This window comes from Rattus norvegicus, chromosome X, assembly GCF_021556685.1.
Source record: "Rattus norvegicus strain SHRSP/BbbUtx chromosome X, alternate assembly SHRSP_T2T, whole genome shotgun sequence".
Classification (NCBI taxonomy): domain Eukaryota; kingdom Metazoa; phylum Chordata; class Mammalia; order Rodentia; family Muridae; genus Rattus; species Rattus norvegicus.
This window is the reverse complement of record NC_141554.1, coordinates 74,501,246-74,643,958: the sequence shown is the minus strand read 5'-3', so window position 1 is coordinate 74,643,958 and position 142,713 is coordinate 74,501,246. Positions and strand designations below refer to the sequence as shown.

At 44.5% G+C, this 142,713-nt stretch overlaps 4 protein-coding genes, 1 long non-coding RNA gene and 1 pseudogene across 47 annotated transcripts; 2 read left to right on the top strand and 4 right to left on the bottom strand.

Annotated features, from left to right (window-relative positions):
* Nucleotides 1-23,627: 23,627 nt before the first annotated feature.
* LOC147998258 (uncharacterized) lies at nt 23,628-55,045 on the bottom strand. The gene is made up of 3 exons (XR_015646986.1): nt 54,989-55,045; nt 32,138-32,302; nt 23,628-24,323 (listed from the first exon to the last, which is right to left on the bottom strand). It is a non-coding gene; the product is annotated as an uncharacterized LOC147998258 (long non-coding RNA).
* A 4,387-nt stretch (nt 55,046-59,432) lies between these two features.
* Nucleotides 59,433-64,078, bottom strand: Itgb1bp2 (integrin subunit beta 1 binding protein 2). 2 transcript variants are annotated; one of them, NM_001108245.2, is made up of 11 exons: nt 63,957-64,078; nt 63,671-63,720; nt 63,523-63,579; nt 63,302-63,444; nt 61,444-61,538; nt 61,278-61,336; nt 61,100-61,170; nt 60,910-61,009; nt 60,435-60,548; nt 60,140-60,202; nt 59,433-59,843 (listed from the first exon to the last, which is right to left on the bottom strand). In NM_001108245.2, exons 1-11 carry the CDS (start codon nt 64,018-64,020, stop codon nt 59,610-59,612), a joined length of 1,050 nt encoding a protein of 349 aa, NP_001101715.1. In that variant the 5' UTR covers nt 64,021-64,078; the 3' UTR covers nt 59,433-59,609. The 2 variants fall into 2 exon arrangements, with proteins under 2 accessions (NP_001101715.1, XP_087456064.1); XM_087599938.1 differs by lacking the exon at nt 60,140-60,202 and having other exon boundaries at nt 59,437-59,843; nt 63,957-64,075.
* On the top strand, nt 60,500-60,663 carry LOC120099453 (small nucleolar RNA SNORA4; annotated as a pseudogene).
* Nucleotides 64,079-64,622: 544 nt separating the features above from the next.
* Nono (non-POU domain containing, octamer-binding) lies at nt 64,623-82,485 on the bottom strand. Its single transcript, NM_001012356.1, is given in 12 exon segments — nt 64,623-65,613; nt 66,894-67,003; nt 67,696-67,735; nt 68,230-68,332; nt 68,696-68,780; nt 69,594-69,790; nt 70,056-70,151; nt 71,302-71,603; nt 72,770-72,963; nt 75,219-75,396; nt 81,646-81,701; nt 82,427-82,485. Coding segments are annotated over 10 exon segments (1,431 nt in total). The 5' UTR covers nt 75,388-75,396; nt 81,646-81,701; nt 82,427-82,485; the 3' UTR covers nt 64,623-65,478.
* Nucleotides 82,486-83,104: 619 nt separating this feature from the next.
* On the top strand, nt 83,105-108,029 carry Zmym3 (zinc finger MYM-type containing 3). 39 transcript variants are annotated; one of them, XM_087599948.1, is made up of 25 exons: nt 91,010-91,060; nt 93,234-93,916; nt 94,826-94,869; nt 95,181-95,247; nt 95,694-95,988; nt 96,217-96,394; nt 96,734-96,952; nt 97,242-97,392; nt 97,602-97,717; nt 97,876-97,962; nt 98,078-98,228; nt 98,478-98,650; nt 98,857-99,022; nt 99,646-99,743; nt 99,826-99,982; nt 100,221-100,333; nt 100,469-100,643; nt 100,804-100,950; nt 102,182-102,285; nt 102,607-102,775; nt 103,019-103,170; nt 103,741-103,855; nt 104,887-105,141; nt 106,386-106,500; nt 106,608-108,029. In XM_087599948.1, exons 2-25 carry the CDS (start codon nt 93,247-93,249, stop codon nt 106,798-106,800), a joined length of 4,110 nt encoding a protein of 1,369 aa, XP_087456074.1. In that variant the 5' UTR covers nt 91,010-91,060; nt 93,234-93,246; the 3' UTR covers nt 106,801-108,029. The 39 variants fall into 39 exon arrangements, with proteins under 39 accessions (XP_087456091.1, XP_087456074.1, XP_087456069.1 ...); XM_087599943.1 differs by having other exon boundaries at nt 91,036-91,060; nt 95,175-95,247; XM_087599964.1 differs by lacking the exon at nt 91,010-91,060 and adding an exon at nt 91,787-91,863 and having other exon boundaries at nt 93,234-93,391; nt 102,607-102,754.
* An 18,811-nt stretch (nt 108,030-126,840) lies between these two features.
* Nucleotides 126,841-134,817, bottom strand: Gjb1 (gap junction protein, beta 1). 4 transcript variants are annotated; one of them, XM_087599264.1, is made up of 3 exons: nt 134,704-134,817; nt 128,650-128,765; nt 126,841-128,312 (listed from the first exon to the last, which is right to left on the bottom strand). In XM_087599264.1, the coding sequence occupies exon 3, from the start codon at nt 128,294-128,296 to the stop codon at nt 127,445-127,447; it is 852 nt and encodes a 283-aa protein (XP_087455390.1). In that variant the 5' UTR covers nt 128,297-128,312; nt 128,650-128,765; nt 134,704-134,817; the 3' UTR covers nt 126,841-127,444. The 4 variants fall into 4 exon arrangements, with proteins under 4 accessions (XP_087455390.1, XP_087455391.1, XP_087455392.1 ...); XM_087599265.1 differs by lacking the exon at nt 134,704-134,817 and adding an exon at nt 134,390-134,455; XM_087599266.1 differs by lacking the exon at nt 134,704-134,817 and adding an exon at nt 133,664-133,794.
* Nucleotides 134,818-142,713: the final 7,896 nt, after the last annotated feature.

Below are 142,713 nucleotides of genomic sequence, written 5' to 3'. Positions count from 1 at the left end.
AGCACCAATAAACATGGTTTATTTGCCCATGATCTAGCTATTCTTGTCCTAATTTTGTATCCAAGAGAGTGAAAAATATATCTCTAAGGGCACTTAGATATCAGTTAAGAGCACTTGCTGTTCTTACAAAGGACTGGTGTTTGGTTCCCAGCACCCAAATGGTGGCTCACAACTGCCTGTAACTCCAGTTCCAGGTGATCTATCACCCTCTTCTGGCCTCCATGTTCACTGCAGGCACATGGTGCACATATATACATGCAGGCAAAACACTCATATGCACGGGATAAAAATGGAAACACACACACACACACACACACACACACACACACACACATATATATATATATATATATATATATATATATATATATATCCAAGGCTGGCAGGATAATGCAATGGACATAGGTGCTTGTCATCAAGCCTGATGTACTGAGTTTGATTCCTAGGACTCAGTAGGAGTCCACAGTGGGAGGAAAGAACCAACTCCTACAAGTTGTCCTCTCTCACATCCACACACGTTTACGTGCCCACACAAAATAAACAAAATACAGCCAAGCCTGGTTGTGGTACCTCACACCTGTAACAGTACTTAGGAGATGACACCCAGAGCTATGTGGTGAGACCTTGTCTCAAAAAAATATATGGGGGTTGGGGATTTAGCTCAGTGGTAGAGCGCTTGCCTAGCAAGCGCAAGGCCCTGGGTTCGGTCCCCAGCTCCGAAAAAAAAAAAAAAAGAAAAAAAATATATAATCTGCTCAGCAGGGCGTAGCTCAGTGGTAGGACAGTTCCCTAGTACACGTGAGACAGAGTTCATGTTCTACTACTATAAGAATTGAGAAAACAGACTCAGCATGGTAATCTCAATACTTAAAAAAAAAACGTGTTCACAGAAAACCTTGTGCAGAAATGGTCATATTGGTGTTTAGGTTGGTTGGCTTTTCAAGACCGGTTACTCTGTGTAGCCCTAGCTGTCTTGGATCTCATATTACTTTGTAATAAAATTGAAAACTCAAGCTGGATATGGTGGCTCACACATAAAATCCTAGAAATTGAGTTGGACAGTGAAATCTAGTCTCCAAAAATAGTAAAACCCAAAATGTCTACCATCTCAGAAGTCAGGAAGCGATTATGAGAAATCTGTACAGTGCAATATTCACCATTCAGAAGTGAGCCACTGGGTGGTGGTGACACGAGCCTTTAATCCTAGCACTCAGGAGGCAGAGACGGGGATCTGTGTTTAAGACCAGCCTGGTCTACCTGAGAGAGGTAGAAACAAAAGGATCAGGAGTTCACGTCTATCCTGGATTACAAAGGGAGTTCAGGGTATGCATGGGTGGCATAAGACCCTGTCTCCATGGCTCAACAGTTATACTACTCTTCCAGAGCACCTACATTTACAGCACCTGTGTTCAGTGGCTCACAACTGCCTGTGACTTCACCTGTGGGGATAGATGCTTATGTGTATGTATGTATGTATACACACACACACACACACACACACACACACACACACACACACACACAAATCCCTTTTTAAAAGAAAAGACCCTGTCTTTTTTTTAAATATTTATTTATTATACACTGTAGCTGTCTTCAGACACACCAGAATAGGTCATCTGATCACAGATAGCTGTGAGACACCATGTGGTTGCTGGGATTTGAACTCAGGACCTTTGGAAGAGCAGTCAGTGCTCTTAACCACTGAGCCATCGCTCCAGCCCGAAAAGACCCTGTCTTAAGACAAAGACTATATAGTGTATGATTCTATTCATATGAAATACCCAAGGAAAAAAATCAGACATTGTAAATCTGTAATCCCAGCACTTGGGAACCTGAATCAAGAGAATCTTATATTCAAGGCCAACATGGGTTACATGGAAGACAAATCTATAATAAAAAACTGAGGGGGGGTGCTGGAGACATCGCTCAATGGTTAAGAACACTGACTGCTCTTCCAGAGGTCCTGAGTTCAATTCCCAGCAACCACATGGTGGCTCACAACCATCTGTAATGGGATCTGATGCCCTCTTCTGGTATGTCTGAAGACAGCTACAGTGTACTTATATATAATAAATGAATAAATCTTTTAAAAAAAACTGAAGGGTTGGGGATTCCTAGCAAGCCCAAGGCCCTGGGTTCGGTCCCCAGCTCTGGAAAAAAAAAAACCTGAAAGTACCCTGGTGCAATGGTGTGAGTCTATAATCCTAGGACTTGAAAAGTAGAGGCAGGAGGATCAAGAATTCAAGGTCAGCTTGGCTACATAGTGAGTTTGAGACCAGGTTCAATTACATGAGACCTTGTCTCAAAAAAACACCGGAAAAAAATGCACCAGAATAACATTTTGGTGACTTATCACAGCAAAATAAATGTACTAAATGACTTTAAGCTATACACTTGAAACAACACTTTTTAAAATTACATGTATGAGTGTTCCCTGCCTGTGTGTGTCTGTGCACCACACACTCTTCTGGTGCCCACCGAGGCCAGAAGGCAGTATTCGGGTTTCTGGAACTGGAATTGCAGATGGTTATGTGCTGCCATGTATGCAAGTGCTGGGAATTGACTCCGGGTCCTCAGAAGAGCAGCCAGTGCTAACCACACATACAGCAACTCTTGCCATAGTGAAAAATGCCCCTATAGGTCACATATTTGAACACTTGCTCCCCAGTGGGTGGTGCTATTTGTGGGAGTTTGGGAACCTTTAGGAGGTGGAGCCGTGCTGGATAAAGACTTTTTTTCTGGGTGCTTTGCTTATATAGTATATGTATGTGGGTTCAATTCCTAGCACCCACATGGTGGCTCAGAACTGACTTAAATTCCAGTCCCAGGGGATCAAATGCTCTAGTTTGGCCTTCACGGACACACATATGTTACACGCATGTACATGTGAGCAAAACACATATACACATAAATAAAAAGTGAAATGGAGAATACTGAGTGTGGAAAGGTTTAAGTGGTGATGGAAAACAGGGAGGTGGAGGAGAGAGGGGCAACCAAACCCAAGTAATATATGAAAAATTTGTAAGAAAATGCTACTTTGCATGTGAAAAGAAAAAAACATCTAAGTGCAAAATAATTTGATATACTTTTATAAATGATTGAAGTACCTTATATGTATATATTAAATGTCATAATAAAACTAGTTATGTTGTGCAATTAATGTATACTTATCTTGAGGACTGGAGAAATGGCTCAGCAGTTACAAATGCTTGCTACTTTCCCAGAAGTCCTCTAACAGACTTAGAATGCAGAAATTTGAAGGGCTGCTGACCCTGTCTCAGCAAAGCTAGTAGTCAACTATTCTGCAAAAAGTGTCCTTCTCTGGACAGTATTGTCTGTAAATGAAATGGGCAATTTCTGTCCAGTGGCTACTTTGCCCAAAGCAACCTCACCTGGAAGTGAAGCTGCTCAAATCATCTTTGAACCAAGAAGGGGGTGCTGTGAGGACCAGACATGTCTCTAGTCAAATGATTTTTTAATAATGAAATGGCCTGGGGTTGGGGATTTGGCTCAGTGGCAGAGCGCTTGCCTAGGAAGCGCAAGGCCCTGGGTTCGGTCCCCAGCTCCGAAAAAAAAGAACCAAAATAATAATAATAATAATAATAATGAAATGGCCTTAACTGTGGACTTCTAACGGCTTTGAAGACTATATAAGGTAATCTGAGCTGTTAAACCTTGACTACTCTCTGCTATTTCTAATTGAAATATCTTGAAAACACCCTTTTTTAATTAACTCAGAACCATGCGTTTACTATCAGACCCTTAACTTATGTTACTTAATCATTCCTAACCCTGTGAGCCTCCTGAGCCTGTCCCTGTGTTCAAGGACATGACTCTGCTTTGCTCCAAGAAACCAATTCTCCGCCTCCTAGACTTATATCACTGTGTGTATGATCCATCTAAGAATCCCTAAATTAATAGTGGATCTCGCCTTCCACGTTGGACATCATCTGTTGCGTGTGTGTAATTTTAAAACCACTTTAAAACCGCTTGCTCCTTTGCCTGGGGCGGCGCTTTCAGCTTAGCTCCAAGATAATACTCCCACCAGCCCGCGTTCCGACCTCTCCCAGTTTAGCTCTGAGATCTGCTGCCTTCGGCCTCACTTCCAATTTGCCCATTTCTCCTGGCTAGCTTTGCCAGGCTGCCAAAAACTGCCTCAGCTGCTCTCTTTCTCCTCCTGCCCACCCACCTTAGCCCCGCTGATAGTAAACGCACACACAATGGCTGGGCAAAGAATCTCCTGCCCTAATCTCATCAACTAACAGCTTGCTCCGCCAACCATCTCGCGACTCCGTCCACAGTGAAGGCTAGATGGACGTTTCTCCTTCCAAACCCTGGCGGGAAAGACGCCCTACAATCCCTCCTCTACCTCCTGAGACCCGGAAGTCCCACCTTTCCCTTCGCTCAGTAATTGGCTTCCACTATCTTTATTGACACAATCAAGAACCAATTAGGGAACCAGATTTTAGTACCAGCTTCTCATACACACAGTATAGGATTCTATTCATATGAAATACCTAAGGAAAGAAACCAGGCATGGTACATCTGTGATCTGTAAGCTTTCCCAGAAATCCTGAGTTCTCTTTCCAGCACCCACATTAGGTAGTTCACAACGATCTGTAACTCTGCCTCTAGGGGATCCAGCACCTGTCGTCTCTGAGGGCGCGTTCGTCCACTGCATATACACTCCTACACAATTAAAAAATATTCTAAATATATACACTATTTTTAAAGATTTATTTTATGTATGTGGGTACACTCTCGCTCTCTTCAGACACACCAGAAGAGAGCATCGGATCCCATTACAGATGGTTGTGAGCCACCTTGTGGTTGCTGGGAACATTCAGTGCTATTACCGCTTAGCCATCTCACCAGCCCCCATACACACTAAAATTTAAAGCTAGAACAATTGAGAAGCATTCAGAGAATGTAGGGAAGTCACCGAGGATGGAAGCAAGCAAAACCACCCTTATTGTTGTGATAGAATCGCGGCTCGTGTCCGGACAGACCAGACCAAACCAATACAGTCCCACACGGAAGAGGTTTATTGAGAACGATGGAGACAAAAAGGGGGAAGAGGGAGAGGAGAGAGAAAAAAGCAGGGGGGAAGAAAGAGTATGCCTTTTATTTAAACTGTGAACTGCTCCCAGGTGAAGGTGGGAACTGAACCAAATGTATGCTGGGAATTTATGGCCATTGCCATGGCAACAGAAGCCATGGTCCCTGTCACCTGCAGGTGGCCAGGTGACGTTACTGCTGGAGGGGAAAGCGGTTCCTGATACCAACATAACTCTCCTTTTCTTATCATAAAGAGAAGGGGAAGGGGAAATTCGATGGTGAAAGGGGATTAGGGGGGTTGGGGATTTAGCTCAGTGGTAGAGCACTTGCCTAGCAAGCGCAAGGCCCTGGGTTTGGTCCCCAGCTCCGAAAAAGAAAAGAAAAAAAAAGAAAAAAAGAAAGGGGAATAGGGGTGTCATGTTCCTTAGGCTGCTTCCTGCTGACTTGGGGCGTTGTCAATTTCAGGGTATAGCTGACTTTCACCATCAGGGTCCAATTGGTAAACGTTCACATCAGGCTCCTCTGAGGACAGTGGCTGGCAATCTTGTAACAGGAACTGATTAATGGTTAGAAATTTCTGTATCTGTCACTGATGGAATGTAGAAACAAGATTAATAAGGCAGGGAGCGAATAATAACGCCAGGAAGATCACTAGGAAAGGCATTATGAAAGGGAGTATCTACTTCCATATAGGGTTTTCGAAAATCCAAGAATTGGAAGTCTCATGTTCCTTGAAATTCTGCATGTCTGATTGTAGCTCCTGGATTTTATTTCTCACTATCCCAGATCGGTTGATGTAGAAACAGCATTCTTCTTAGAGGAACAGGCAAAAAACACTTTCCTTCGTTGTCAGGACATCCACCCTCCCCACAGGTTCTGAAGCATCACAGCTGCTAAAGAATCGATCTGTTTCTGGATGGTAAGCATGGCTTCAGACCTCTTTTGAAACCTGTCGTTAAGCTCGTAAGTGAACTCATTATATTGGGTCATGGAAGTAGTTATCCCTGCAATCCCAGTGCCAGCACCTATGGCTATCCCTGTAGTGACCAAGAGCGGCACGACCTGCCCTGCCCTCTTATGCTGGGCAGCTGTCATATCTACAGCTGGGACTGGCAGGGGCTTGTTTCCCTGGGTTACCTCTAGTTCAGGGAGAAGGAGCACCAACGTGCAAACTCCTGACCAGCTGGCAGGCAGACAATGATATACCTGGGTGCCACAGAGGATTGACGTGTTTTGGACTGCAGGGCATTGTGGGACAGATGAGGTATCAAGGATTGTGGTTCTATTGCAGTCTAGGGAGCTTAGAGTTCCTACAGAATGTGCCCTAGGGGTATTAAAAGAGTTTGCCACACCAAAAACAGAAATAGAGGAAAGGTGTGGAGTCGTAGAGACAGCAGAGTCAAGGCAGCTGACAAAGTGTGAGGTAAAGTTATCTGGTTGTATCACTGGAGAAGCCGAAAGTGGCAGCTGTGAGTTAGTTCCTGGGGGGACGCATAGCCAGCAATCTTTGAAGTGACCAGGTCGGGTGTCGTTAAGGAGTTGGTATGCTGAGGTCAAGGTCTGGAGCAAAAGGCGGAATAACAGGTTGGTGTCGTTTATGAGGGGGGATGGTAAAGAGGTGAGGACCTCAGAGGAGTGTTTGACTACCTCTCCTACCTTTCCGGTATCTAGAGGTTGGGCAATTGAGACATATTTTCTCTTAATGTGGATAGTACTTATTGGAGTTCCTACTTGATTTTTCCGGTAGAGCTAGCTTACCAACAACTCCTGTCTCCCACCTGGGGTTCCATGGGTCTCCTATGTAGGAAAAGAGTGTCTTGCGATGTTGATAGAAGTGATTGGTCCATGATCCTAGCATATGTATCTGACAAGACCAATAGGGGCAGCCCCTGTATGTGTCTGGCCATTTTTTACAATCATCTTTTGTCTGGTCAAAGAGAAAGCAGGTAAAGAGATCATACTATTTTGATGGGATAACAGATACAGGGATGCAGCAATATGGATTGGCTCATGGCATCTGATGGCCATGGAGCAGTTTCTGGACCCTATTTGGAAAGACTGTTGTCTGTGGGGGCTTCTTGAACCTCGAATCTCCAGATGTAAGGGCTACCCTGAATAGAAACAAGTAGCAGGGGAGGATGAGAAGCCCATGTTTAATCCAATGGTGTTGAGCACAGCTGACAGAGTGGATTCTCACTTTCTGGGATTGGGGACAAGGTGGGTGGTCTCGATGTCTTCTGGAGCTTAACAGAGCACAGTCCTGTTAGGGTCGATGTGTATGAAGAATGTTTAGGTGGAGGGATGAAAGGTTTGATGTGAGACAGGTGGAGCCCCTCGAGTTTAGCAGCTTAGGTGTCACAAGAATTACCTTAAAAGGGCCCTGCCATTTAGGAGAGAGGGATGAGGAGGTAGACGAACCTGGTCTCCAATGTTGATAGGCAGCAGACAAGGGACAGTGTGTGGCCGAGGTAGTCAGCAAAGTTCCAAAGGAGAGAACGAAGGTGGCAATGCAATGGGGTGAGTATGTGGTCTGGGAGGGCAGAGCATTTAGATGAAAGACCAGGAGTTAGGACAGGATGTATATACATGGATTCAAAGAATGAAATGAAGAAAGGCCCCCTTGGGGAGAGCTCGTAGTCTGAAAAGGGCCGGAGGGAAGAGTTTTACCCAATCAAGGTGAAGTTCCTGTGACAGCTTGACAAGAGTGGTTTTAAAAGAAGTTCTTTCTACCTTAGCTGAAAATTGAGGGTGGTAGGGAATATGAAAATGGCAGGGGATGTCTAGGGCCTTAGACAGAATTTAAGAGGTTTGGGGAGTAAATTCAGGACCATTGTCTGACTGGAGGGAAGCTGGGACACAAATTGGGGATGATCTCTTGGAGGAGGAGATCGGAGACTGTCTGAGCCCTTTTGTTAATTGTGGGAATTGCCTCTACCCACCCTGAGAAGGTGTCCACTAAGACCAGGAGGTACTTGGCATGTTTGACAGTGGGCATGTGGGTAAAGTCAAGTTGCCAATCAGTTCCTGGAAGAGAACCTATAGCATGATAGGTAAGAAAGGGGTGCTATGATACCTGGAGTTGGAGTCTGACATCTGACAGATTTTGCAAGAGGCTATGATAGGTTTTAAGAAACTTAAGTCCTGGGGCTGGAGAGATGGCTCAGCGGTTAAGAGCATCTGACTGCTCTTCCAGAGGTCATGAGTTCAATTCCCAGCAACCACATGGTGGCTCACAACCATCTGTAAAGAGATCCAATGCCCTCTTCTGGTGTGTCTGAAGACAGCTACAGTGTACTTATATATAATAAATGAATAAATCTTTAAAAAAAAAAGAAACTTAAGTCCTAGGGGTTGGGGATTTAGCTCAGTGGTAGAGCACTTGCCTAGCAAGCACAAGGCCCTGGGTTCGGTCCCCAGCTCCGAAAAAAGAAAAAAAAAAAAAGAAACTTAAGTCCTCAGGAGTAGGCTGTAGGTGGGTCTTAACAAAATAAGACAACTTGGCTGTTAGGTTGAAAGAGCTGGTGAAGATAGAACAGAATTTGGTGAGTGTCAGGGGGTGAAAGTGGGGTACTGGATGGCAGTGTAAGAATGTCCTGGGGAAGGTGAGACAAGTCTAGGCCCTTAAGGGCCACAGCACTAGCTCCCTCATTGACTCGACTGTTTCCATTGGAGACAATAAAGTCATCCGTCTGGCAGGATCTGCAGTGGATAATTCCAATATCTGTGGAGAGATATGAGGCCTTTAGCATAGCCATAATTTGGTTTGCATTAGTTACTGATCCTCCTTTAGTCATTAGTAATCTGTGCTCTTTCCAGATAGCGGCGTGGGACAGAAGGATATGGAAATCCTCTTTGGAGTCTGTGTAGATGTTGAGGGATCATCCCTGTGCCAATTGAAAGGCACCAGTAAGGGCTGTCAGTTCAGCCTGTTGATTGGTAGTATGAGTAGGAAGGGCCTGTGTCCCAACCACCTACCATGTCTGACACTATGGTGTAGCCAGCTTTTCTGGCTCCTTCGTGTAGAAAGGAGCTTCCATCTATATACCAGTTATATATGGTATGTGGCCTGAGGCAATGTGCTCTCCTGTATGTGTGAGAGATAAGATAATAATAGTTCCTTTAAAGTTTTGGTGCAGGAGTGAGATAGGGAGTGGTTAGTATTTGGTAGCGGAAGAATACTGGAAATATTGAGAGGTGGGCGTGACTGGAAGGTGAGTGTGGAGTCTTCATTAGTGCTACCTGGATAGAAAGAACCCTGGAGGGAGGTAGAGTGTGCAATCCTTTTTAAGTTAGGAGCTGTGACAGGTTATGAGAAGAGAAGACAGTTATAGGCGACTCAGGGGTTAGTTTTTTTGACTCTCGAATAAGGAGTTTAGCGGCTGCTAAGGTAAAAATGCAAGGTGCTCATCCCTGGATGGTTAGATCTAGTTTATTTTGACAAATACGCTACAGGTTACAAAAGAGGTCCCAGTTGGTGACCTAGGACTCCAAGGGCAAATTCCTCTTTGTTTGAGGGAAAAAGAATGAGTCAGGTCAGGGAGACATAAGGCTGGGGCCTTAAGGAGAGCCTGTTAGAACCTTTGAAAAGGCTTGGTAACAGGTTTGAGAAGAGGTTTGTGGGTGGGGCCTAACGCTGCTTCCTATAAGGGACGAGAAAAGAGGGAAAAGGAAGGAACCCAGGAGCATTAAAAACAAACAAACAAACAAAAAAAAACTAGCTCTTCCTAGGAATGATAAAATCTCTTCCTTTGTAGAAGGAACAGAAACTGAATTAGGTTCTTTCTATCTAATGTAATATAGCTTTGTGGGTTGTGGTAATTGTTAGTTCCAAATAGGTAACATGAGGAGTGGACAGTTAGACTTTAGAAGGTGAGACCCTGTAGCCTCGATTGGAAACTAAATTTAGAAGCACAGAGGTGTCAGCTTTGCTAATTTTTAAAGAGGGACTACAAAGGAGAAGATCATCTACATAAAGCATGATCTTGGATTTTAGGGAGAGACAGGGAGAGTAAGTCAGAAGCCAGGGCCCGGCTAAACACGTGTGGGCTGTCCTGGAATCTCTGAGGTAGAACAGTCCAGTTAAGTTGGGTAGAGAAGGGGTTGGGGATTTAGCTCAGTGGTAGAGCGCTTGCCTAGCAAGCGCAAGGCCCTGGGTTCGGTCCCCAGCTCCGAAAAAAAAAAAAAGTTGGGTAGAGAAGTAGGTGTCAGGATCTGTCCAGGATAAGGCAAGTATGACCTGTGACCAGGTGTCCAGAGGGATAGAGAAAAGTGCATCCTTGAGATCTAGGACTGAGAATGGGAATTCCCTGAGGGGATGGTGGAAAGAAGTGTGTAAGGGTTAGCCACAACAGGATGGAGGGAACCACTGCAGAATTAATGAGCCTGAGGTCTTGAACCACCCAATAGGTTGCATTGGGCTTCTTAACTGCTAGTATAGGGGTGTTAAAGGGGGAAGAGGTAGAGTGAAGGAGCTTTTTCCTAAGAGGTCAGAAATGATAGACTTAAGTCCCCTAAGGCTCTGGAGAGGGAGAGGGTATTGAGCTTGGGCTGTGTACGTGGTAGGATCCAGTAACTGGATGACAACAAGAGACGGCTGTTTAGCAACAGAGGGGTTCCGGAGACCCAGACTTGGGGGTTAATCTGAGAAGCTGGTAAAGGAAACAACATGTTAGTGTGAGTAGGTTGACTGGCTAGAAGAAGGAGCAGAGGGGCTGCTGGAGAGCTTGGGTTTAGGCGAATGGGGGGAGCAAAGGAAATGGAGGCTCCCAACTTAACTAGAAGATCCCTTCCCAATAAGGGGACAGGGCATGTTGGCACTACCAAGAAGGAATGGGTGAGAGGTCTAAAAATGCAACTAAGTGTTGGGATCTGGTGAGGAAAGTAAAGTTGTTCTCCTACCCCAACAACAGGAAAACAAGAAGACATGTGGGTCCCCAAAACTCCATCAGGACTGAGTAAGTGGCCCCAGTGTCCAAGAGGAAGGAGGAGATGGGCCGCCTACATACCATGATGGCTACCTGGGCTCCCTACTAGTGATGGCAATGGTCGGGCCCCTTCAGTCATCCATAGCCAAGCCTAGGAGATCAGCTGGAGGGATACCTGGGAGTGATGTCCCTCTGTCCTGTGCAACATGAGGGCAATCGACAGCCCAATGTCCCTCCTAATGGCACCTAGGACATGGCCCCTTTGGCTTGTGGAAGTTAGGGCAAGCCCTTGCCCAACGACTTGGTTGACCACATTTATATCAGGAGCCAGGAGTTCGGGGCAGTAGCTGGGGCTGGCAGAGAGCTTTAGCCAGCATATGGTATTTTTGTCTCATCTCTCTCATGATATACTTTGAAGGCCAGCACCAAAACTTCTGCCTGTGGAGTTAAGGGCCCCCTCTCTAGCTTTCTAAGTTTGGCTTTTATTTGAGGTAGCTGTGGGAAAAGAAATAGGTCATCAAAAGTTGCTTACCTTCTGGGTTTTCAGGGTCCAGATTAGGGTATTGTAATAAAACCTTTGTGGGGCTTTCTAAAAATTGGGATGGGTTCCTGATACCAATACTTATAGACTTGGAACAGCTAAATGAGGGGACAGAAGCCTGGGAAGATAGGCTAGGACTGCCTGATAATGGCAGGTTTGTTGTTTTTGTTTTTGTTTTTTTATTTATTATATATAAGTACACTGTAGCTGTCTTCAGATACACCAGAAGAGGGCATCGGATCTCTTTACAGATGATTGTGAGCCACCATGTGGTTGCTGGGAATTGAACTCATGACCTCTGGAAGAGCAGTCGGGTGCTCTTAACCGCTGAGCCATCTCTCCAGCCCGACAGGTTTTTTTAATTTTTGGTTTTGTTTTATTTTGGGATGATACTTGTGGTGTGTTCTTAGGGTAAGGTATGAATGAGAAAGGAAATGGCCACACAAAAGACTTAGGACATAGGCTTTCTAAGGGTTGATAATTCTCTATCACCAAGTCTATGGTGGTAATAGAAGAACCAATAATTGGCCCACACTGATAGTAAAAGAATAAAGATTTTAAACTATCCCCCACTGACCCTGCTGTGAGGACAAGTGCACCTCACAGCAAAGAATAACATAACTTATTTTGGGGATGTAACCTGGCTATAGCCACCACAAACCATCTGGCCTCGATAAGGCCTGACTCAACAGTCCTGAGAAAAACGAGAATTAGAGTCAGCTTGCCCCAGAAGGAGGGTGGCCCAGAGTTGAACTGAGCCCAAGTTACAAACCAATGAAATTGCTTTGTGTGACTGTTGCCAACTACCTATGTAATTTTCCCTATAAATTCCTTCCCCTAATTGGGCTCGGGTTCGACTCCTCTGTCTCCTGTGTGAGATACGTGTCGTCCCCAGAGCTCTGGTTCCTCAAATACACCTCTTGTTTATTACATCAAGACTGGTTTCTCGTGAGTTCTTGGGGGGTTGCTTTGTCTCAAGACTTGAGTGGGGGTTTTCCCCCACCCCGGTCTTTCAATAGATATTTGTTTCAAAGGTATGTAGAGGGAAATATAAAGAAAAAATGCCGAGAAGAGCCTATATCCGACTCTGCACCGGGAACCCCGTTTGTCTGTGCTCCTGGCAATAGAACCCAGGGTTTCACACATGGCACTTCCCCTGTGAGCTCTCCTCCTTCTCAAGCTTCAATTCTTTGCTATTTTACTGACTGCTTAAGTATTCTTAGGGTAGACACTATACTTTCAAGAATTATTGTACCATTACCCATGGCAGTACACATCTTTTATTATATATGAGTACACTGTAGCTGTCTTCAGATACACCAGAAGAGGGCATCGGATCTCTTTACAGATGATTGTGAGCCACCATGTGGTTGCTGGGAATTGAACTCATGACCTCTGGAAGAGCAGTCGGGTGCTCCTAACCGCTAAGCCATCTCTCCAGCCCGGCAGTACACATCTTTAATAGTAGCTCTTGGGAGGGAGAGGCAGACATGGGTAGATCAAGGCCTGCCTGGTTTACAAAGTGAGTTCTAGGCCAGCCAAAGCTACATAGTGAGATTCTGACTCAACTTCCTTGTCCCCAAAACCCAATAAATAAATAAATAAACTCAGTATGTAAGTTGTGTGTGTGTGTGTGTGTGTGTGTGTGTGCATGTATGTGTGTCTAACAATAATAAAGAAGAGAGCATGCAATTTGCAGGGAGAGTTGGAAGGAGGAGAGGGAGGTACTCAAGTGATGTAGATGCATGGCTCATGTATAAAATTTCCAAGAAAAAATAATTTAAACAAAAAAGTTTATCTGGGTATAGTAGAGCATACTTTAACCTCAGCACTTCACAGGCAGAAACAGGTGGATCTCTCCAAGTTGGAGGCCATCCTGGATTCCAATTCACACAAGCCAGATCTATGTAGAGACCTTGTCTCAAAAATAATAAAGTTTATGAGGCTGCAGAAACGGCTCAGCCGTTACGAACATTCATTGTTCTTGTAGAAGACTTGGGCTCCATTCCAAGTACCCACACGTTGTCTTGCAACTGTCCATAACTCCAGTGCCAGGGTATCTAATGCCTTTTTCTGACCTCCCTGGACAACAGGCATGCAAGTGGTACACATACATACATGAAATCAAAACACACATAAGAATAAAAATAAAAAATTTAAATTCAGATTTTAGAACATTTTCATGCCCATCCAAAAGTACCTATTTTTAGTTGTTCCACATTCCTACCCCCACATGCAGGCAATTATTTATGATTCCTATAAATGTGTCTTTCTGGATGCTTAAATTGGGTCATACATGTTAGTGAGACTGGTCCTCTGGGTCTACTTAGAGTAACTCCATCTTGATTTTGGTTTTGTTTGTTTTTGTTTTTTGAAACTGTTTCTCTGAGTAGCACTGACTTGTCTTGGAACTGGCTCTGTCCACCAGGCTGACCTTGAACTCAGAGATCCAAATGCCTCTGCCTCCAGGGCGCTGAGATTAAAGGCATGCACCGCCACACGCAGCAAATAACTCCATGTTGTAATAAGCCACCAGGTGGCCATTGCACACGCCAGATTTCAGTAAAATTGCTCACAGCTTGACAGTGCTTTCTGAATCCAGAGAAGTTGCACATAAAGACAAAAATGGAGTGCACATAAAGATAATGTTCCCAGAGTCTGGTTCAAATCTGTGGTCACTGCTGCTGCTAAAACACTAGGTGGTGGTCTAAACTCAGGTTTGTTAATTCTGCTGCAGCCTTAGAGCCACAAACCACAGGAGGTTGGGAGGCAGGTTGGCAACTTTGGAAAAATGCAACTGTCCACATTTGTCCTTCCCTCTGTAAGCAACTTTCTAATAAACTTTTCTCTGGCATTGGGGCTGAATGCAGGGTCTCACAATGCTAGTTAAGGACTCTATCAGTAAGTTATATTTCCAGCCCCATAGATGTACTATTGAAGATTCACTTGTATACGCCATCCTTTGATCTATTAATGCCATCCCAGTGCAGAGTCAGGTATCAGCTCTTCTTGGCCTTTTGACTAAAAATCAGATGCTAACTTACATCTCCCAGAGATAGTCTCCCAAGAATATATCATCTTTTATGGCTAGTTTAAGGTCCATATTACAGTATACATGAGACTTTGTCTACTTTTATTTCTTAATTACATTTCTTTGTAGGTTTTGTTTGTTTTCTTTCATTTGAGGCAGGGTCTCCTAGAGCAGAGTCTAGCTTTAAACTCATGACCCTGTGAGAACCTCTCAAATGCTAGGATTACAGGCATTTGTGTCACCACACCCAGCTCAGCGTTGTATTTCTCTTCTTTTTATAAAATTAAAATTGTTTTAAAATTTTATTTACTTTATATAAGTGCACTGTAGCTGTCTTCAGACACACCAGAAGAGGGCATCAGATCCCATTACAGATGGTTGTGAGCCACCATGTGGTTGCTGTGATTTGAACTCAGGACCTCTGGAAGAGCAGTCAGTGCTCTTAACCACTGAGCCATCTCTCCAGCCCCTAAAATTAAAATTTTAATGTGTAGGTGTGCATGTGTGTGTGGGGGGGAGGTATGTACACATAGATGTTAGAGGCTTCTGGTTCCCTGGAGCTGGAGTTACAGATGGTTGTGAGTCACCCGATGTTGAGTGTGGAGATTGAACTTGGCTTTTATCTGCAGATAACTTTATTCTTGTTTACTTAAAAATATTTAATTTGTTCTTATGTGCATGCATGCATGTCTGTGGGAGGGTATGCCATTGGTGTGTGGTGGCTGTGTGTGCCAGAAGTTATATGACAGAGCTGGAGTTACGGGAAGTTGTGAACTGCCCGGTCTGGGTGCTGGGAAGCTAACATGGACCGTCTGCAAGAGCATTCACACAGTCCTAACCACTGAGCCACCTCTCCAGCCCCTTGTTTACTAATTGTCCTCAGTATGTTTATGAACCTTACACAAAGTATTGGGGAATCAATGTTTCATTCTTTTTTAGTGGCCTGGTAGTCATCAGTCATAATAGAAACTTGTTTCTGTCTCAGTTACTATAGAGCTGCTCTAAACGTGTGCCTTTTTTGATGTGCGCTAGCATTGACCTTTAACAGCAGTCATTGGGTAGGTATACATTTGCCCGTTTTAACATTATAAAGCTATTGTTTCACACTCTGACATGAAAAATCCCAGGGGCTCCAAATAGTCCCCATTATTTAGTATTGCCAATGGCATTCACTTCAGCTATTCTAGTGGATACACAGTCATATGTCACTAGCACTTTTATTTGCATTACTCTGATAACTAATAGTTTAAGCACTTTCTCAGGTATAGTTATATACGTTCCTCTGTGACATGTTCCTTTTTATGCTTCCTGTCATTTATTTTTGTTTCTTCAGATGGTCTCACTATGTAACCCAGGCTAGACTCAAACTCAATTAACTTCCTGTCTCGACTTCCTGAGTGCTTGGATTACAGACTCGAGCAACCACACCTGGCAGTCTGGTATGGTCCTGAGGGTTTTTTTTTTTTGTTTTGTTTTGTTTTGTTGTTGTTGTTGAATGAATGTAATGTTGCATTGGCTAGCCTAGAGCTTGCACTGTAGATCAGGGTGGTCTCAAATTTGTGGTGATCCTCTTCTGTCTCCCAAATACTAAAATTATAGATGCATACCACCATTCTCAGCTCCTCTTTAATATGTTTATTTCATTTCTTTTTTTTTTTTTTGGTTCTTTTTTTCGGAGCTGGGGACCGAACCCAGGGTCTTGCGCTTCCTAGGCAAGCGCTCTACCACTGAGCTAAATCCCCAACCCCTTAACTGCATTTTTAACATTACCAGGTTACCTGGGGGGTATAGATAAGGGCAAAACTTTTGCCTAGCATGCACAAGGCTCAAACCTCTGATACCACAGGGGAAAGGGATGCTATCCTAAGCTTAAAGGATAGCTAATTTGTAACTGGGTTTCAGGAAATAACTTCCAGCCAGGCATGGTAGCATAAGCCTTTATCTCAGTCCTTGGAAGGCCGAGGCAGGCAGATCTGTGTGCATTAAAGGCTGTCCTGGTGTGTTCTAGGACAGCCACAGCTACATAGAAAGACCCTGACTCAAAAAAAAAACAAAATATATAGATAGACCACAATATCCCCTGTACCTTATGCTCCCCGCCTGAAGAAGAATGCAAGAGAGAGAGAGAGAGAGAGAGAGAGAGAGAGAGAGAGAGAGAGAGAGGAGTAATAGTGGATTTCAGTGGGACATTTAAGAAGTAAAGGTGTGAAGAAAAAAAATAGGAAAGAGCCCAGAAGAAATGGACATCTAGAATAGCTTAAAGATTCTAAGGAAAGGCTGGGCACACACACTGCTTGCCCAGAATACAAAGAATACATTAAGAAACAGTCAGGGTTGGGGATTTAGCTCAGTGGTAGAGCGCTTGCCTAGCAAGCGCAAGGCCCTGGGTTCGGTCCCCAGCTCCGAAAAAAAGAAAAAAGAAAAAAAAAAGAAAGAAAGAAACAGTCAGGACTGTCTGGAGCTTAGTAGATAAAGGTGCTTGCTGGCATGCCTGACCACTGCATTCTTCCACGTGGTGGAAGAAGAGAATAAACTCCCTTACAAGCATTGTGGAGTGGGTGCATGAACACTTACACGCCACATGTATACACACACTAAATAGGAATATAATAAAAATATAAAATTAACAAAGGTAATAGCAAAGTACCATGGCTCTTGCCTATAATCCCAGTACTCATGAGGCTGGGTAAGGAGATCAGAAGTTGAAGGCTACTCTTCACTACATAGTGAATGTGAAGCCCACCAGGGCTACAAGATAACTTGTGATGTGTTTACAAAAAGATAAAGAGGGGAGGATATGTTCTATGGATGTGTGGTGAGCTGTGGGGGAAGGGGTGCCTCTGCGGGCCCATGCTGAGACATCCCTCCCCCACCTTTCCAGGGACCATCCACACAATGGTATAATATAGAATAGTTTATTCAGGGAATAGGGAGGGGAGTTAAGAGAGTATAGAGGTGGAGAAAGGCAGAGAGAGAGTAGAGAAGTAGAGGCCAGCCATGAACATGTGGAGGGGGGGAGGGAATGGGGAGAGTGGGAGCAGGAAGGCAAAGAGAAAGAGAACAAGAGAGCAAGAGAGAGAGGAGGGGGCAAGCAGTTTCTTTTATAGTGAGTCAGGCATACCTGGCTGTTGCCAGGTAACTGTGGGGCAGAGCATACAAGGCTGTTGCCAGGTAACTGTGGGATGGAGCTTAGAGAGAATACTAACACCTTGTCTCAAAAATCCAGAAAAAAAAGGGGAAGAAGAAGAAAAGGAAGAAAACCAGGAAGGACAGGAAAGGAGGAATGGAGGAAAGAGGAAGAAGAGAAGAAGGACCAGAGGGAGGGAGGAAGGAAGACAGGTATTGAAACCCATACTTGGAAACTCAGCACTTGTAAAAACAAAACTAGAAACAAATGGGATGAAGGTGTCCCTTAGTAGAGTGTCTGCACAGCAGTTCTAGTCCCCAGTCACCACCTGTGCTGCTGGACACTGCTAATCTCAGTGCTCTGAAGATAGACACAGAAGATCAGAAGTTCAAAGACATTGTTGGCCTCAGAGCAAGTTGGAGGCCAGCCTGGGACATGTGAAATGAGCTCTTGGAGAGGAAAGCAGGAAATCACTAGGAGCTTGAAGCCAGCTTGGATTATACAAGTTAGTTTCGGGCCAGCCTGGGCTACAGAGTAAGGCCCTGTCCCAAAATAAATGAATAAATGCCTTGAGACTCAAAACAATGTGGACTATCATTTGTGCAAGGGAAATCAAAGATTATAAATGCTTGTATATATACATGCTGATACAATCTGTGGGAAGCTGATAACATGACTTGTTCCCTGAAAAGATAGCTGTATGATTCGGAAACAAGAGGAAATTTTTTCTCTTCTCTCTCAAAATTCTTGGTTTAGTAAGGACTTGTCTATTTTTTTCTTGCTCTTTATTTTTTTTTAAAAATAATTCTTCTCTCATTTATTACATCCTGACTGCAGTTTCCCCTCCCTATTCTCCTCCCAGTCCTCCCTCCCTCTCCCCTTCCCACTTTTCCCTTCAGAATAGAGCAGGCCTCCCAGGGATATCAACTAAACACAGCATAACAAGTTACAAGATGGGGTTGGGGATTTAGCTCAGTGGTAGAGCACTTGCCTAGCAAACGCAAGGCCCTGGGTTCGGTCCCCAGCTCCGGAAAAAAAGAAAAAGAAAAAAAAGTTACAAGATTAGTCATATCCCCTCATATTAAGGCTGGACAAGACAACCCAGTAAGAGGAAAAGGGTTCCAAGAACAGGCAAGGGTTAGAGACACCCCTACTCCCACTGTTAGTCCCATAAGTACACCAAGTTACACAACCATATATACATGAAAGGACCTAGCTCAGACTCATAGGGGCTCCCTGATTGTTGCTTCAGTCTCTGTTAGCACCTATGAGCCCTGGTTACTTGATTCTGTGGCCTGTGTTTTTGTGGTGCCCTCAACCCTCTGGCTCCTGAAAGGTCATTGCCACCCAACCTGCCAACCTGACTCAGATCCTTGGGCCCCACATGGGAGAGAACAGTCTTTCAAAGTTGTCTTCTACCCTCCACACATACACAGTACACACCCCACTCTACACTCCACAAAAGGTTAAAACACAAATCCTTCCAAAGGATTCCCTGGGCTCTGCCCTGGTCTCTGTGTCCATTTCCAATAGCTACTGGATGAATGCTCTCGGATTATGCTAGGCTCTGGTCTATGAGTATAGCAGAATATCATTAGAAATCATGTTACTTTTATTTTCTGGTTGTGTTTGGTTCTATCTTAGATCTCTGAGCTATCCAGCCTCTGGGACTTGGCCCTCCAGACAGTGACAGGCATGGGCTCCTCCCTCTTGTGGCAACCACTCCCTCTGTCCCAAGTCAGACCAGTCATTGGTTGGCCACTCTCACAATTTCTCAGCCAACTTTACCCCAGCACACCCGCAGGGTGGGAGGTTTTGTGGCTGGGTTGGTTGTTTATTTTGATCAAAAAAAAAACCCTATTTCAGGTGTAAAGACATGGCTTGGCAGTTAAGAGCATTGGCTGCTCTGGCAGAAGACCCAGATTCATTTCCCATCACCACATGTTGGTTCCCAGCCACAGACGCACAAATCCACAAGCACAAACTCCAGTTTCAGGAGAGTCAGTGCCTTCTTTTTTTAAAGATTTATCTATTACACATGTACACTCTAGCTGTCCTCAGACACACCAGAAGAGGATGTCAGATCTCATTACAGATGGTTTTGAGCTAGGACTTGAACTCAGGACCTCTGGAAGAACAGTCAGTGCTCTTAACTGAGCCATCTTTCCAGTCCTGAACCAGTGCCTTCTGACCTTTGCAGGCATGAGACGCACACATGATGAACAGACACACATGCAGGCAAACCACTCATATGAGTAAAATTATTTTTAATATAAAAATATTTCAGCTGTTGTGATGGTGTACACCTTTACTCGCAGCACGTGGGAGAGGCAGGCAGAACTCTGTGAGTTTGAGGCCAGCCATGGCTTCATAGTGAAACCCTATGTTAAAAAACTATTTTAAAAAACCCACATAAAGGGCTGGAGAGATGGCTCAGTGGTTAAGAGCACTGACTGCTCTCCCAGAGGTCCTGAGTTCAATTCCCAGCAACCACATGGTGGCTCACAACCATCTGTAATGGGATCCGATGCCCTCTTCTGATGTATCTGAAGACAGCTACAATGTACTCATATACATTAAATAAATCTTTAAAAAAAAAAAAGCCTACAAAAATAAAAAGATTTTGCAGGGGCTGGAGATCTGGTGCCCTCTTCTGGTCTGCAGATGTACATGCAGGCAGAATGCTTTATACATAATAAATAAATCTTTAAAAAAAACCATGTATTCTATCATTGCCTAGCTTTTTTTTTCTTTACTATTTATTTTATGTATGTGGGTACACTGTAGCTGTCTTCAGACTCACCAAAGAGGGCATCAGATCTCATTACAGATGGTTGTAAGCCACCATGTGGTTGCTGGGGATTGAACTCAGGACCTCTGGAAAAGCAGTTAGTACTCTTAACCACTGAGCCATCTCTCCAGCCCCCTCTTTTTTTTTTTAAAAAAGATTTATTTATTATATATACTGTAACTGTCTTCAGACTCACCAAAGAGGGCATCAGATCTCATTACAGATGGTTGTAAGCCACCATGTGGTTGCTGGGGATTGAACTCAGGACCTCTGGAAAGGCAGTTAGTACTCTTAACCACTGAGCCATCTCTCCAGCCCCCTCTTTTTAAAAAAAAAGATTTATTTATTATATATACTGTAACTGTCTTCAGACACACCAGAAGAGGACATCAGATCTCATTACAGATGGTTGTGAGCCACCATGTGGTTGCTGGGAATTGAACTCAGGACCTCTGGAAGAGCAGTTAGTACTCTTAACCACTGAGCCATCTCTCCAGCCCCCAGAACACATCTTTTCTTTTCTTTTCTTTTCTTTTTTATTTTTCTTTTCTTTTTTATTTATTTTTTTTTCGGAGCTGGGGACCGAATCCAGGGCCTTGCGCTTGCTAGGCAAGTGCTCTACCACTGAGCTAAATCCCCAACCCCAGAACACATCTTTTTATTAATTAATTAATTTAATTAACACCCCAAGCACTGTTTCCTCCTAGCCCCCCTCACTAAGACCATCTCCCATCCTTCTCCTCTGAGAGGTGGGGCCCCTCTGGGTATCCCTCTACCTCGGCACATCCAGTCTCTGCTAGATTAGGTGCATCCTCTCTCACTGCAGCCAGACAAGGTAGCCCTATTGAGAAAAGGATTCCACAGTCAGGCTACAGCTTTAGAGAAAGCCTATACCCCAGTTGTTGGAGGGCCCACATGGAGACTGAGCTGTACATCTGCTACATACATGCTGGGATCCTTATTCCAACCTGTGTATGCTCTTTGGTTGGTGACTCTGGGTTAGTTGACTGTTGGTAGTCCTTCAAGGTCTTCAATCCTCCCCCCAACTCTTCCATGAGAGTCCCTGGCCTCTGATGTTTGGCTGTGGGTATCTGCGTCTGTTTCAGTCAGCTGCAGGATAGAACCTCTCAGAGGACAGTTATGATAGCACACACATTTGATCCCAGGGACTAGAGATTTGACTTACCAGTTAAGAGCACTGACTGCTCTTCCAAAGGTCCTGAAGCCCTGAGTTCAATTTCCAGCAACCACATGGTGGCTCACAACCATCTGTAATGGGATCTGATGCCCTCTTCTAGTGTGTCTGAAGACAGTGACAGGGTACTCATATACATAAAATAAATAAATATTTAAAAAAATAAAAAGAAATCTCAGCACTCAGGAGGCAGAGGTAAGTGGACCTCATGAATTCAAGGCCAGCCTGGTCTACAGAGTGAGTTTTAGTACTACACAGAGAAATTCTGTCACAAAAAACAGGGACCAGTGAGAGATTCCATTGTAAGCCTCGTACCTTTTACACGGAGTATCTAGTTACTACTTTCAGGAGGCCCCCAATGCTTTCTTCACAAAATGCAACTCCAGGCCTCCAGTGCATTGATTTGTTTTGAAGTTGTGATTCAGACATAGGTGGTCTCACATGCTTATCCAACCACAGAATCATACTCTTAACCCAAAGGGCTGTTTCTCCACTCCAACCCCTCCCCAGAACAGGGAGGACATTTATTTATTTATTCATTTATTTATTTAGAGGCAAGGTCTCATTTAGCCCATGATGGGCTCAAAATTTATATAATTTATATAATTCAAGGATGACCTTGAATTTCTAATCCCCTGCTGCCACTTCCAAAATGACTTATGTATAGTTTTATGTCTTTTACTTTTTCTTCCTTCCTTCGTTCCTTTCCTTCCTTCCCTGTCGGCGCCTGCACCGCCAGTGTGTGAGTATCGGGCGTAGGTCTGTGGGATTGAAAGAAAACACATACACGGGTCACCCTTTTTTTCAGCGAGTGCCCACAAGGCTTTACTGAGATCTCCTTATATAACAGGTGAAAATCCCCAACCAAGAAAACAACAGGGGTTGGGGATTTAGCTCAGTGGTAGAGCGCTTGCCTAGGAAGCGCAAGGCCCTGGGTTTGGTCCCCAGCTCTGAAAAAAAGAACCAAAAAAAAAAAAAAAAGGAAAAAGAAAAAAGAAAAGAAAACAGGAAAAGTCTGTGAGGTGAAAATCCGGCCCAATCAAGGGCATAAACAACTTCTTAACAACAACAAGCAGGAAGGCTGGTGGGGAGGAAGGGTGCCATGGAAAATCCCAGCCCCAAATCAGGGGCGAAGAGCAGCTCCTAAGGGTGTAAACAATTTCTTGCTATAGTAGGCTAAGAGGCTCAGCGAGGGGGGAGGGAAACACCAAGGTAGGGCCCAACACTTCCCTTCCTTTCTTTCTTATTTATCTGAGTGCTCTCTATGGGTAAAAAGAGAATCCTTATGAATGTGATCCAGGACAATTTTGGGGAGTGAGTTCTCTCCTACCATGCGAGTTCCTAAGGGCTTGTTAGCCTAGCAATTTTTCTGGCTTTTTGTATAACTGTTAATAAATGATTATTATGCCATATATAGGGACATACACCTCTGATGGTGAGATTCTGGCAGTGGAAGCAGGTAGATCACCTATTTGAAGCAAGCCTGACTTAAAGTAGGACAAACATCAAGACTAAGAATGGCCTCCACTCGGGCTGGAGAGATGGCTCAGCGGTTAAGAGCACCCGACTGCTCTTCCAGAGGTCATGAGCTCAATTCCCAGCAACCACATGGTGGCTCACAACCATCTGTAAAGAGATCCGATTCTCTCTTCTGGTGTATCTGAAGATAGCTACAGTGTACTTATATATAATAAATGAATAAATCTTAAAAAAAAAAAAAAAGAATGGCCTCCACTCTCAGCAGTACATGAACTAGGGCATGGTAGCATACACATTCTTACACTTGGGAGGTAGAGGTAGGAAAATCTTGAGTTCAAGGCCAACCTGGGTTATAAGAGAAATTGTCTCACACACAAAAAAGCTAAAATATAGCTAACAATTTACTTTTTAATTTTTTGTTTTGTTTTTAATTTTTTGTTTTGTTTTTAATTTTTTGTTTTGTTTTTTAAACAGTGACTTTTTTTTTTTTTGGTTCTTTTTTTCGGAGCTGGGGACCGAACCCAGGGCCTTGCGCTTCCTAGGCAAGCGCTCTAACCACTGAGCTAAATCCCCAGCCCCAACAGTGACTTTTTTTACAATTCATTTTATTTTTTTTTTCCGAAGCTGGGGACCGAACCCAGGGCCTTGCGCTTGCTAGGCAAGCGTTCTACCACTGAGCTAAATCCCCAACCCCAGCCTCTTTATTTTTGTTACACACACCCCATATGTACAAATATATAAATACAACTTGCTTAGTTTGTTTTTGTTGTTTGTGTTTATGTTGTTTTAGGGTTGATCACTCGGCATTGGACAAATAATAAGAGGCTCAACCCTGGGAAAACTTGATTCTCCTCCCAACAGTCATCATTGCCTGTAGGTCTTTGTCTAGGGGTGGGACCATGTGTAATTTTCCCCTTCCATGTTAACATGTCCATTGATCTTGTCATTGTTCTGGTCTTGTTTATGCAGCCATTTCTAGGAGACCCTGCTTCACAGCAGATTCCTGGGATTCAGAAGATTGTAAATCTTCTGTCCCCTTTTCCTCGATGGTCCCAGAGCCACAGACACAAGAGCTATGATATACACAGATATGTATATCTGTTAGGGCTGGGCTTCCCATGATCAGTTGATTTCTGTATTGTTTCCAGTTGTGGTTTTCTGTGATTTTTTTTTTTTGCTGTAAAGAGAGGAAGCCTTTGATGAGTGATGGTAGCTACACTTACCAATAGGTATAAAGATAAGATTTAGAATGTAGTAAGGTATTATGCTGGCCTACCAAAGCAGCAATAATAGATTCTTTTCTAAGGCTCATGACCTCACTAGCTCCAGAAAATTAACTAGGTTTCTAGTTCTATGCATGATTTCCCTCCTGTTTCGTGGGCCTATGAGACAGTTGTCACCAACATGCAAGTGGCACTTACTGCACTTTTGCATATACCTTACCCTGCTGGCAATTGTCATGGGTCATAGATGGTGCACCTGGGTAGGACTATTTAAACTGCTTCCCTCCGTTGGCAATTTGTATATTTTTCTGTCACCATGGAAACTAGAGTGCAGGAAAGAGGCTTTCAGGTCAGATCCAGCTCTAATCATCTGAGTCCTGTGTCCTAAGCATCTTCAGCAACAGGGGTCACCCTCAACCTGAGAGAAAGCAAGGTCCACATGGATATTCTAGTTTTGAGGGTCACCTGGACTATGCTGACCAACCAGTCAAAGGAAGGTTTCTCACTCCTGGTGCTAGGGATTTTGTTATCCTTGTTAGCTACATATATGCCAAAGGATTGATATCAAGACTATACAAATAACTAAAAAAATCAAGGGAACAAATGACCCAATTTAAAAATGGGGTAGGGGGAGGCTAGAGAGATGGATCAGTGGTTAAGAGCATTAGGTACTCTTCTAGAGAACCTGGATTCAACTCCCAGCACCCACATGGTGGCTCACAACTGTCTATAGCTCCAATTCCAGTGTATTTGGCACCTTTCATAGACATACTGCAGACATAACACCACTGCACATAAAATAAAAATAAATAAATCTTTAAAAGACGAGGTAGGGATATAAACAAACTTCTCAATAGGGAAAATAAAATGGCTAAGAAATACCTCAAAAATATTCATAATCCTTAGCAATTAGAGAAATGCAAATTAAAACAACATTGAGATTTTATCACAGTCAAAGTGGCTAAGGTCAGCAAAATATTGGTAATGTGGAGAAAGTGGAACTGTCATTCACTGTTGGTGGAATTGCAGATTGGAGAAGCTACTCTGGAAATTGGCATAGAGAATTCTCAAATAATTAAAAATAAGTCTACTATATGGCTCAGCTATACCACTCCTTGGCATCTGCTCCACAATTCACCAAAGGACTTGACATCCTGCTCCACAATTCACTCAGCCAAGTTCACTGCTGCCCTCTTCACAATGGCTCGGAAATGGAAACAACCTGCATGTCCTTCAAGTGACAGTTGATAATGACAATGTGGTTTACATACACCATGGATACTATTCCTATGTAAAAAAATGAAACTTGCAGGTAAATGGGTAGACATAGAAAGCTCATATTAAGTGAGTTAACGCAGACCCAGAAGGATACATGTCACATGTTCTCTCTCATTAGGTTCCTAGTTCCATACCCTCAGATGTGAGTATACAACATGGAGTAATGACAGAAACCAACAGAGCATAAAGGGACCGTAGGGGTGTGTGTAGGGCTTGAGAAGAGAATAAGAAGACACAGCTGATGTGAAGTAAGGGTGACAGAGGGAGGGAATACAACAGAGAGGGGATGGAAGGGTGATGGACAGACAACACCAAAGCTGTTGCTAAAGCCTCAAGAAAACATGCAGCGTAGGGGTTGGGGATTTAGCTCAGTGGTAGAGCGCTTGCCTAGCAAGTGCAAGGCCCTGAGTTCGGTCCCCAGCTCCGGAAAAAAAGAACCAAAAAAAAAAAAAAAAAAAGAAAGAAAGAAAAAAAAAGAAAAAGAAAACATGCAGCTTTATATTTCCCTATAATTATAAACAATACATCGAAATACACTCATATACACATGTATATGCAAGAAAGGAGAGAGAGACAGAGAATCCTTGCTTTGCTTTTTCAAGATGATTTGTGTGTATAGCCTTGGCTGTCCTGGAACTCACTCTGTAAACCAGGCCAAGCTCAAACTCAGAGATCTGGCCACCTCTGCCTCCTGAGTCCTGAGACTAAAGGCATTTGCCACCACAGCCCGTTGTGTGTATATCCTAGAGGAAGTTAGGCCACTTAGGATTGACGATGTGGTAAGGTCTGTGTATCACTAAAGAACGATAGACTCAAACAGTAAGCAAAAGCAAAGAGCATTTCTTCCTGTATGCAGGGGCCCAATTCCACCAGGATGGAAAGGCCGCAACTAAATTCATAGATTCAGTTTTAAAGCCAAAAAGAGGAACATTAGGGAGGGGTAAGTGATCTATGTTTCGATTGGTGGGTTCTGTCTCTATGATTCAGATTATCTATTCTTGCTTCATGCCAAGGAGGGGTACCTCTTCACCTCTTGGCAGCAAGTTTGGCTGTCCTTTTACAAGCTGAGGAGGGGTCCCTTTTACATAAATCTGTGGTTGTTCCGGTTCTGGCCCTGTTCTGGGAAGTAGAAACTCAGGCCTGGTCTCCTGAACTGCTAGTTTACTGCCTGTCGTGGAGTCAGCCAGGCTCAGGCCTTTCAAATGCTCCTCACAAGAGCTTGATTTTTAAAAAAGTATTATAGGCTGGAAAGATGACTCAGTCATTAAAGAGCACTGGCTACTCTTCCGGAAGATCTGGGTTCAGTTCCCAGCACCTACATGACAACTCACAACTGTCTGTAACTCCAGTTGTAGGGGAATCTAGCATGCCCGGCCCACCGCACCCCCAGACATACATTTTAAAATGAATTAAAAAGATGTATTTCATTATTCTTAATTATGTGTGTGGGTATATGCACATGAGTACTCATGTTTGTAGATGACAGAGGTACCAGGTCTCCATGGAACTGGAGTTACAGATGTATGCTCTTAACAGTATATACAGTATATGCTCTTAACCAGTAAACCATCTCTTCAGCTTTAAGAATTTAATTTTATAAATCTAGAGCCAAAACCTCTAAACACTAGGTGGTTGTTGCACAGGGCTTTCATCTCAGCACTTGGAAGGCAGAGGCAGATGGATCTCTGTGAGTTCAAGGCTAGCTTGGTCTACAGAGTGAATTTCAGGACAACTAGGACTGTTAGACAGAGAAAGCCTGTCTCGGAAAAAAAAAAAAAGCCAACCAAGACTGGAGAGATGGCTCAGTGGTTAACAGCACTGACTGCTCTTCCAGAGGTCCTGAGTTCAAATCCCAGCAACCACATGGTGGCTCACAGACACCTGAAACAGGATCTGATGCCCTCTTGTGGTGTGTCTGAACACAGCTACAGTGTACTTATATATATAATAAATAAATAAGTCCTTAAAAAATTAAAAATGTCAGGAACAAAACACCACAAGGAACATAGACTGCAGAAGTGGTTTATACCAGTCACTAATAGATGTCTGTAATGTTAAATAAGCAAAACCCATTAATGCCTGAGGCAGAGGCTTTCTAGAACTGCCTCTCATAATGGAACACTTCCAGCGTCCCAACACCCAGATTTCAAAAAGAACAGCAACAAAAGCACATAAATAAAAATTGACTTGGTCACAGAGAGAAGATATGGCAGAATCTATATCAGAGGCGGCCCAGTCATTGAGATTACAGTAAAACCTATCAAATCAGCTATATTTAATGCGTTCCGTGAGCAGAAAGAAACAATGGTCATCAGCCATTGCTGATGCGCTGGTGCGCTCCATAATCCTAGTACTAGCAAGAGCTCAGGAGGGAGACCAGCCACACAGCCAGAGGTGGTGGAGAGAAAGAAAAGGTAGACAAGGCCATGGTTATGCAAGTCTGTAAGGTGAGCCTCAGGAGGTACACACAGAAGGGTCAGGTCAAGGCAACCTGGTTTGAGATGATCGTTTAAGGCCCACCTGGACTACTACAGAAGACTGACATGAATGAGCGCCTCTGTAGAATCCCTTGAGATTTCAGCTGAGGTGCTGCAAATGTCTGGCACTGAAAATCCACTTTAATATGCCAGTGAATCAGCATGGAAATAGTTGTATTTAGAATAATCTAGAAGAGTCAGGGATGGGACAGGAGGAGAAATTAATCTCCTATAATGTGTTTGTGTAAGGTGTGCTAAGAATCAGAACCCAGGGCTTTGTACATGCTAGGCAACTCTCCTAGCTTATTTTCTTTCTTTGTTTCTCTTTCTAGGCAAGATGTCCTTTGGCCCAGGTTGGCTTCAAATACCATTATGTAGTAAAGATGACCTTGAATTTTGTTCCTCTTTCTCCTGCTCCCAGCGCTGGGATTATAGGTGTGCATCACCACATCCACTGTATGAGGCAGTGGGGATGGAAGCCAGGGCTTTATGCATGCTAGGCAAGCACTCTACCAACAGAGTCCATTTTTTAAATTTTCTGAGACATCATCTCACTATGTAGCTCTGGATGGCTTTGAACTCACAGACATCTATCTGTCTGTCTCTGCATCCCAACAGTGTTGGGATTGAAGGTGTGTACCACTATGCCTAGCAACTCTTGTTTTCTTCTTTTTCTTCTGTGGAGGCCAGAAGAGGGTACTGGATCCCCTGGACCTGGAATTACAGATGGTTATGAGCTACCATGTGGATAAGTCCTGGGAACTAAATCTGAGTCCTTTACAAGAGGAATTCCTTCAAAAGAGTTGGTTCTTTTTTTTTTAAAGATTTATTCATTTATTATATATAAGTACACTGTAGCTGTCCTTAGACACACCAGAAGAGGGCATCGGATCTCTTTACAGATGGTTGTGAGCCACCATGTGGTTGCTGGGGATTGAACTCAGGACCTCTGGAAGAGCAGCCAGTGCTCTTAACCACTGAGCCATCTCTCCAGCCCTCTTTTTTTTTTTTTAAAAGACAGCTCTCATCTTTTTTTATTTTTGATATTTATTTATTTATTTTTTAAGATTAATTTATTTATTACATATAAGTACACTGTAGCTGTCTTCAGACACACCAGAGGGCATCAGATCTTACTACTGATGGTTATGAGCCACCATGTGGTTGCTGGGATTTGAACTCAGGACCTCTGGAAGAGCAGTCAGTGCTCCTAACCCCTGTGCCATCCAGCCCTACCCCTTGTTTTCTTAAGACAGTCTCACTATGTAGCTCTTATTGTCCCTGAACTTGCTATGTCACTCTGGCTGGCTTTAAACTCTTCTTTATTCTAGTGAATTACTGCAACATATTTTCAAGAGAGATTTTTGTGAACAGTATTTAATACTTTTAAGATTTTCCAGCAGGATGTGGGGGCAGAAATGCTGTCTCAAAAAAAAAAAGATTTTCTAAAAAAGGTATTTTCTCAGGCCTGTTTAATTCCTACCTCATTGTTATTCTCTGTTCTAAGGGCTGCACTTCAGCAAGCTGACCACCAGAGGGAGTAGGCATTCAGCCATCCTGAACTTCAGACTGAATTTGGCAGAGGGAAACAGTGGCAGAAGCCTGGCAGGCAAGAGGAAGGAAAAGCAGGATGTTCCTCTTTCTCTCTCCCTTTCTTCTTCCCTCCCCCTCTCCAGCTGCAGACAAAATTGCTCTGTGGTGACAGCTCTTTCATTAATTCTTAGCTTGATTCGCAGTTCCCTGTTGGGCTTCTCAGTGCCGGACACTAAGTCGCTACTAAATTTTCTCTGTGGTTCCTATTTTCTAGGTTGAAATCTGAGTGCTATTTCTAGTACCATGCCAGAAACTTCCTAGACATTATTTCTTTTTAAGTAGATTGTATTGCCCATATTTTAAAGAAGTTACTCTGTGTGTGTGTGTGTGTGTGTGTGTGTGTGTGTGTGTGTCAAAGGACAGCTCACAGGAGTCAGTTCACTCTTTCAACCATGTGGGAAGCACTCACATTCAGCCCGTTAGGCTTGGCAGTAAGTGAAGGTTACCTGTTAAGTCCTCTCACCAACCCAGTGCCCATATTTTATAAAACAAAATGCTGAGATTGCAGTTAAATCACTAGCCAGGTGCTGTGGCATATGCCAGCAATCCCGACTGCATGGGAGAGTGAAGCAGAGGGGTGAAGTCAGCTTAGGCAACATGATAGACAGACCCTCCATCCAGAAGCCAGGGTTAAATACTCACCCAAGCTAACAGAACAAGAACTTAGTTTATCAAACCTAAAACGAATCAGACATGATGGCACATGCTATAAATTCACATAATGCTTCAAATCATCCATCACTCCAATTCCAGCCAATTCCCTCTTCTGACCTCTAAGGGCATCAAGGGCATATGTGGTGCCCACACATATAGGCAAAACATTACACATAAAAATTAAAATGAATAAATCTAATTTAAAAATTGAAAATAAATAAATCTCTTTCTTTGAGACAGGGTCTCACTGTGTAACTCAGGCTATTATGGAGCTCACTTTGTAGAACAGGTTGGCCTCCACAGAGAGATCTGCCTGCCTCTGTCTTAATAAATCTTTGTGGGGAGGGGTTGTGTGATGTCTCCCTAGTTGAAGTAACTTACTGTGGGTCAGGTGGTAGTGCACACCTTTAATCCTGGCACTCAGGAGGCAGACTTACGAGCAGCTTTCTGTAGGTACAAGGACACATTGTAACACTAGAAAATTCTGTCTTCAAAAACAAACACCTGTAACCTCCGAGTTGGAGAATGAAGACAGGAGAATCACTTGTTGCTTGTTGGTAACTAGTCTAACTCCAGGTTTAGTGACAAAGCTTGTTTCAAGGGAATACGTGAAGCACCGTAGAACAGTGTTAACCAGGGTTAACCAGCGGACAACCAATGGTATCTGCACAAACATGGGTACATAAATAAACACACACACAAATGATGAAGAAGGAGGAGGAGGATGAGGAAGAAGAGGAGGAGGAGGGGGAGGTCAACAGGACCATTAAGCTGGTGCTGCTTTACTGTGAAATTTGACTAATCCTGAGGCCCATGACCCATATGATAGAGAGAATCGACTCCTACGAGTTGTCTTTTGACTTTCCTTCACATGCACTGTGACAGACATGTACCTACTCATACACACACACACACACACACACACACACACACACACACACGGGGCGGGGTCAGTGTTGGGGTCGAGGAGTTGCGACACAAACCATACGAACACTGATCCCAGTAAGCCAGTCAGGCAGGGATGGTTTATTGAGCACACACCTAAAGACTGACCAGGTGGATAGCACATGCTCAGGAGCTGAAAGCTGCACACTGGACATTTCCGGGGGCAGCTTAGAAAGGCTGAGAATCCACCAATGAGCTCATATGCAGGTGCTGGAACTGCTGCTGGTGGTTGGCCCTGACTTAAGCCATTTTAGACAAAACAGTTCATACCAGCTTTTAATTTGATTTAACCTACCTGAAGTGTATGGTTGTGAAATTTCTTAAGCATAACAAACCTGGGGCTGGAGAGATGGCTCAGTGGTTAAGAGAACTGACTGTTCTTCCAGAGGTCCTGAGTTCAATTCTCAGCAACTACATGGTTGCTCACAACCATCAGTAATAAGATCTGATGCCCTGTTCTAGTGTGTCTGAAGACAGCAACAATGTACTGCTATAAATAAAAAATAAATATATAGATAGATATTTAAAAAGATTAACAAACCCCATAACATACAGAACATAACAGGGTATGTGGACAGTATGACCCTGCTCTTAGTCAAGTTATTTTTCTGTGTCAATGACAAGCAGGCATATTACAGCAACGATATGAAATTGCTGGCTGGTATGGAACAAAATGGCTACAGCTATGTTAGGTGGGGGTAGGCCTCAACATAGATAGATAGAAAGATAGATAGATAGATAGATAGATAGATAGATAGATAGATAGATAGACAGACAGACAGATGTATGTAAACACAAGAACTGGCTGGAGAGTGGCTCACCTGTAAGGAGCACTGGCTGCTCTTCAGAGGACCTTGGTTTGATTCCCAGTACCCATATGTTTGCTCACAATCATCTGTATCTCCAGTCTCAGGGGATCTGACATCCTCTTCTGGCTTCAACAGGCATGCACCACATGGTACACAGACTGCATGCAGGCAAAACGCCTGAAGACATAAAAATAAAATAAAATAATTAAAGCTTAGCTTCGACCCCCAGAAGTACAATAATAGCAACAAAAATCAACTGCAGGCCAGATCAGTAGCTGAGCTGTCTAGAGATCTCGGGAAACTCAGCTCTTCAAGAAGTTTTTCTAATAGGATTTCTGATTTTGGTCAGAAAATCCATGGAGAGCAAGCACAGCTCTTTTAGAATGTTTTCTAGCAGCTATCCAGAGAAGGCTGTTTGAAGAACAAACACAGATCTTTTAGAATGTTTTCTGGCTTTCTGATTTTGATCGGAAAACCCAAGAATTTTAGAATTTTTCTAACAGGATTTCTGACTTGGTTGGAATATCCAAAATTTTTTTATAGCAGCCTTTCTGGCTTTGACCAGAAAACCCATGTGCTATCCAGAGGGCTTTTAGAATTTTACTACCAGAGAGAGATGTCTCAGGCACAAAGCTAGCTGTCTCAACCAGAGAACTTTGTAGAATAGCAATAAAAAGCTGTCTCAGGTAGACTCCAGAGCCTAGAGCTATCTATAGAGAGCTACTAGGGAGCCATGTCTAGTGGAACATAGGACTTGGACTCACAATTGGACTTCAGTTCATTTGTTTTCACCTCTCTCAAACACCCTTCCCTCAGAACCCCTCTCCAAGAGTGGCCGGTCCTTGGCAGTATGAGTCATTCTCATACTAAGATTGTTACAATAGCTGTACACGGTAGGTAGCATATGAGTTTAATCCTAGCACTCCAGGGAAGGCAGAGGCAGACAGGTCTCTGTGCCTTCAAGGGCAGCCTGGTTTACACAGCAAGTTCCAGACCAATCAGAGCTACACAGTGAGACCCTGTGTTTTAGTCAGGGGTTCTACTGCTATAACAAAACACCGTGACCAAAAAGCAAGTTGGGGATAAAAGGGTTTATTAGGCTAACACTTCCACACTGCTGTTCATTATTGAAGGACATCAGGACAGGATCCTGAAAACAGGAGCTGATGCAGAGAACGTGAAGGGGTGCTGCTTATTGGCTTGCTCAGCCTGCTTTCTTTCTTTTCTTTTTACATTTTTTATGTGTTTGTTTGTTTGTTTGTTTGTTTTTTCGGAGCTGGGAACCGAACCCAGGGCCTTGCGCTTGCTAGGCAAGCGCTCTACCACTGAGCTAAATCCCCAACCCCCCCCTTTTTTTTTGAGACAGAGTTTTTCCTGGAACTCACTTTGTAGACCAGGCTGGCCTCAAACTCAGAAGTCTGCCTGCCTCTGTCTCCCAGGTGCTGGGATTAAAGGCGAGCACCATTACCACGTGGCAAAGCCTGCTTTCTTATAGAACCCAGGACCACCAACCTAGGGATGGCACCACCCACAATAGTGTGGGCCCTCCCCCATTGATTACTAATTGAGAAAATCACCTTTCAGATGGATCTCATGGAGACATTTCCTCACAGGAAGCTCCTTTCTCTCTACCTTGTATCAAGTTGACAGAAAATTATCCAGTATACCCTGTCTCGAAAACATATTGTTATAAAACCCACCCTAATAATAATACAAGGTCCAAAGGAACCTCAAGTAGATAGCATAATATTAAAATAATAAAAAGCAAAAAATGTTCCGAGAACTCACTGCAAAGCTTCAGTAATGAGAACTGTGGTCCTGTTGCTGGGGATGCAGCTCAGTGACAGAGTGTTTTGTATGTGAAAAATGCATGCTACAAAAGCACTCCATCACTGTGCTACACTCTCGGGTCGGCCTCTTAGCCATTTTGAAATGTACAGCACACTATTGTTTACTATATTCAACACGCAATATAATCCATCTCAAAGACAATTAAACGTATTCACTGTAATTGGGGCTTCAGACCTTTGCCTATCATCTCCCCATTTTCTCTACGCCTCTCAGCACCCACTTATCACCATTCCGCTCTCTGCCTCATCGAATTTAACTATAATTGAGAAAATACAGTAATTGCAGCACTCTCCACAATAGCCAAATTGTAGAGCTCAGCCTAAGCGCATGCGCACAGATGAATAGATAAGGGAAAGGGTAATATGTGTGCACAGAATGAAACCCTATTTAGGTTTGAAAAAGAAACGTTGGGGACAGTGAAATGGTTCAGGTGGTAAATGTATTTGCTGACAAATCAGACAACTCAAGTTCAATCCATTGGACCCACATGCTTGGAAGTGAGAACCAACTTCTGCAAATTGTCCTCTGACCTTCACATGCATACTGTGGCACCCACATAAAATACATATAACAAAAAATTAAGGGGGCTGGAGAGATGGCTCAGTGGTTAAGAGCACCCGATTACTCTTCCAGAGGTCCCGAGTTCAATTCCCAGCATCCACATGGTGGCTCACAACCATCTGTAAAGAGATCCGATGCCCTCTTCTGGTGTGTCTGAAGACAGCTACAGTGTACTTATATATAATAAATGAATACATCTTAAAAAAAATTAAGGGCTGGAGAGATGGCTCAGTGGTTAAGAGCACCGACTGCTCTCCCAGAGGTCCTGAGTTCAATTCCCAGCAACCACATGGTGGCTCACAACCATCTGTAAAGAGATCTGATGCCCTCTTCTGGTGTATCTGAAGACAGCTACAGTGTACTTATATATAATAAATGAATACATCTTAAAAAAAATTAAGGGCTGGAGAGATGGCTCAGTGGTTAAGAGTACCGACTGCTCTCCCAGAGGTCCTGAGTTCAATTCCCAGCAACCACATGGTGGCTCACAACCATCTGTAAAGAGATCTGATGCCCTCTTCTGGTGTATCTGAAGACAGCTACAGTGTGCTTATATATAATAAATGAATAAATCTTTAAAAAAATTAAATTTTGTCATTTAGAACAACAAAGGTGGGGGTTGGGGATTTGGCTCAGTGGTAGAGCGCTTGCCTAGCAAGCGCAAGGCCCTGGGTTCGGTCCCCAGCTCCAAAAAAAAAAAAAAAAAAAAAAAAAAAAAACAACAACAAAGGTGGAATTAGGGAACTTGAATCAACTTTGAAACATGATAAGTGAATGAAGTCAGATATAAAGGACAAGTGGGGTAGGATTCCACTTAGAATAGGCAAAGTCATAGAGGAAGCATTGACTGCAACTTTCTAAAACATTATTACACTGCCTGAGAAAAACACTGTCTTAATAAAAGAGAAATTTCAGATGTGTGTGGCACATTTTAATCCTAGTACTCAGAAGGTAGATATAGGTAGATCTCTGGGGGGGGGGGGCAGACAGAGACAGGAAACAGAAACAAAGGGAGATGGAGGGAGGGAGAGGGAGGGGGAGGGGAAGATAGGGGAGGGGGAGGGGGAGGGGAAGATGGGGGAGGGGGAGGGGAAGATGGGGGAGGGGAGAGGGAGAGGGAGATTCGGGAAACATTTCAACTCATATGATAAAAGTCATCCTCAGAATTTTCCTAAGGATTTTTTTTAGTAAACAATATGTTTAAGCATCAAAAAGAAACAAAACTGGACAGAGGCCATAAATCGCATATGTACAGGAATGAAATATACATGGTTCTTTTCTCAGACAGGATTGCTCTACTATGTTGCTCTGGCTGTCCTAGAACTCACCATGTAGACCAGGCTGGCCTTGAATTCACAGAGAACTGCCTGTCTCTACCTCCTGAGTACTGGAATGAAAGGTGTATGCCACAGAGCCCAGTCAACATTTTTTAAAAAGCCAGTTTCTCTACTGACCTAGAAGTCACTGTGTAGACCAAGCAGACCTCAAAACTCATAAAGATCCATCTACCTCTGCTTTGCAACTGCTGGGATTAAAAATATGTATACCGGGGATGGGGATTAAGCTCAGTGGTAGAGCGCTTGCCTAGCAAGCGCAAGGCCCTGGGTTCGGTCCTCAGCTTGGAAAAAAAGAAAAAAAAATGTATCCCACCATATCTGGCATATAGGATTTTAACTAGGTGAACTGCAGGGAGCAGAGGAAGCCCGAGTACTTAAAGTCCTGAGTGGATGTGTGTTGCTGATGTGAGCTGGCCATGTCAAGAGTTCTAGCCTCAGATGGTCAAGCCTTCCTCCTAGGTGAGGCTCTGCAGGAATGCAAAGCCTACCTCTTGCTTGAGTGCAAATGTTGATACTGTGTGCAGAAAGTGCCCTCTGAAGCTCTCTCCTTGATATTTATGGTCTGAAGGCTGCTGCTAACCCAAGAGTAGTTAAACCTGTCTCCTTGGCCAGCTATAAATAGCCTGCTTCCCTGTTCAAATGTGTTATGGTTTGTGTATGCTTGGCCCAGGAAGTGGCAATATTAAAAGTTGTGGCTCTGTTGGAGTAGGTGTGTCACTGTGGGTGTGGGCTATCAGACCCTCATCCTAGCTGCCTGGAAGTCAGTATTCTGCTAGCAGCTTTCAGATGAACATGTAGAACTCTCAGCTCCTCTAGTGCCATGCCTGCCTGGATGCTACCATGTTCCTGTCTTGATGATAATGGACTGAACCTCTGAACCTGTAAGCCAGACTCAATTAAATGTTGTTCTTATAAGAGTTGCCTTGGTCATGGTGCCTGTCCACAGCAGTACAACCCCAACTAAGACAAAGTGTATATTTAAATACACTGAGCTTCTGCAACGCTGAAGCTTCTCCATTAGAGAGCCCTGTCCACTAGATCCCAGCTTTTCCATGCACCTGTATATCCTTCCCTCATTCTCTTCTAACCCCTGTTAGGGTAATCCTGGGAGCCATGAAGGATGGGACAGCGAATACAAACAAACAAACAAACAAACACCCAAACAAACTGGTTTTACTAGCCATCTAAAGATTATAAATTAAATACAAAACAAGACACTAATTTTTATTATAAAAATGGTAGTATCAGGAACATCTCAAACACACCCCTCCCTCCAAGGCTCAGGGATCATTGAGGAAGAGAAGCCAGAAAAGACTGTAAGAGTCAGAAGCAAGGGATACATACAAAGAAACATACAAAATACAGGGAAACATTTTCATTGCACATATGAACTCAGTGATTATGACAAAAAGCCCAAGACTTTCAAAGGCTCGGACCAGACAAAGTCCCAGTAATTGGGTGAGGTTTACCACTGTGGGAATGAAGTCCCACAACCTACTGAGGAGCTATTAGATTTGATAGCTGCTGGCAAAGGGAGAATCTGTTTTATTTTAAGAGTCTGGAGCTGGAGAGATGGCTCAGTGGTTAAGAGCACTGGCTGCTCTTCCAGAGGTCCTGAGTTCAATTTCCAGCAACCACATGGTGACTCATAACCATCTGTAATGGGATCTGATGCCCTCTTGTGGTGTGTCTGATGACAGCTATAGTGTGCTCACATTAAATAAATAATATTTTAAAAAAAGAGACTGACCCCTGGAAGGTCTACAACACTCCAGGGCATGCTACCAACCAAGAGTGGGAAACACAAATCGGACTACTACATGGGTGGGTGGAGAGGTGGGAGCCATCTGGGAGAGGTTGCAGGAGGACGTGAATAGGATCAAAATACATTGTTTGAAATTCTCAAAGAATTTATAAATATTCTAAATAGCAACATCAAATAACATATTATTTGACAAGAATATAGAAACAGACACCCTTCTGTTTTGTTGTTCAGCTGTTTGTATAAGTTTTGGAAAGGCAAATGTCAAAACATTTTGCCAGTCATAGTGGCACATCCTTTTAGTCTCAGCCAGCCTGATCTACTTAGAGAGTTCCAGGACAGCCAAGGCTACATAGAGAAACCCTGTTTCAAAACAAAACAAAAGAAACATACAAAAGTTAGTAAGTAAAGAAAAACCCAATTCCAATAGGCCTTCAACAATAAAGAGAATTTCTTGGTTCATTCCATTACTGACTTCAGAAGAGCAGGTATCGTATTGCTTTGATTCCATAGATAACAATATCAAAGACCCAATTTCCTTCCATCAGCCTTCTAAGTATGCTCTCTATTTTAAAATTGATTCATTCCTTGGTAGCAAAAGGAATGAAGTATTTGAAGGCAGCCACCACGCTGTCTAAAAGAAAAGGCTGGCTTCTTGCACCTCACCCAGAAAAAAACAAACACAAAAACTTCTACCCACAAATCCTTCAGCAAATCCCCTCAATCATTTTACTGGGTCTTGGTGCATTCCTAAACAATCCCTGTGAACAGGAAAATGGTGTCCCTGGGCTTAGCCTGAGTTGCCTGAACCAATCTATGAGGCTTACATGCATGATTGGGTTTCACCCATGGTACAGCACCCCAGAAGCTGGTGAAATCATTTCTGCCTCTCCACCTCCAATATTATATGAGTACTGATGAAATGAGGAAGATGTGACATGAACTGGCCAAGGAACAATAGCAGCTACTAAGTGATATCCAGCAGTTCCTCTAGGAGTTTATCCTGCAGTATGCTGTCCGTGTGTACAAATAAGTATTCAAGGGGATTTGCATGGCAGGAAACTGCAAAGAAATGAAATGTTGGGGACACGTTCAATTATGATACAACCATACAGAAGAAAAAGGCACTATGTGTATATTGGTATGATACAGTCTTAGAGATGTACTCATGAAAGAATGGATTAATAGCATATTACCTTTTTGGAAAAAGCAGAAAAACATATTGATACAAACATACATGCCAGTAGGCATGGTGGCACAAGCCATAATCCCAGCACTTGGGAGGAAGTTCACCTCCAGTTTGAGGCCGTCCAGGACTACATAGTGAGTTCCAAGCAATCAGAGGCTAAACAGTGAGACCCCCTTTCAAACCAACAACAAAGACCATTAGCAATAATGGTTGTCTCTGGAGAGAGAATTGGGGAACTGAAGTAATTAATATATGACTTTTAAAAAGTGTGGGTGTGGGACTGGAGAGATGGCTCAGTGGTTAAGAGCACTGACTGCTCTTCCAGAGGTCCTGAGTTCAATTCCCATCAACCACATGGTGGCTCACAACCATCTGTAATGGGATCCGACACTCTCTTCTGGTGCATCTGAAGACAACAGCTTATACATATTAAATAAATAAATCTTTAAAACCAACACAAAACTTTGTATATGTGTTGTGTGTGTACATGCTTCTGTCAGTGTTCAGTACTGGATCCTCTGAAGCAGACTTTCCAGGTGTTTGTGAACTATACAACAGGGATGATGGGAGTTAAACTCTTATGCCCAATCCCAGGAGTTAAACTCTTCCTCTGGAAGAACAGTAAATGCTTTTAAAGTACCAAGCCATCTCTCCAGTTTTCATATTTAACTTTTATTCTATATCCTTTTATAATACCTGACTTTTATTTTTATTTTTAAAAGATTTGTTTATTTTATGTATATGAGTACACTGTAGCTGTCAGGCACACCAGAAAAAGGCATCAGATCCCATTACAGATGGTTGTGAGCCACCATGTGGTTGCTGGGAATTGACCTCAGGACCTCTGGAAGAGCAGTCAGTGCTCTTAACCTCTGAGCCATCTCTCCAGCCCAATACCTGACTTTTTTTTCTTTTTTCTTTTCTTTTCTTTTTTTTTTTTTTGGAGCTGAGAACTGAACCCAGGACCTTGCAGCTTTATTAGGCAAGCGCTCTAGCACTGAGCTAAATCCCCAACCCCAATACCCGACTTTTAAATGAATGTCTAGCTATAATTTAAAAACATTTTTAGTTCCAGGTTTCTAATTTCTACCTTTCAGATTGTCCATGATACAAATATTTGCTAACCTAGCATAGACAGTCTTGCTTAGTGTTCTGTTGCTGTGATAATGACATAACCAAAATCAGCCTAGGGAGGAATGCGGTTACTTCATCTCACAAGTTATAGTCCACCACTGAGGAAAGCTAAGGGCAAGGAGTGAAGGCGAAAATCGAGACCACCTATAACACTCCTCACTGGCTTGCTCCTCGGTTCAGGTGGCCCAGGCCCACCTGCCTATGGATGTTACTGCTCCCAGGTGTAAAATCAGTTTCTCCAACAGAGTCACACTGGGGATACAGACCACCCCATGCCCAGCAGTAAGAACACAATGGTATGTTGGAAGATATTTGCTCATAATGCTTTGGGCATGTTTTACCTTCTTTGTCTTCTGCTTTTCTGTTATGGTTTCTGGTCTTATATTTGGAGGTGGGGGTAGGGGTGTTCATGTGTGTGCATTTGTTTCCCATGCTTCTTTTCTCTATGTCTATTGTTTTAGTCTGGTTTGTTTGGGTTTCTTATTGCCCTTTTTGTTTTCAGAAGAGAGAAAGAAGTCATGGAGTTGGATGGGTGGGGAGGTAGGGAGGATCTGGGAGGAGATAAGGGAGGGGAAACTGTGATCAGAATATACTGTATGAAAACAAATTTATTTTCTCCCTCCCCCCTTCCCTTCCTTTCTTTTTGGTTTTTCAAGACAGGGTTTCTCCATGTAGCCCTGGTTGTCCGGGAACTCACTCTGTAGGGAACTCACAAAATGGAATATAATGTAATATAGTTGATGGTTACAGAACTTACAGAACACGATTACAGAATGGGGAGCTGCTGGGGATGCAGCTCAGTGGTAGAGCACAATTTAGCATGTTTCCAGCCCTGGGTTCAATCCCCAGTGCCAAAATATTTCATTCCAAATTATCCAGAAAGGAAAAGAAACAAACTTCTTCACATTAGGTATTGTATCTGCTCACAGTTTTTCATGCCCCCCCCAGCAGTTCTCAACCTTCCCAATGCTGCCACCCCTTATTAATGCAGTTCTTCATGGTGTGGTGACTGTCAACCATAAAAATAGCCATTACTACTTCATAACTAATTTTGTTACGGTTATGAATTGTACTGTAAATATTTTTTGAGAGAGGTTTGCTAAAGCTGCCCTGACCCACAAGCTGATAACTGCTGCTCTCAATGTTCTAGTGTATGTTTGAAATGCTTAGAAATCAGATGAATCATGCGCCGTGGCGGCACACGCCTATAATCAGAAAGAGGCAGGAGGATGCTACCCAGCCATTATTTCCCACCCTTCCACATGCACCCCAAAAGGGAAAAGGAGAGGGATAGGTGGATTAATCAACTAAACTGTTAATTGTGACTTTCTATGAAGAGTAAATTAGAGGAATTCATTTTTATTCCACTCAATTCTACAAACATGTTCCATTTTAGAAGTGAAGGAGTCTCACATGAAAATATCTCATGCCATACATGGTAGAACATATTGAAATCCCAGCACTCAGAGCACAGAGGCAGGAGGATCAGGAGATCAAGGCAAATGGGGTCATAGATAGGCCAGTTTGAGTCACCACTATAATCACATGCACAAAGACACATACACACATGATTCGATGTTAATAAGTTAAATTAAAAGATAAGGTCTTACATAGCAGCGTCTGTAGCCTCCTCCTGGCTCTTTTTTGAGACAGGCTCCCTTTATTATATAGCTCTGGCAGTCCTGGACCTCACTACATAGACCAGGCTGTCTTCAAACTCAGAGATACAGCATGCTGGTCACAAGCTCACAGAGATCCACCTGTTTCAGCTTCCTGAATCTTGAAACTAAAGACAGGCACCACCACACTGGAGTTTTTTTCCTTTCAGGGTTCAAGGTGAGCTCAGCTTCTCAGAGAGTACTTGCTTAGCACATGCAAGACCCCAGTTTAAAATCAAGTTCCAGGACAGCCAGGGCTGTTACACAGAGAACTCCTGTCTCGAATGAATGAATGAGTGAATGAGTGAATGAGAGAAAGAAAGGAAGAAAGAAAGAAAGAAAGAAAGAAAGAAAGAAAGAAAGAAAGAAAACCCAGGCACAAGAAGAGTACTTGCTAGGTGGTGGTAAGAAGGTAGTCTATTTTATATATGCTATCTTGGTTATGTTTCTTCACTCAATATAGAACCTGAAGTGGCCACCTCTTGTAGCCAGGCATGGCTCCCAGTGGAGGGATAAGGATGGTCACCAACCCACCCACAAAACTTTTGACTCAAAGTTTGTCCTGCCTAAAAGAAATGCAGTGACAAAAAATGGAGCAGAGACTGAGGGAGCGTTCAACCAATAACTGGCCCAACTTGAGAGCCATCCCATGGGCAGGCACCAATCCTTGACACTATTAATGATACTCTGCTATGTTTGCAGTCAGGAGTCTAACATGGCTGTCCCGAGAGGCTCCACGAAGCAGCTGACTGAAACAGGTAGAAACCCACATTCAAATAGATGATGAAGCTTGGGGACTCTTATGGAAGAACAGGAAGAAAGATTGAGGGCCCCAGAGGGGATAGAAACGCCACAGGAAGACCAACAGAGTCACTACTCTGGACCCTTGGGGCTCTCAAGAGTCTGAACCACCAACCAAAGAGCACATATGTGCTAGACCTAATTAGGCTGCCATGTCTGGCCTCAGTGGGAGAGGATGCACTTAACCCCTGCAAAGACTTGATGTGCCAGGGTGGGGGGAATACGCCTCTCAGAGGAGAAAGGGGGCATGGGGAGAGGAGCTGTGTGAGGGAATACCAGGAGACGGAGCAGCAGTCAGGACAGAAAGTGAATAAATAATGGAGAAAAAAAGAGCAGGGCAGTGGTGGCACATGCATTTAATCCCAGCACTAGGAGGCAGAGGGAATTGGATCTCTGAGTTCAAGGCCAGCCTGGTCTACAAAGCAAGTCTAGGACAGCCAGGGCTACACAGAGAAACCCTGTGTCAACAAATAAACGAAAAGACTACTAGTCTCCTTATTTCAACTTGAAATCTTAGAAAAAATATATATATTTATCTTTTCACAAAAAACAAACAAAAACAAAAAAAAAACAAAAAAACAAACCATGTCATCTCCAGGGGCTGGGGAGATGCTCAGCAGGCGGAAGCACTCATCATTCAAGCCTAGGAACCTGAGTTTGGTCCCTAGGATCCACATCTGGAAAAAGAAAACTGACTCCACAAAGGTGCCCTTTGAACTATACATGTGAGCCATGGTGTTCACGTGACTATGTATGAGTACACATACATGTATACTTCAACACCCAGGATTTTCTTTTCTTTCCTTAAAAGCCAGAGCCTCCCATGGGCTTAGCTATACTATAGCACTCAGTGTACACTGAGCTATAACTCCAGCCCTAGGATTCCCTTCTCTGTCATCCTTCTACACCTCTACCCACCTTCATTTTTCTGAGACAGGGTTTCAGTGTGTAGGCCCCACAGGCCTGGAACCCCCTATGTAGACCAGGCTAGCCTCAAACTCAGAGGTTCACATACCTCTGCCTCCCAGAATACTGGGGTTAAAGACCCGGCTCTCCTTTGGTTGAGACAAGGCCACATGTAATCTAGGCTGACCTGGATCCTCCTGTCTCAGCTTCTTAAGTAGCTAGGAGGGCTGGAGAGATGGCTCAGCGGTTAAGAGCACCCGACTGCTCTTCCAGAGGTTATGAGTTCAATTCCCAGCAACCACATGGTGGCTCACAACCATCTGTAAAGAGATCTGATGCCCTCTTCTGGTGTATCTGAAGACAGCTACAGTGTGTACTTATATATAATAAATAAATACATCTTTAAAAAAAAAAAGTAGCTAGGACAACAGCAAAGATTCCAGAACCTGGCTCCTACCCATTCTTCATCACCTCAACTGAGGTCATTCATTCAGCAAACATTTATTTATTGGTCAGATATTACATATGCTAGGTAAAATTTGATCCTGGGTATTGGATTAATATAACATTTTACTTTAGTGGAAAAGAAATAATGTACAAATAAACAAATAATCATATAATAAGATAACATTAATAGTGCTGGAGAGATGACTCAGCGGTTAAGAACACTGACTGCTCTTCCAGAGGTCCTGAGTTCAAATTCCAGCAACCACATGGTGGCTCACAACCATCTGTAATGAGATCCGATGCCCCCTTCTGGTGTGTCTGAAGACAGCTACAGTGTACTCACATACATAAAATAAATCTTTAAAAAAAGATAACATTAATGATGCTAACATTTAGATGCGTGCCCTGTACCGGGCACTGACTGTGCTGAGAGGTTTGCATGTTTATTTAATACTTCTAATAAATTAATGATTCAGTCTTACTATTTCTGTTTATTCTCAGTACTTAGCTGTATTGAAGCATGTAGCTCCTCAATACTTTAAGGTCAGACAGCTAGACAGTGAAGAGTTTGACATCATAGTGTGTCCCCTTGCTTCTGTTCTATTGCTTCTCCTTTACGGAAACTTCAGTTGATAATGGTTATTGGAAAAATAATCAAGGCTAATCTGAACATAACTGGACATTAGATGTTGATTTAAAGATCATTGGGTTCGGTCCCCAGCTCCGAAAAAAAGAACCAAAAAAAAAAAAAAAAAAAAACCAAAAAAAAAAAAAAAGATCATGTAGATGGCCTTTCTGAGCCAGGCCTGTATTGTAACACTCCAGAGGGCTCTGAGTTCAAGGCCCCCCTAGGCTTCGAGTAACTGAGATTACAGGCCTGCACAACCATATGCAGATCAATCAATCAATTTATCTATCTATCTACCTATCTATCTATCTATCTATCTATCATCTATCTATCTATCTATCTATCTATCTATCTATCATCTATCCATCTATCTATGCATTTAACAGGATCTATGTAACCCTGGCTTTCCTGAAACTCACTATGTATACCAGGTTGGTCTACAGAGAGCTGCCTGGTTTTAATTCCATAGTGCTGAGATTAAAGGCTTTTGCCACCATGACTTGCTCCATACCTAGATTTCTTTTCTTCTTTTTTATCATGTTTTTTTTTTTTTTGTTCTTGTTTTTTGTTTTTTTGAGACAGGGTTTTTTGAGACAGTTCTGGTTGACCTGGAACTCACTTTGTAGACAAGGCTCTCCTCAAACTCACAGAAATCTGCTTACCTTTGTCTCCTGAGTATAGACTTTTAAAAAAAATTCTAATTTGTTGGAATACTCTTGCAAAAAGACACAAATAATATTTTGCTGTTCCGTTCGCCTAGGAAAGATAGGTTAATGGTGGATTCTTTCCTTTATTGACCAGTTCTCAACTTAATTAATTCCTTATCACGAGAGGTGATCTGAAATCTGGACAAAAATTACTCTAGAAGAAAAAAAGAAAAAAAGGAAAGAAAAAAGAATGCCTGCTGATCTTGCAGTAGATGTGAATTAAATTTCCAAGACCTTCATCAGGTGGCTTAGAACTGCCTGAACTCCAGCTCCAGAGGGATCCCCATTTCTCACATCCAAGGGTGCCTAAACTGCACACTCCTACGTGCATGTGGACACACACACACACACACACACACACACACACACACACACGCACATCAAAATAAAAGAAGTCTTATGTAGAAAAGAATAGAAGACCACATTACTTCTTCACTTCCGCCCATGGAGCTTTCTTTCAAGTTCATCCACATACCTCCCATTCTCCTCAGCATAACTACTTAGTCTGAACTATGTTTTGTTTTAATCCAGACATAATAGTACATACTGGTAGTCCCAGGTGAGAGTGCTGCAAAATAGGTTAAACTCAAATCTTAAGGCCATCCTGGCCATCAGAAACCTGTCTCCTTAAGAAAAGAGGGTTAGGTGGTTAAGGGATCCATTACTTTTACAGAGGACCACAGTTTGAGGCTCAGCAACCACATGGCAGGTCACAACTGTCTGTAACTTGAATTCCAGAAGATCTCCTACCCTTTTCTGACCTCCAGGGACACTAGGTACACATGTGACGCAGAGATACACCTGAAGACAAGACACTTATGCAGGTAATAAATACATTCCTTAAAGAATTATGGGTCCATGTCATCACTCTTTTTGTTGTTTTTTTTTTTTTGAAACAGGGTCTCTCTGTGTCCAGAAACTTGTGTTGTAGGCCAAGATAGTCTTGAACTCATAGAGGTCCTCTTGCCTCTGCCTCCTGAGTGCTGGGATTAAAAGCAAGCTCCACCGCCACCATATGGCTCCATGTCACCACTCTTGGATACAATATTTACTGGCAATTTTGTCATCTTAGTCTTCTCTTTTCTTTTTCTGTCACAAGGTCTTGCTATGTAGCCTTGTCTGGCTTTGAATTTGCACCAATCAAACTGCCTCTACCTCCTACGGGTAAGGATTACACACATAACTCACTACCCCTGCTAAATAGGTAGGTTTGTTTGTTTATTGGAACAGAATTTCTAGTAGCCCAGGCTGGTCTTAATTTCCTTACAGAGGACTACTTTAAACTTGTCACCATGGCGCCTGTACATCTCAGTGAAAGGATTACAACCCTGCACATGCCACCACTTGTGCCTCATTAAATGAATCTTATTTTGGTAGCAACACTATTATAAACTTTTCCATATGTTTTCTTTCTTTAGGGGGGGCGTTTTTGCCGCTGCAGAAGCAGGGGGGAGGGGAGACAGAACAAGGTTTCCACACAACCCTGGCTGTCCTGAAACTGTTGATCAGGCTGGCCTCAAATTCAGATTCCTGTCTGTCTCTGGATCCTGTGCAATGGAATTAAATATGTATACCAACATGCCTGGCTCATCTATACATTTTCATCAATAATTATAGAGAATTTAAAGATTTGATGATAAAGGGATTATTAATTTTTTTTCATTTTCTGTGTAAGTGTTTTGCCTGCATAATATGTTTGCACACCACTATCTTCCAGACTCATAGTTATTCTTCTTTTAAAATAACAAAGCACCTAGATTTGGTGGCATACACCGTTATACCCAGCACCCTGCAGTCAAAGTTAGGCAGATCTCTGTGAGTTAAGTCAGGGTGGTCAACCTAACTACCAGACCCAGCCAGAGCTACATAGTAAGTGAGACCCTGTCTAAGAAGCAAACAAAACCTTCAGCTGTAGGCTGACAAGATGAATTACTGAGTTAAGATAATTGTCCCCAGGGGGTTGGGGATTTAGCTCAGTGGTAGAGTGCTTGCCTAGCAAGTGCAAGGCCCTGGGTTCGGTCCCCAGCTCCGAAAAAAAGAAAAAAGGAAAAGATAATTGTCTCCAGGACTGATGGACTCTGATCACCAGAACCTACCTGGTGAAAGGAGAACCAACTACTTCACATTGTTTTCTGATCTCAATACAAGCCATGGCAGGTGGTATATTTCTCCCAACACACACAGAACAAATAAATGTAATTTTTTCAATTGAGAAAACAAAAACTTCAGTCATTGCTAAGAGCTGTCTTAGTGCCATCTGAGAACAGGCAAAATCTAAGATCCTTCTAGAATCTTTGAAGAAGATCATCCCCCCCCAGCCCCCTAGTCTGCTCCTAACTGGGGTCCCTAACTCTTGATCAGTGATATCACACACCAACATGAGCCTTTTCTAAGCCACTCTGACCACACTGATGGCCTGATCCTTGACCTCAGTGAGACTGCAGCCACCGCACCCCTGCTACCTCAAATCAAGACACTCTCCCCGGTGTACCTGACTTCATACTCCCTGGCAGCAGCCACTTCAGTGTTACTGCCCTTGGGACTCCCTCATCCACTATCCTCTCTCTCTCTTTCCACTCCCAAAGTCCCAAGTCACTGCGAGAGGGAGAATCAGGAAGACAAATATAAATCCGTGCTGTCCAATTTCAAGTTGGCCCTTGCAGCTGCTCAGCAACCCTTTATTTGTCCCCTGCATTCCCTGGCACTCTCTCCTCCGCAGAGATGTTCAGACCATCCGTCTTCTTCTGAAACTACAAATTCCTGTGTCATTCCTACTTCAAAGGACTCCGTGCGGGATACTCTGATCAGATTAACTGGTCCATCTGCAACAAATTAGTATTATCCAGCCCTGTCTCTTACCTATCCAGTTCCCTTCCTGAAACGCAATCAACATTATTTCTCTCATTTAGTCATCCTTAGATATTTCGTGACCCTACTGGTAAGAATATGGAAACAAGAGAATGTACATTGGTTGTTGTACATGAGAAGAGAGAAAGATATTCCAACAGAGGACTCATCCTGGGCAAAGGCGCAGAGGGAACTAAGATATATTTAGAAAACAGGAGTAGTGAATAGAGTAATCCCCTGAGAAATAATCCCAGCTGCTGCCTCAACTGCTGCTTCTCCTTTTCCAGCTCTGACGTCAGCCTGAATGTCCTTCGCCTGGCCTGGTCTACATACCAGCTGTATGGAAACTGGACACTACGAGGCCCCTTGTGCATCCTACCTTCCCTGGACCTCTGTTACTATTTATTGAGCTTTGACCCCAACCATCTGTTTCAGTCCTGGTAAAGAGGTCTGGGTTCCGCTCTGAGTCACGCTCCAAGCCAGTGAGCAGTCTTCCATTTCTTTTGTCACACAGACAATCTCTCTACACCACTAAAAGCAGGTCAATGAATATAAGACATTTTTATAAAAATGTTAATACAAGGAGGTCAAAAGAACAGATGAAACTATACAACAGACATGCAGTAAATAAAACCCAGGCTTCACAACTGAGAAACTGTCCAACTTCTGCCATAAAAACCTTACAAGTGCAGACCTCTAACCCCAGCAGTCAGGAGAACAAGGCAGAAAGAGAACAAGTTCAAAGCCACCCTGGGTTACTACTGAGTTCAAATTTAGCCTGAGTTGTATAGGAAAATTCTTTCTTTCTTTTTTTTTTTTTTTTTTCAGAGCTGAGGACCGAACCCAGGGCCTTGCGCTTGCTAGGCAAGCGCTCTACCACTGAGCTAAATCCCCAACCCCAGGAAAATTCTTAAAATCATTGCAAGAAGGTAAAAACAGAAGAGTATGAACTTTTAGTGGCATACATGGTACTATAATCCCAGTCCAAAGCTTATGGCTGGGGAAAGTTATCCACTACTGTTCCTTTGCTAACTAGACATATCTGCATTCCAATCCCTTCTAAATAACTGTTTATGCTCATTGACTAGCAGTGCTGTCATTTTTGATCAGAGAACTTCTTTTTGCAGTGGCCAGCAGTGACTGCAGAGATTAAAGTGCTGAGAATAAGTGACTGCTGAGTGATAGGCCATAAATGGGACATCTTCTATCTATCAGGGAACACGGGAGCAGACAGTGGGAATGAGGAGATAGAGGGAAGATAAAGGAATGCTTGCCCCCCACACGTCATGGCTGTTACCTTCTGTGGTGACCTTCACAGGGTAGGGTCTGTCATCTTCCTGTCATAGAAGGTGACAGCGTATGAACCCACCCCTCCCTGAGATTCTTTTTTTTTTTTTTTTTACTTTGAGATAGGGTTTTTCTGAGTAGCCCTGGCTGTCTTAGAACTTGATCTGCAGACCTGTCTGGCCTTGAACTCAGAGATCCACCTGCCTCTGCCTCCTGAGTGTGGGATGAAAGGTGCGTGCCCCCTGCCAGGCTCCTGAGGATTTATTTACATTTAACAGTAAAAGGGAGGAGAGACATGTTCTTCAGTGAGGTAGCCATTGATAAGCTGCTAATGCTCCAGTAAACAATTCTAATGTAACTTACTAGACCACACCAACTGGAAGATGAAGGGGATTAGCAGAAGTAGAAGAGATTATGAAAGTAATGGGTGTGTGTGTAAATATAATCAAATACATCATATATACACATGAAAATGTCATAATGAAACCCATTATAATGTATAATTATTTGTGTTAAATTTGGGTAGTAATTCAAGCAAAAAAGCTATATTTTTACATTTATGAAATGTGCAAATACCAATTTGGTATTGGGTGTATTTATCTTATGTGCTAATGACATTACAATTAGGATTTTTACTTTTCAGACACACACTGAAATCTTTTAAGTTTGGAATGATATACTGTCTGAGATTTTCTCCAAAATAATATAGGAGGAAAGAAAAGGATGAAAAGATACTTGAAATAAGTGGCCAGAAATTGGTATTCCGTCTGAGTGCGTGGTAAATGATTCTTTATGCGATTCTGCCTACTTTTGTTCATGCTGTAAATTCTTCACACACATAAAAGTTTTAAAGAACATTGTGGAATTCTAAGCATCTGATGAAAGTCTCTATATTAGTCTAAAAGAGCAGACCAGAAGGAGAGGAATTAAGATGAGGGCTGTCTGAACATCTCTGCGGGGGAGAGAGTGCCAGGGAATGCAGGGGACAAATAAAGGGTTGCTGAGCAGCTGCAAGGGCCAACTTGAAATTGGACAGCACGGATTTATATTTGTCTTCCTGGTTCTCCCTCTCGCAGTGACCTGGGACTTTGGGAGTGGAAAGAGAGAGAGAGGATAGTGGATGAGGGAGTCCCAAGGGCAGTAACACTGAAGTGGCTACTGCCAGGGAGTATGAAGTCAGGTACACCTGGGAGAGTGTCTTGATTTGAGGTAGCAGGGGTGCGGTGGCTGCAGTCTCACTGAGGTCAAGGATCAGGCCAACAGTGTAGTCAGAGTGGCTTAGAAAAGGCTCATGTTGGTGTGTGATACCACTGATCAAGAGTTAGGGACCCCAGTTAGGAGCAGAGTAGGGGGCTGGGGGGGGGATGATCTTCTTCAAAGATTCTAGAAGGATCTTAGACTTTGCCTGTTCTCAGATGGCACTAAGACAGCTCTTAGCAATGTTTAATTAGTAGCCATGTGACATCAAGCAACCCATGCAATCCATTTCTTTCTTGTATCTGTGTGTGTGTGTGTGTGTGTGTGTGTGTGTGTGTGTGTGTGTGTGTGATTGTAATTGAATGTAGGACTTTGGATACACTCTATCTATTCTTCTTTTTCCTTCTGATTTTTGAGAGAGTCTTATGTAGCCCAGGTGGGTTCTTGCATCCACCTTCCTGCATCCAGCTCTGAGTATTGGCTTTACAGGTGTGTGCCAACATGCCTGGTTTTTGTGGTGTTTATACTAGAACTTAGGACCTCCCACGCTAGCTAAGTATTTTACCAATGGAGCCATATCTCCCACCCTATTTCCTTCTTTTTTTAAAGATAGATTTATTTATTTATTTATTTATTTATTTATTTATTTATTTATTTATTTATTTATTTTATTATACTGTAGCTGTCTTCAGACACACCAGAAGAGGACATCAGATCCCATTACAGATGGTTGTGAGCCACCATGTGGTTGCTGGGAATTGAACTCAAGACTTCTGGGACAGCAGTTAAGTGCTCTTAACCCCTGAGCCATCCCTCCAGCCCCTATTTCCTTCTTTGTGCCTTGGCTACTTAATATGTAAGGAGTTGGGAAATGGAGTAGTGATAAACACATATAATTCTACTCCTCAGACTAAGATAGGAGGATCACAAGTTCAAGGACAGCCTATGCTAAATAGCGAGATCTTAGTAAGCATGGGCGATTATATAGTAAGATCTTGTGTCAAAAAGGAAACAATTGGGCTGGAGAGATGGCTCAGCAGTTACGAGCACTGACTGCTCTTCCAGAGGTCCTGAGTTCAATTCCCAGCAACCACATGGTGGCTCACAACCATCTGTAGAGAGATCCGATGCTCTCTTCTGGTGTGTCTGAAGACAGCTACAGTGTACTTGTTTATGATAAATAAATAAATCTTTTAAAAAAAAGGAAACAATTAAAAATTCAGCAATGAGGGGATGGGGATTTAGCTCAGTGGTAGAGCGCTTGCCTAGCAAGCGCAAGGCCCTGGGTTTGGTCCCCAGCTCCGAAAAAAAAAAAAAAGAAAAAAAAAGAAAAATAGGCTACTAATACCTACATCAGAACCGTTCCAAGGATTAGGTAAAATAATTTGAGTAGAAGCCAATAGCTCAGTGGACAAATGACAGCCCCTCTCATCTTGAAGCTGATACAAAGTTTCAGTAAAAACGTCATTGAACAGTACAACCTGCAGGCAAGAAATTGAACCTTTCTCTTTTCCTTCCTCTGCTTTTTTTCTTTGGCGAGACACATCACATTGTTTATCCTCGGCTGGCCTGGAACTTGCTATGCAGACCACAGTGGCCTCAAATCCAAAGAGGTACATCTGCCCCTGCCTCCCTAGTACAGGAAATTAAGGGGATGCACCATCATGCCTAGCTCTCTGGGCTTTTGTTTGTTTGGTTTTGAGGGTTTTTGTTGTTGTTTTTTGGTTTGTTTGGTTTTTGTGTCCTGGGGTTTTCTTTTTGATTATTTGGTTTTGGTTTTTGTTTTGTTCTATTTTGTTTTCTGAGACAGGGTTTCTCTGTGTAACAGCCCTGGCTATGGTTAGTTTCAAATCCAAGGCTATCTTGGATAGCATAGTCAGACCATGCCTCAATAAAAACCAGAAAAAAGAAATTTCTCAAAGTCCCAGAGACCTGGCATGTAAGAGGCTCTAGGACTCAATGGGGGTGACCTTAGCTGAAATGCCCAACAGTGGGGAGAAGGAACCTGAAGACACCTCCTGCAGTAGATAGACATGGCCCCCAGTAGATGGATGGGGCAACCCACCTATCTTCAATTTTTTTGACCCAGAATTGTTCCTGTCTAAAGAAAATACAGAGACAAAAATGGTGCAGAGACTGAAGGAAAAGCCACCCCATGACCAGCCCAACTTGGGATCCATCCCATCTTACAGGCACCAAACCCTGACAACGTTACTGATGTTGTGCCATGTTGTGCTTGCAGACAGGAGCCTAGCATGGCTGTCCTCTGAGAGGCTCTGCAGCAGCTAACTGAGACGGATGCAGATACCACAGCCATGCATTGGACTGAGGTCGTGGACCCCTATGGAAGAGTTAGGGGAAGGATTGAAGGAGATCAAGGGGATGGCAATCCCATAGGAAGACCAAGTAGCAACTAACCAGGGCCCCTGGGAGCTCCCAGAGACTAAGCCACCAGGCAGAGAATGTACACAAGCTGGTCTATGACCCCTGGCACATATGTAGCAGAGAACTGCCTTGTGTGGCCTCAGTGGGAGAGACTGCCTAGTCATGTAGAAACTTGAAGCCCCATGAAAGGGAGATGCTGGGGGGTGGGTGAGGACTCTCTCAGAGACAACGCAGAGGGGAGATGGAGTGAACAACTCTGGGAAGGGGAAATGGGAAGGGGGCAATATTTGGAATATAAATAAATATAATAATTTAAAAAGGAAAAGAATCTCAGTGAAAAGAAAGGATAGACTAGTAAGAGTAATGTTAAATATTTTACATGACGCTTATTAGATTTGTCATAAAGGAAGATGTGGGCCAAAGATAAAAGGGTGAGTGACTGTTCTTCATGAGATGTTTGAGGTCATAGGCAAAAAACTGAATGTCTGGAAGAGTTGCCACATAAGAGAAAGGCTAGGATTAAATGGCTAGGTAGAAAAAAGAAGGTGTACTGGGGTGGCCAGAGTGGTAGGACAACAATGAAAATGTCCTGGGGGAGTCTGTGCATGAATGGTGCTTCAAGGAAGAAAGCATCTTCAGTGCCACAGTTTGCTTCTTAGGGCAAGGAAGATGAAGACTAAACATGCCCACTGGTGTTAGCAATTAGGTGGTCAACTATGACCCTGTAAACTGAGGTTCGGAGGCCAGATTCAAATGAACAGAATGGGAGTGAGCAAACAAGCAGGCAGGCACAATGACAAACATCTATAATCCTAGCTAGCACTTGGGAGGTGGAGGCAGGAGGATCAGACATTCAAGGTCAACCTTGACTCAGCTACAATAGCAAGTTTGAGGCCAACCTGAGCTACATGAGACAAACAAAAAAAAAAGAACAAAATAAAAAATAAAGACACAAAATATATATATTGGAACTAGGAGCAATAAAACATTTTCTTTTTTAAAAAATGAAGAAATAAGGCTGGGGACATTGGTGAAGTGTTTGTTGTATAAGTATGAGGACATGAGTTTTGACTGTCAGTATCCACACAAAAGCCAGTCCCATCTGGGTGACGTAGCACATCCCTTTAATTCTAGCACTCAGGAGGCTGAGGCAGGAGGATTTCCATGACTTTGAGGTCAGTTTGATCTACTTTACAAGTTCCAGGACATCCAAGGTGACATAGAATAATAAAATAAAAGCCATCCCAGCATTGAGAGCACAGAGGGGGTTGGGGATTTAGCTCAGCGGTAGAGCGCTTGCCTAGCAAGCGCAAGGCCCTGGGTTCGGTCCCCAGCTCCGAAAAAAAAAAAAAAAGAAAAGAAAAGAAAAAAGAGAGCACAGAGGTGTGTGTGTGGGGGGTGGGGGGGCTGAAGCCAAAGCTCCCTGGCCAGTCACACTGGCCAAATAGGCATGAATTATAGTTCAGTGAAACAGTCTTTTTTTTTTTTTTGAGTTTTTCTTGTTTAATGCTATTCCAGTGAACAATGGTATCATATGCATTTGTTTTGTTTCCCCCCATCTTTTTCTTTTCTTTTCTTTTTTTCGGAGCTAGGGACCGAACCCAGGGCCTTGCACTTGCTAGGCAAGTGCTCTACCACTGAACTAAATCCCCAACCCCGTTTCCCCCATCTTTATTAAACTGGGTATTTCTTATTTTCCAGGCCAACATCCCCCTAGCCCCTCCCCCTACCCTTCTATGTGGGTGGTCCCTTCCCCATCCTCCCCCCATTACCACTCTATCCCCAATAATCTCGTTCGCTGGGGGTCCAGCCTTGGCAGGACCAAGGGCTTCCCCTTCCACTGGTGCCCCTATACTAGGCTATTCATTGCTACCTATGAATTTGGAGCCCAGGAGTTAAGGTGACAAAGATACTTGATGTTGATTGATCTCTGGCCTACATACACACATACACACACACACACACACACACACACACACACACACACACACACGCACGCACGCACACACATACAGTAGCTGTGTGGCTACTATTTTTACTATGCAGATCATACAATTGGACATTTCTTATACTTTATGCTGTGGCTTTATAAAATGAACTAGGACCATTCTTCCTTAACACTAAATATTTGACATTTTATATATAAATTTTATATATGAAAATTACCTGGATTTTTTTAATCATCACCTCTTTTCTCTTCAGGATTTCAGGACAGTTGTTATCCTGATTTTGAGAAGATAGAAAATTCTAACAGTTAAGATTAATGCATATTATATATCTTTCTATAGTCATTTTACTTCAAACTTTGAAAGTCTCCCTATGAAACCAATACTAGCCTTGAACTTATTATATAGCCCACAGTGGTCTTGAAGTTTCCATGTAGCTCAGCTTGGCCAGGAACGCATGATCTTCCTGTTGCAACATCCCAAGTACTAAGAGTACACCTGGTTGCAGGGGTGGCAGGGGGTTGTTGTTTTGAGTTGTTGAGCTACTGTCTCATTATATAGTCTCTCAGTGGCCTAGAAATCACTCTGTAGACCAGGCTGCCCTTGAACTCACAGAGCTCTGCCTACTCCTGCCTCCTGTGTGCTAGGATTAAAAGTAGCCCATACCTGACTGTTTTACGTCTTTGTTTTGCTATCTAGCCTGTACTCATATGGAACTCATATTAATTCTCCTGCATCAGTCTCATGTGTTAAAACTAGAGAGAGGCACCTACCACCATGCTGGGCTGACACCTCTAACTTTTAAAAATATTACCAAAGTTATCGATGTCAAACACCCCTTCGAAGATAAGGTGAAGAGTAAGTTTTGGGCGGGTAAGGCTGAGATGCTCAGAGAGTAAAGGCACTGACTCCCAAGCCTGAGTTTAATGTCTGGAATCTACATGGTAGAAGGGAGCACTGACTGTCACAAGGTGTCCTCTGACCTCCACATCATTACATACGTACCACCCCATGCACACATACACAAAAGAAATGAAAATGTAATAAAATAAAACTTTTTAAAGCTTTTCTGCAACAGAGTCTCATTATGTAGCTCTGGTTGGCTTAGAACTTGCTATGTAGACCAGGCTGGTCTTTAACTAGAGATCTACCTTTCTCTGCCTGCTAAGTGCTAGCATTAATGTCATCTGACTCCACACCCATATAAAAAAAAGAATGTAACAAACATTTAGGGCTGGAGAGATGGTTTAGCATTAAGAACACTGAGGTCCTGAGTTCAACTCTCAGCAACCACATGATGGCTCACAACCATCTGTAATGGGATCCAAAACCTTCTTCTGATGTGTCTGAAGACATAAATATATATTTAAAAAGCAGCCAGGCCTTGGTGGCACACACCTTTAATCCCAGCACTTGGGAAGCAGAGATAGTTAGATCTCTGCGAGCTTGATGCCAGTATGGTCTACAGAGTGAGTTCTAGGACATCCAAGGCTATACACAAAAAATCTTTGACTTGGAAAACCAGAAAGAAAGAAAGAAAGAAAGAAAGAAAGAAAGAAAGAAAGAAAGAAAGAGAGAGAGAGAGAGAGAGAGAGAGAGAAAGAAAGAAAGAAAGAAAGAAAGAAAGAAAAGAGAGGGAGAGAGAGAGAAAGAAAGAAAGAAAGAAAGAGAGGGAGAGAGAGAGAAAGAAAGAGAGAAAGAAAGAAAGAGTAAACCATCTTGGCTGAGTATAGTGGCACACAGCTTTTTAACCCCAGCACTCAGGAGGCAGTGATCTCTTTGAGTTAGGTCAGCCTGGTCAACATTTTCCATTTTAGTTTTAGTCTAGGTGGGGTTACATAGTGAAACCCCTTGTCCCACAGAAAGAAAAAGAAAGACAGGGAGGGAGAGAGGGAGAAAGGAAGAGAGGGAGAAAGGGTGAGAGGGAGAGAGAGGGAGAGAGAGGGAGAGAGAGGGGGAGAGAAAGAAAAAAAGAAAGGAAGGAAGAGGGGAGGGAGGATTCAAAGAAGAAACTTTATTTGCCCTAGAATCCACAGAATGGGAGCAATAGGAATTTATGTGTATCCTACAAACCTAGAAGTCCCTCTACCTCTGACCAAACTTCTTTGTGGGTGGTACTCACACCCTTGGAGACATTCCCTGCTCTCTTCTAAATTCCCCTCAGCCTCCAAATCCTCATGCGTGCTACGGCCCACACTTCATTTTACCTCAAATTTCAAATCATATCCTAGTTTCCCTCAATAGAACTGAAAAGATACCAACTAAAGCGCTTGATGCAGGTGTCCTGGCAGGGCATCTCCACAAGTTCAAGGCTCACCTCCTCTACATAGAGAGTTCCAGGCCAGTCAGGGCTACATAATGAGGTCCTGGAGAGAGGAAGAAAGGGAGGAAAGAAAGAGGTGAGAAAGTGGGGTGGGAGAAAGATGGATCTGGGAGAAAGAAAAAACTTAGATTCCCTGAGGTTTGAAGGGCTTCCTTGCTGAGTATTTCTTGTAAATTTACTATTATTATATGTTTGTGTGTTATACTGTGTGTCTGTTTGTCTCTGTGTATGTGTGTGTGTGTACATGTACGCATGCACACACACACACACACACACACACACACACACACACGAAGGCACTCATACAATAGCACATGTAGGTAGGGAGATCCAAGGACATTTTTCGGGATTTGGTTCCTGATCATAGGCTCTGAGGAATGCTACCTGTCTTATGTAGCAACTGCCTTTCCTACCTTGAGCCATCTTTCTAGTCCTGTTTCTTGAAATTTGATTTTCTCAGATTATTGCTCATTCTGCTGAGGAAGACTTAAATCATAAATCTATATTTTCTTTTTTTTTCCATTCTTTTTTTCAGAGCTGGGGATCGAACCCAGGGCCTTGCGCTTGCTAGGCAAGCGCTCTACCACTGAGCCAAATCCCCAACCCCATAAATCTATATTTTCATCTCATGCCTGTCACCCCAATATTCAAGAACCTAGGTAGAAAGATTATTCCAAGTTTGAGGCCAACCTGAACTATATCTAATGAGTTCCAGGTCATCCTGGGCAACAGGGTAAGAGCCTCAATCACAAAACCATAAAAAAAAACCAATAAAACAAAGAGAAAGGTCTCTACAGTCATTCCTTGTCCTTTAATATCAGTAGGAGGGAAGAAGGTTCACCCAGGAATCTCCTGCCTATACCAAGCTTGGAAGATGCTCAATCCTTTCTACAAAAAGGCATAGCATTTGCACATGACCAACACACATTCTCCTATAACTTATTCATCTCTAGATTACAATACTAAGTAAATGCTTTGTAAATGATTTCTACCCTATTATATAAAGAACACAAGAAAATCTATAACCATTCAAAAAATTTTTCTATTTTCAACTTATAATCATTGAATCCATTTTGCAGAATCTGCAGATATAGTGAGCTAACCATTTATTTATTTTTGAGAGCTTTTTTGGTAACCTTTCTCAGTGCTCAACTGTGTGTGTGTGGTTTTTTTTTTTTTTAGATTAAAAACCGTGTGTATGTGTGTGTGTCTGTGTGTAGCTATGTGTACGTGAATGCACATGTCCACTGTGGCACAGGAGTTGGGCGTCCTGGGAACTGGCGTTACAGATGACTGTGAGACACCTGATGTGGGCACTAGGACTCGAACTCAGCTCCTTTGCAAACACTGCACTCCCTCAGCCCTCATATTATTTTTTTAAAGTTCCTTTTTAGCAGGGGTTGTGGCTTAGGGATAGAATGCCTGTACATCACATGGGTTCAGGTATCTCCAGCAACACAAAACCACAAACAAACACAACCTCTTACTATCAGGTCCTGGGCATGGGGATTGCACCTGTGATTGCCGCAGTGAGGGGGCTGAGGTAAGAAGATGCTTAGTTTGAGGCAAGCCGGGGTCATACATTTAGCACTTTCTTCTTTTAGCCTAGCCACACCCCACTAATTTTTTTATCTTCTTCCTTACACATACACTCTGATATAGAGTGGGGTAAGCAAATAGTAAACGCACTATGGTCACCAAGAATCATCCAGGGTGGCCTGGCCTGTCTATGTGGCATAGGCTGATCTTATACTTGCAATCCTCCTGCTTCAGACTCCTGCCTGCTAGAATTATAGGAACAAGCCACTATGCCTAGCTCGAATGTCTTTGTTTAGAGATCAACCTAGTCCAGGGTGGCCTGGAATTCACTATGTAGTCAAATTCATGGCAATCTTTCCACTTCAGTGCTGGGATTATGGGTATGTAAGCCATTAGGTCCAGCTTAGAATGTCATTTCTTCTTTTCTTTTTGTTCCTTTTATTCAGAAGGAAGGTTATAAAGAAAGGTTTCATGTAGCCCAGGCTGACCTAAAATTCACTATGTGGTTGAGGATGACTTAGAATCCCTGACCATCTGTCTTCACCTCCTAAGTGGTAAGATTATAGTCATGTACCATGCCTGGCTCAGGTCTTTCTCTGGAGAGAAATGAACAAGCCCCTGTTTCTCAGCTATCATCTGTAAACCACATACCATGGAACTGGATGCAGGGGGAAATGCTCAGTGAGTGTCAGGTGGTTGTGAGAACATGCATGTGCTTGTTTTCACACGTGTGTCAGACACACAGCCAAGAGACAGTAGGGCAGGGCTGAATCTGCTCTTCTATGATAAGAGAGATGAGACTTGGGTGAGACTGCAGAATGTAAGGTTTATTAGGGGGCAGCAGCAGTTTGGACATTTTGTTATCTCTTCCTTCAGCCTCCTGCTGCTCAATGACACCACATAGTCAACCCTATCCTGGTCTCTGAGATTCTAAGGCAGTCACTGAGGGCCTGCCTAGAAACTCAACTGTCTGCTGTTCCTATTCCCCCATAGCTTCTTCCTCGTCTTCATCTTCCTCTTCTGTCCAGCTCAGGTCATCATCTGAATCCTCAGATTCTTCCTCATCCATCTCTAGTAAAACCCCTGCCCTAGCCTTCTCAGCTAGTGAATCGGGGTGCTCCAGCTGGGCCCAGGATCCTGGGTCAGCCTTGACCAGGGAGATTTCAACCCGTGATGGCATCAAAGAGACAGAGCTCTGCTCCACGTTTATGACCTGAGGAGGAGGGAAAGACAGAAAGAATGAAGAAATCACACGCTTGGGATTGCAGTGGGTCTGCAATAAGAATAGGAAAAGAATGGGAAAGACAGAGGAAGGCAGTGGGGAAGGGCGGACGGAAGGAAGGAAGGAAGGAAGGAAGGAAGGAAGGAAGGAAGGAAGGAAGGAAGGAAGGAAGGAAGGGAAACCCAAAGCAGTTAAAGAGAAATCCTCTTTTAGCATCCCTCTCTCAACTCAGTGTGGCCCTCCTTTGAATCGATTTTCCTTGCCTCTGCCCACTTCTCTTCACTTACCCCCCAGAGCTTCATCTGTGCTTGGAACACACGGTTACCATCAAAGACAATGTGGACATGAAGCTGAGAGGAAAGAATTATAAGGATATAGTAATTCCAGAAGGTCAGAAAGAGTCATTAGTACAGGTCAGAGGCAAGATCCATAGACCAGCCAGACAACGCCGATGTAGTAACTTTCCATTCCTCTCTGGGGACTGTGGAACTCACAAGTGACAGCACTCAGCATTTCTCCCTGTAAGACTGGACTACCACCAGAGTTCACTAGGCTCCCATCCTGCCACGGACTCTTCCTCACCTCAGTTTGACTGGCCTTCACCCAGTTGAATGCAGGAAGTGGAATCTGGCCATAGACCGTGAGCACTACCAAAGAATCTGTCTGGTGCCAATCATGGCGGCAAGATGCTGGCAGCTAAAGAGAAATGAAATAAGCATGGTAATTCAGACAATTTGGCAGAATGAGGAAAACCACACTCCACAGGACTATATCAGTTAGTATGGTTCATTACTATATTGTGGCCTACATTGTTTAAAAAACAAAATCAGCTCCTAACCCAAGAGGTGTCTCACCAGGGTATAAAGACACAAGAAAACCCAGAAAAAAATCAACTATTTTATATGGCCTAGACTCTGAGCTATGGAGGGATAAAAAACAGAATCTTACTTGATTTGTACCAAAGAAGAAGTTAGGGAGGTCAGCCATGAGATACTGGGAGGAGAGCTTATCTCTGTAATTGGGTCCTAACCAAGTGTTTAGGAAAGATGGGGCTTACCTGCTTTGCCCAATCGTGTCTACCAACTCTACATCCTGGCTGTGCCAGGAATGCCCCAAAATCCAGAGTCTGGATACCACAACAGCTCCAAGACTTCATTCTGAGGGAGGAATATAATTTATTTAAATTCTACCCCCAAGCCCTACCTGTCATCCAGATTAGGAGAAGCCTGCCCGGTCCCTTCTCTTACCCCTCATGAAACCGAGGTGCACCTGGATGATAGGTACACGGAGTAGCATCACTCTCAGGACCTTGGTAAACCTAACAAGGCCAAAGGAGAATCCGGTTACTCAAATTCCTGCCTATACCCAGGCATCCCTCCGGTATCTCTCAGCCACATGCTTGAGCCCCCCAAAACTCTCACTCACAGCATCACATCCTGGGTTCTGGCAGCTGGAACCAGTCCAGATCAGACTATTGTCAAGTCCTGGGCAAAGGAAACAGTCAGGAACCTGTCTATTTCCCCCACCCTCCTGGCATTTACATGAAATTGCAGTCTTTCAGACCTGTCCTATGGAAGACCTACGTACCTACCTGCTCCAGGTTCCTGGTCTAATTCTTTCTGTTCCAACGCCACTCCCAGGGCTTGAGATATAAGAAGTGGTAGCAGTTTCGGAGGCATCTCAGACCTAGAGGTTATAAGCAGGCATTGAGTTCTGAATCATTTTTCAGAATCACCACTTCTAGCATCCCTACCCATGAGAGTAGTCAGATCAGTCTGGTTAAAGTGAGCAGGGTCAGAGAAATCAGGTAGCAACTCCATTGGCAGTTTTTATCCCTGTGGACATTCATATTGTAGAACCCTGGGAAAGTGCCCAGGGCTTCCTTTTTGGCTGGTTGCTTCCACTCTTCCGCATTTCTCTGCAGAACTGCTTTACTTTCTCTTCCTCTATTTGACTATGGACCTAATGACTCTGCTTGTATTGTTCTCTGGAGCCTCCTGCCTTGCTAGTATTACTTCCTTTCTGTGATGTAAGATGTAGCTTTGTATGTTTTTGACACAGGGTTTCTTCGTTTAACCCTGGCCATTCTGGAACTCTCTGGAGACCAGAGCTGGCCTCAAACTCAGAGATCCACCTGTCTCTGCCTCCTGAGTGCTGGGATTAAAGGTGTGCTCTACCATGCCCTGCAATGTGTTTTCTAAGGGGGTGGAGAGATGGCTCAGCCAGGGTCTGGGGGTGGGGTGGGGAGAAGTCCTGGATTCAGATCCCAGCACCTACATCAGGTGGCTCACAGCCACTTGTAAACACACACACACACACACACACACACACACACACAAATAAAAATGAAAAAAAAAAGTTAGCCAAAAACTAAGACAATAGTTGAGGTCTCAGTGAGTTCCTAGCCAGTCAGGCTACTGTCTCAAAAAGATATTCAAAAAGAATATTAAGCTTTTGATTTTTTTATTAGTAGTTTAGCCTAGGGACATGCATACTACTGCACACGTGTAGGGGGTAGAGGACAACTTTGTAGAGTCAGTTCTCTCTTTCAGTCTTTTTTTTTCTTTTTTTTGAAGCTGGGGACTGAACCCAGGGCCTTGCACTTGCTAGGCAAGCGCTCTACCACTGAACTAAATCTCCAACCCCTCTCTTTCAGTCTTAATGTAGGTTTCACAGATCAAACTTAACTTGACAGGATTACGTAGGAATCACCTTTTCCCGTTGAGTTATATGCCACTGGCTGTTTTGTTGTTTTGAGACAGGCTGTAACTGACCTGGAACTCACTCTATAGACTGGAGGAGCCTCAGACAAGTGGTGATCGTGCTGCCTCTGCCTCCTAAGTGTTGAAATGTATAGGTAGCCCAGGCCAGCCCAATATCCACAGCAATCTTACTGATTCAGCATTCTTGAGTACTAAGATTACAAGGAGGAGCCAACAAAACGCATAGCTGTTGTAAGAGTTCTTAAAGTTCTTCCAAAAACTAAGAGATCCATATAGGTGTGTTGGTGTGGGTACGAGCAAGGTACAGTGATAAACATGAAAATGTGATGATGAAACCCACTATTTTCTATACTAATGATCACTAAAAACTGAAACTGCACAAGAAAAAAACTCACTCCGTGGTAGTGCGTGCCTATAATCTCAGCATTCAGGAAGTTAAGGCAAGAGGATGGACTGAGCTGACAGCCTATTTCTCCACAAAACCAAAATGCCAAAAACTCTGCTATACACTAAGCATGTATTTGAGGGGCTCTCTAGTCCCTAGAATAAAGCTATCTAGTCCATCTTATAGCAAAGGACTTTTCTTGATACAAATTTCCCCCACAATAAAAGATGCATTATGAGTCAACACATGATCCTCCTCACATCCCTAGCCCCTAGTTTCCAAACCCCGTTAATTCCTAGGAAGCTACATGGATATAGGCAAAAGCCCCCAGGTCTCTTTACTTAGGCCTTTCTCGGAGCAAAGTCTCTGCTGACTTTGGAATTGTATTCAGAGGTTTTTGCTCCTGAAGTGAACTTGTGGCAGGGCCCTCAGGCTGAGGGACCTCAGGAAGCTTCTCAGCACAGTGTGGTCCCACAGTACAGCCCTAGTACAGATAAGGAGATAAGAGTTAGAAGTGGAATTCTTCTATAGGGTGCTAAATCCAAGGAAGGAAAGGGTTTACCTTGATGTTTAAGAACTCAGAGAAATCTACAGTTCGCTTTCGGCAGCAGGACCAACCCTGATAACAAGAGACCCAGATCAGCTTAGATTTTTCTGGGTGTTTCCTTGGGGAAAATGCTCTTGCTAAGACCCCATGGTCTATTCCTCACCTTAAGTGCATCATGAAAGATTGGGACCCCAGGGTGATAACGGCAGGAATCTGTAGATACCAGCAGAAAGGTCAAGGCAGAAAGGTAACCATGCCAAATACCATCCCAGGTTCATTTCTCCAGGTTCATTTTAATGTTATTTCACGGAATGTAGAAAGTAAACCAGCAGTCAGGATCACCCAGACCAATTCAATTATGTCCAACTTTTTTTTCTCCCTATTCCCAATGGCCAGCCACACAGCTGACCTCTAACACCCAGAGCCCCTGAGGTAAATAATTTACTCACCAGGGAGATTGGTATTGGGGTCAAAGTGTTGCCCACAGCCTTTGTTATAGCAGAGCAGAGACATGGAGGCACTGACCGAGCTTACTCAAAGGGTATTTCAAGGAGTCTGGCTGCAGTGTGGGGAACACCTCTTAGCCTGGAGGCTTTTAGCTGCTTAGAAGGGCCAGCTGTTTCTATCTTTAGTCCAGGAGGCGTCCACCTCCAAACATGGGCAAGGGAACTTGAGTTGGTCTCCACAGCCAATAGGAAAGTGTTCCAGAGCTGAGGCTCAGGAAAAAAGGATCAGGAAGAGCCCTTGGAACTTGGGTGAGGTCAGTTAACTACAGCAGTTTTAGATGTTGCCAATTCCAAGCCTCTGACATACCAGCAGCTGCTCGGAAACAAAATACTAATTAAGTCCCCCGTCCCTATGTGGGTGTGGGTACAGCCCCTCCATTTTCTGCCATCTAGAATAGCTTGCCTGCCATTGCCCTTACCTCCAGGTAGTGCCAACTGCACTGATCCTAGCCATTCCACCTTGCATGGTACCTTCCCCTGCCCAGGTTTGCCTTGTGTTTTAATATTTCAATCAGGTCACAAAGATCATCCCCATGTAGTCTACCATATATACCTCCCAAGACAGAATTTCCTTCCCTCCCTTTTTCAAAAAACAGCACAGAAAATGAAAAGGCTTCAAATGTATTTTAATAAGGTGATGCTGCATTACTGCTCCATTTCTCAGAAAAATTTTCAAATTGAAGGTATCAGGAACAAATCTTAGTACACCAATAAAAATGCACAGCGCAACTACCTAAGATAGGCAAGACTAAGAGCTACTGTCAGACCTTCAACACACAGCAACCCTGTTCCCAAGATTGTACTAGGCCTATCAAGAAAAGCTGTGGACAGCAACAGCAGACGCACGAAAGTGTAGTCCTTACCCAAGAAGAAGATGGAGGCAAGTTAACACAAGATTTAAGATATACTAAAATGAAAACCTCTAAGAGAAAATGTCTTCCTTACGACATGAAGGGGTCATATATGAGATATAACAGAACCGTATGTATGCTGTGACCTCTGTGGACATTGTCTGAATTCTCACCTGGGAGTGAATGGAGGAATTGGGCTGGGTCATTGGAGCATGTTTAGGTTTTGTGGTATACATGGCAGTGTCTCTGGGGTTGAGGGGAATAAAGATGAAAAATTAAAGGATGAGAGGATGAGGGGGGGAGAGGAAGAGGAGAGGAATGATCAAGGTTAATGGAACCGAGTCCATTTTCCTTATGGTTCTCCAGGCCCCCAACAATCAATATACTTCAGGAATGCACCAGACAGACTTTAACGCACTATACCACAGACTGATTTGTTAAATACCACCCCTCCCTTGCCCCTGTGCCTTCAAGCATACTCCCTAGAATAGAACAAGCAGGGAAGACCTATCTATTGGGAAGAACCCCTAACACTTTTCCAGGGTAGAATTCTGGCTAGTCCAAAAAGGGCCCTTCTTTTAAGGGCTGCAGGAAACTAGACAATGCAACTGTATCTAATATCGGCGGCGTTTATTTGGAGCAAATTCAGCTCCAGGAGCTGGACGGTTGAATGCAGGAGGAGTTCCACCAATTGCTCCAATTCCTTCCATTGTAGCAGCTTGGCCAAAACGTTCAGTTGTTGGTGGAGTCTTAAAAGAGAAAGAGAACAGTGTTACAACAGAATCTGTCTCTGCAGTTTCTAGCTCAAAGGTCTTCCCACTACAGGCCATTTCTATTTAACTATTCAAGACTCCTAACTATTAGTGGCAGGCAATCAAGTCTGTTTAAAGCTCTAGTGGAGAACTGAAGGATAGGCCTTACAAGTTATGGCTCCATTCAGTCACCCATCTTTAGCTTTCTTTTTTTTTTCTTTTTTCCAGAGCTGGGGACTGAACCCAGGGCCTTGCACTCTACCACTGAGCTAAATCCCCAACCCCCATCTTTAGCTTTCTATCCACACTTTACATACAGTTGAATTCCTAGGTTGGATAGGTTCGATCCAAGTCCTTTTTCCTGAGCCAGGAAGAACTGGCTATCGCTCTTTAGCAACCTTATCCAGTTCAAATTAGAACCAGAACAATTTCTGGGCTTTGTGACCCACAAGGCCCTTGGCGTCACATCATCTGTTCTACATCATAATATCTAACCTGCCTTGGCTTCCCCATTTAAAGAGCAACCTGCTGGCCAGACACGGTGGTACACACATTTGGGAGGCAAGAGGCAGGAGCAACTCTGAGTTTGAGGCCAGCTGGTCTAGACTACAGATACTCTACCTCAAAAAACAAACAAAACCCCCAAACAACAAAAAGCAACTTATTTACTGAGGATAGCAACAACTATAAGTTAATCAGGTCACAGTCAGAGGCAAGTTTAACTCCAAGGTTAAAAGAGTGTATGATACTAGATTTTCTCAAGATTAAAAAGACCAAGGATATGGGATAGTGGGATAACATTTGCCTAGCATATATCACACCCCGGGTTCAATTGTCCACACTGCCCCTTAAGATCTTGTTACATTTTATGAATACCAACAGTCTTGAAGATTAGTATCTGTACCAAAGTCGAAATAAACTCAAGAGGTAGGAGATGCTAAGAAGACAGCTGAGTTGGATAAAATGCTTGTTCTGCAAGCTGGAGGACCCAAAGGAAGGGAGACACGGAAAGGCATGGTGGTATGAATTTGCAATCCCAGTACTGGGGAGACTAGAGGATTCCTGGGGCTCACAGACCAGTCAGCTTAGCCTAACTGGCAAGTCCTAGGTTATGGACGGCCCCTGAGCAATGACACAAGCAGCTAACCTCTAGCCTACACTTACATGTACACACACCTGCATACACACACCTATACCCACAAAAGTTAGACCCCAGAGGGTTGAGAAGGTCCCCCTATTGCTATTTACAATTACTATGAAGCCATGCAATTTATTACCAATCCAAGGGTTCCATCTGGCATCATAGCAGCAGGTCCTGGAGGAGCTGGAGTACCAGGTGGCACAGGAGCAGGGGGCATGGCGCCTCTATTGTTTATGCCCATGGCACCTAAAGCAGAGTAGTATGATCACTATAGGGGGGCAAAGATTAACACACCTCCCAAGGGGAACAACAATCCAGTAGGCAATCAATCCTTTACTCCCAGCCTATAAGCCCTAATGTCCCTGGAAATGTGATGTCCTTTTTTTTCTTTTTTTTTTCTCGCACCGAACCCAGGGCCTTGCGCTAGCTAGGCAAGTGCTCTACCACTGAGCTAAATCCCCAACCCCCCAATGTGATGTCATTTAAATGTGGACTAGGCAGAAGCTTCCTAAGGCAGATTAAGAAAGAGAAAGAAGGCTCCCCAAGTACAAAAATCTGAATTTAAAAAGCCCAATTTGCACATCAAAAGCCAAGCATCAAGGCTCACTTTTAATCCCAGCACTTAGGAAGCAGAGATAGGTGGATCTCTAAGTTCAAGACCAGCCTGGTGTACATAGTGAGTTTCAGCACAGCCAGGGCTACAAGTAAGAACCTGTCTCAAAGGAACAAAAAAGAGCTGGGCCATGCTGTATATGCTTGCTACCCCTGGCTTTGAGAGACAGAGATAGGCAGATCACAGTAACTAGCCAGACAATCTAAAAAACAAAAAAACTAAACAGGCAGTTCTTTGGTTCCTGGATACCTGCTACTATCTATTTTATAACTACCCTTTATACCCCCCAAAAGGCACCACAACTATCTAATTCTTAAGTCCTTACCTCCCATAGCCATTTGGCCCATCCGTATCTCTTGTTCTCTCTGAAAAACAATATATACTTAACATAATCCAAGACAACAGTTACTGTTACAATGCACTGATGACAACACAAAGGGAAGTAAGCAGTGATGACATACTAATACCAATGCCCGCTTGCTATCTGGACAGTGATTGTAGGTAACATAATTTTCTATTAGAAACAAGAGGCAACGGGGGAAGAAATAGTTAACTTCTTAAAGCTGCAAATCATCTAATTACAAGGGTAGCAGTGGATGAGCCAAAGTCTGCTATAGGACTCAAATTTCTCTTATTATCACTGGATATAAGTAACTAGATTTTCATCCTAAATTTGCTATATATAGCAAAAACTCTCCCTCAAATCTTACCTCACCTCCTATCAACAATTTTGTTTTTCCTAAACAATTTTTTTATTCTGTAACATAGAATAATTGATCATAACCTAGTATCCTTACAGACATTTCATAGTCTTATATGATGACTGGCCTATCACATCATAGGCACATGGGAGATATACCGCATCAGGGAAGGTTCCCTTGAATCCTTCCTGCTGCCGTCGCATCATTTCTTCTTGCTGTCGCCGCATCTCTTCCTCACGGCGCCTGCGTTCCTCTTCCTGCCTATAGAATTATCAATGCATTTTAAAATAAAAGACATTCCAGAAAATGAGTGGACCAGTTGAAAGGGAAGAAGATTAAGACACCTAAAGCCAGCACAGCTTGCCAAGAATAAGGGCAACATTCAAAGAAATTAAGAGACCAGCATCGAGTTCTTTCTCTTTCAGGAAGCCCTCAGGCAACTCCTAGAACCAATGCAGCTCTAAGTGCATAAAGGTGCTTGCTGTCCAGGCTGATGACAAGTTTAATTCTTAGGACCATTTGGTAGAAGGCCTCAACACATGTGCTGGAAGGCTCTCATTGAGATGGAGAAGCATGAAACCAGGCCCCAAACCAAAAAAAAAAAAAAAAAAAAAAAAAAAGTACCTGAGTTCTAACTGCTTTCGTTTCTGAACCTCTTGGTTATGCAGCTCCTCCATTCTTCGAAGCTCTTCTTGACGTCTCATCAAATCTATCAACAGATTGAGACTTTTTGATTCTCTTTTCATATATACAACAATTTCCCATAAATATCCAGAAAGCAAAGATGTCAACCAAGACAAAAGATAATAGTCATTTTGGAAGAGGAAACCTCAATTGATTGGTCAGTGGACAAGGCTGTGGTACATTTCTTGATTGATGGGGAAGGGCCTAGCTCATGGTGGGTGGATGAGCAGGCATGGTGTACTCCTTTAATCCCAGCACTTGAGAGGCAGAGATCTCTGAGTTCAAGGCCAGCCTGATCTACAGACTAGTTCCAGGATAGCCAGGGCCACACAGAGAAACTAAGCCACAAACAAAACCCCAAAACCAAAAACTACATCACAATATCAAGGAAGGAAGGAAGGAAGGAAGGTAGGTAGGTAGGTGGGTGGATAAGCCTTGGGTAACAACCTAGTAAACAGCACCCCTACATTTGTTCCTGCCTTAGCTTCTCTCAATGATGGAGTTACCTGTAATTTTAAGACAAAATAAACTGTTTCCTCATCAAATTGATTTTGGTCATGCTTGGTTTATTATCAAAAAACAGAACCCTTAACTAAGACAATATATAATCCCAGAATGACCATGCAAGTAAACTAAAACTTTTATCATTTCTTTCTTCATAGAATCTATCCAGTATTCTATACCCATCTCCAAACTTATCTCCCTACTGGGATAAACAAAGTATTTCATAAATAAAAGCAGAGATTTCGTCTTTTTCTACTAAGGAACAAAGAAATCACTGAACAAAACTGGCATTTGCTATGTATTCCACTTTTCCTACCTACAGGTCTCAACTCACCCTGCCTCATTAGCATAACCTGGTGCTCATGGCGTGCTGCCTCCATCTCCATCTCCAGCTTCTCACGAGCCTCCTTGATGTTTCGGTCCACTTGATCCTGCTGTTGCTTCTCCATCTCAATGAGAGCCTTCCAGCGCATGGCATACTCATACTCAAAGGACCCAGGCTGTGCAAATCTGGGTGGCTGTTCTCTCTCCCTATAGACAATACACATTATGTATTACTTTTGTCCAAGATTTCATAGGATCACATTCTTTTCTAAAGACCAAGTGAGCACATGTATACAGCAAAGGCAACGCCTCTTTTAAATACACCTTTAAGTTTCAAGAGTAGAAAAATAACTACGGGATGAAGTATAGTCAAATATGTTAAGGGTCTGGGTTCAACTACCAGTACCACACATATAAACACACCCCACCCCTATCCCAGAAACGTATAAAAGTCAACAACTGGACCACACACTTGTGAAATTGCTGGTTTTTTATAACCAACTTCTCCGGAAGTCCCTCTTCATCATCTAACTGGTCCATAGGCTCCACAGTCACAGGCCGAGGAAATCTGGGTGAAAGAAGAAAGTGTTAATGAGGCCATACCCTAACAAGGATGCTCCCTACACCCGACATTGGCCCAAGGAACTAATTAGGGATAAGACTGGACAACTATAGTAGTTTTGACAGGAATGAGAATTTGGCAAGGATTCATACTGTAAACTGTGCTGGTCTCAAGTTAATGACACTACTCTTGCTTCAGCCTTCCAAATGTTGGGGCTATAGTTATGAACCACATCTAAACATATTTCCTAAGAATTTCAAACCTAACCCCAAGTAATGGAGTCCCTCTTACCAGCATTATGAATAATTTGGGGATAACAGCCCAGATGGAGCCAGGTTTCAGATCTCTGTAATAGTCTCAAAAAATGTTAAAGGGAGTAGATCAAGTTATCTAATATATTTGATAACTCCAGAAAATGAAGGAAGGAAAACACTAAGAGAAAGTACATTCAACAAAACATTTTAAGAAACATTCTAAGTTTCTAGAAGGGAAAACTTTTTTTTTTTGCTTTTGGAGACAATTTCACCTATCCCAGGCTAACTTGCAACTTGTTATATAGCTAAGGATGACTTTAACTCCAGATTCGTTTATCTTTACCTTCCAAGTGCTGGAATCACAGGCATGGGCTACCATGCCCAATGAAAAGCTATTATTATTCCACATGTATGAGTGCTTTCCCCAGATGTACATCAATGTATCACTTCCATGCCTGATGCCTGTTTAGGCTGGCATCAGATTCCCTAGAACTGAAATTACAGATGGTCTTGAGACAACATGTGGGTGCTGGGAATCCTACTCGGTTCTCTGCAAGAGCAGCCAGTGCTCTTAACCACTGAAGTAATTCTCCAGCCTAAAAAGTTATCATTGTACCATACCCTGATGGATAAAGGCCCACACAAGCTAGACAACCTGAGCTTGGTCCCAGAACACATGTAAAGGTGGAAGGAGAAAGCCGACTTTCCAAAATTGTCCCAAGTCCCCACATGTCCACCATGGCATGGACATGCACTTGAATACGTGAGTAGGATTATACTGAAACTGCATTAGAAAAGCTGTTAGTATTAAGTCTTTAAATGAAAATAAGAACACGATTACTAAATGCTCCATGCCAAAGAAAGAATAAGGAACCTCAAACCATTGCCTGAAAATTACTTACGTGGTTAGCAAGAAGGAGCCTTCACTGCATCTGTCCAGAGCTTTCCGAGCAGCTGGCTTCCCTGAGAACTCAACAATGCCTTTCCCCGAGGGCCTTCCTCGGTCATCCACAATGACTACAGCCCTCTCCACCTGGCCAAACACAGAAAAGGCTTCTTCCAGCAGTTCGTTGGACACGTACTGAGGAAGGTTGCGAACCGTAAGGGATGCACTATGACAAGCAAAGCGCACTCGCAGCTGCTTTCCACGGAGTGGCATGTTGTCCAGCTCCACTTTGGCAATTTCCGCTAGGGTTCGTGTTTCCTGGGGAAAACAAAAAAGAAAATTAGAATTTGACAAAAGACCAACCAAGAAACAATCAACAAAACTCAAAAAACCTGGGTGTGATGGCACACATATTTAATTCTAGCACTTATAGATCTGTAGGCTAGCCTAGTCTACATAGTGAGTTCTAGGGCAGAGTCATAGCTGTATACTTAACAATACAGCACTTGGATTTTAATTTCCATTAACACACCAGAATTACTTGTCCTCAATGAAGAATACTTATTTTATGAGAATAAATGTTTTGACTGCACGTACATTTATGCACAGCATGTGTGCCTGGTGCCTATGGAAGTAAGAATAGGGCATCAGATCCTGCAACCAAGAAACTTATTTAGAACCAGAAAATGTTGACAGGACATCTCTTCCCTACTTCTCAGACCTAAGGAAGTATCTAGAGAAAATGACTTGCTGTGGCATTACATTTGCAGGAATAAAATCTAGTTCCAGCCATCCTCTCAAAGTGAGAGCTCGTCACACTTTGCTCCTCATTTAGCATCTATTTAAAATGCTTCTTTCTTATATACTATTCTTAAATAAAATCAGATTTTAAGAGTTACATTTACAATTGGTAGAAGTGAGCATTGCTGAGTGGTAGGACACTTATCTAATGTGTACAAGAGTTGGCATGTTAGAGGCAGCCTGCTTCAGAAAGAAAACAGATATTCACAAAAAGAACTTGTCCCTTCATGATCTTTAAGAGTAAGATAACATGCATACAAGGAGTTTGGAAATAAATTATATAAGCCTCGATAATCATTAAAATAAGCTTCATTTTCTCTTTAATCAAGCATGGTAATCCAGAGCTCAGAAAGCAGAGGTAGAAGCCTGCAAGTTCATGGATAGCCTGGGGTTAAAATTTGAGATCTGCAACCAAAAATAACCCCTAAACATTTTAGCCCATGTATTCCAGGCAAATAAGGCCAGGTGGTAGTGGTGCACACCTTTAAACCCAGCACTCAGGAGGCAGAGAGGCAGGCAGATCTCGAGTTCAAGGTCAGTCTGGTCTACAAAGTGAGTTCTAAGAGAGTCAGACTCCAAAAACTATAACCATATAGACAATGCCATTCTTTTCACTATTTTTCCATATTCACTCCCCAGTCTTCCCTATCTCTCAAAGCATATGCCCCAAAGTTCACACTCACCAAGCGAATAAAGCCAAAGCCTTTATCCTTATGAATGAAAACTTCGCCTGCTTTCCCATATTTCTCAAAAAGTTTCCTCATTTCCTCCTCAGTGATGTCAGGGGGAAGATTGCCCACAAAGAGACGGCTACGTTGGGTAAAGGTCTTCTCTCCTGGTTTCCTAAAATTCTTCAGGTCAATAGTCAAGCCTTCATCTGAAAGAAGACAGTCAATCAAAGACTGGGTAAAGAACTGGTCATATCTTCAACACTGTTTCTGTGATGGGAGACAAGCACCACTTCCCAATGTATCCTACTCATCAGCAAATTGCACCTTAAAGAGACCAGGGGACTCCTTAGCAGCCCTACTATAATCCAGAAACTAAGGTAGCTAATCAGAAATAAATAATCAAATGATACAACAACTTGACAATACTATTGAGTAGATCTATGCCTTAAGGAATCAGACTTTTAAAATTGCTCTATTTTCTTAACCAGTTATCAACGTTCACAACCTTAACAGGTTGCACAAAAAGAAATGAGTAATAAATATTTTTGTACTAAATTCTGGTTATCTTAAAAATTTATCATCTGGTATGTAATACACACACACACACACACACACACACACACACACACACACAGCATGCACACATGTGGCATACATATGAAGGCCAGGGGGGCAACTTTTAGGAGTTGCCTTTCTCCTTACGCAGTGGTTTCCAGGACTCGGGTCCTTAGGTTTGTGCTTTTAAGAGTTGAGTCATCTGTTGAGCCCAATTATGTTTGGCTTTTTTAAAAAAATGTGTATATCTGCCTGGATGAATTATATGCAAGATTCCCCTGGAACTGTAGTTACAAATGGTTCTGAGCCACCTCAGGAGTGTCAAAAATTAATCTGAATCTTCTCTAAGAGCAGTACAGCTCTTAACTACTGAGCTACCTTACCAGTCCCCACCATTACCTCCCCTTTAAAAAATTATTAATGTGTATATGTGTTAAGTGTGACTATTTGCTACATGTGCATGGGTACCCATGGAGTCAGAAAAAAATGCTGAATTTCCTGGAAGAGGAGTTACAGTTGGTAGTAAGATACCTCATGTAGGTGCTGGGAACCCAACTCAAGGCTTGTGCAAGAGCAGGAAATGCGCTTAACCACTGAACCATCTCTCTAGGTACTCTCGTCACACCAGGTTTGTTTTTATAGGTACTCAGTTTCCTGAACAACAACATACAAAAACTTTTTACAGATTAAAAGTGGGCTGGGCATGTGCCACCAAGTCTTATAGCTAACTCCCCATTAAACCTTAAAAAGTGTTCCTATATTCTCTGATGACTAACTACATAGACATATATTTGGGAGTAAAATGTGCCAATATGTCAGAATAACCTATATTCCACAGATATCTGCTCCTTTGTCTCAAGCGATCAATCCCCTTCATTTATTAAATGTGAATTAATAACCAAATAGGAGGAGCTAAAGAGTTGGCTGAGCAGTTAAGACTACTTATTAGGGCTGGAGAGATGGCTCAGTGGTTAAGAGCACTGACTATTCTTCCAGAGGTCCTGAGTTCAAATCCCAGCAACCACATGGTGGCTCACAGCCATCTGCAATAGAATCTGATGCCCTCTTCAGGTGTGTCTGAAGACAGCTACAGTGTATACATATAAATAAAATAAATCTTTTTTTAAAAAAAGATTACTTATTGACCTTTCAGGACTCACTGATTCTCAGCACCAACATGGTGCTGACAACTATCTTAAGAAAAATCAAACCAAAAGAAGATCCAATGCCCTCTTCTGACCTCTACAAGCACCAGGAATATACACATATGCTATACGTAGGCAAAACCTCCATACACATAAAATAAATCTTGTCAAACCAAACCAAACCAAACCAGAATAATGAAATATGGCAGCACATGTCCTTAATCCCAACACTCAGAATGTAAGCAGAGGGAGCTCTAAGTCAGCACTCAGGGCTATCTCAAAAAGTTGGGGAGTGGTGGCACCCAATCCCAACACTGCAGGCAGAAGCTGGTGGAGTTCAAAGGCTTATTCACTTATAATCACGAGAGACTTATCTAAAAGCCATAAAACCATTCCTGGGCTGGAGAGATGGCTCAGAGGTTAAAAACACTGTCTGCGGGGTTGGGGATTTAGCTCAGTGGTAGAGCGCTTGCCTAGCAAGCACAAGGCCTGGGTTCGGTCCCCAGCTCCGAAAAAAAGAAAAGAAAAAAAAAAAAAAAGCACTGTCTGCTCATCCAGAGGTCATGAGTTCAATTCCCAGCAACCACATGGTGGCTCACAACCATATATAATGAGATCTGGTGCCCTCTTCTGGCCTGCACGTGTACATGCCTGTGCAATGCTGTATACATAATACATAAATCTTAAAAAAAATGTTAAAAAAAAAAAACCATTCCCAAGGGAACCTGTTTACATCCTCCCATCACCCAGCAGCTACTTACTCTGGCTGCTGGCCTGCTGTCCATTTGCAGGTATTGGTGGGGGTGGCTGCTGCTGCTGCTGCTGCTGCTGCTGCTGCTGTTGCTGATGGTGCTGCTGGTGGTGATGCTGATGGTGCTTCCTTGGAGTATGATTCTGCTTCTCCAAGTTAAAGGTTTTATTGCTCTGCATTTTTGCACCCTAAAGAAAAATTTGGAATGTCGAAAACCCAGTAAGTATCAGGATTCAGTCAATTACCTTCCTGATGATTTATACGTCATTAAAACTATATTGGTATTCTATCTTTTGCCTGGTTATTCTAAAGTAGAATGTAGGACAGCCTAGGATATTTTTTTTTTGGTTCTTTTTTTCGGAGCTGGGGACCGAACCCAGGGCCTTGCGCTTCCTAGGTAAGCGCTCTACCACTGAGCTAAATCCCCAGCCCTGACAGCCTAGGATATTTAAGAACCTGTCTCAAATTAAAAAAAAATCATAGAGATTGATTGATAGATTGATGGGGGGTGGAATCCCAGGGCTTGTGAGGCAGATCTCTGTGAGTTTGAGGCCAGCCTGATCTACTGAGCAAGTACCAGGACAGCCAGGGGTACAGAAAGAAATCTGCCTTGGAAAACCAGAATCAAAAATCGAACAAAAAAGCAAAACATACAAGGACAGACCTGATAAAATATGCCTTTAATTCTAGTACTCGGGAGGCTGAGGCAGGGGCAGGAGATTCCTGTGAGTTTGAGGTCAACCCAGTTTCAGTGAGATCCTGTCTCAAAACAGCACATTCCTTTAATCCCAACACTAAAGGCTTTATAAAGACTGCTACTAAAAAAAGACGGGGTGGCAGAGGCACACATCTTGCTAACTCAAGCATTTCAAAGACAAAGACAAGCAGAGAAATCCTATCTTGAAAAACCAAATAAATTAATCAATCAATAAATCAAGACCAGGCTGGCCTTGAACTCAGAAAAATATCGGCCTGCCTCTGCTGCCTTCTGAGTGCCGGGACTAAAGGCCTATGTCACCCCTACCAGGCCAGTAAGTCTTTTTCAACTTACTTTTTTATTTGATGTGCATTGATGTTTTGCTGGCATGTATGTCTGTGTGAAGGTATCAAATCTTGGAGTTACAGACAGGTTATGAGCTGCCATGTGGGTGCTGGGAATTGAGCCCCAGTCCACTGGAAAAACAACCACTTTTAACCCCAGGCACCAGTAAATAACTCTTACTCATGCTAGTAAAATATATGATTACCCAAATAAAAGAACCAATACATCATAGGCACTCAAGAGGGTCAGGTCAGCCTGCCTCTGCCTCCTAAGTGCTGGGATTAAAGGCATATGCTACTACACCAGGAGAATTCTCACAACTTTTCAATCACATTTCTCACCAATGTTACAGAAATTGTAATAATATACTTATTACATTTTGCATCAGGACTTAAATCTAGTGGTAGATTATTCTCATGTTGTTCAGACCAGGTTGCACCAATGGTCTATGTCTGTACCAGTACTCTTGTGTTTTAACAAACAGAGCTCTCACAGTTGCTGAATGTGATGGCCACCTTTCCTTAGGTAGCATATACTGCACCTTACAAAAATTCTTATTTAATAGTTGTACTCTTTTCCATTTGCAACCAGCAGCTATAAACCCTGGTGTTTTATGAGGACCGACTATTCCTTATATGTTACTATGTCCCGTAATTCCTTATATGTTCCGTAATTTGTCTATGGTTAAAGTTGGTGACACTCTAATATTTATATATCTTTACTTGAAGATGGTTAAATAACATACAGATCAATAAACATGTAATGTGAACATAATAAAAATAATATACTTATTAACAATTCAAGTAGTTCAACCCCCTAGGAATCTTATACTTGAAGCAGAGAACTGACTCTCATACTTTCTCCCCTGACCTCACATACATATACTTATTTTTTTTTTTGAGACCAGCTTTTCTATGTAGTTCTGGCTTTACTGGAGCTTACTGTGTAGACCAGGCTAGCCCAGAACACAAAGACTCACCTGTCTCCCAGAATACTGGGATTACAGGGTTATATGCCCAGGTGGGTCCATGTAGCCCCAGCTGGCCTGGAACCCACATCTGGCCTGTAAATTTAAAAAAAATTAAGCCACAAACCCAAAATCAGCCATTGTGTGGCACATTTATGTAGTTCCAACACTCTAAGAGGCTGAGGCAGGAAATTATGAGATTAGGGGCAACCTGGGCTATAGCGATCAGGAGGGAGATAAAAGAAAAAAAAAACAAAAAACAAAACAACAACCCTGGTCCCAACACCCACTTGGACAATTCACAAATGCCTGTAATTCCTACTCTAGGGAATCAGATGTCTCTGACCCTCTTGGGTACACAACCACATAAAGATATACACAAAAACAGTAGCTATTAGTGTGAGGGTTTTTTGTGTATATCTTTATGTGGGTTTTAGTTAATTCCAAATATAGTAAGGTTGACAACCAAGAATAACCATCACAAAAAAAACCCTCACACTAATAGCTGGACACACCTGTGAGGGATTTTTGTTAATTAAATCATCTGCAGTGGGAAGAATCACTTTTAATCTGGGCCACACCTTCTGGTGGCAGCCTATATAAAGGACATGGAAGAAGGAAGCTTACTTTCTTTGCCTGCTTGCCCTCAATCTCGATGGCAAGTCCATTCCTTGACTAGCTTCAAGGTCTACTTCATCAGGATTCCAGTATATACTGAGGACCAGCTGAGACATCCAGCCTCATGAATATAACTGCTGGATTCTCAAACTTGACATTGGTAAACAGCCATTGTTGATCTATATTGATCACAACCTGTAATAAATCTCCTTTACATCTATCTGTCTGTCTTCATTCTATTAGTACTGTTCTTCTAAAGAACCCTAATACAACCTTCTAATCATTAACATGGATTCCATTTTCATTATGTGTTTATTTATCTGTGTGGTTTTGTGTATGCAAGTACAGTGCCTGAAGACAAAGAGGGCATGGCATCCCTGGAGCTTAAGTTTCAAAAGAGTTATGAAGCTACCTGATAAGGTTGCTGGGAATTGAACTCAGGTCCTCTGCAAGAGCAGTAGGTGCTCTTAACAGTTGAGCCATCTCTTTAGTTCCCATCAGTTCCTATCTGAAGTGGCACATTAAAGAAACCTGTTTGGGATAGGCTAAAGAGATGCTCTAGTAAGTTGTTGCTCTTGCAAAGGACCCCATTCAATTCCCAGCACCCACATGGTGCTTCACAAGCACCTGTAATTAACTCCAGTTCTTCTAGCCTCTGTGGGCACATGTGATATAGATACACATACTACTGAAAGACCCGCACAAAAATAAAAAACCAAACAAATCTAATTTAAAATAGGTATATGCCCGGCAGTGGTGGTACACGCCTTTTATCCCAGCACTGGGGAAGCAAAGACAAGGTGGATCTCTTTTAGTTCCAGGTTAGCCCTGGCTACACAAAGAAACTGTCTCAAAAATCAAAACAAAATAACAAAACCCCCCTCCAAAAAAAGTAAAAAAAAGAAAAAAAAACAAACAAACAAAAAAAAAACAAAAAACAAAACCAGTTTGTAATCTTTCTTTTTTGATACACAATGGGCAATTTTCATGTAACTACCTCTTTAATACTACCAGGCATAGTGATGCACATCTTTAATTCCATAATTAAGGAGGCAGACAGGTCTACATAGCAAGCTAGAGGACAGCCAAACCTAATAGAGATCCTGTCTCTCCCTGTCACTCCTCCAAAAAATAAGACTAACATGAATGGAAAACACTGTCAGCCAAGCCCCTATTGTGTTGGACACTTTACGTTCTAATTTTCACTATTAGAATCAACACACATAGATTTTTCAATTTGGGCACATCTGCATTTAAATGATCCTTTTATCACTTCCAACTCTGCTTATTTATATCCTAAGCTACTGGTACCATTTGATGTTCAGATTTTCCTCCTTTCTGCAATGTCAACATAATTGTAAATGCCCACTCAAAGTATATGTGGCTAGACACTAATCCATCATAATTTAGATAGCTTTCATTTTCCCCCCATAACAGCACAGCAGCGCTTTAAGCTTTGTTTACTTATTAGGAAACAGAATCTAGCTTTGTGACTCCTGACAGTGTCACAGGTTTTCTGGAAAACCATATTTTTAAATGTTTTCAACAGGTGTAGTGATTTAATGACAAATAAAGCATTTCTCTAAAAAAATAATATTTGTTTCTTTTTTTTTTTTTGCGACAGGGTTTCTCTGTGTAGCCCTGGCTGTCCCAGACTAGCCTCTTCCTCCTGAGTGCTGGGATTAAAGGTGAATGTACCACCACATGACTCCAGGAAACTGGGTAAGGTGGCTTATTCTTATATTGTAGCCTTTTCTATTTGAACTCAGCATGTGTGGGCTACAGTGTGAACCTGTCTCAAAGGGGAGAAAAGACAAGCAAGCACACACCTGTACTTCCAGAGTTGTATAGGCTGAGATAAGAGTTTCAGGAATGCCTTGGCTACGTATCAAGACTCAACATTTTCCCTCCAAAAAGACAAAGAAATGAAGGCCCATCCCAAAAACAGTTGAGATGGAGGAAGGTAGTAGACGCAAATCTTTTCCTATTTTAAGTCTAGGTGTTAAATGTCTCCCTTTATCACCAAGTATAGTCAGTGGCATATTGTCATCTTCACAGCCATTTGTCCCACTAATTCTTACCTTTTCTCAGGTTAAGAACCAAGAAACATTTTTCCTCCAGTCTTTAATTAGAAATGAATGGACCCAGCCACAGTAGCTTCTATCACTCAAAGGAATCCATATATATTTCCATGTTAATAGAAACCTTTACAGAAGCTGAGCTTAGCTTAGTGGTTCGGGCTTCAGAGGGTGACCTCAAATTTCAGGCCAGCCTGGGATACATTTTGAGGCCCTGCCCCCTAAAACCAAAAACCTGGGCATCCTAGTCCACTTCTTTAACTCCAACACAAGGAGGCAAAAGTAGGTAGATCGATATCTGAGAGATGTAAGTCAACCTGGACTGCATGGTGAGCACCAGGCCATCCTAGTGGGTGAGACCCTGACTTTAACAATAAACAAAATCCAGGCAACTTGTGATATCTGCATTATTTCATTTAGTGCTCCCAGCTGCTTTCCTTTTAAAGGAAGGAACAGAAGCCCCCAAAATACTTCACCAATCCAAGGCCAATCCAGTGTAAGAAAGAACCCAGATCTCTTGACCTCTAAAATTCAAAACCATCATGCATCAAATGAGCCTTTGAGTTAAACTCCAGCAAACTTACTGGTTCCAGAACCTGTTACGATGGAGGTGATGAGGGTGACTAACAGTTACTGATCTTACAGGGATGGTTCACCTTAAGGTCTAAGTGAAATACTACTACAAAGCATTTAGCTGTCATTCAGGAACGATGAACCAATTGGTCCAAAAGGAAGCCACCATTCCTATTCTCACTTAATAAATGCCACCATCAGATTGTCCCTAAATTGCCAATTTCTGGGCTCTAATATAAAAAAAGGTATGGACACCCAACTAATGAATAACTTTTTTCTTCCTCTTTCTTTTTTGAGACACAGTCTCTCTACATAGCCTTAGCTGCCCTGAAACCTGCTCTGTAGACCAGGCTGGCCTTTAACTCTCAAGAGATCCATCTGCCTCTGCCTCCATGTCTGGTCATGGATGCTTGTAATAACCAATCTTTCCCTTCCATGTAGTCTTGTCCCAAAGTTCCCATTTACCCATGAAGGTTAGCACAGCCCCAGGAACCCAAATTACCACTGTATACACAGTAAGCACCAAGTACACAAGAAATATGTTCCTATGTTAACTGCAGCAATATAATTTCATGATATATACAGAAATAAGCTTATCAAGCCCCAACTACAGAGATCAGCAGATAGGATTTCTGTCAACTTCCATGTCCTAAGATTAACCATAACGGAAAAGACTGCGGCTATGCTGTGTGATACAACTGCACACATGTTCAGGCTCACATTAATCACAGGTACCAAAATCTAAATCAAGGTCCTCTCCATTTTAGAAGAGTCAAATTACTAAGTGGGAAACTGCTAGAGAAGTCCAGTGTGAATTTACCAGGCTGATATGGCGCCTGGTGGGCAACCGTGAAAGCTGTAAAATACAACTAAGGTAAAGGCTGCTGCTGAGTTTCTTAGGACTTTTCATTTAATAACAATGAAGTTGGACAAACATAAATTTAAGCACTAACCCGTATTAGGACAGCCATAATTAGGGGAAGAAAAACAAAAACCAAAACATACCCACGCTGCTCAGTCACTTTAGTTTCAGATTTCCAAAAACTGTTTAGCTTAAATAACATGAAAAGTCCACCAAAAATTAATTTCGTTGTCTGTGAAACCTGCATTCAGTTAAGCATCCTGCACTTTACCTGGTGAGCCTACCTCCTGCACCTACCTTGACTTCGATTTGAACACAGCCAAGTGTCTGCCTCCCAGTCCTAACCCCGACTGCTGTTAAAAAACACAAAGAAAGGTGTCAGCTTTCAGAAAGGCTTCCGCAAAGTGAAAAATACTCGAAAGTAAAGCCACAGATTTAAGTTTAATTTAGAAAAGCGATGCGTACAAACGGCTAGGAAAGGCTTAAGGAGCAAGAGATTCGGAAAAAAAGGCGCGCGCGCGCAAGGGTGGGGTGGAGGGTGTTTCATGAACTTAGCTCCAAAAGCCAAGGGATCTGAAGTAGCAAACTTCCGACTTAAAAGTTGTTTCAAAAAACAAAAAACAACAACAACAAAAAAATCCATAGCTCCAGGGGCCCCGCTGGCCCTCTAGGAATTAATGGCCTTGAAGGGCTGGAGAGGAGGAGCATGCGACAAAGCAAAGCGCCTCCTCCTCTAACCTCGACTTCAGGGCTTTAGTATAATAGACCCCACACCCTCTGGTCCAAGGCGTTCAGAAGCCACCAACTTGGGGCTGTTAAAATTCGGGGTGAGTAGCACAAAGAGCCTGGGCAGGGAAGCAAGAAAGGCATGGCCTAATGCCTCCGGTGAAGAGCACAGCGCGCGCTGGATCTCACGGGTGGGCTGCGAAGGCCTTGCGCAGAGGGGGAAAGGCCTCACGGGCCCTCCGAACCCATTGCCTGTGTACAATCCCGGCCTCGCCCTAACACCTTCCTTCACAGAGTGTCGCAGGAAGCCCCACTGTCCCCCAAGCAACCAAAGAGCCATCCCAAAACTCACCCTCTGCCCACAGTTCTTCGCTCAGACTAAGGGCGACGCTGCACGGCCTCCACCGTCCCGAGAAAAGAGCGCGCGACCGCCGGAAACGAGCCGACGGAGCTCGGTGCCTCCCAAGGGGGTGGTCAATGTTGGATTCCCGATTGGCTACGTGAACTGCCAGTCAAAGTTTATCTCTAGAGAAGGATTCATTTGTCCGCCATTTCTTAGCTTCTATTGGCTACCGACTGTCAAAGCCTTGGGTTCGTGTGAACGACAGATGGGGGACAAAGAGCGAGGCTTTGTATCTTATGCGCATGCACTAGAGGCGCTGAGCGCAAGACGGAAAAGGAAGGGGGAGGGGGAGCCAGCAGTGGAAGGTAGGGGGTCGGAAGGAGAGGCTAACCCAGCCCTACGGAAGGACCGAAAACCTAGTGGTGGGAGGAGGAAAGGAGAGAACGTGTGCGGAGAGGAAGAGTGGAGAGAAAAGGGGAGAAAAATGTGCACGTTGGCGTGTGCTGAGAGTTTATGCACTGCGCCTGTGCAAAATTAAGAGTAACAATGTCATTGTATTCTATGTGGCAGAGCTAGCCGTTTGCTACTGAAAAAAAAAAAAAGTGCCCCGCCATGTTTCTTTCTTCACACTTCCTCAAAGCGTCCACCCTGACACCCTATACAGTTTTAGTTTCCTTTCTCAGTGCTGGATATGTTTGAGAAGTGTAACTGAAATGGTCATGATTGTAGAAAGAGGCAATAGGGCAAGCGATTTTGACATTTTAATCTCAGTGATTACCCAGAACTGTGACTAGCACTATTTCCATGGTAACCAGAACACCTGATAGGCCAAACATACCAAGGTTCCGTCGCAGAGAGACTCAACAGGTTGGTCGGGGATTGCCGGAACCAGTACGTTGAAGGTCTTCACATCAAACCTACTCTTTATCCCATAGGAGGCCTATCAGGTAATAATAACCTTCGTTGTTCCATAATGCCTAGCTCTCCCAGGCGGTTAACCAAGGATTACAAGGTTCAATTGATAGGCACCAGTAGTTAATCCTCAGTAATTAATTCATACTCTGGATGGCAGATTATCCCAATAGGCACTACCTATACCTTATATGGGGACACAATAACATAGACCTGTGCTGTCTAATAAGCTATTACAATGTTGGGGAGGTCTGTGGTGCCCAACCCACCCTGTGTCCCTGTGAGTGTGTGTGTGTGTGTGTGTGTGTGTGTGTGTGTGCACGTGTGTGTATGTCAACATATAGCTACTAGTTACTATATTGGGCATATTTATCCCAATGGTTCCCAAACTCTTTGAGATAATAAATAGCACATTATTATGAAAAAGAAAATAAATTCCTACTCACGGGGGGAGGTGCGGGGGAATCAAACAATGGCCGACAGAATGAAGTTTCAGCCCTTCTACTCATCTCCTATACCTACCCCCAGTTATGACAGCTGTTTTCTATGTATGACCATTCCATCAAACAGAAATGATTAAGCCTTTAATTTCTGCATTCAGTAGGCTGAGAAAAGAGGATTGCCCAGGAGAGACCACCCTAGACTACAGAGTGAGTAGCAGGGTATCCAATTACCTAGGACTCTCTCAACACAGAACAACAACAAAATCACAAATCAACAGACGCGTGTGTGTGTGTGTGTGTGTGTGTGTGTGTGTGTATGTGTATGATTTAAAAGATGGATGCTTTCTAAACCATGGCCTTTTCTGTTTTCAAAAAAGATTTAATGGGGACTGGAGAATTGGCTTAGCAGTTAAGAGTGCTGACTGTTCTTCCAGAGGACATTGGTGTCTGACTGTGACTCCAGTTTCCAAGAGATCTGACGCCCTCTTCTGGCTTTTGAGGGTACTACATGCATGTGGTCCACAGACACAAAAACAGCCGTGGACATAAAATGAAAAACATAAACAACAAAATATTTATTTTATCTTATGTGTGTATTTTGTCTGCATGTATGTAAGTGCATGTAGTGCCAAAGGAGGGCAGATGACAATAGTTGATCCCCTAGAATTGGAGTTACAAATAGTTGTAAGTCACCATGTAGGTCTGGGAATCCAAGCCAGGTCCAGTGCTCCTAACCTCTCTGAGCCATCCCTGAAGCACCAGCTGTGACTTTTTGTATGCCATGATTTTCTTGGAAAAAATAACACAGGGCCTGGAAAGATGGATTAGGAGTTAAGAGCACTCAATGCTTTTGCAGAGGACCTGGTTACATTCCTAGTAGACACGTGGCAGTTCACAACTATTTGTAACTACAGTTCCAGGGTATCTAACACCTCTTTTGACCTCCTCAGGCTCCTGCAGGCTTGTGGTCCACAACATACATAGCCCAGTTGTGGTGTGAGTCTTTAATCCCAACACTTGGGAGGCAGAGGTAGATAGTCTCTGAGTTTGAGGCCAGCCTAGTCTATAGAGTAAGTTCCAGGACAGTCAGAACTGTACAGAGAAACCACGGTCTTAAAAAACAAACAAACCAATCTCAGGTACATGCTTACGTACACACACACACACACACACACACACACACACACACACACGCGCGCGCGCACTCCAATAAAATAAATATTTTATTTGTTTATTATAATTTGTTTTATTTAACAACTTAGGAAGCTCATGATCATCATTTCAGGTGCAATTGGGAATTCAGGAGTTTCAATGGAGCTGCTAGTATAGCAGACATTGTAGGTAAAATACATGCACACTTTCCATAGCACATGTAAAGGGATCTCTTTAAAAGTGACCTCATTGGTTACATTCTCTGCAAACTGACCTGGACCACTCAACAGGGCCTTTATTGTTCCTGATGTTAATGCATGTTCTTTTTTTACAATAAATTCATGACTATCAGAAGATATAATTCCACATACATGGCATCGGGGCCTTCATAGCCACCATAGGGTTTCTCCTCTCCATCTATTATGTTCTTTAAAAAATCCCATTTGATCCCAGAGGAACTTACTAGTTTCCTGATGAGGCTGAGATGTAGTCTGCTTGTAACTTGCATCTGAAGGAAGTGTGTTGTGTTCAGTAAAACAGGCCAATTTAAGAGACATCACTTCCAAACCCCAACCAATGAGATGCTAGGACTTCTGGATTCCCCAAATAAAAATTTTGAAAAATACCTTAGCAATGGCACATGCCTTTAATCCCAGCACTTGGGAGGCAGAGGTAGGCAGATCTCTGAGTTCAAGGACAGCCTGGGTTATACAGATAATCCCTATCTCAAAACAAACTAGCAAAGCTGGGAGACCGAGGAAGACGACTCCTCAGTTTGAGGCTAGATTAGGATACATAAGGAAACTATTGGTTTGTTCTTCTAAAGCTGGGCTTGGTAGCTTCTGTCTTTAATCTCAGCATTCACCCAGGAAACAGAGACAGGAGGATCTCTGTGAGTTTTAGACCAGCCTGGTCTATATAGTGAATTTCAGGCCAGCCAGTGCTACATATTGAGACTGTCTCAAAACAACGAAAGAAAACAAAAAGTCAAGGCGAACTTAAGATAACTTAGCATGGGGGTTGGGGATTTAGCTCAGTGGTAGAGCGCTTGCCTAGGAAGCGCAAGGCCCTGGGTTCAGTCCCCAGCTCCGGAAAAAAAAAAAAAGAACCAAAAAAAAAAAAAAGATAACTTAGCATGTAAAGGCACTCGCCACTGTCCTGACAACTTGAGTTTAATCCCTGAAACCCACATGTTAAAATGCACTGTGGCGGGCTGGAGAGACGGCTCAGTGGTTAAGAGCACTAACTGCTCTTCCAAGAGGTCCTGAGTTCAAATCCCAGCAACCACATGGTGGCTCACAACCATCTGTAATGGGATCTGATACCCTCTTCTGGTGTGTCTGAACACAGCTACAGTGTACTTATATATAATAAATAAATAAATCTTTAAAAAATGTACTGTGAAAAAAATGTACTGTGGCATGTGCACACCCACATATAGACATAAATACATACACACATATATATATATATATATATATATATATATATAAAACTGTATTAGAAATGTATGTATTGTGTGTGGGATGTGCCACATGGAGTTACAGGTAGTTATATAATTGTAAGCTGCCCAGTTTGGGTGTCAGGAAGTTCTCTCCACCACCAAGACCACTGAGTCATCCTCCAGTCATAGAATTATTTATAAAAAGATAGGTTGAATTGCACATGTTGAACCCTAGCCCCTTTTGCCTCAATCTCCTGAATACCTGAGTCTATAGGCATTGTAACCTCAGTCATTTAGCTATCTCGCCATACAGACACAGACCTACTAGAGCTCCTTTCCTTTAGGAAGGGTGGGGGTGAGACACAACCTCACATGTGCAGCTTCAACTTCTTCATCCTCCTGGCTTGACCTACACCACTACATCCAATTTCTAGTTCATTTCAATTAGGTTAATTTTAGCCACATATTGCTGTGTTTTATCATTGTCAGTCCTGTAATCCCAGCACTAGAGAGGCTTAAGGTAGTAGGACCAAGAGACCATGGCTGTCAAGGCAGCTTAGTGAGTAAAGATGTCTGCTGTCAAGTCTTTTAATCTGAGTTTGATCCCTAGACCGACATGAAATGAGAATAGACCCCCCCCCAGGTTGACTTCTAGCCACAGTGGCATATGAATGCGCGCGCGCACACACACACACACAAATTAGTATTGGGACTGGAGACATAGTTCAGTGGTTAAGAGCACCTGTTGCCCTTGAAGAGGACCTGGATTTGAGTCCCGGCACCCATGTTATGGTCACGGTTACCTATACCTCTAGTTCCAAGGGTATCTTGTGTCCTCTTCTGGTGTCTTCAAGCACTGCACGAAGGTAGCACACATATATACATGCAGGCAACTGATGTAATATAAAATGAAGAACTTTTTTTAAGATTTTATTTATTATGTATAAGTACACTGTAGCCATCTTCAGATACACCAGAAGAGGACATCAGATCCCATTACAGGTGGTTATGCTGGGATTTGAACTCAGGACCTCTGGAAGAGCAGTTCATGCTCTTAACCACTGAGCCATCTCCCCAGCTCCAAGAACTCTTAATTAAGGAAAAGAGTATGAGGTCAGCCTGAGCTACATAGCAAGACCCTAGCTCAACACACACACACACACACACACACACACACACACACACACACACACCCCATTAAATCTAATTAAAAATACACTGGCCATTGTGGTACAAGTCTTTAATCTCAGCACTTGAGAGGCAGAGGCAGGAGGATCTCTGTGTGTTTGTGGCCAATCCAGTCAGCATAGCAAGTTCTAGGCTAACCGGAGCTACATAGTGAGAGGTGTCTCAAACAAAACAACAAAAAGGAGCCTAGGGTAGATCATTGCAAGGTCCCTACATTTGCTACCCATTGCCAAAATGCAACAAAAGGGAAGTGTTTATTTTTAATTGGTAGGGCATTATGGCATTTAAGACATTTTTACATTTTTTTTTTTTTTGGTTCTTTTTTTCGGAGCTGGGGACGGAACCCAGGGCCTTGCACTTCCTAGGCAAGGGCTCTACCACTGAGCCAAATCCCCAACCCCGAAATTTTTACATTTTATTTGTGTGTGGTGAGGAGGTGGCGCATGCACAAGTGCCAGATGACAACATGCAGAAGTCAGGTCTCTCCTCCCACCTCGTGAGTTCCAGGGATCAAACTCACCTGCTGAACCACCTTGCTGGCTAGCTTGCTTGCTTTCTTTTGTTTTTGTTTTTTAAGATTTATTTATTTATTATATGTGAGTACACTGTTGCTGTCTTCCAACACACAAGAAGAGGACATCAGATCCCATTACATGGTTGTGAGCCACCATGTGGTTGCTGGGAATTGAACTCAGGACCTCTGGAAGAGCAGTCAGTGCAGTCAGTGCTCTTAACTGCTGAGCCATCTCTCCAGCCCATTTTGTGTGTGTGTGTGTGTGTGTGTGTGTGTGTGTGTGTGTGTGTGTGTGTGTACTGTAGCCCTGGCTTTCCTGAACTCACTATGTAGACCAGATTGTCCTCCAACCCAGAGAATCTCCTGCCTCTGCCTCTCAAGTGCCAGGATTAAAGGCACATGCCACCACTGCCTAGCTCTCTTGTTTTCTTTTTCTTTTTCTTTTTCTTTTTTTTTTTTTTTTGGTTCTTTTTTTTTGGAGCTGGGGACCAAACCCAGGGCCTTGCGCTTCCTAGGCAAGCGCTCTACCACTGAGCTAAATCCCCAACCCCGCTCTCTTGCTTTCTTAAGGCTTTCTCTGATTTCCAAAATCTTTACAGTGAATGTGTGAACATTTATAAATAGATAGGCAGACAGACAGGAAGACAAATAGATGAGACATGGTATTTATTTATTTGCAAGACTGGATGCGTGTGTGTGTGTGTGTGTGTGTGTGTGTGTGTGTGTGTGTGTGTGTGTGTGTTTATGTGGGTGCTTTGTTGCTTTTGAGACAGTGTATCTCTATGTAGCTCAGGCTGTCATAGAACTACCTCTAGACCAAGCTGGTTTTGAACTCAGGAATTTGCCTATTTCTTCTAATGATGTCATCATGAACCATCACTCCCAGGGGCACTGGAGACTGATCCAAGAGCTTATCAGGAATGCAAGACAAGTGCTTTAAAACTGAATTCTATCCCCAATCCTCTTGTTGTTCTATTTTGAAACAGTTCCTTCTCCCTTTGAGATAGGGTCTCACTATGTATCCTAGGCTGATCTGGAACTCAATGTGTAGACTAGACTGGCCTTGAACTCACAGAGATCTACTCCTCCCACCCTACGCACTGGGGTTAACAGCATATACCGCAAGCCTTGAATTTAGCTCTGTAGCCCAGACAGGCTTTGAGTATTCCATCCTTCCGTTTCAATCTCCTGAGTAGCCTAGTTTATCATTTATGCTAAGAAGTCTGGCTGAGAAATGCTCTTAATATGTAGTTTAGGCTGGCCTTGAACTCAGTAGTCTCCTGTCAGCCCCCTAAGTACTGAGTTTACAGACCTGTGTTTCTGTGACTGACATGTTTGTACTTTTGTAATCTGAAAAAAACAACCCGAGGGCCTGTGGCTCCGTTATATAGCACTTAATATGTGTAAGCTCAGTTTTAAGCCCCAACACTGCCAAAATGAAATAAATAATGTTCTGGGCTAGGTATGTAACGAAGTTGGTGAAGTTGGTCAAGTACTCACCTGATATTCATAAAGTTCTGGGATTGATCCCCAGCATGGCATAATACAGGCATTCTGATATATACCTGTAATACTAGGTGGAAACAAGAGGATCAAAAGTTAGAAGTCACCCTTGGCTACAAAGGTTGTAGCCTGAGTTTTATAGCATCTTCAAAAGTACCAGACTGGGACACTAAGATCCTTACCCCAAACAGAAAAAAAAAAACCAAATAGACAACAACAACAACAAAACAAAACAAAAACAAAAACAAAATCTCACCCAAAACCAACCAGTCAAAGATTTGGGGAAAGTGTTGGGGAAGCAGGAATAGAACCTTAGTTTTATAGTATAATTATGTAGCTGGAGCTTTCCTGTCTATCTGTGTCCCCACACACTCACGACCTTGCCAATTATCAGCATCCAGGACAAGATAGGTACATTTGTTTCAATCCATGAGTGGGCACAGATGCATCATTACTAACGAAAGTCCTTGGTTTGCATTAGTGCTTACTCTTAATATTTTATACATTATAATTTAATAATGTATACTGGCCTGTATCTACCATTATAATATCATGCAGAGTGATGTTATTACTGTAAAATCCTGTCTTCCTTGTCGTTCGTTTTAAAAAATGCATTTATTATGTTGTGTGCCTGTGTATGCATGCATGCTACATCACAGGTGTGCTGGTCAGAGGACAACTTGCAGACCTAGGTTCTCACCTATTATCTGGGTCCTTAGACTGGTCAGCAAATGCCTTTCCCTGCTGAGCCTCTCACTGCCCCCAGTTGTTTAGTGTGACAAAGTTTTGTTTTAGTTTGCTTTTGTTCTTTTGAAGCAGGGTCTTGCTATGTATTCCAGGCTGTCTCCAAACTACAAGGAATCCTCTCATCTCAGTTTCCCCGCTCACCACCACACCCAGTTTTTGTTTTTGAGATAGGTGTTCTACTATGAGGCCCAGGCTAGTCTCCTGGTCATAATCTTCCTGATGCAGCCTTCTTTAAGTGCTGAAATTCCAGACCAGAAATGCCAGAGCAGAAGTTACCCCTCCCATTTAGATGGTCTTTGCTCCATTTGAAAATTAGTGATCTGCCACCGAATGAGACATTCCGGCAGAAGAGCCGAGAGTCCAGGCACATAAAGGAACTGGAAGGCTCAAATGAGAAGGAACAAACAGAAAACTACAAAGACACAGTACAAAGAGAAAGAAGCAGAAAGTGGGAGACTGCTATAGAGCATACTGATTAAGATACAGAAAACGGGCTTTAGGCAACCTACACTGGAAAAAAAAATTACATTTATCTCTGCTGTAAGAGACAGCAAAGACAACCTCAAGGCTGAGGAGGGAGGCAGAAGGAAAAACAAGGCTTCTGTGAAAAAAATGGGTAAAATTCCCAAGGACAAGGTTTGGGCAGGCTTTCTATGGGGGAGAAGAAAGGTCAGAAGCAGGCTGGAGGAGCAAAAGACAACACTGGACACTTCTTGCCTGAGTTTCTAGTATCTAAGTTGGTAAGTGTTGTGCAGCCCGTAGGAACTGTCCTGGGAATGTGGAGAGAGGGATTGGGAAGTGTTCTATCGTGAGGCCTGAAAATGAACACTGGCACCTATTCTTTTAAGTCAGTAGACCTAATGTTAGTGACCCCTACCCCTACCCTACTTCTCAATCCTTAATCATAGCCACGCCCACCATCAAGTAAGATTCCTGGAGGCTGAGTGCTCTCAGGAGGCAGAGATGCATAGACTGTGAGGGAAAGACAGACAAGAACAGAAAAAGAGGGTAGAGGGAAGGACAGTGTGTGAGTGTGTGAGTGTGTGTGTGTGTGTACGCGCGCGCGCGCGCGCGTGTGCACGTCAAGTGGGTGGGTGAGTGGGTGGGTGGGGGGCTTCTGGTGAGGAAAACTATTCAAGAGAAAATTCAAGCTCCTACAGGAAGATTCAGTGAAATGATCCCAGAACTTAACCGAAGGCCATGGAGGGAGAGGGGGGTGTAGCCTTGCAGAACCTGCTTTTTTTTGGGGGGGGGTCATCAGGCAGTAACCGTTACTGCATAGGCGTTGTCACTAAGCCAGAACGATTTAACTGGCAAGGGTGGTTGGAGAGCAAGCTTAAGACACCCCATAACTACGACTCTTAGACAGGTTGGAGGGGGGCTGAGGTTGCAGACAAGGGGAGGAGGGGCACTTGAGGGTTGGGTCTTTGCCTCCCCCATTCTCCTCTGTCACTCACTACCCCAACAGTCGCCCGGGGGGCGGGCCCCGGAGAGGTGGGGATGGGGGAGGGTAATCTTGGCAAGCGTCTGCTGCATGGCGTAGGTAGGGAGTGCTGAGGGGGGACGCGGGGGGGGGGACACGAGTGGGAAGCGGAGAGACACGGGGAGGGGGAGGGGACCGGGAACCATTTGAATGAGAGGAGGGGATCACGGTTACAGTGGGCTCTGGAGATAGGGCGGGCACGGGTGTGACAGGGCCAGACTCTTGAGCCAGGTAAGGAAAGCAGGTGCGTAGATCTGGGTTTTTTCTTTATTTTTTTGTGTATTCAGTGTACTAGGCCCTTCGGTAGAAAGGGGGCGCCGCCTTCCCCGGGGGCGGGCTCCAAAGCTCCAGAGGCTATCTTTTCCTCAACTAACGGGGCCCCGGGCGGGGGCTCAAGCTCCATCCCCAGTGACGGCACTCCACTCCACAATTTCCAGGCGGCCACTGGGCTGGGAGTCTCGCGCCGGGGGCCGGCGCTGTCTCGCGAGCCCCCTCCTCCAGCCAGCCAATGGGATTGGTTGCTGGCACCGCCCGCCTGCCTGGTGCAGAGCGCTCAGCGCTGCAAGCGGCGCTGCCATTTAAAGGGGCCGCGACCCCTGTCCCGGCTGCTAGGGAGGGAGGTGGAGAAGGAGCGCGGGGCCGTTGCTGTCTGCAGTTCTAGGCTTGTAGCGGTTACTCTAACCCTGCCTCAGGTAGGGGTCGGGTCTGTTCAAGCCGAACCGAACCTGCAGGCGGGATCTCGCAGTAGCCGGGAGGGGGGTTTGAGGAGGAATCGTAGCTCCAAAATGTCTTCCTGTAAATGCCTGAGGTGGGGGGTGGGCAACAGGAGAAGGGAAGGACTAGGGGTGCAATAGGAAAGGGGGACGGGGCTGAGGAAGTGGTTCACACTGAAAGGTAACCGAGCGGGGGGAAATGGTTAGGGAGAGCAGTTTGTGGGGGCGGGGAAGGGCTGAGAGAGGACGGGGCTCCGCGGGGAGGGGCGGGGGGCACTGGACAGGATGGGTAGAGACTGGAGACCTGAGGGGCTTTTGGAGAGTGAAAAGGGACCAGGGGCTGAGGTCGCTGGAGCGGGAAAGGCTTCTGGCTGCGGCAGCCACAGGAAAATCTGAGGGGGCGTTCAGTCTAAGGTGGGGGGTGTGTGAGAGGTAGGGAGGAAGGAGCTACGAGTCTCGATGGGGGGTGTCGGGCGGGTTAGAGACCAACTGCCTGGCGAGTGTGGGCACCGGGCCAGGGCAGGGAACGCCACTCCCCACAGAGGGCGCTGTATTGGGGGGGGAGTGGACATTGAGACTGAAGCCTGTGGAAATGCCTATCGGCTGTGGGGGGCGGCTGCTAATGAGAAATCCAAGTGGATGACGGGGTGTGTCCCACAGCCTACATAAGAAATTCAGGCTAAGACCACCTCTACTGCCCCCTCTTCCGATCTGCAGCCCATACCCAGCCATGGACCCCAGTGATTTCCCCAGCCCATTTGACCCATTGACCCTGCCAGAGAAGCCCCTTGCTGGAGACCTTCCAGTAGACATGGAATTTGGAGAGGATCTGCTGGAATCTCAGACTGCCCCAACTCGAGGATGGGCCCCCCCAGGTCCGTCTCCATCCTCTGGAGCCCTGGACCTGCTTGATACCCCTTCTGGCCTGGAGAAGGACCCTGGAGTAGTCCTGGATGGAGCCACTGAGCTACTGGGGCTGGGGGGGCTACTCTATAAAGCCCCTTCTCCCCCAGAGGTGGACCATGGTTCTGAGGGGACCCTTGCATGGGATTCGGGGGAGCAGACCCTAGAGCCTGGACCAGGGTGCCAGACCCCTGAGGTGATGCCACCTGATCCAGGGGCTGGGGCCAGCCCCCCTTCACCTGAAGGGCTACTAGAACCTTTGGCTCCAGATTCTCCAATAATCCTGGAGTCTCCTCATATTGAAGAGGAGGAGATATCCCCCTTAGCTACAAGTAGAAGGGGCTCCCCTGGGCAGGAGGAGGAGCATACCCAAGGGCAGCCACAGAGCCCAAATGCACCCCCTAGCCCTTCAGTGGGAGAGACTCTGGGGGATGGAATCAACAGTTCTCAGACCAAACCTGGGGTATCTAACCCTGCTGCACATCCTTCTTTGCCAGGTAGGTTGCCTAATCATTTGGAGGGGGCTGGGGAGAGAAAGGGTGGTGGTAAGGAGGGCTGGCTATGTGCTTTGAGAAGTGGAGGAGGAGGGGGCAGGAGGGTGGAAAGATCAGAGCAGTGCTATGTGTGGTGAAGGAGTTGGGTTTTTGGAAGGAGGAGTGGGGTGTGGTGAAGATTATGGAAAATGGCTGGGAGGAGTGGAGGGGCTGTGCAGGATGAATGGGGTAGTATGAGGGAATGGATTTGATGGCAGGGGTTCCCTTTCTCATAGCCCAGTGGGCTTCAGTGCCAGGGTCCCTCCTTCAGAAATTGAAGGAAAATAGCAGGCTCCTAGGCTCGACGATTTTTCCAGCTGTTTGGTTCTAAATGGGAGTGGAGTTTCTGGGATTGATGAATGGTAACTCCTCTCTGAAGCCCCTAACAGCATACCGATTTCAGGGTAGTGGTAGAGAGGAGGATCCAGGATTGTGTCTCTGGTAGGGGAGGGGCAATCTAGACCTGAAGCTCTAGTTTCTCCCTTAATCTACCTAGTGGTATCCTTCCTCTAGCCTGTAACAAGGGTCTTCAAATATATAAACTGACATATATCACCAAAGTCCAGAGGAACATACCCATACATTGATGGGTTCCCCCCCCCTTCTTGCTCCCTTTAAATGGTTACATTTGTTTTGATTGGTAAAATCTCAATTCTTCATGCACAGTGGGACAGAAATGACTGGAGAATAGCTGCACACACAGCCTCCCCATTTCCCCCGTAATACCAAGTCTGAGGTAGCCCTGAAAGGGTTAGAAGCCACAGGCACTCGAGTTTCCAGTTCAGTTTTGAGTAAATTCTTCCCCAGAAATGGAGGTGGGGGTTGGACCTGGGCAGGCTCAAGATTTAGGCTGCCTTCTTGCTTCCTTTGCAGGAGATGGCCTGACTGGGAAGGAGATTGAGAAGCCGCCTGAGAGGGTGAGGGGGGAGGGGATTGAAAAGAGTCTAGTTCCCCCTATAGCTCTAAGAAGGACAGAACCTTCATTTCCCTTCCCAGATGTTGGGGGGGCGGGGTGCTGTCAGGAGAGTCAGAGAAGGGAGGAACTCTTGTGTCTCCTGATTTCTAGAATGAAGTCCAGCTCCCATTTCCCACTTCTCTTTAGGGATGGGCCAGGGGTCCCAAGTCTCTCACCTCACCTTCCATCTCCTGTTCCCTCCCCCAAACCTTGTACTCCAGTTAGCCTGCCACTAGTGTCAGCTTTGCCCCTGCCCCTCTTTCCAAGGTACAGAAGAGAAGCGAGCGCGTTAGAAGAGCAGAACCTCCAAAACCCGAGGTTGTGGACTCCACTGAGAGCAGTAAGTAGGATTTGAGAAAGTGGGACCTGGGAATTCTGGGTGCAGAGAAGAGCTAAAGGTGGGATTCTGACAGGGCATGGGTCTTCTGGCTCCTGCAGTTCCTCTCTGCAGAAAGAGAAGTGCCTGTCTGTACTGTGGGTTGGCATGGGAACCAAGAGGTAGTCGGGGGGGAAACTGAAAACAAGAACAGTAAGAATAGTAAGTTTCAACTATACTGTCCCTCTCCCCAGTCTTCTCTCTTAGACCCCCCCCTTCCTCTCCTGAATATTGTATAATAACCATGAGTGGCTTAAGATCCAGTGTAATGGGAGAGGAAGTAGAAGGGTCAGAACAAGAGGAGTACCAGAGATCCCAGGATCAGTATTGAACTTACTATTGATCTGATCATCAAATGGCTGGAGATCTGTTCTGGTGGTCTTTTCTCACTGCCCCGCCTACTCCCACAGTTCCAGTGTCAGATGAGGATTCTGATGCCATGGTAGATGACCCCAATGATGAGGACTTTGTGCCATTCCGGCCCCGGCGCTCTCCTCGCATGTCCCTGCGCTCAAGTATGGCACAAAGGGCTGGGCGCTCTTCAATGGGCACCAAGATGTCTTGTGCACATTGCCGGACACCACTGCAGAAGGGGCAGACGGCCTATCAGCGCAAGGGGTTGCCTCAGCTCTTCTGTTCTTCATCTTGTCTCACTACTTTCTCCAAGAAGCCCTTGGGCAGAAAGACCTGTACCTTCTGCAAGAAGTGCGTTCAGATCTTAGGGTGGGCGGGAGCAGGGACTAGGGGAGGGAGTTATGGGTGAGAGAGATTATGTTGGCAAAACCAAGCAGGATGGAGATGATAGGGTTAATTTTAGGGAAGTGGTTAGAATATTTGACTCTATGGTCATCGGTAGGAACCCTAGGGAGTGCAGGGGTTACTGCTGGAATGAGAGGGTAGTCCTGCATTACTCAAACCTGTTCCCACCTCCAGGGAGATCTGGAACACCAAGGATTCAGTTGTGGTACAGACTGGTTCAGGAAGCTCCTTCCAAGAGTTCTGCACATCTGTCTGTCTGTCTCTCTATGAGGCCCAGCAGCAGCGTCCAATCCCCCAGTCTGGGGACCCTGCAGATGCCACTCGCTGCAGCATATGCCAGAAGACTGGAGAGGTGAGGGTACTCACCACAGGCCTGCTGGCTCACACCCGCCCCTCTGCTTCTCCAGCTGCAGGGGCAGAACCCTGGGAGAAAGGGATTTGGGTGGAAAAGGTAGCTAATAGGAGGGAGCAAATTCAAGGATAGAGCTTCTCCCAGGATGTATGCAGTTGACTTTCTTACCTCCCAGGAGCTCGCCATCAAGTCTACAGCCTGAAGCACAGGTTGGGGGGTCCTAGGCCCATTGTCTGCTGTAAAGGTCTAGGGTGAGGTGGGAGTCCTGTCCTTGCATTGATTGGGGTGGGCGGTGGTGGCCTGGCCTCAGCTCAGGGTGTGCATATGTATGTGTGGCAGGTCCTACATGAGGTCAGCAATGGCAGCGTGGTGCACCGACTCTGCAGTGATTCTTGCTTCTCCAAATTCCGAGCCAACAAGGGACTGAAAACCAACTGTTGTGACCAGTGTGGGGCTTACATCTATGCCAGGCCTGGGGGCCTTGGCCCAGAGCTCCTGTTCCATGATGGTCAACAAAAGCGGTTTTGCAACACAACGTGCTTGGGGGCATACAAGAAGGTGGGGCCGAGGGAGTAGTGCATTAGAGGGCTATGGAAGGGGGTGTGGTTCTTGGGTGATAAATAAAGGTGCCTGAAGGGTCGAGGGCTGGGAAAAATAAAACAAATAAAGGGGGTTTCAATTGTATCTGTTATGTTTTATTTTTGAAGCTGGCTGGTGGACACACAGGTCTTTGTTATATCATCATTATACTTTTTTGTATGCCTGAAATATTTCATGTTTAAAAAATTTTAAAAATAAAAGTGAAGGGACAAATCCAGCCTCAGCCTCTCCTTCCCCATCCTCACAGAAAAACACACGTGTGTACCCATGTGTCTGGTGCAAGACCCTGTGTAAGAACTTTGAGATGCTATCACATGTGGATCGTAATGGCAAGACCAGCTTGTTCTGTTCCCTGTGCTGTACCACTTCTTACAAAGTGAAGCAGGCAGGGCTCACTGGTAGGTGCAAAGCCCTCTTCTCTGAGATCCCTGCTGGCCTTCCTTCTACTTCCCATATTCCCCTCTTGTAGAGTAATTTCTGCTGCCCAACCTCGGCCCCAGCCACATCTTCCCATGGACTTTCTATTCCATCTCTTCCCTACCTTACACCTTCTATGTGCTCTCTCTTCTTCTTTCTCTTTCTTTCTCTCTTTCTTTCTATGCCCCAGGCCCTCCCCGACCCTGCAGCTTCTGCCGCCGCAGCCTCTCTGACCCTTGTTACTACAACAAAGTTGATCGCACAGTCTACCAGTTCTGCAGCCCCAGCTGCTGGACCAAGTTCCAGGTACTCCAGACCCTGGACCAGGGATAAAGGGAGTGGCAACAGGGAAAGGGTAGGAGAGCTGGGATAGGTAGACCTGGGTAGAGCAAAGAGTGAGCCTGACCTCCCCATCCTCAGCACTGCACACACCTTGCCCCCTTATCTGTCTTCCTTCCCTCCAGCATACTAGCCCTGAGGGGGGCATTCACCTGAGCTGTCACTACTGCCATAGCCTCTTCAGTGGCAAGCCTGAGGTCTTGGAGTGGCAGGTAAGATACCCCCCCACCTACATCTTGCCACATGTTTGAAGAAGTCTTCTCAAGTTGTGCCTGTCAGGCGCAGATGTCATAGCTCTGCCCTCCCTGCCCTGTGTTTCCACCTCAGGACCAGGTCTTCCAGTTCTGCTGCCGTGATTGCTGTGAGGACTTCAAGCGGCTTCGGGGTGTGGTATCCCAGTGTGAGCACTGCCGGCAGGAAAAGCTCCTGCATGAGAAACTCCGATTCAGTGGGGTAGAGAAAAGCTTCTGCAGTGAAGGTAAGGGAGTGAGCTAGCAACCAAGGCCCTGTCTCCTATGACCTGGGAGGATGGAGAAGGGAAGAGCAAGGCTTAGAAAGCAGGGTGTAAGCTGTAAGCCCTGCCAGGATGCTCTACCCCACTTATGCTAAGGCTTTAGGTGCAGGGCTGTTCTGAGGAGGTTTCAGAAGTAGCCTTTTGGAAAGACTGAGTTGAACACCTGTGCGTAACTCCGTCTCCAGGCACTCTTTCCTGTTCTCTCCTTTCTAGGCTGTGTGCTGCTATACAAGCAAGATTTTACTAAGAAGCTGGGCTTGTGCTGTATCACTTGTACTTACTGCTCCCAAACCTGTCAGCGTGGAGTCACTGAGCAACTGGATGGAAGCACCTGGGACTTTTGCAGCGAGGACTGTAAGACCAAGTACCTGTTATGGTACTGCAAGGTAAGGAGAGTCAACATGTCAGACAGAAGACGGCAGGGGTATGAACTGATGTACTCACATCAGCACCAGCCCTCCAGGGAGGGGAGCAGACCTCTCCAATCTCTAAACTGGTTGAGTCTCCAAAGAGAGAAACCGTGGCTTATCCTCGAGGAAGGGCCCAGCACATTTTCAAAAGGCAGGTCTGACCATTCTGTCCATGCCCTTAGGCTGCCCGGTGCCATGCCTGTAAGCGCCAGGGAAAGCTGCTGGAAACCATCCACTGGCGCGGGCAAATCCGTCATTTCTGCAACCAACAGTGTCTGCTGCGCTTCTACAGTCAGCAGAACCAACCCAACTTGGATACCCAGAGTGGGCCAGAAAGCCTCCTGAACAGTGAGTCTGGGACAGTGTCACATGACTAGAACCGGCCTGGGCTCTTCTAATTTTGGATCAAGCCCCTTCCTCCTCAGTTTGCAATTAATTATCCTGGCCAGAGTGCCTGGTATTATGCTTCTTTTATCTTTTAGATTCTTCCACGTATTCTTGTTTAAATCTTCTTGGAGTGAGAGTCTACTGGTTCTCTGTAAGGATATATAGTTTAAGGTGGACCCAGATAGGATGGGACTTGTATGGATGTGGTTAGTTTTCAGAGAAAGGGAAGTATCAGCACACACTTTAGTGACACAGAAACCATTTCTCAAATGTTAGCTTTGTGCTTCAGTCATTGTAAGTGTACTTAACTCCTGAAGGCTGTCTAAATAGAAGGTATAAAGTGAGGGGCAGGAGGTGGTAGCATTGCTTTCTAAATGTAGTGTTTCATTTGTTTTGGTATCCAGGAGCACAGAATCTTCTTGGCTATTGTTTCTGGGGCCCAGAGTAGCCTAGACCTAGAGTAGGAAGGAAGAAAAATCTGACTTCCTATTTCCCTTTAGTGTGCTCTTTCATAAAACTCTCCTAGAAAAAAAAATGGTGGGACAAACAGTTCCTCTAGCAAAAGCATTTATTTGTTTCTACAGGTCAGTCTTCTGAGTCAAAGCCCCAGACACCCTCTCAAACCAAAGTGGAAAACAACAACACAGTGAGGACCCCAGAGGAGAATGAGAATTTGGGCAAGGTCAGGACAAAAGCCAAAAGGGAGGGTTATGTCAGAGGAGGGGACTGTAATTGACAGAACTAACACTCCTTTGATCCTATAGATCCCTGTGAAGCGAGTTATTTCAAGTGTGCCCACTCCTCCACCCCCACCACCCCCAGCAACACCCCGAAAAAACAAAGCTGCCATGTGTAAGCCACTGATGCAGAACCGGGGAGTCTCCTGCAAGGTGGAAATGAAGTCCAAAGGAAGTCAGACAGGTGAGCGCCATGATACCTTTTTCCACAGACTGTATTCCTACGTCCTAAGCCTCCAGCCTTACATCCAGGAAGTGGATCAGGGCATTCCTTAGGCATCTCTCTCTAGGTCTGTTGAAGGGGCAGTTTTGGGGTACTGAACACATGTGGAGAGCTTTTAGGAATAACAAATGAGCATCAGGTCCTAGGTCAGATGTCCTTCATCTAGCAAGGGTGCTAACAAGATTTTTCTTGTCTGCAGAAGAGTGGAAGCCACAAGTGATTGTGCTGCCCATCCCAGTGCCCATATTTGTGCCAGTGCCTATGCATCTATACTGCCAGAAAGTCCCGGTGCCTTTCTCAATGCCTATCCCGGTAATTGTCTTTGCTCTTCCTGACCAGTCCTCCCTTACCTTCTAGGTTTGAGGCCCACCCTCTTGCTTTCTCATTAGCTGGTACCCTTATCCACTGGTATGATTTTTGGTATTTAGTTGGGATTTGTGCTTCCAGGTGCCTGTGCCCATGTTCCTGCCCACTACCTTGGAGAGCACAGAGAAGATCGTGGAGACCATTGAGGAGCTGAAGGTGAAGATCCCATCCAACCCCTTGGAGGCTGACATCCTGGCCATGGCAGAAATGATTGCAGAGGCGGAAGAGTTAGACAAGGCCTCCTCTGATCTTTGCGGTATGTGGTGATGGCAGAACCAGTGCTTCCAGGCTCTCTGTCTAGGAGGGTGGGGGTGTGGTCTTGGGGCTAGGTGGGAGTGGCTGGGATCAGCCCCTGAAAGCCTGTGTGGGGATTGGACAAGAGCTGCAGGGACTGAGCTGACTTCTCTGCCTCCCAGATCTTGTGAGCAACCAGAGTGCAGAGGGACTTCTGGAAGACTGTGACCTGTTTGGGACAGCCCGGGATGATGTCCTAGCCATGGCTGTTAAGATGGCTAATGTCTTAGATGAGCCTGGGCAAGACTTGGAAGCTGATTTTCCCAAGAGTAAGTAGGAGTTAAGGCATCCCCACAGACTATGGTAGCACTTGTGTTATTAGGAAAGGAGTGTTTCTTGTGACCCTGAGTATGACTCTAAACCTTACTCATTAAGACAGGTTGTTCTTGTTTTGTTTAAAAATTTTTGAGGCAGAGTCTCATACAGCTCAGGCTATCCTCAAACTTACTCTGTAGCTGAGGATAACCCTGCTCCTGCCTCCTACTTTATATGGTACTGGAACCTAGGGCTTTATGTCTACTAAGCTACACCCTCTAGTCTTTGTATTTTATTTTCAGTTGTGTGTGAATGTGGGTGCAGATGGGTATGTGTGGATGTTCATGTGTATATACAGATCCATGTTGAGGCCAGAGGAAAACCTTGGGTGCCATTCTTCATGTACTGCCCACCCCTTTCTTTTTTTCTCTTTTTTTTTTAAAAAAGATTTATTTATTTTATATATGTGAGTACACTGTCGCTCTCTTCAGAAGAAGGCATTGGATCTGACTACAGGTGGTTGTGAGCCACCATGTGGTTGCTGGGATTTGAACTCAGGACCTCTGGAAGAGCAGTCAGTGCTCTTAACCACTGAACCATCTCTCCAGCCCTGTCCACCCCTTTCTTGACACTCGGTCTCCTTCACTGCCCTGGAACTTGCCAATTAAGCTAGACTGGCTGATCAGCAAGCCCCAGGGGTCCTTGTTCTTGTCTGTCCAGTGCTGGAATTACAAGTGCATGCTACCATGCCTGACTTGTCCTGTGTGCTAGGGCATCAAACTCAGTTCTTCATGCTGGTGTGGCCAGCACTTTATTGACTGAGCCATCTCCCTTGTCCCCATCGTCTGTCACCATTTTTATGTATCCAGTTCAGTCATGTTAAATATATTCATATTGCTTGGGTTTGTAGGAATTAAAAGTAGGGTCCTGTGTATGTTAGGTAAGCTCTACTACTGCACTACATCCCAGTCTTATTTTTTGCTTTTTATTTTGAGAGATGGTCTGAGTTGTCCAGGTTGGCTTTGAACTCCTTCTGTGGCCTAGAAAGTCCTGTGCTACCGTCTGTAGCTTGTGTCTGGTGTCTCTGACTCCCTTTCCTACCCCTTTACTGGTTGCTGATGAGTTCAGTGAGGCCAAGCAAGTGATTCCTCTTGAGTTGAATGAGCAAGTAGTAAAGATGGGAAAAGAGGACTTCAGAGTTGAGACCTAAAGAAGTTAATTTCTTCTTTCTGCCCCTTCTATTAGATCCTTTGGACATTAACCCAAGTGTAGACTTCCTCTTTGATTGTGGCCTTGTAGGGCCTGAGGATGTATCTACTGAACAGGACCTTCCTAGAGCCATGAGGAAGGTGAGAACTGGGGTTACTATATCCACAAAAAGAAACCGGACAGCAAAAGGGGTAGGGCTACTCTCAGAGCCGTGCAAGAAAGCTTAATGTGACCTTCCCTGGCCTCCTTTCTCCAACGCTAGAAATACTGAGACCTAGCTCTCACAGTTTGCTTTTCTCTCAGTAAACAAGATCATCAAAGTAATTCTGGGACTCTGCCATGGAAGCTTTCCGTGGTCTTATCCCAGTGCTCCCATTTCTGATGGTGAGCGCTGTCCTGACTAGCTTCTTTGCTGCCCTGGCCTTGCTTTGCTACCTTTCTCCCTTTGACTTCCTTTCCAGGGTCAAAAGAGGCTGATGCTTTCTGAAAGCTGTTCCAGAGACTCTCTGAGCAGCCAGCCTAGTTGTACTGGTCTCAACTATTCATATGGTGTCAATGCTTGGAAATGCTGGGTACAGTCAAAATATGCCAATGGAGAGACCAGCAAAGGTGATGAGCTACGCTTTGGCCGTAAGTACATGGGAGGGAAAGAGAAGGGTCTATAGCTAGGATCAGCTGAAGATACCTGGAGTGGTAAGGGTATGATCACCTATGGCTTCCCCATCCAGTAAAGACAGCTAACAGTCCAAGGCTGAGGACACCTTGTAATTGTTTTTCAGGAGCTAGTTATGAGTGAAGGGCTGTTGGTAGAGCTAAGTGAAATTCTCCAAATGACGTTTTCTTAACCCTGCCCTCTACCACATGTCACTACAGCCAAACCCATGCGTATCAAGGAGGATATTCTCGCCTGTTCAGCTGCTGAGCTCAACTATGGTCTGGCCCAGTTTGTGAGAGAAATTACTCGACCCAATGGTGAACGATATGAACCTGACAGTATCTACTACCTGTGTCTTGGTATTCAGCAGGTAACTCTCGCACACCACTGGGTTTTCTCTCACCTCCCACACAGTATACAGAATTCTACTGGAACTGTTTCTAACCCATCCCTCCTTGTCACTTGTCTCTGACCCTGAATAGGCAGCTTGCTTAAATTTCCTATGACAAATAGACATCAATGACCTCCTAAAATCAGAGCTTCTTCATTCAAGGACTCTTGTTCAAGCCTCAGTGTTGACTGCTATTTGGATCCTCCAGGTCACCTTGAATTGTGTTTTGAGGAAGGATGTGGGGGCTGAGTTCCTTGAGCAGTTAGGTAGTGTTTAGTTCTGCCTAGGAGAGCTTAGCAGGTATGACTTGATATGGGTGTCTGAGCTTATGAGGACCATCTCCAAGCCTCTGCCTCTTTCAGCAAAGCCTCCGTACATCAGCAATGCAGGAACACATAACACTCCGGGTTATCTACTCAAGCAATTGACTCCCATCCCCTTTTAATTATCAAGGACCGCGACTGCAGCTTCATCATATGCTCTTTCCTCTAGGTCCTGGAGTCTAGGACCTGTAGCCTACTTTATGTATGTCTGTTTTTCTTTCTTTAGTATTTGCTGGAAAATAACCGAATGGTGAACATTTTCACGGACCTTTACTACTTGACTTTCGTTCAAGAACTCAACAAGTCTCTGAGTACCTGGCAGCCCACACTCCTCCCCAACAGTAAGGGACAGAACTTAGCAATCCCTTCCCCTCTTTCCTTCTTCCAACATACCACTGCAAGAGTCCTGTACTGGCCGGCCTGTTACTCTTCACTAAGGGTTCAAGGGTAGGAGTATGTCCTGGATGCCTCAGGGTTTCCGGCTAATGGAGCCAGAATCTGTGCCCTTGAGCATGAGAAAGAGAACCACATGTGGTGATGCATACCTAGAATCCCAGCACCAGGGGGGGCTGAGGCAGAATTGTGAGTTCTGGGCCAGCCTGGACTATATACTAAGATACTGTCTTTTTTGTTTGTTTGTTTGTTTTGTTTTGTTTTTTTTAAGAAAAGAACATGAGTTGAACTTGGTGGTATGTGCATTTAATCCCAGCACTTGAGAGGCAGAGGCAGGTGGGATCTCTTGAGTTTTGAGGCTAGCCTAGTCTACATAGTGGTTCAAGACCAGTCAGGAATACATAGGGAAGCCCTATTTTGTTTTTCTTTTTTGTTTTTTTTAATAGGAACACTTAAAAAAAGGAAGATGAAAGGGTCAAGGCTTCAGTCTCATCCAGGAGCAATAATTTGTGGCTATAGTTCAGGCTACTCAGGAGACTAAGACAAGATGTCAAGTTCAAGGCTAGCCTGAGCTACATAGAGGAAAACTTTTCTTAAAAAGAAAAAGAGAAAAAAGACTCAGATCTTTAGATTTATCTCTGGGACCAGAAATAGTCCAAGTTTCGGTGATACGTTGATAAAAAAGAAAGCAAGATGTAGGAATTCTAAGCTTAGTGTCTACCTGCATATAACTTAGAGGTGGTCAGAAAAGTGTTGCATGCAGGTGAAGAGTATATTAAAATGCTCAGTTCCGGGACAGACAAGTCACACAGAAAAACCCTGTGTCAACTCTCCCAGCCCCTAATTTCCCAGTCCTACTGTGTAGGTCAGGTGCCAGGATTTATATGCAGTAAGAAGCCCAGTTAAGTGTATGCATGTTAGGAACTCAGGTGGCTTTGGGAAGCCGACCCCCGTTGTTTTTTCTTTTTGTCCATCACAGATACTGTATTCTCCCGTGTGGAGGAAGAACACCTCTGGGAGTGCAAGCAACTGGGGGTTTATTCTCCCTTTGTCCTTCTCAACACCCTCATGTTCTTCAACACTAAGTTTTTTGGACTGCAGACAGCTGAGGAACACATGCAGCTCTCTTTCACTAATGTGGTGCGACAGTCTCGCAAGTGTACCACGCCTCGGGGCACCACAAAGGTGGTGAGCATCCGCTACTATGCCCCAGTCCGACAGAGGAAAGGGCGAGGTATGAGGCTATCCCCTTCCTTGACTTTTTGTACTTTATGTTCTTTTTCATGGCATCCCCACCATACCTCTGCTTTGTCATTAGCTTCCCTCTGTGTTTGCAGAAAAGATGAAAAACAGGCCTTCTGATACACAGTGGCTGGCTGTCTCATAATACGAGGGCAACTAACTGCCTGTTTCTCACCTTCCTCATTTCTAGACAATTTATTTGCTTGCCTTCTTTTGAGAGAATGGGGGTGAGCAGGTAGTAAGCCATTAGTTGTGTCTGACCAACAGGGAGAGTTGAGAGTGAATCAAAACCTTTTTATGATTCAAACCCTACATATCAAGGACTGGAAACATGGCTCTGTCTGTAAAACACATCCAAGCCATAGAGCCATGAGCACCTGAGTTTGGATCCCTAGCAGTCAAGTGAACCTGGGCATGGTGGCCTATGTCTATAACCTAGAGCTAGAGCAGGCAGGGTGGAGATGGGCAGCTTCCCTAGAGCTCATCACCATCACCAGCTAGGTGAGCTCCAGGCTCAGGGACAGACTGTCTCAGCATAATGTAGAGCGGATAGAAGAAGGCACCAAATGTCGACCTCTGGCTTCCACATGTGCACACGTACAACACAAACACAAACTCACACATGCACACAAAGATAACAATCAAATAAAAACTGTACAGAGGAAGAAAAAGAAACTACATTTTGGTTTCCATTCTCTATGGTCCCTTCTGTGGGCCTCTGTCTAACCTGATGTACAAAGGTAGTGGCCATCATTTTTAATCTGACCTAGACGGCAAGCCCAACCTTCTAACAATCTGTTTTACCAATTATTTTGTCTGCCTTCTGAGATCACCTCTTTAAAATATCACCTTGGGAATGAGTGTAAACACTTTAGCAGGAAGAACTGGGGAGGGCTGCAGCGGAATACACAAATAGGATGTTGGGTTAGTATGGAAAGGCTAACACATTCTTCTGCTCTCCCTCCCTCCCTCCCTCCCTCCCTCCCTCCCTCCCTCCCTCTCTCCCTTTGTTGTTTCTTTTGTAACAATGGAAGCAGAACCCAGAGCCTTGTCTATGCCAGGCAACCTCTCTTCCACCTAGCTACACCCCCAGCCCTTCGTTACTCTCCTTTTATTTCTTTATGGAGCTGTTTTTGGTGATTCTGCGGCCTTATCTCAGTGTCCTTGATCGTGCTCTGGGTGGTGGCTCCTTGGGCCCATGTTCTACTGAGTCTGGGTCATTTCTCCCCACTATAGACACAGGTCCTGGGAAACGAAAGAGAGAAGATGAAACTATCTTAGAGCAGCGTGAGAATCGCATGAATCCCCTCCGCTGCCCCGTCAAGTTCTATGAGTTCTATCTCTCAAAATGGTGAGTTGGTGACTGTATAAGAGTGACTTCCCATGGAGACTGAAGAGGCCCGCTTTGCCTTGCTACTACTGATGTCTGTCTTCCCATCTCCATCCCCACTGTTCTAGTCCTGAAAGCCTCCGGACTCGAAACGACGTGTTCTATTTGCAACCCGAGCGCTCCTGCATTGCTGAGTCACCTCTCTGGTACTCTGTGATTCCCATGGACCGAAGCATGTTGGAGAGCATGCTCAATCGCATTCTGGCTGTGCGGGAGATTTATGAGGAACTTGGTCGTCCTGGGGAAGAAGACCTAGACTGAACCCACGTGGTACCTTGTATCCATCTATCACATCCGTGTCTGTCCTGTGGGGTAACTGGCCCAGGAACCAATGCTATCCATTCTGAAGGGCCTTGACTGGCTCCTTCTTTTCTCTCATTCCCTGCCTTTCCCAGGAACCCCTGCCTTTAACCTTCTTTCATACCACTTGATAATCATGGGGCCCCAGTGTACTCAGGGGCTAGTCCCCCAGTGATGGACGTGAACCAGGTAGCCTGTTTTGTTTATGTAAACCCTTTCTGCTGGGGCCTGACTCTGATGGAGTGATGATAGCTCTGGTGATCCTGTTGGCTTTGGGTTTCCTGACTGCATCTATCTAGGTGAAGCCTTGTGCTACTAGGTCTGACCTAGGGAAGAACCCAGCTGCCTTCTCTGCCCTGTATCCTCTCTCTCTCCTCTTCCCCTGTACCATGTGAAAGGTCTGAGAGGTCTGAAAGTGAGGGACCATTTACCTAAAGCACAGAGCTCAGACACTCTGATCCCTCCTAAAAGAAGTGATTGTTGGCACTCTTCACTACCATGTCCCTTACCCGACCGTTGGAGCACCACTTGTTGGTGCTACAGTTTCTCAAGAGTTCCAAATGCTTTCTTTTCCCCAAAGGCAGAGAATGACTCAGTATGGGGAGCAGACTCCAATTGTGCAGATGATTCCTGTCCCCTTGGTTTATGTGTTTGTCCCTCTCAGCCATCTTAGGATGGCATGAACCATGGTGTCAACATGCTTAGCCCCTCTGTAACTGCCTCCCTTTAGTTCTATGAACAGAGCTCCCAAGGCAAAAATGACCTTCTCACTTGGATTGGGGCTGGGTTCCCCGATGTTCTACCCCTATCATCAGAGCCAGGCCCACCCTATGGGTCCTAGGCCATCCAGGATGGGGTTTGTGGTCAAAAGATAGGTGAGGAGCTGTGGGCCAGGGTCCTGTCCTACTGCCTACGTCTTCTCTTCCCCATCTTACCTTTGTGGGCCCAGAAAAGTTAGTGTCTGGCAGAGGGAGCACCCAGTTCTTTCCCTGTTGGCTTTGCTGTTCCCTAGCCTTCTTTTTGGTGTTTTTATAACTGTCATCAGTTTAGCCACTGTTAAAATGTATATATTGTACTGAGGTGCCTGGCCTGTTCCTTCAGTGAGCCATGCCTACCCTTGTGTTGTAGTGAGAAACTGTTGTCACAACTAACTTGTCTCTGGAATTGTTTCAAATAAAGAGTTAAAATTGTTCTTTGTTTTCTCTGGGGGAGGGAGAGCTGGCTTTGTAGAGTGGAAGACAAGAAAAAGAAGACTAACTGTGGATCCTTGAAGATTACTCTGACCTTGTCCAATGAATATCAGAAAGTTGGTCCTTTTGTCATACATTTTCAGATACATCAGAAAAAATATTTTTCAATAGCCCTTTATTGAGCTGGAGTTGCTTATGTCTATAATCCCAGAAGTTGGGAGGTAGAGGCAGGAAGACTAGGAATTTAGTCATCCTTGGCTACATGTGGAGTTCAAAGCCAACCTAGGCTATGTGAAACCCTGCCACAAAATGGGGATGGTCTGGAGATGTAATTCAGTGGTAGAATATTTGCTCAGCATGCACAAACTCCTAGATCCAATCTTTAGCAACACATAAAACTAAGGACAAGTCTGTTATCCCAGCATTCTCTCAAGGTCATCTTTAGCTACATTGAGACAGGCTACATGAGACTGTCTCAGCAACAACATCAAAAACAAAAACAAAAACTGAGATAGCTACTGCTTAGGTTTAAGGACTTAGATTACATATGAGTTTCAAGAAAGACATTGGCTGAGTGGTGGTGATGCACACCTTTAATTTTAGTACCTGGGAGGCAGGCAGGCCGTTCTCTTGAGTTCAAGATCAGCCTGGTCTACAGACTGAATTACAGGACAGCCAGGGCTACTCAGAGAAATCTGTTTTGAAGTAGTAGTAGTAGTAGTAGTAGTAGTAGTAGTAGTAGTAGTAGTAGTAGTAGTAGTAGTAGTAGTAATAAAAAAAGATATTGATTAAACCTGTTACCTCCCAGTCTAGTGGACCAGCAAACATAATCAGTACAAGCTAAATGAACTAAATAGGGCTATAGACCTTTCAAAGCTATAGTGAGGCTCAGAGTTCACTGAGGAGGTATCCTTTGGCCTAAGCTTCCAAGACAAAATAAGAGAGATTGGGAAACCGCAGGTTTAGAGATGGGAGTGCAAGGCTGGGCTTTTTTTCAACTAGGGAGTGGCAGGCTCAGATCTGTTCAAGGAGAAGATGCCTAGAATAATGAAAGAATGAAAGAGAAGGCCTGATAGCCTGCAAATGGATGCAAGGAGTATGTCTAAGATGCTGTGTACTTTCCCAGGGGCAGCAGTGATGGAGATGATAAAACATGGATTAAAAATAATTGTATGGGGGTTGGGGATTTAGCTCAGTGGTAGAGCGCTTGCCTAGCAAGTGCAAGGCCCTGGGTTCGGTCCTCAGCTCCCAAATAATAATAATAATAATAATAATAATAATAATAATAATAATAATAATAATAATAATTGTATGGGGAGGAGGAAGGGAAAACATTAAATACAATTTTAGGCCCTTTAGGTAAAAGTAATTGTCACACAAGGCAGGAAGACCAGAACTTGATCCCTAGAGCCAGGGTCAAAGGAGATAATCCACTGATTGCCCCTGGCCTCAACTCCTGTGCACACACATCACTAATAAAGTATTTTAAATAAAATGCTGGAACTAAAGAAACAGATTGGTGGTAAACAGCACTTGCTGTTCTTTCAGAGGACCTGTGGTTTGGATACTAGCACCCACATGGTGGCTCACAACCACCATGCTAATTCCAGTTCCAGGGGATCTAGTTCCCTTTTGACATCAGAGGACAACAGGTCTGCAAGTGGTGCATGGACATACATGCAATCAAAACACATAAAATACTTTAAAATAAAATGAAACATAGGTTCTTACTTTGTAGCCCTGGCTAGCTTGGAACTCATAAGAGCCTCTGCCTTCTAAGGCTTGGGATTCCATGCATGTATCTCCATGCCTAGCTTCAAAATAAATTTTAGACATCGAATTTGATTCATAGATTTTGAAGGGTAAGTCTACAGGTTGTGATGAATGAGTGGAAGTGAGAATTGAGCATGGGGCTTGGGTTTCCAGCCTTGGTGATTGGGAGAGGGAGATAACCTTAACCAAAGCCAGTGTGGCCAGGCTGAGAATCATCTCAAATTCCAGGCCAGCCTGGATTACAGAGAAAGATCCTATCTCATTAAAAAAATAATAATAACAAAAAAGAACCCTAACAGTAGAACAGAGGAGATGGCTCACCAGTTAAGAGGACTGGCTGCTCTTCCAGAAGACCCGGGTTTGATTCTTAGCTCCAACATGGCAGCTCACAACTACCTATAACTGCAATCCCAGAGGAGCTTGATGCACTGAGGGCACCCAGGTATACATTGGTACACAGACATACATATAAGCAAAACACTCATACACACTGAATAAAGTCATACAAATCAAAGAGTGCATACTAGTCTATCAGAGGACACAAGTTCAGACCCTAGCATCCACATAGATGGCTCAAAAATACCAGTAAGTCTAGCTCCAGAGGATCATATACACTGCCTCTGGCCTCTGTGGGTACACACACACACACACACACACACACACACACACACACACACACACCATTTTTAAAGATTATTTTTTATTTAGTGTGTATGACTATTTGTTTGCATGTGTATAAGTGCACCAAATGCCTGCCGAGTGCCCATAGAGGCCAGAAGAGGGCCTGGGACTGGAGTTAACAAATGGTTGTGAGTCACCTTTTGGGTTCGGTGAACCAAACCCTGGTGGGCCTCTGCAAGAGCAGCAAGCAGTGATCTTAACTGCTGGGCCATCTCCTCGCCCTAGGAAATGAATTTCTAAAATAAAGTGAGAGACACTGTGTTTGTTGGCTTGAATGAGAATGACCCCTATTGGTTCATATATTTGAATGTTTGGTTCCCAACTGGTGGCACTGTTTGGAAAAGATTAGGAACTGTGGCCTAATTGGAAGAGGTGTGTCCCTGACTGGAGGTGGGTTTTGGGGCCTCAAAAGCCCACACCATTCCCAGTTAGTGTTAGTGTTCTCTCTCTGTCTCTGTGTCTCTGTCTCTCTCTGTGTATGTGTGCGTGATGTAAACTCTTAGCTTCTCTCTCTCTCTTTCTCTCTTCTCTCTGTCTGTCTCTCTCTCTGATATAAACTCATAGCATCTCTCCCTTTCTCTCTCTCTGTGTGTGTTTGTGTGTAGTGTAAACTCTTAGCTACTATTCCAGCACCATGCCCCATGCCTGCCTGTCTGCTGCCATGGTGCCCACCAACTCAACCCTCTGGAACTATTAGCCTTCAAATTAAACTCTTTCTTTTATCAGTTGCCTTGGTCAAGGTTTTAAACCGCAATAGAACAGTGACTAAGACAGATACCTTGAACTATAATAGCAGATTCTTTATTTGTATTTGCTTTTTGCTATGGACAGGAGGAGACTAGTAATAAATGCTAAGTTTGGGACTCCATTAAAATAGCCATGATGGATCTTGCAGCATGGCATTGTAGAACAAAAGCACCAACTTGAATTTGGCTTTTGATATTGTTTTGTTGCAGTAGTGGTTGTTTGGTTTTTGTTTTTTCGACAGTTTCACTGTGTAGCCCAAGCTGGCTTCAAACTCAACCATCCTGACTCAACCTCCCAAATGTTAAGATTATAGGTCCATACCAGCAGACACACACACACACACACACACACACACACACACACGCGCGCGCGCGCGCGCGCGCGCGCGCACAGAGAGAGAAGGGAGGCGGGGATGATATGCACATGCTCAGGGTCCTAAGTTTGGTGGCACATGCCTATAATCCCAGCACTTGGGCGATCCAGGTAGATGGATCTGTGAGTTTGAGGTCAGCCTGGTTTACATAGTGAGATCCAGTCCATCCAGGACTACAGAAGGAGAGCCTGTCTCAAACAAAAGCCAAACTAAAACTAAACAATAGTATCAACAATGTTTCTCATTAGCACAGAAAGAGAGGAGAGAAAGAGAAAAGCAGGAGGCACTTGAAGTCTGAATGCCAAAAGCACAAGTACTCGATGGTTGTCTTCACAGCCCAGGCCAAGGTGGATCTAGTCCATTTGCTTTCTGTCTCCCATTCACAGCAAGACCCAAGCCACATCCTTCCCTACCTCTTTCCTCTGTGGGAATGGAGAAGGAAGAACCTGATACCATTTATTTAGATAAAATTTTTCCTGGGTGCCCAACCTTATCTAGTCACAAATAACAGATAAAACTAAATAAATACTAAATAACAACTCGGGCTCCTCACATTTAAGTCTCTAGTCTGACAGAAAAGGACTAGGCTGAAACTAGGCAATGGAAGTGGGAAGAAAGCTATTGCTCTTGGGGTCACAGAAGTTGAGGGTTGACATCTGTGTCACCCCTGAGAATGAGTGCCTCCTCTAAATTTGCATTCTACAAGATACTGTTCATCCTCATTCTAATTCTGGGAAAGGTGCTCAGATCAACAAAACAACCAGGCTCCAGAGTTATGATTTCACATTCTTTTTCCAGAAGTGACATGAGAGCTGGGTTTTTCTGTCTCAAAAAAAGAGCGGACACTAGTAGAGATACAGCAATCAATGTGAACAAAGCCAAGGAGGAGGCACAAGAGAACTTCGCTGTGTGTGTGTGCATGTGTGTGCATGCACACGCACAACATATAAAATACACATAAGTGAATGTGTAAAGTGTGTATTTGGAGGCCAGAGGTCAAGGTTAGGTATATTCCTCAATCATTCTCTACCTTAACAGGGTCTCTCATTGAACCTGGGACTCCTCACTGGTCAGTGAGGGCTCCAGGGGGCCTCCTGCCTCTGACTACTCAGTGCTAGGATTGTAGGCACACTCCGATATACCCAACTCTTATGTTTTATTTATTTGTTTAGTTTTGAGACAGATTCTCACTACATAGCCCTGGCTAACCTGGAATTCACTATGTAGTCCTGCCTCTGCCTCCCCAGTGCTGGGATTAAAGCATACACTCCTATGCCTGTTATTTGTACCCTACTTTAAAGTAGCTGCTGGGGTTTGAACCCAGGTCCTCATGCCTCTGTGTGTGTGTGTGTGTGTGTGTGTGTGTGTGTGTGTGAGAGAGAGAGAGAGAGAGAGAGAGAGAGAGAGAGAGAGAGAGAGAGAGAGAAAGAGAGAGATTTTACTGAAACATCTTTCCCAGCTCCATGGCTTCATGCTTTTTTTTAAAAATATTTTTAATTATGTGTGTGTGTGTGTGTGTGTGTGTGTGTGTGTGTGAGCGTGAATTTGTATGAGCACACAACTGCAGTGCCTATGGAAACCGAAAGAGGATGTCAGACCCTCCGAAGCTGGAATTACAAGCTGTTGTGACCTGCCCAAAAATGAGTGCTGGGGACTGAATTTGGGGCTTCTGGAAGGGCAGCAAGTAAGCACTCTTAACCACTGAGCCATCTTTTAGCCCCACCATGACTTCATGTGTTTTTTTTTTTTTTTTCGGAGCTGGGGACCGAACCCAGGGCCTTGCGCTTCTTGGCAAGCGCTCTACCACTGAGCTAAATCCCCAACCCCATGACTTCATGTTTTGACTGTTTGAGACAAGGTCTCACTAGGTAATCCCTGGTTGGCCTAGAAAGAAATATGTAGACCAGTCTGGCCTCGAACTCAGAGACCCACCTGCTTTTTAGTGCTGGGATTAAAGGTGTGGCCTGGTGTCTTCATGTTTTAAGGTGACAGACATATGTGGATGAGATGCATGAGGACAGGTCACTAAGGAAACCTGATGGCCAGTCCAGAAGGAATATATGGCCCAGAAGTAGGTAATGGTCTTTGCCTTCAGTACCTGGCTAGCTGGAATTCCAGTTCCACAGCTGGACCCCTCTTTCCTAGCTGAGAGATAGGATTAGTAGTTTGTTCTACATGGGCCTGTTTCCTCATCTGTAAAATGGGAACATCATGGTGCTTACCAAAAGGAAGGGTGAAGATTAGAGGAGATGATGTTTAACATAGAGCCTGGCACAGAACAAGCACTTTAATAAGAATTAAGTCTTGATCTATCTATATCTATATCTATATCTATATCTATATCTATATCTATATCCATATCCATATCCATATCCATATCTATATCTATATCTATATCTATATCTATATCTATATCTATATCTATATCTATATCTATATCTATATCTATACCTTATCAGCTAGGACAGTATGGCTACAGTAGAAAAGGGAGAGGCAGAAGAAAGGGATTTGACAAAGACTTGAAGAGAAGTACCAGCTGCGTGTGTCTGTCAGGCAAATTGCCTATATTGCTGTGGGAAATGAGTTCAGGTTCTCCCAGGTACTTTTGTCGGAGATGGCAAGCGGCAAGGCTACTGAGGATGAAACCTAGGACCTCGTACGAGCCAGCTGCTCCTCTCCCCGCTCCATTATCCTCAGCCGCCTGCTCCCACTTCCCTCCCTGCCTGCCCCTATTAACCTTTGTGTTGACAGAGAGTCTTACTAAGTTAGCCCAGGCCAGTCTTTCTTGAACTCATCAGCCTAGGTATCTGGGGAATTAAAGGCTTTGTCCCTTCGAGGGAGGTCAATGGGGAATCAGAAAAGACAAGAGGGAGGCTGGAGGTAAAGCTCAGTAGTAGAGCCCTTGATTAGCATGAGTAAGGGCTAGGTTCCTTCCCCAGCATGGGGGTGAGAGGGCAGAAAAGCAAAAGAGGGATCTTAAAAGGTCATTACTGGGTTGAGGAGAGAAAGGATGAATTTCAAAAGATTAGCTTGAGAGAAGGCGGGGATGGGGGTGGGGGAGTGGGAGGTGGGGGTTAAGAGCACTGGCTGCTCTTTTAGAGAGGGGAGGATCAATTTCCACTTTGCAACAACCTTTCGACTCCAATTCTAGGGGATCTGAGGCCCTCTTCTGGCCTCAGAAGATACTAGGCATGAACATGGTGCACCTATGTGCAGCCAAAAACACCCATACACATAAAAATACAGTAAAAGTAAAGTAAAAGGCTTATCTTAACTTAGACCTGTAAAGGTTGGGATTTTGAATAAATGTCTCTCTTCCCCTTCTCAGCATCCCTGATTGCCTCCCTTGAGATGGACAATTTCTGCATCCCAGAATGGCATCTTTCTGCATCCTGGACGATCTTATCATATCTCTCTTGAATTCGGGCAATCATGCACACATTTTCTTTTCCAGCAGGTTACTACTTAGGGATACTTTACAATAGCGAACTCTGTGTGCCACCTGCCACACACTGCTGTGCCTCCTCAAGCATCAAAGATTGATTTCTTTGGGACAGAGGCAATAGTGCAAAAAGGTTCTGACTGGTAGAGTACTTGCGCAACATGTATAATCCTTTGGGGTCCATCTTCAGCACCCCTTCTCTCCCTAAAATGGATTTATAGAAAGGAAATAGTGCAAACTTGGGCTTGGGATAGCCCACAGCTTTGTTGCCAACATTACATCAGAATAGTGTCTTGCTATAGCTCAGGTTGTCGGTAAACACCTTGATCTTCTACCTTAGCCTCCTGAGAGCTAGGATTATACACAGGCTGCCCCGGTTTCAATTCTAGTTCCACAGTCTTGAACTTTGCGACCTTTTGATTGGTTGTTTTTAACAAGGTCTCACTGTGTGGCCCTGGCTGGAACTTGGAGGTAGATCAGGTTTTCCTTGAATTTATAGATATTTACCTGCTACTTCCGCCCTAGAACTGGGATTAAAGGGTATGTCACTATGCCCAGTTTAAACTGTGTAACCTTAGACAATATTACTTAATCTTTCTGAGCCACCATTTCTTTTATCTACATGTATTGGGATAGCAATAGCTATGTTGCCAGTATGGGAGCTCTGAGATTGTGTATATCAATGCTTAGTTTAATACCGAATATAGGGGGCTGGGGATTTAGCTCAGTGGTAGAGTGCTTACCTAGGAAGCGCAAGGCCCTGGGTTCGGTCCCCAGCTCCGAAAAAAAGAACCCAAAAAAAAAAATACCGAATATGGCGCAGACTTACATGCTGATGTCCTTTTTCTGTTTTGTTTTTGTCTTTGAGACAGGGTCCTTTTGTAGACTGGGTTGGCCTCTAACTCAGAGATCCTCCTGCCTCTGCCTCCTGAGTGTTGTGATTAAAGGCTTGTGCATATCTTAGTTTATTTTGTGTGAGTCTCCATGTGTCATGTACTTTGGGAAGTTGATTCTCTTCCACCATGTGTGTCCCAGGGATGGAGCTCAGTTTGAGGCTGGGCAGCAAGCATCTTTACCTGCTAAGCCACTTTACCAGTACTCATTCTTCTAATCTGCCAAAGTCATTACTTTCTTTCTTTGTTTTTTTGTAAGATTTGTTTATTGGGGGCTGGAGAGATGGCTCAGTGGTTGGTTAAGAGCACTGACTGCTCTTTCAGAGGTCCAGAGTTCAAATCCCAGCAACCACATGGTGGCTCACAACCATCTGTAATGAGACCTGATGCCCTCTTCTGGTGTGTTACCCACATACATGAAATAAGTAAATAAATCTTTTTTAAAAAAATTCTTTAACTAAATGAGTACACTGCAGCTGACTTCAGACACACCAGAAGAGGGATCAGATCTCATTACAGATGGTTGTGAGCCACCAGGTGGTTTCTGGGAATTGAACTCAGGACTTCTGGAAGAGCAGTCAGTGCTCTTAACCACTGAGCCATCTCTCCAGCCCTCCTTTGTATTTTAAGATGATATTTTTTACATTTATCTATTGTGTGTGCTTGTATAATTGTGGATTCATATTTGATACAGAGTATCTGTGGAGGTCAGAGAATAACGTGGTGTGGAGGATTTTGTTTTTTTTTTGTGGGAGTTGGTTGCTATGTTTATTTTTGAGACCAAGTCTGATGTATTCCAGGCTGATTTCAAACTACATAACATAAAATGGCCTTGAACTTCTGATCCACCTGCTTAAACCTCCCAAGTGCTAGGATTATAGACAGACACCACAATGCCCTGTTAATTGGCCCTGGGGTTTGAACACAGTATTTTGGGTATATGAGGCAACATGATTGAGCTATATCCTCAGTCCTTTTTGTTTAGTGACAGAGTTTTATTTAAAAATATTACATTTAGGGCTGGAGAGATGGCTCAGTGGTTAAGAGCACTGGTTGCTCTTCCAGAGGTCCTGAGTTCAATTCCCAGCAACCACATGGTGGCTCACACCATCTGTAATGAGACCCGATGCCCTCTTCTGGTGTGTCTGAAGACAGCTACAGTGTATTCATTAAATAAAATAAATAAATCTTTAAAATAAACTAAGTTTTTAAAAAATATTACATTTATTTGTGTGGGGGGATTGCAGATTGTGCCACAATGTTTGTGGAAGTCAGAAGACAACTTGTAGGTATCAGATATCTTCTTTCTGCCATGTGGGCAAGTCCCTTTATCCTCTGGACCATCCTGACAGCATGATCTTATGGAACTGAGGCTAGTTTTGAACTTCTGATCCTCATTTCTACATTCCAAGTTCTGGAAGTATAGTCTTCTGCAAGCAGATGCAGCTTCTTCTTCCTCTGCCTCCTTTTAAAGATAGGATTTTGTTATATATCCCTGACTGACCTGAAACTCACTATATAGCCCAGGCTGTCTGTAAACTTTCAACAATACTTCCATTTCTACCTCTCAAATGCTGACATTACAGGTGTGCCTTCCCACTCCAGGCTGTTCTAGATATTTTAAAAATATATCAGAAATAGTTATGGGATATCATTATCCTATCCTTCTATGGATCACCAGAACCAAACTCTCCTATACAATTCTATTTTGATACTGGTTACTTAACCTCTCTTTCAGTCTCTACTGTCTTCTGTTCTGTCTCTAGTGACCACCATTCTACTCTCTTCCATCTAAATCACTTCTAAATCTGGTAACAAAGTTTCAGACTATATAATAATTGGGTCGCATTACTCTCATGGAAATTACATTAAGAATTATAGCCAAAGGCTAAGGATGTAATTCAGATGCTAATGTGTTTGTCCGGCATTATAGGTGTTATGGCATATATGGTCTTCTCTAAGAGTGACCTCCCAAACTCCTTAAGCCAGAAGGTATACGACTCAACACAGTTGCAGGAAGTTCCTGAAACTGACCAGAATGACTAGGTCCTTCCCTCACAAGAGTAAACAATAAAGGCTGCTGAAAGTCATTCCCACACAAACAAAGTTACAAAAAAGACTCTGAGAACACACCAGCTGCCTGGAAAAGACTAAGGTTAACTGAGTCACATGGGAAGAGGGCACTCTCTGATCTGTTGAACTGCCTGCAGGATGTACTCCATGTTCCCAGCTTTTGTGAGCTGTCATTGGTGCTGGGCTTTGGTCATTTCTGCATCCATCCATAAGTAACTAACCTTTTACCCACATTCCTGTAAATAGCCCTAATAATATTCATTAGTTCATTAAGTTGAACTTTGATGGTGTCTGACATGATGGTGTCTGACACTTTGGTCTGTCGTGGGGTCCCTGTCTGAGGTAAATAGATAATGTGTGTTGCATCTCCCCGTGTCTTAGTCACTGTTTATTTTTGTGAAGAGACACCATGACCAAGGCAACTTTTGTAAAAGAATGCATTTAATCTAGCAATTAATTCTATGCTTATAATTTCAGAGGTTTAGTACTTTTTGTTTGTTTCTCGGGGTTTTTGTTGAAGTTTCTCTATGTAACAGCCCTGGTTGTCCTGGAACTTGCTTTGTAGACCAGGCTAGCCTGGAACTCACAGAGATCCTCCTGCCTCTGCCTCCTGGGTAGTGGGATTAAAGGTGCACATCACCACCATCCTGAAGTTTAGTTATTTTTCATCATGGCAGAGAACATGGTTGCAGACATGGTGCTGGAACAGTAGCTGAGAGTTGTAGCCTGACAGGGAGGGGGAGGGGAGAAGGAGGTATAGACTAGACCTGGCATGAGCTTTTGAAAACTGAAAGCCCTCCCCCAGCAACACGTTTCCTCCAACGAGGTTACACCTCTTAATCCTTCTAATCTTTTCAAAGAGTTCCACTTCCTGGTAACTACACATTCAAATATATGAACCTATGGGGGCTGTTTTTATTCAAACCTGAGGAAAAATTTTGTCACACAACAACATGAAACCCTAGGTTTCCAGTACCACATAGGAGTGGGTGTGGTAGTACAGGCCTGTAATCAATCATTCTGGAGGCAAAGACTGGAGGAAGAGAAATTGAAGACCATCTTTGGCTACACAGGGAGTTTGAAGGCAGCCTTGGGTACATGAGACCCCTGCTTCTCATAAGTAAGTAAATACTTTGCCTTGTCTACATAGAGATTTCCTGGTCAGCCAGAGCAACATAGTAAGACCTTGTCTCAAAAACACTAAACTAAACTAAAATATAAAATATATTAAATAATTAATTTAAAAGAATTATAACACCCCACTCATCCTATATACTTATACATACATATGTGATCCTGTATACCACTACATATGTATGCAAATAAACATGTAGACTTGCCTCTACACATGTGGCTGTTGACAAGAAGACAGTCCAGAAAGCTTGTTTAAAAAGAAAAAGAAAAAGCAGGGGGCTAAAGAGACTACTTACTGTTGCTTTTGCCAAAAACTGGTTTCAATTCACAGCATTCACATGGTGGTTCACTGCCATCCATAACTCTAGCTTCAGGGGATACATTGCACTTTTTCTGAACTCCATGAATACCAGGCATGCACATGGTGCACATATATGTACACAAACAAAACACTTAAACACATACAAAAAGTTAAGTTAAAAAAAGTTAAAGTGTGGTGGGGGAGGACTGGAGAGATGGCTCAGTGGTTAAGGATAGTATTCTGCTCTTGCAGAAGACCCAGGTTCAGTTCCCAGGACCCACATGGCAGCTCACAAGATCTGATGCCCTCTTCTGGTCTCTGGCACCAAGGACAAACGTGATATACATACATACATACATACATACATACATACATACATACGTACATACACACACACACACACACACATGCAGGCAAAACTCTCATACATAAAAAGTAGTTTTTAAAAGGAAAAAAAAAAGCATGGCCCAGAAAAAGCATGGTGGCAGAAACTTTTATAAATCATAACCTGCCTTGGAGCTGTCGTGAACCTGTGTAGAAGATTTTGAAGGCACAGAGTGGCTCTATGGTGAACTCACACAGGCAGGAAGTGACGGAATCATTAGGGAGCACTAACTTTCCACAGACGATAGCTGCAATGGAGAACAGTCTGTTATCTTCTGTCAATTCCCTTTCTTCCTTAAGTCCACTGTCAAAGCATCCTGTGTTTGTGTTTTCTTCCACACCTTAGCTTCAGCTTCTGTCTTACATTTTATTTGCGCGCGCATGCGCGCATGTGTTGTGTGTGTGTGTGTGTGTGTGTGTGTGTGTGTGTGTGTGTACATGCGAAGGTCAGAGAACAACTTGCAGACAAGTTGTTGGTCTCTTGCACCATGTGTGTTCTACCCAGTGTCAAACTCAGGTTTTTAGGTTTGGTGTCTGGTACCTGTACCCACAGAACCATCTTTCTGGCCTAGCTCACCTTCATCTTTTAAATATCTATCTATCTATCTATCTATCTATCTATCTATCTATCTATCTATCTATCTATCATGTGTGTGCCTTAGTGTATGCATGTGCACACATGTGTGCAGGAGCCTGAGAATGCCGGAGAATGCTGGAAGAGGGCATAGAATTTCTTGGAATTGAGGTTACCAGCAGTTGTGTACTGTCATATGGGTTCTGGGAACCGAACCTGGGTCTTCTGCAAGAGCAGTGAATGCTCTTAACCATTGAACCATCTCTCCAGTGCCAACTTTAATACAACTATTTGTGCAGAGTTCTACACTGACCCAGTTCTCCATAGTCTGTGTACAATCAGGACTGTGCAGGTGTCAATCTAATAAGGGGCGTAACTTTTAACCTTAGGAAGGTTTGTATGTGTGATAGCCAAGAATCCATTCTCCTGAACAAACTGATGTAAACTTGAATGAGACCAGTTATTGACCAGCCCCAAGCCCTTTTCAACATTTAAGGTGCCAGCCATTCTGCTATAGCACCAGACTCCAAACCCACATAGGCTCTGCTCTAACCACAGTCTGCAGACTCTGTCAAGACTCAGCCTTTGCCATGTCTGCAGTGCTGTCACTTCCACAGGTTAGGAAGCACCCACTATGGGTTAGGCTTGTGTAACTGTCCTTCTTTTTAAAGATTTTTTACTTATTTCTTTCATGTATGTGAGTACACTGTCGCTGTCTTCAGACACACCAGAAGAGGGCATCGGATCCCATTACAGATGGTTGTGAGTCACCATGTGGTTGCTGGGATTTGAACTCAGGACCTCTGGAAGAGCAGTCAGTGCTCTTAACCACTGAGCCATCTCTCCAGCCTGCAACTGTCCATCTTATTAGGACATACACTTTACATACATTGCAACACACCATGGGAATTCAGAGAGGATGCTGACAGAATGTGATGGTGACAGTCTGTAATCCCAATACTCTATAGGTTAGGACACAAGGATCAGTGTTGAAGGCCAGCCCATCTCAATCTACCCCCACCTGCTAAAAATATTCACAGTAATAACAAAACAAAAACAGAATACAAGAGAATACTTACTTTGATTTATTTTTGTCTGTTCATTTCTTGATGTGCAAATTGAACCCAAGGCCCTATACAGCCCCAGGCAGATGCCCTGACCTCAGCTTCTCTCCCAGGCCTTGCTTCTGGCCTTTCTCTTCCTAAGTCCACTCTCCACTTGCAGTGTGCCTACTAGAGTGAACTTACAAATGTACTCTGAAGTTACACTCCTGTTCAAAATGTTTTCCCCTCCCTATAGATGGTCTTTCTCCTTTATCATATTTTATTTATTTCGTGCACTGTGTGTACGTGCATATATGTGTGGGTGCCTATATGCCATGGCACGGGTGTGGAGGTCAGAGGACTTGAAAGAGTTGTTTCTTTTCCTCCACCATGTGAGTACCAGGGACATTTGGTCCTCAGGCTTGGCAGTAGACACCTTTACCTGCTGCGCCATCTCACCTGTTCCCTTTCCTTTTCTTCTTTCTTTGCCTTCTCCTCTTTACTTCTCTTCTCTGTTCTTTTCTTTTTGAGACAGAGTATCAGAAAGCCCAGGCTAACCTCAAACTTAACTTGTAGATGAGGCTGGCCTTGAACTCCTGAGTCTCAAATCCATAACTCCAGCATTCTGGAATTATTGGCAGGTACCAGCACGCCCAGTTTTGGGCAGTTCTGGGTATAAATCCGGGGCTTTATATAGCTTAATCTACATTGAACTAAATCCACTGATCAGACCCCCCCTTTTGGTATTTTGAGAAAAGGTCCATGTAACCCAGCTGACCTCAAACTGCGGATGACCTGGAACTCATGATCTTCCATTCACTGTCCAGCTCTTATAGATATTCTTACAGTGTTTTAGAAGGATTTATTTATGTATTTTGCTTGAGTGTGTGTGCCTAAGTACCACATGTGTGCCTGGTACCCATGGAAGTCAGAAGAGTGTCTTGGATTTCCTTGAACTGGAGTTGTAGACACTCGTGAGATGTCATGTGGGTGCTGGAAATTGAACCTAGGTCCTATGCAAAGCGAGTAGCCACCTCTCCGGCTCTCTTACGGGTATTGCTTTTGGTTTTGTTGTTGTTTTTTTTTTTTTCTGAGACAGGATTTCTCTGTGTAGCCCTGGCTGTCCTGGAACTCACTCTGGAGATCAGGTTGGCCTCAAACTCACAGAAATCCACCTGCCTTCCCAGTGCTCTAGGATTAAAGGGGTGCAACACCATACCCGGATCTCTTAAAGATATTCTTAACTTCTTAAAGACACACATAAAGCTTGCCATAACCAAGCCATAGTTTCTCTTTCCGCCCCCCCTGTAGCCATTCCATTCCATGAATCCTTCTTGACAGATTGATTCTGAGGACACAAAGCCTTTCAGATGTCTGCCTCCTGCTTTGCTCCCCCTCACTTCAATGCCCCAATTCTTTCTTTGCTTGCTAGTATAGGTTCAGCCTGGCCTATTCTCAAAGGGAGCCCAGATCAGCAGAATTGAACGCTACAAGCCAGATCTGGCATTTAAATATTGTAGAATCAGTAAACGAAGTGAGTCTTCCCCTCCAGCCCCCACTGAGTGTGCCCAGGCTATCTGATTGAGCATCTGAGCCAGTTTGTGGTTGCCATGCCAATTCTCTATGGATACTGCAGCTTGCTCTGTAATCTCAACTCAGTTAGCTGATGCTTTGACTACTACTCTCTGTCGTTCAGCGAGCCTCCCTCCACGAACTGTCTTTCCCCTGCAGCTGTTGGCATCTCCGCACACAGACACCTCTGAACGATCATACATCCCCCTGCCTCCCACCCCACAAACAGCAGACTGAGAGTGTGCCAGAACTGTCTGCTCCTTGGCCTTTCTTGTCCCCAAGTTTGATCCCTTGTATATTGACCCTTCAATGGTCATGTTCAAGTTTGCAAAATCTCTTGGACTTTGTTGTTTGGACTGCTGCCTACTCCATCAAGAAGCCTGACTTTTGCCAAGATTTTGTTTTTCTTTCAGACAGGGTCCTTGATAAGTAGCCCAGCCATGAAACCCCACTCCCCCCCCCCCAGCTCAGCCTCCAGGGTGCTGAGATTGTAAATGGGTGCCTAACCTGACCTTTACTGTCAAATTCTCCTCCTTCTTCTTCTTTGGGCCAGCATCTCTGTAAGCCCAGTTGTCCTGGAACTTACTATGTAGACCAGGCTGGCCTCGAATTCACAGAAATCCACCTGTCCCTGCTACCTGTATACTAGGATTGAAGGAGTGCACCATCATGCCTCACTAATAGAGTCAATTCTTTACTGAAGCTTCATCCCTGTAGGACTTGATTTACTGCCCTCTGGGTCCTGGAGAGTTCTAGTACACTTTAAAGCCCCTGGTGAGTACCTATGAAAACATCTTACATTTACAACTTATTTCTTTTTTTTTTTCTGATGCAGCTCACACTGGCCTCGAACTCCCTGTTTAGCCAAGGCTGGCCTTGCACTCCTGCCTCCATCTTCTAAGTGCTGAGATCACAGGTGTGTGCCACCATGCCTAACTCCTTGCCTTTATAATTATTGTTATTTAAATGTTTTTATCTTTATTTCATGTATATTGAGGTTTTTGCCTGCATGCATGTCTGTGAGGGTGTCTAGCCCCTGGAACTGGAGTTACAGACAGATTGTTAGCCACAAATAGTTGTGGGGAATTGAACCCGGGTGCTGTGGAAGAGCAGCCAGTGCTCTTGACCACTGAGCCATCTCTCTAGCGCCATCATTAGCTTTATAATTTATAATCAGTTTTTGAACATCACTGCTTTGATTCCCAGAGAAGCCCTGAAGAAGACAGAGAAATTATTATGTAGCCTCTACTTACAATGCTGAGACCTGGACAGATTAAGGTTAAAGTTTTGAAGGGGCCATCAGGGCCAAATCTATCTCCTTACTCCAATACACACACACACACACACACACACACACACACACACACACTCTCTCTCTCTCTCTCTCTCTCTCTCTCTCTCTCTCTCTCTCTCTCTCTTCCCTCTCCTCTCCTCTCCTCTCCTCTCCTCTCCTCTCCTCCCCTCTCCTCTCCTCTCCTCTCCTCCCCTCTCCTCTCCTCTCCTCTCCAGCTTGCTCAGAATATCACACGGAGGTGCATACTAAGCCCTCAGTACATTTCCCTCAAATGAAAATGTCAGTCCTGAGGCAGCCTTTCCTGCTACCTCTTTGAGACTTTGCCTCCATGGAGTGCCCCTCAAGGTTCCTTCAGACACTTTCTACCTCATTAGCAGGACACAAGAATTATGTGTCCTATCCTCTCTCTGGCTCCCAATGACTGATAGTTCTGTTGTCCCACGTTTACCCCGGCCTTTCACCGCTTTTATCCTTGATCTGGAATTGGAGTATTTTTGTGTGTGGCGGGGAGGGGAGTGGACCCTCTCTATCTAGCCCTAGCTATTCTGAAACTGTCTATATAGAGTGGGCTAGCCTTGAACTCATACAAATGTTCTTACCTCTGCCTCTCAAGTGCTGAGATTAAAGGTTTGTGCCACTGCTTGGAACTATAATCTTCTGAAAACAGTAGATTTCTGAGATGACATGCACTTGGGATGAGGGTAGAAGGTTCCCTCAAGGTTAATTAATTGTGTTTTGGGGATGGGATCCAGGGCAATTAGGAACCCACTCCACTTACTAACTGAGCTACACACCAAGCCCCAGGATTTTGAAAAAGAAAATCTTGGGCTGGAGAGATGGCTCAGTGGTTAGGAGCACTGACTGCTCTTCCAGAGGTCCTGAGTTCAATTCCCAGCAAACACATGGTGGCTCACAACCATCTGTAATGGGGATCCGATGCCCTCTTCTGGTGTGTCTGAAGACAGCCACAGTGTACTGATATATAGTAAATAAATCTTTAAAAAGATTTATTCCATGCAGTCTTCCTTTTGAGCCATTTAACAATCCCGTTACCCACTCAAAGTCACCATGGCTAAAAATGATGATGCACAAAAGAGTCTGAAACAGGAGACCTGACTCTTACAGCAGCAAACGTCTTGCACTTTTGCTGCTGGTGTCAGTCAAAGAAAAAGCTGGCCATTAAAAAAAAAAGAAGGCTAATTTGATGTCACCTTGTGTTTTTAAAAATCAAGGGGGTTGGGGATTTAGCTCAGTGGTACAGCGCTTGCAAGGCCCTGGGTTCGGTCCTCAGCTCTGAAAAAAAGAAAAAAAATTCAAGGAAGCTCTCTAGTGGACAAAGGGGAGATAGTCTATGCTTGGTGTGTGAAGGCAGAGATGGGTTTCCATAGGAAAAGGGTTTTGCAGCCCACTGTCAGTCACATAAGAACCACTTCTCTGTCAGAGTGTAATGTCCCTGTCGAAGGAGAAAGGGAATTTCTCACAGGAAAGGAGTGGTTTGCATAGCCCAAGCTGCCTCTAACCAGGTACCACTACATCCATTTTGTTTCTTTTCCTTTTTTTTATGTTATGCCTTCTCTCAAAAGGAAAAGATTATTCCAGTGGGAAAACTATTCTGATGAGATCACACCTGATTTTCTTCATTTCTGGTACATTTCCTCCACATACTCTGAGAGGGGGTGGGGACAATGTTCCGTCCAGCTCAGGGATGGGGTGGCTAAGGAGGAAAACTTGCTGGAGGGTGGGACTTGGTCCCCGAGGCACTTGTGTGGGTAGTGTCTGTGGCGGAAGGCCCTGTAGGGCTGGGGAGGGGTCCTTTAGAAACACAAGTGTGGGAGGGAGCTGGGAGAGGTACTAGGCCAGCCCTTGTTTACACACAGGGAGAAAGGCTTGGGAAAGGGCACACCTTGCAAACAAGTGACACAACTAGGACTGGACTCTGCTTTGTCAAGTCCCAAGCCTGAGGCTTTTCCTCCAGTAGCTGACACACAGAGGAGGAGTGGCTGGCAAGGAAACGGCTGCTGGACATGGCTGACCTGTGGCAGAGTCCTGGAGAGTCATGTGTTCAGAGAGAAGCAAGGGAGCCAGACTGGGGAGGCAGATGGAATTTGGGGTCCTATACAGAGGAGGGAGAGAAGTCACAGGCTTGCAGGGCATCAGATGCTGAATACCCAGGGAGGAGACAGGTAGCTCTCCGAAGTATAGGGAAGAGCCTAGCTGAGTTAGGCAGGGAAAGCCTCTCTCTCTCTCTCTCTCTCTCTCTCTCTCTCTCTCTCTCTCTCTCTCTCTCTCTCTCCTGAGAAATTTTTCTAGCATTTTCTGTCTCTCTAGAAGAGGCTGTCATTTATTTTTAAAACCAAAGAAAGGAGGGATGTGAATTAGCTATCCTCACAGCTTCCAGTCACTCTTCCCTCTGCCCTTTTCTTTTCCTGATCAGCAAAATGCCAACCAAGGCCAGCTTACCCTGGGGGAGGTCAGAGAGGAGGGTTCAGGGGAAAGAACTTCAACAAACACTCGAAACATCTCTTCATTTACTGTAAAATCCTGTTTAATGTGTAACATTTTCAGAGAGAGAGGCCTTGGGAACTGGGGACTGGGGGCAGCCCTGACCAACCCCCACTCTGATTTATCTGCCTGCTTCTCCCTCCAGAACTCCCCCACCCTAGATGTGTCCTCCTTTTCCTTGTAGCAGGCAGCAAGGCAAGCTCCCCTCCCTTCTCCATCCACAGTGCAGAGCCCCTCCTCCACTCTGCTTGCTCACAGCCCTCCCCACTGACATGACTCCCAAAGTGGGGTACCTGACAGCATGGGGGTTAAGATTAGTTTCCTAATTGGAAACACCTTCAGAACATCTCATCCCTCATCTCAGGGAGAGGGAAGAGGAAAGGGTATAGGCAGAAAGAATTGCCCACACCCTCAATAACCTTGAGCCCTGGTGCAGAAGTGGCTCCCCACTCCCAAGCCGGCCAGGTCTTTGACAGAAGACTCTCTGAGGAAGGGGAGTAGGGAGGGAGGGAAGGTTTGATGGAGTAATCCCTAGGAGGCAGAGGCCTGCTCACCAGCATAGGAGAAGGAGGGGCAGGCCTGGGTGGGGTGAGGGAGGGGTTGGATGGGAGGTTGCCTGGTACTCGGCATCAGCAGGCTGAGCATCGGTCGCTCTTCTCAGCCAGCCCGGCCCCAGTGCCAGGACTGCGGCGCAGTATGTCTTTCAGAGAGCCATCCTGCTCGCTCAGCAGCTTGTTGATCTCATTCTGCTTGTATTCAGGTGAGAGGCGGTGGCCGAAGCCCGAGCCCTTGCGGGAGGGCGGATTGGAGCGGCGCTGAGCACGGCGGGCACAGGCCCGGATGATGAGGTACACCACCTCCGCCACGTTGAGGATAATGCAGATGCCGGAGGCGGCGAGCATAAAGACAGTGAAGACGGTTTTCTCAGTGGGGCGGGACACGAAGCAGTCCACCGTGTTGGGGCAGGGGAAGGCCTCACACTTGACCAGCCGCACCATGGCATAGCCCGGGTAGAGCAGATAGAAGACATACATGAAGACAGCCTCAAACAGCAGCCGGAACACCACACTGATGACATAGGTCCACCACAGTGTCCCTGAGATGTGCACCTTGTGCCTCTTTACCTCTTCCAGGTGAAGGGGGTCCCCGTGCCCCTCAAGCCGTAGCATTTTCTTTTCTATGTGTTGTTGGTGAGCCACGTGCATTGCCACGAGGAGAGCTGGGGTGGAAACCAAGATGAGTTGCAGGGACCACAGGCGCACATGGGAGATGGGGAAAAAATGGTCATAGCAGACGCTGTTACAGCCCGGCTGGAGGGTGTTACAGATGAAAGAAGACTTCTCATCACCCCACACGCTCTCTGCAGCCACCACCAGCACCATGATTCTGAAGATAAAGATGACGGACAGCCATACTCGGCCAATGGCTGTAGAATGCCGATTCACGCCACTGAGCAAGGTGTATAGACCTGTCCAGTTCATCCTGCCTCATTCACACCTGGGAAACAAGAGGCAGGAAGCAAGCTGTCAGGTTAGGGCAGGAAGCTAGGCATGGTAATGCTGCCTCCCCTGCCCCCATCTCCTCTAAGAGCTGCTGACTGGCAAGCAAGGATGGCCATTGCTTTCCCTCTTGGCGCCAGCCTTTCTTCCTTTGCTTGACTTGACCTCTCTGAGCCCCATCCCCTTTCTTCACATACATCCAGCATTCATTCCTCTTGAGTCCCTTTCTTCCCCAGGCCTAACTTGTTCTGCTATTAGCCCACTCTTCTGGCTCCTCCCCCCGACCCCCAGCTCCTTTGCACCTGACTTATGGCAAACCCAGATAGCCCGGTTACCTCGGGGGAGCGCCTATCCTTGAGGCCACCCAGACAGCTCCCCTATGGTCTCATGTCTGTGTAGGGGGAGTGGTCCCTGTGGTCGCGCCTGCGTCCCAATTCATCGCCTCCCGGTGCTGGAGAGTCATATGCTGCTTTATACCCAGTGTCTGTACAATGGGACCTTTGTGGGGCGCTGAACAACACCCTTTAGAATTCAGATCAAACGCCCTGACTTCCGCCCACCCTACACACAGAGCACTTGTGTCCCAGCGCCGGACACCCAGCCTGCACCCACCTGTTCTGTGCCCGCCCGGTCCATCGCCGCACCCGCCCCATGGCCCCACCAGAATAATGGCTCTGGGGGAGGGAGATAGAACACAGACAGGTGCTCCCAGGACCCCAGGGAGCCAGGATCCTCTGGACTAAGGCTCTGTCCTATATCTCTGCCAGAAACATCAGCAGGAGTTTTCCTAGGCGTAGGTTCCTTTCCGGGGATGGATGAACCAGAAGAGAGGAGACTGGGAGTACCAAGTTTATCAAGCCAGGAGCTGTGCTAATCATTTCCCCATGCAGTCTTCCTTTTGAGCCATTTAACAATCCCGTTACCCACTCAAAGTCACCATGGCTAAAAACGATGAAGCACAAAAGAGTCTAAAACAGAAGACCTGACTCTTACAGCAGCAAATTTCTTGCACTTTTGCTGCTGGTGTCAGCCAAAGAAAAAGCTGGCCATTAAAAAAAGAAAAGAAGGCTAATTTGATGTCACCTTATGTTTTTAAAAATCAAGGAAGCTGTCTAGCTGCAAGCACATTCCAAATCCATCGAATTATGAGTATCTCTCAGTAAAGCTGCAGGAAAGAGACCCTCTCCAGGGCCTTGGCAGGTGGGCACCTGGTGAGGACTAAGCCAAAAAGAGAATGTGATAGTCACCAGGCAAGTAGCAGGTTGGACAATGGACTATGCAAGGGTCATGTAGCTTCTGTTTATATCGGATTGTTACCTAAAGTGACCTTGGGCTAGTTGCTGATTTTTAATGAGCCTGATTGCCCATCCGTTGATGGGGCCATCCCCAGGGTTGCATGGGAGTGGTTGAAGCTCCAGCAGGTGATCAAGGGGTTAAGAGAGGAAGAGGAAGCAATGTTGCCTTAGGCAGCCAAAAGATTTGCCAAGCCCAAGACCTCTCCTTTTCCTCCCCACTACTGTGTGGTTAACCTAGAGTGTCTGATGTAGAGCAGACAGCTTAGTTGCTTCCCTGGCCCCAGTGTCAAGCGCGTTGTAATCTCCTGCTTATGAGCATGCCAATGACTCTAGGGAGGAAATTCTCCTCTCTCCCTTAGGCAGACAAAGAAAGCCTCTCCCCACCTCCCACCACTTCAGCCATTGAAGTTGAAAAGAGGTTTGCTAGCAGCAGCTGAATGAGAGCAGAGCACCTTGTGCCTGGACCTACAGAAATGCAGCAAAATGCAATGCATTTTCTCCCTTACCCAAGGCACCCCTACAACAGGGCGGTGGGTGCAGGAAGAAGCTTTGCAATCAGGTCTGGATGGCTCTCTTGGTTATAGAGGAAAGTGGCAGTGAAATAGTCAGGGGAAATAATTGAGGAGTGAAAGGAAAGCAACAGGAAATCAGGGCAGATGGCACACACCTGTATTCTGACGGGCTGGGGCACGATGGTTAAAGCAGCAGGCTCACTTGAGTGCAGAAGTTTTAGACCACTCTCACCCACTTGTAATCTCAGCATTTGGAAAGTGAGGGGTCAAGAAGTCAGGGGCAGCCTCAGCTATATGATTTCAAGGTCAACCTGGGTTAGATTTGACCCTACCTCAACACACCACACACACACCACACCCCCCCACACACACACTCACTCACACACACACCACACAAACCCAAAAGATAAGAGTTCTAGACTCATCTGTGTGACTTAGTGAGGTTCAATCACAAAAATATAGCGGACAGAAGAAGAGGGGATAGTCTACAGGATATAAGATAAGTCACTTTTCTAAATGATATTTCTTCATTAGTATTTTTTGAAAGCCCTGTCAGGCATGGTAACACACATCTTTAATCTCACCACTTGGGGAGGCAAGGACAGGCAAATCGCTTTGAGTTCAAGGTCAGCCTGGTCCATATAGTGAGTTGTGAACCAGCAAGGGCTACAAAGTGAGACCTCCCTCCCCTGTCTCAAAAAAAAGAGCCAGTTGTAAAAAAAAAAACAATCCACCTTTATCCCTAGCACTGAAGAAGCAGAGGCAGGCAAGATCTCTAGAGTTCAAGGTCTCCCTGGTCTACATCATGAGTTCCAGGACAGCCAGGGCTACATGGAGAGAGAGAGAGAGAAAGAGAGAAATAAGGAAGAAAATGATGTTTTTGCCAATGAGATATAATGAGATATATTAGGCTTCACAAACTGGATGTGGGCTTTGGGTCAGTGGTAGAGGACTTGCTTTGCGTGTATACAGCCCTGGGAGTGGAGAGTAAACTGGGGTAGCAAAGTGGCTCAATAGGTAAGGGTGCTTGCTGTTAAGACTGATGACCAATCTGATACCAGAATCCACATGGTGGGTGGAAGGAGAGAATTGACTCCGGTAAGTTGTTCTCTAGTTTGCACATACAAGCACCTAGTAGTCTTGAATATGTAGTCTCTCCTGTGATCCTAAGGAAGGGGGACATTGAGATGACTCAGCAGGCAAAAGCACTTGTCACGCAAGCCTAATGACCTGAGAAGAAAACCAGCTCCTGAAAGTTGTCCTCTGATTTCCACATGTGCTCCATGACACTAACGTGCTCTAACACTGACACATATAAACATTATAAACACACACACACACACACACACACACACACACACACACACACACACGGGCTAATAATAAATAAGAGGAAAAAATAAAGAACAACCTTGGGAGATAGGGTGTTAATTGTTTTGTTTTTGTTTGTTTTGTTTGTTTGTTTTTTTGCCTCTTGTCACTGAGGAGGAAACTGAGGCAAAAGAAAGGTCATTAATGCCTTTAATCCCAGTACTCAGGAGGCAGAGGCAGGTGGATCTCCGAGTTTGAGACCAGCCTGGTCTACAGAACAAGTTCCAGGGCAGCCAAGGATACACAGACCTTGCCCCCTCCTCCCCCCTCAAAAAAAAAGGAAAAAGAAAAAGAAAGAAAGAAAAGAAAATGGAAAATGAAAAAGAAAAGAAAGAACAAAAAAAAGGTTCCTGAGGGTCATACAGTCACCAAGTGACAGAGATGGGCTTTGAGAAAGGTAAGGTTGATATGAAAGCTCATATTCTTTCTGTAAGTTCTGTGGCCTCAAGAACTCCAAAGCAGACTGAAGGTGTTCTCTCTTTTCTCCTCAGAAGTGCCCCATACACTGTCTGACCAACCTTAAGTTTCTAGGTCCTTCTAAGAAGTTCTTTGCCTCTTTCTTGAGTTTTCTGGGACACGGCCAGTAGCTCCCTTTAGGATCTCTAAGAGCCCTTGTGTGGGCACTGGGATTCAAGTTTTGCTTTGTCTATGTCAACATCAATAGCTAAAGGGCGCATTTTAAAAACATTCAGGGAAGTGACCTGATTTTGAAATCCAAACTGTTTCCCTGACTTTAGGTTAAAGTCCAGATATTGATATGGTTTGAGTTGCACCAGGCATGTTTTGCTCTGTGTTTAATTAGCTAGGGTTTCTGAGGCCTTGACAAGCTTGGGGTTCGGGTTTACACAGCACTTGAACATAGTACAAAAGTAGGAGTTCACGAGCAGTTCTGTAATGCTATCTCCATTTTTCAGACCAGGAAGTTGAGATTCAGAGAGGTTCAGTAACTTGTTTCGCAGACAGTTGCTCTGCTGCCAACTAATAGAATCAAATTCCGAAATGATTTTCCTCAAAGCCTTTGAACAGAGCACGGCTTTTGAAGGCTGCTTTTTAAGGAGTGTTTATTCGGAGACAGGGCACAGAACTCAGCAAAGCTGTACTCCGGTGCAAGTTGGCATGGTGTGTGCATGTATGGTCCATTCATCACCCCAGTCTCCCTTCATGCCCTGTCATTCCTTTCACCTGCGTTTGAATCTTTGTGTTTTGTGGGTTTGGGCAACAAGGCCCTGTTGTGGCTGGATGAGGTTAGACTCAGGCCCAGACACCAGGGTTGAGGGTGTAGCTCGGTTCGTAGAGGGCTTGCGTAGTTATTAACATGCAGCCCTGGGTGCCCAGAAGTCGTACTGCATGTGTTTGCTTTCTGGAGGTGGGAACATGAGGATCAGGAGTTCAAAGTCACTCTCAGCTACATAGTAAGTTTGAGGCCACACTGGGCTATATAATATCCTGCTCAAAAACAAACTAACAAACAATAAAAAGAGGGGAAAAAACCCCAAACTCTATGTGCCATTCCTGACTCACAGGCCACCCATGGTCAGGAAGGGATTGGGGCTTTCTTAGAGACTTCTTTGGAGTTTTTGAATGCTTTCATCAGGTTGGTGTGGTTGAAGCCAGTCTCACCTGGCGCCTTCTCTTCCCTTGCTATCTTCCTGCCTCTACCCTGTGACTGTACAGTACCTTAGGTACTGGCTTACTTTCCACCCTGCCATCTATCCATCTGCTGTGGCCAGGCTTGGTCACCATGACCAGTCTGAGGGATTCACTTTTCTTTCTCCCTCCCCGTGCCGGGCCTCTTCATACCACTTGCTTCTGCTGACCATGCTCCCATCACCAACGCTTCTGCTGACCATGCTCCCATCACCAATGGGATGGTTGCTACTTGTTCCTCCATCATCCACTTCCCTTGCTAGTGTTGTTTGGGCTCATAATGACAGCCACCATTTATAGAATGCCTCCAGTACATCAGGACCTACATGTTCGTGAACTCTCATCCTCTAGACAGCCTTAATCCACACATGTAGCCAGGTTAGTCGATTTCACAAACCTCATGTCTCAAGCCTTCCGAGTACTGGGATAGACATATGCCACCTTGCCTGGAAAATGCTGTAACTTATCATGCATCTGTTAAACATGTACTAAAACTCAGGTTGCAAAGCATATTGGCCCCTTACCAATGGTTTCTGCTCATTAAAATGTCTTGGAGGTTGGGTAGTGGAATCCCAGTACTTGGGAGACAGAGGAAGGCAGATCTCTGAGTTTGAGGCCAGCCTGGTCTACAGAGCGAGTTCCAGGACAGCCAAATCTACAAACAGAAACCCTATCTCAAAACTCAAAATAAAGTAAAATAACAAACTTCTGTTGTGATTGGGCTAGCTTGCACATGCTCTTAATCCTCTGTCTCACTCAGGGGATAGAGGTAAGAGGATCTCTGACTTGAAGCCAGCCTGGTTTTTACAGAAAGTTCCAGGACAGTTAAGGCTACATAATGAGACCCTGTCTCAAAGAAAGAAAGAAAGAAAGAAAGAAAGAAAGAAAGAAAGCAAGCAAACAAATCCTTTTGTGTATATTCTCCTTTCCTTGTCTAATATTCTAAGCCTGTGGGTTCTGACAGCTGGAATGACTGTTTAACAGCTGGGAGACACCTTCCAATACATCCTCAAACCATCAGTTACCCGAAGTTCATCTTGAGCCTGCCTGCTCCCCTCAAGCAAATAGGAAGGCATGCCCCCACATCCTTGGGTCTGTTGGCAAGCTTACACTGGGCACATGCCTGCTTTACCTCATAATCAAGAAAAGAAAGCAGCATCTGGCATTGTCTTAACAGTTTCATGGAACCCTCCCCACCCCACCTCACCCCCACATGCCAAAAAGTATCTCAGAAAGGCAACCTTAGTCACCTTATGCTGAGAGTTCTTCAAGTCTGTCTTCCCAGGAATCTGTCCCATAAGGGCATGAAAAAGAGGCTGAGGAAAAAGAGCGAGAAGAGAAGGAACTTGGTGTCTGAAAGTTGAGAGTTGGAAGCTGAAGAGAGAATTTGAGCAGGCAGGGCACCTGGCAGGTGGGCATCAGAGGGAAGCACAGAAAAGCCCTAAATGGCTGAAGGCTGAAGTCAAGAGAGGGGAAGACCCAGGCCTCTTCCCAGTCAGCATTTCTACCCCAGCACTATAGCAGCCCACCATAACCCCCCACCCTCAGCTTCCAAACTCCTCACCTCCCTGGCACTGCCACACCTGGTTGCAACTGCTTTTTCCCAGGGAATGTATGCAGGCGTGTCTGTCTGTTCAATGCCACTAGGTACTGTCAAAGCCCAGCCCAGGGGAGGGACAAGCAGCCCAGGACCGGAGCTTGACATGGCCCACAGCCCAAGAGGAAGCAGAGAAACATTAACCAGCCCCACCCCCGTTCCACACACAATCATTAAACAAGATTGATCTCTGAGTTCCCAATGGATTTGGATCTAAAGTTCTTGCCCTGTCCCAGAGGAAGAAAAGCATCATTTGTCATTAAAATGCCATATTGGACCTATGTGGGGGTACTGAACTGGATTTGGCTGCTTAACACATCTCAGCTATGCCCAACTCTTGGCCTTCAGTAGACCCACTTTGTGGGCAAGCAGCATAGAGGACTCTGGTGCTGTATGCTATCTCCTCTAGATCCCAGGCTCTAAAACTATGGACAATTGGGAGGACAAAAACACCAGAGGTCAAAATGGGAGAGGGTCTTGCTCCCTACCTATATAGCGATAGCAGGCTATCATTTGCTTTTTCCCCATGTACTTAATCGCTGGAGATAGACTGCAGTCGCAGTCATTCTAGTTACATCCCAGAATCATAAAACTTACTTAAAAAATGTCTTCTACTCTTAGGGCTAAGGCAGTTGATCTGTCATATGTAAGCAGAAACTCTTGGCAATCATTTAGGTAAACAGAATGTCAACCATTAACTGAAGGATCCATCTAGTTTCAAGGTCTCCGTACTGAAGGCTCATTTGAGGACCCTGGTCATTTTGCCACCGGACCACTGAAGAAACAAGCGAAGCCAGAAGAGCAGGTTTACTGCTTTCTCCTTGAGGTCACTGCCACAAATTGAGCCAGGGCCTCAGCTTCCCTCCGCCAAGTCTGAGTTATGCCAGATAAGTCAGCAGATAAGCCTTTACTGGATACCTACTGGGAAGCCAGCATAGGGCTCCATGCTGGGGTCAGGGGGACAGAGTAAGGGAGAACATGCTGACTCTCAAAGAGTTTATTAGTTTGGAGGTGTGGTTCAGTGTATAAGTATTTAGCCTTGGGTTGAATGTCCAACGCTCCGCACATCAATAAACTAACGGAATTTAACAATCTTTTGAGGATACGCAGCCAAAACAAAAGTGATTGCTTTGTGTATTCAGGCACATGAATCTGATTCAGACTGTGAGGGAGTTCAAAGGGGAAGAGAAGAAGAAACTGTTATAGGATCAGGTGTAGTGGCCCATACCTTCAGTCCCAGCATTTGTGAAACAGAGGCAGGCTACCTGGTCTTCAAGGTGAGTTCCATCCGGGACTGCCAGGGCTACACAGAGAAACCCTGTCTCTAAAGACAAGAAGGAGGGGGGGAGGGGGAGGAGGGGGAGGAGGAGGAGGAAGGTATGGTCAGGGGAAAGTTTCTTAGAGAAGGCAAGGTTTGAGCATACAGGGGAAAAGATGGGTGGAGGAAGGAAATAGGAAGGTAGAGCTAAAATTCCAAAGAGGAAGAACTGTGTGAGTAAAGGCACAGAACAGGAGTGAACAAAGCATGCCTGTGGGACAGCAAGGAGCCATCAACCAGTCCGCCAAGGGTTGGGACAGCAAGGAGCCATCAACCAGTCCGCCAAGGGTTGGGACAGCAAGGAGCCATCAACCAGTCCGCCAAGGGTTTCGGAACACTGGCAGCATTTCAAGGCAGATAGGGGATTCCTTTAGTGAGTGTCTGGAAAAGTTGGCATATGACACCACACCAAAATCTCTGGGGAAGGATTCAGTAATAAATGTCATTTTAAAAAATTCTTCTCTCATACATTACATCTCAAGAGCAGTTTCCCCTCCCTCACCTTCCCCAGCCTCTGCCTCCTCCTTTCCCTGCCCCTGGAGATCCACCACCACCACCCCGTCCTCCCTGCTCAGAAAAGAGCAGGCCTCCCAGGGACATGTTTTGATTCTTAGTGATTCTTGCTCAGTACAGCTTGGAGTGGATAGAAAGGACTACGTTTTCTCATTTCTCGAGTACTTAATGCCTGAATAGCAGCAGTCAAAGTGTTTTACAAGTATTATTTTGAGCCCCAAAGTCATTCTATGAAGTAGGCACTATTAATATTTCTAAGTTATTGAGGAATTAAGGTGCAGAGAGGTTAAGTAACACATCTAAGGGCTCTCAGCTAGTAACAAAACTGGATTTGAATTCAGATACTCCAGCTCCAGAACTTACTGGTATTAGCACTACACCAGAGTTGAGGAGCTCTGCAGTTCCCATTAGGAGTTGGCATGCAGAGCTGGAGAGATGGCTCAGAGGTTAACACTATTGGATGCTCTTCCGGAGAACCTGGGTTTGATTCCAGCACCTACAGTGCAGCTAAAAAATATCTGTAATTCTAGTTCCAGAGGATCCAGTGCCCTCTTCTGACCTCCATGGGCACCAGAAACTCATATTCTTCAGAGACATGCAGGCAAAATGCCCGTGAATACATCATTGTCATTGTCATCATCAACATTGGCCTAAGGGGCTGGAGAGATAGCTCAATTGCTACTCTCTCACAGGACCTACATTTGGCTTCCATTATCTCTACTGAGTGGCTCACAACTCTCTGACACCTAAGCACACGTGACATACAGTTCTTAGACACATGCACATTGGTAAATAAATTAATAATAAACTGGGACCAGAGAGATGACTCTAAGGCTTAACTCCCAGCACTCTCCTGGTGGTTTGTAACTCCAGTCCCAAGAGAGATCTGATGCCCTCTTTCAGCCTCCACAGGTACCAGGCATGCGTGCAGCACACAGACACAAATGCAGACAAAGCATACATACACAAGATAGATACATAAATAGATAACGAATATAAATTAAAATTAAATTCATCCTTCTTGTTTTGTTTTTCAACACAGGGTTTCCTGGTGTAGCTCTGGCTTTCCTGGAACTCTCTCTGCAGACCAGGTTGGCTTCAAACTCTGCCTCTACCTGCCTCTGCCTCCCAAGTACTGGGCTTAATAAATTGAGAGAGAGAGAGAGAGAGAGAGCGCCATGCATGGAGATGCATGCTTATAGATCTCTGTTCTTGAGGAGTAGAAGCAGAACAGTCATGAGTCTCATCTCGAAATGATACCCAGGCCTGTCAGGGCTATATAGTAAGACCCTGTCTCCAAACCAAACCAAACCAAAACCAACCAGCCAAAGAAACAGAAAAATAGCAAACAAGAGAACGTGAGTAAGAAACAGTTCCAGAGAAGCTAGAAGGGGTGTGTGTGTGTGTGTGTGTGTGTGTGTGAAATAGCCAGGGAATAGCTCCTAGGTGTAGATTTCACCAGAGTCAGAACTGTACTTGTCTAGTTACAGAACACAGAGGGACTGGCTGGACATTTCAGGTGACGGGAAGCTGTGAGATGTGTTTAAGAAACGGTGGGCAGACCTGTCGGACGAGCATGCACGCAAGTAAGCAAGAAGAACTCCAGGAAGGAAACTCCAGGTCAATTATCCGCACACTCAGGGTTCCTAGAAGAGCTGGCAAGGCTTCTTCAAGACACTTGTAGTTCAGGGCTATGGGAAGTCTATTTGAGTGCTTCGATAGGAAAGATATTAGTAAAAAAAAAAGAGGAAAAATCAAAAGTAAATAAATATCTCAAAAGATACTGCTATTGGGATCAACTTGTCAGAGGCCTGTTTACCATCCTGCTTATTTCCTTGCCAAGTTGCTGAGCAGTAGAGGAAGGAAAGGCAGTCAGGGAAAACAGAACAAGCGGGGAGGAGAGTGGCTTCCCCACAGAGCCTGTCTATCAGCTCCCAATAAGCAGTACCTTGACTCCTCAGCAGACTTTCTTCTCATAATGAATGTTCAGGGGCAACGTTTAAGCATTTTATGTCAGCCTGTTGATTTCATGGAATCTGCTTAAGGTGCTCTCCATCAGATTCTCTCTCTCTCTCTGTCTCTCTGTCTCTGTCTCTGTCTCTGTCTCTGTCTCTCTCTCTCTCTCTCTCTCACACACACACACACACACACACACACACACACACACACACACGAGGCAGGAGGCCCTGAAGACAAAAAGCCTGCTGTCTCCAGCATAGTTCCGTTGTCGGCCCAAACAAGGGCTCATCATTCCTGTTCTACCTAAGACAAAGGATGGAGAAAACTGATCATATCATATAGGGTACGTTTGACCAGCAACACTCTTCTAGTTCAGAGCTGCGGGCTTCATAAACAGTATCAGCAGCCTGGTAAGAGAAATCTGCTCATGACATCACAGGAGCGTGGCTGGCTGCCTCGGCAACAGCAGTGTCAGATGGCAGGCAGCTGCACTGTCTCACATGTGGACTCCATCATCTGGATGTCCCTGAGCTTCATTACTGAACAAAATGAGCCATTTTGGGTGGCTTTGATCAATGAGACGGCACTGTATGGCTCAGGAATCAAGAGACAGTTTTCAGTACAAATGATAGTTTTCCATACACATAGGCAAAAACTTCCTAAGTGGGTCCCAGGGCATAAAGGAGATGGTTAGCCCAGAAAGTCTGCACACCATTTCGATAGTACCCAGCTCAGACCAGGATGAACGGATGCAGGACATTCCCAGTGAGAGCTGCTTGGGAAGATAGAAGTCCTAGCCTAATCGCTATTGCTGTTTATTTATTTACTTGCTTGCTTATTTATTTACGAGTCCTTTCGAAAGGCTAAATAATTACATGGATGAATCTGTGGGCCAGAGATTCATAGTCTTAGGAAAGAGGCCAGCTGGAGGCAATTATCAGTGCTTTTCTAAAGATTTTCTAGAGAACTGTGTTAGTTTTTCATCACTGTGACTAAATACACGAGATAATTGATAATAAGCCAAAGGTTTATTTTGGCTCTGAGTTTAGGTCTAGGGTTGGTGGACCTGAGAGGAGGTGGAAGGTCGCTGAACATGATAGGGCAAAGCTACTCACCTCTTGAGAGCTGGGAAGTAAGAGGAACAAGAAAAGGCAAAGTGTTCAGTATCATCTTTAAGGACATTTCCTCAGAGACCTAAGTTCCATTAAGCTCCACCCTCTAAAAGGACACTAGTCTCCCAACCTTGCCCCAGGAAGAAGACAAACTACTCCAACAGAATGTCCCAGTTGACTTGACCTTGACCACTATACATCTTTTGCTCTCAGGACATCTTGGAGCAGTGTTATGGTTCGGACTTGGTATTATTATTTTGTCACAGTGACAGAAAGCTGGTTAATGCAAACAGGAAAGAGAAATAAAGTTGTTTCAGTCCTCATCAAAGCCTAGCTGCAACACATCTCTTTTTTTTTCTTTTTTTCTTTTTTCTTTTTTTCGGAGCTGGGGACCGAACCCAGGGCCTTGCGCTTGCTAGGCAAGCGCTCTACCACTGAGCTAAATCCCCAACCCCTGCAACACATCTCTTAAGGGCTGGAGAGATGGCTCAGTGGTTAAGAGCACTGACTGCTCTTCCAGAGGTCCTGAGTTCAAATCCTAGCAACCACATGGCAGCTCACAACCATCTGTAATGGGATCTGATCCCTCTTTTGGTGTGTCTGATGACAGCTATAGTGTGCACTAATAATGCACCCCTATACATTAGAGGGGGTGGGCAGGAAGGGGAGCAGTGTTTGGGATGTAAACAAACAAATAAATAAACTGAGGAAAAGAGACATCTCTTAAACCCCGGTCCATGTGTCAGAAGGATACATTCCTCCAGCCAGCAGTAAAGCCTAGTGAGCTCCTTCTCCATGATGACAGAGATGAGGGCCTCCGCTCTTTCATGAGTGGAATTCATCTGCCCATGTTCCTGCATTCGTGAAGATTTGAAGAATGTTACTTTATTTCATTGATGACTGATAACTGGATTTAAAAAAAAAAAGACTATGCTTGCAAAGGATTCCAGAGAGTTCCACATCTTTTGGCCAGATCAGATAGCCAAGTGAAAAATAGAGAAACGGGAAGTCTGAGAGATGGCTCAGTGGAGACAGATGCTTGCTGCCAAACCCGATTACCTGAGCTGGATACTTGGGACCCATGTGGCAGAAGGAGAGAAACAACTATTGTAGGTTGTCTTGACCTCCACGCAAACATGTGGCACATATGCACCAAGACTAAATAATCAAATAAAATGTAAGAAAAAGGAAAGAAAAATGGGAAATGTGAACTTTTGGGCTCTTATAATATTGCTTGATCATGGGCTCTACAGATTAGTATTCATATCCTATTCTTTGTGCCCTTAGGGGGTATAGGACATGGCGTAGGAAACACCACCCAGATTAAACTCCACATTAGATTTTTCACCCAAAAGACTTGGGAGATGGGGGTAAGGAATCAGAGAGAAGTCCAAGTTGCAGACCTAGGGGAAAAAATGAAGAATGAGGCCAAGTGTCAAACTGGAAGGGTGAGGCACAAATGACACAAGAATTAAGCTTGTTCTGCTAATCGTCTACATTGGTCACCCAACTGATAAGCTAATGTCCTGCCCCTGGAATTGTTCATAGTTAAAGCACATTCCCTTCCAGTTTCCTGTCTTTGCGTGCACATTCATGATTTAAATCTATCAACCATCTATATGAGGGGTCACTCCTATAGGTTTTTCCCCCTAAACGTTCCAAGTAGAAATCTACTCATTTATTACCGGCACCTCAGACTGATGATTTAATAAAGCATGTGGGGCTGGGACATGACTCAGCACTTACGAGCACTTGTACTTGCAGAGGACCTGGGTTGGATTCTCAACACCTACATGGTGGTTCCCAACCTATCTGTAACCCCAGTTCTATGGGTTCCAGAGGATCCAAATCTGCCTTCTGGTCTTGGTAGGCACTGGGCACATATGTGGTAAACAGGCTTGCATGCAGACAAAACACTCGTTCCCATAAAAAAATTAATAATAAAGCATATAAACTATACCCTAAATAAAGCCCTGGTAGTCATCCTTCCTGTTGAAAGAACCTTTGGACTGTCCTACTCCCTGTTGATTAGCCAAGCTTGCCAATAATAAGCCGCAAATGCCTCATCCAGACTCCCCCAGTCTTGGGAACAACAAGTGCCACCCCGATACTCCCATGAATCACAGAATTGCAGAACTGCCAGATCAATAGGCAGGGCAGGACTGGCAGCGCCCTTTAAGCCCAGGCCTATCCTGGCAAACACTGTTCAAGGGAGGGAAGGGAGAGTGTCCAAGTAAGAAAACTAGGGCAATTTCCATCTCTTCTCCATGCTCCAACCAAGAGGATTGCAAATATAAGTATTGATCCATAGGGTCTTTTGACCAGCAGAAAATAGAAACTCCATTCCCCTCTGTTAGAAGTTCCCTATCTCTTTTTTTTCATACATGTCTATCTGTCAGTTTTATCAAGGACAGAGAGCTAGAGCATGTTGCGTCTAAGGATCCTAAACTGCTCCAATATGGAGGATTCTAGCACCCAGGTTAGAGAAGCATCCATAATAGACTTCGTCCAACCTAAATGCTTCATGCCCTCTGTAATGCTTAGTGCCTTCCACAAAACAAGTTCAGCTCTGCCTGGCCTCTACGTGATCAACTCAAAGAAACGAAATATAGCTTTGTATGCCTTCTCTCTCTTTTTAAATTTATGGTGGCTTTTTGAGACAGTGTCTTAAACAGCCCAGGCTGATATTGAAGTCACTACTTAGTGGAGAATGATCTCCTGGTCTTCCTACCTCCATCTCCCAAGTGCTGGGGTTACAGGAGAATGCCACCACACCCAGCTTCTATACGCCTTCTGTAAAATCACCTTGAATTCAGGATCCTCTTGCCTCAGCTTTCCAGGTGGTGGGCTATAGGCACATTTCATTCCATATTCTATTATGGAATTATGTTGTCCTTAATCTTCTCCTTGACCCTAAATGGGATAGTACAGGCCTGCAGACTGTCTCCATCCTTGTACCCCAATCCTTACTTCAGCCTGTGACTGACCCTTGCTTCTCCTTTGCTGCCCCACCTCTCCTCAGGTGAAAACCTCTTCTAGTGGGATGCCTTAGGATCCTCTTCTCTCTCTGCTTTC

What these genes read in the sequence shown, in the direction of transcription:
- Itgb1bp2 (NM_001108245.2), bottom strand. Translation starts at nt 64,020, where the DNA reads ATGTCTCTGCTCTGCTATAACAAAGGCTGTGGGCAACACTTTGACCCC. An exon ending in AGACCAGGAACCTGGAGCAG is followed by an intron (nt 61,337 to 61,443) that starts GTAGGTACGTAG and finishes TCCTTTGCCCAG; the next exon opens with GACTTGACAATAGTCTGATC. An exon ending in CACAGATGAAGCTCTGGGGG is followed by an intron (nt 59,844 to 60,139) that starts GTAAGTGAAGAG and finishes CCTCCTCCTCAG; the next exon opens with GTCATAAACGTGGAGCAGAG.
- Zmym3 (XM_087599943.1), top strand. Translation starts at nt 93,247, where the DNA reads ATGGACCCCAGTGATTTCCCCAGCCCATTTGACCCATTGACCCTGCCA. An exon ending in TGTGGACTCCACTGAGAGCA is followed by an intron (nt 95,248 to 95,693) that starts GTAAGTAGGATT and finishes CTACTCCCACAG; the next exon opens with TTCCAGTGTCAGATGAGGAT. An exon ending in GAGTTCTATCTCTCAAAATG is followed by an intron (nt 106,501 to 106,607) that starts GTGAGTTGGTGA and finishes CCACTGTTCTAG; the next exon opens with TCCTGAAAGCCTCCGGACTC.
- Gjb1 (XM_087599264.1), bottom strand. Translation starts at nt 128,296, where the DNA reads ATGAACTGGACAGGTCTATACACCTTGCTCAGTGGCGTGAATCGGCAT.